This window comes from Synchiropus splendidus, chromosome 5 (assembly GCF_027744825.2).
Source record: "Synchiropus splendidus isolate RoL2022-P1 chromosome 5, RoL_Sspl_1.0, whole genome shotgun sequence".
NCBI lineage: Eukaryota > Metazoa > Chordata > Actinopteri > Syngnathiformes > Callionymidae > Synchiropus > Synchiropus splendidus.
The window spans coordinates 21,123,842-21,258,814 of NC_071338.1; the positions used below are offsets into that span (position 1 = coordinate 21,123,842).

Consider the following 134,973-nt stretch of genomic DNA (forward strand, 5'->3'; position numbering starts at 1 on the left):
GCCCGTTTTTCCTCTTTTCGCAGGAAAGTCGAAATGGACTTTGCATTGACGTGAGGAAGAGGAATTTGGAGTCCGCCCAAAATCGGGTCATCCCTCACCCGGTCTGCAATGCGTTGGTACTGCCCCCTTATGGAGGCAGTGACCTTGGTGGGTGAAGTCATCTTGCTTGTGGCGGGACGATTCCGCAGCATCTTCACCAGCAAGTAGAGGAGACGACCGTCTTCCGTCACCTGCGCCGCCTGCGGGAACCGCATCCAACCGAACTTGGTCTTCTGCGCCGCGCTGCTCTCGGGCGTGTCGGCCCCGAGGCAGCGGCCGAACAGCGTGTAGCCCCACTTCGACTCGTAGCGCTTGACAAAGTTGGCGCTGCTCCGGTCGTGGTCGTGCAGACGGCCGGCCGCCGCCACAATTCTCTGCCTGAGATCCACGGGCACCAGGTGACAGTCGCCGCCGTCCGCCAGTTGGACGAGCAGCACGGCGAGGGCCTCCACCTCCTCGATCCCTGGCAGATGCAGATGGCGGCCTCTCATGAGGACATCCTGAAGAGCGGGTCTGTACTCTTCCTCCTCCTCCACCTGCTCGGCCTTCAAGAGGGTTCCGTGGGTCTGACAGACTCCGTCGAGGGGATCGTCCTCCTCGAGGTCAACACCCTCGTCGGGCGACTCCTCTTCTTCTGACTGCGCGTCGTCTTCCTCCTCATCGCGGGACTGCTCTTCTTCAGCTGCAAATGTGAAAAATTGCGATGAGTTTTGTGTGAACTTTATGCTGCGTCGTGACTGAAAAGGCGCCGTACCTTTCTGGGCGTAGTACGGCTTGGCAGAGAATGCGGTGGACTGGCAGACAGCGTACTCCACGCCAAGAAGCTCTTCCTCATCCGCGGCCCCGTACTCGTCAGGGTAGGGCATGGGAGCGGAAAAGTTGGGCTCCGGGACGTGCTCCTTGCCAAAGAGTATCTCGGCCTGCCGGTTCATCCGTTGGATCTGCCGGGGGTCAGTGCAGGTCGTCTGCCGACCCTGACCCCCAGCCACCCTGAGCGACTCCATCCTGGTGTTCCACTGCACGGCGAACGCGAGCAAGTACACCTGAAACGCATTCAATCAAACCTACTTTCAGCAATGCTCAGTAAAAAAAAGTTTGTTGAATAAAAAAAACGGCTGAACTTTGCTGCGTCTGCTGTGTCTGCGTATCTGCGTGTCTTCTCAGTAACTCACATGGAATGGCATGATCCCGCATCTTTTGGAAGGAATGGCGTTGTTCAGATGTGCATGCAATCCCTCCAACGAGTTGCTCCCTCGCCGGCACCTGTATTTGTTCAGCTGCACGCCGTTCAGCACGACCGTCTTCACGGCAACATACAGCGGAACTCCAGGAGGATCCTGCAAACACAGTTTGTTTGTTTAGATGAAGTCACACGTTTCAGAAATTCTCTGTTTGGGTCTAGCATTACAGACACACGAACACACCTGCATGCATCCAAAATGCCTGCTGGCCGTCAGCCAGTGAGAATCCACCGCCTCCGTGGACTTGAAGAGGTGGATGCCGTCGATATCGAGGCCCGCAGGTCCCTTGAAATCAGCGATGACGGCATCGACCGCAGATGCCGTTTCCTGGAGCAAAACCATGGAACGGCGTCAGTAATCGTCGCATCTGTGTTCTACTTAAAGCGAGCGGCAGGCCCGTCGTACTCACCTCAACTCCACGTGTGATGCGTCGGACGTAGGATCTGATCTGGTGAGGCTTGAGGAACGCCATCATCTCCTGGTCCAAGCACTTGGCGTACAGCTCTGGGGCGCCGTTCCTGACAGCCTGCACCAAGAGCATCATGTCCTCCTTGTTGTAGGCCAGCACAGCTCCCGCCATGGCACTCATGAATGCTCCGTATATAACAGTTGCTGTCTGCATAGATGACTTTCGGCGCTGGTGCGTTGGCGCGCTCGAAGCGCGCCATCAGACCTCTGGCCATCCGAGCGTAGCAGCCCTCTGACTCGGACGCCACCACCACGGTCGTCACGAACTGCCCCCACTCGTTCAGCACGCTCGTGAGGTACTGCATGGTGCCCTGGCCGTCGCCGTAGATCTTCTTGAGAACCTGTGACAAAAGATCACACCGTTTTAATTGCATCGTCCGTCTCCAGAAACAATCCCGGCCCGCGACGTGCGGCCCGGTCGACGCGTGCGTACCTGTCTCGTGCCGTCGATGCAGAGGATTTCTCCGGTCACGCTGAGGATCTGGTTGCGATAGACGGGCATCTTCTCCATCTCCATGATCAGATGCGCGCGCCTCAGAACACGGGCAGAAGGGAGGGGATTCCGAGGGACGGGCGGGGTGTAAGTGCCTGCGGGTTTTAAGTGGGACAGGATGCCAGTCTGCTGCTGAGATCCAGACGTGTGGGCCTCGAACAGCAGCGTCTGGTAGAGGTCGCGCCTCTCCATGTACCACTCGTCGTGGCTCTGCTGCAGGAGTCGCTGCACCTTACTCATCGAAAGGGCGTCGAGTCGGTCGCTCAGCATGGACACGACGGCTCTGTCGACGGCTCGCTTTCCACACAGCACGGCGGGGAAAATGCTCCTGACGGCCGGCGCGAGGTTCATCAGGATCTTCGGACTGTAGGCCAACCAGATGTATGACTGCTGCTGCGATCCGGCGCCCTCTTCCTCCTCGCTGTCATCGTCGTGAGACCTGCTTGCTGACGCCCTCCTGATCTTCTCGCAGTGTTTGCATTTCAGCTTCTCCGTCAAGAGGGTGTAATTTGCCCTCGTGCCGCACACTTGTCTGGCGAAGCTGCCGTATCCTTTCGTCTCCAGGTATTCCCCAGGGGGTGCAGGGCAGTTGGTGTTGGGGCACCGGATCATCGCTTCCATCACACCCACCGGGCGCCAGAAGAAGGCAGGGGTGGTGAAGAAGGACAGCATGTTGGGAAGAGCTCCTCTGACACCTGTGGGAAGTGGGGGAGGGTTGAACTCCATTCTGCGCTTCAAGAGCTTCCTCGTCACAATCTCTCCCCGAACATTCTTATAGCGAGACGCTCTCTCAAACAAACCATACTCCTCATTGGTCTTGAGCCACTGCATGTTAGCCGCCGCTATGCCGGAGGTTTGACCAGATGATGGCGGGTGCTCCCAGTACTTCTGCCAACCTTCCAGAACCACGGCAGCCGAAGAGGATGAGCCTGGTTCCGATGACGGTCCAGGCAGGTTGCGACCGTCATCTGCGGTGAGCTCTCCCAGGGTAACCTGGTGCTGGTGCTGCTTCTGATGTAAAAGGAGCTGCGGCTTGGTGGTGAACAGCTTCCCGCACACATCACAGGCGTTCTCCTTGGGTGCGTGCGCTTTCATGTGGCGAGTCAGGTTGGACTTCTCGGTGAAGCTCTTCTGGCACACTTGGCACACATGCATCTTCCGGTCCATGGTCTTTGCTTCTTGTGATCTGGTGTCATAAAAGAATAAATGTAAAATGAGTTGCTGCTTTCATGTGAATCTAATGCTACGCTAAACATTCATCTCTAATAATGTGAGAAAAAAAAATCAGTGTAAGACAAAGTTTAAAACGTCAGATTTTTACGGTTAAGGTACTTTCAGTTTGTAGTAACCTTGAGAAGTAAGAACTAGTAGCGTTGTAATCAGAATGAAGTATGAAGTAAGGTTTACACAAGTGGGGAGCTTCACTCATTCATTTACATGACAGGAATGTAGGTGTGTCCTGTCGCTGCTTCCCCCGACGACCTATTATGATGGAAATTGAGGGGGGTGCGGGGGAGGGGTTCAATCACGACTCAAAGACAAAGGAACTTTCGATGACCTAGTTTTACTAAAACTCATTTGGACACATACGTTTCATGTGTCCTAATGGTGTTTGGAGCTTTTATTTCAATTCAGTCTCGTTCTTCCCTGTATCTGACAATTACTCAGAAGAAATAACAGACCCACTTTGAACATTACATACAAACAAATAAGCAGAGGAGTAGCTTCAACTCGTAAACAAAACATCTTTGCGCGTCTTTGAGGTAATAACACTGAGGTCATATTTGACGGAGATTTTAGGCTATTTCTTTCCATTTGCGCTGCGCAAAGTAGCGGATTTAAGTTTTAGTGAGCTGCGCAACACAACCAAAGTTCTGTCAGAATGAAACCTAAAGAACACGAGCAAGACGACGTTTCTTTAAGCAGCTTGATATAACAGCCGATTGCAGGGAAAGTCACTCACCTCAGCCAGGGAAATCCAAAATGACGCGCAGCGCAGCGCTCCGACAGTTAAGGGCGAATGGTTGACGGTGATTGGTGGAGGCGTGGTGAACAGAGGCCAACGATTGGCCAGTTGAGCGAGCCGTCGCGCTGCGATTGGTCGGATGAGCCCCATGTTGAGCAGCGAATAGGGACTACCAGGTGCTGTACGCTTTCGCCGGCCCATGACCCCTGGAGGTCCCTATCCTGGGATCCCGGGATGAGGCCGATCCCGGCTCCTGCGAGATTTTGAGCCTTTTCTCGTTTTTGGTGTCATCTGCTGGTGTGTTGTGACATTACATCAGTTCATCCCAATTCTGCCTTTCCTTATATTTGATTCATATGTCAACCCAATAATGTTGCCATTTACTTGATGTTCATATGCATGTCGTTTATAAAAGATTCATGAAAAGATTAAAGGATTCATTGTAGTGTGAGATAATTGATTAACTCCAACATGGGTCATTGCATGTGCACTTATTTTGTGACATCTTAAATAAAAACGGAGGAGACCAGAGCATTTTGATTCCACATGTTTATTTTGCAACAACACACAGCAAATAACAGTTTTTTTATTAAGAGCAGGCAGAAATAAAGCAAAGATAAGTGTTTACAGTCCAAAGTGTCCCAAGTGTCCCAAGAGTCCAAAGTGTTCCAAGGGTGAACCCCATGTCTATCACTGCATGGCATCCTGCAGTTTTTGGTCCACCACACTTTTAAAGTGTTCATAACTTTCGTAAACCACGTCTTGAAAGCCGGGTGTGGTGGATTTTCTGGTGGCGGGACAGAAAGTAAATATTTTTTGGCTGCTTCCCGCCGCTTTGTCCTTCGAAGGCGTGTACCTCTTGCGCTGGCCACCACACTGAGGTACCAGGCAAGCTGCACAGGGCTTCTGTGATTTGTGGGGAAGGACCGCTCTGGCTCTTGGCGCGGGGGCCGGCAGTATAGGCACATAGGCCTTACTGGACGAAGGTCCCGGAAAGGCGATCGACGGCGCCAGCGGTTGGGCTGGAACCACAAGGAGAACCGGCGCTGCGGACACCGCCTGCGGCAAGTGGGTGGCCGCGGCCGGTCTGCCCGCCGCTTCGGTGGGCACGTCTGTCTCCGGGGCGGCTCGTCGCTTCGACTCCAGTTCAGGCGCGGGCTCGTCCAAGCTTAATCTGTAAATCGAACACACAAGAGAACGGGCGTGAGGAACGATTGACAAATGTTTGCTTTCCGTGCTGCAATAAAGAGATGAGACAGCTTACCTCTTTTTCTCACCACTTCTTCTTCCAGTGACATGGTGGGTGTCCTGGTACTGGACCTGCGGCCTGTCAGGCGGTGGCAGCGACGTCTCAAGGGCAGGAGCGTCCGGCAGAGGTTCTTCAGACACCACCGTGCGGTGGGTCTTTGAAACGGGCCTCACCGTGGCCATGAGGTTTGCCCGTTTTTCCTCTTTTCGCAGGAAAGTCGAAATGGACTTTGCATTGACGTGAGGAAGAGGAATTTGGAGTCCGCCCAAAATCGGGTCATCCCTCACCCGGTCTGCAATGCGTTGGTACTGCCCCCTTATGGAGGCAGTGACCTTGGTGGGTGAAGTCATCTTGCTTGTGGCGGGACGATTCCGCAGCATCTTCACCAGCAAGTAGAGGAGACGACCGTCTTCCGTCACCTGCGCCGCCTGCGGGAACCGCATCCAACCGAACTTGGTCTTCTGCGCCGCGCTGCTCTCGGGCGTGTCGGCCCCGAGGCAGCGGCCGAACAGCGTGTAGCCCCACTTCGACTCGTAGCGCTTGACAAAGTTGGCGCTGCTCCGGTCGTGGTCGTGCAGACGGCCGGCCGCCGCCACAATTCTCTGCCTGAGATCCACGGGCACCAGGTGACAGTCGCCGCCGTCCGCCAGTTGGACGAGCAGCACGGCGAGGGCCTCCACCTCCTCGATCCCTGGCAGATGCAGATGGCGGCCTCTCATGAGGACATCCTGAAGAGCGGGTCTGTACTCTTCCTCCTCCTCCACCTGCTCGGCCTTCAAGAGGGTTCCGTGGGTCTGACAGACTCCGTCGAGGGGATCGTCCTCCTCGAGGTCAACACCCTCGTCGGGCGACTCCTCTTCTTCTGACTGCGCGTCGTCTTCCTCCTCATCGCGGGACTGCTCTTCTTCAGCTGCAAATGTGAAAAATTGCGATGAGTTTTGTGTGAACTTTATGCTGCGTCGTGACTGAAAAGGCGCCGTACCTTTCTGGGCGTAGTACGGCTTGGCAGAGAATGCGGTGGACTGGCAGACAGCGTACTCCACGCCAAGAAGCTCTTCCTCATCCGCGGCCCCGTACTCGTCAGGGTAGGGCATGGGAGCGGAAAAGTTGGGCTCCGGGACGTGCTCCTTGCCAAAGAGTATCTCGGCCTGCCGGTTCATCCGTTGGATCTGCCGGGGGTCAGTGCAGGTCGTCTGCCGACCCTGACCCCCAGCCACCCTGAGCGACTCCATCCTGGTGTTCCACTGCACGGCGAACGCGAGCAAGTACACCTGAAACGCATTCAATCAAACCTACTTTCAGCAATGCTCAGTAAAAAAAAGTTTGTTGAATAAAAAAAACGGCTGAACTTTGCTGCGTCTGCTGTGTCTGCGTATCTGCGTGTCTTCTCAGTAACTCACATGGAATGGCATGATCCCGCATCTTTTGGAAGGAATGGCGTTGTTCAGATGTGCATGCAATCCCTCCAACGAGTTGCTCCCTCGCCGGCACCTGTATTTGTTCAGCTGCACGCCGTTCAGCACGACCGTCTTCACGGCAACATACAGCGGAACTCCAGGAGGATCCTGCAAACACAGTTTGTTTGTTTAGATGAAGTCACACGTTTCAGAAATTCTCTGTTTGGGTCTAGCATTACAGACACACGAACACACCTGCATGCATCCAAAATGCCTGCTGGCCGTCAGCCAGTGAGAATCCACCGCCTCCGTGGACTTGAAGAGGTGGATGCCGTCGATATCGAGGCCCGCAGGTCCCTTGAAATCAGCGATGACGGCATCGACCGCAGATGCCGTTTCCTGGAGCAAAACCATGGAACGGCGTCAGTAATCGTCGCATCTGTGTTCTACTTAAAGCGAGCGGCAGGCCCGTCGTACTCACCTCAACTCCACGTGTGATGCGTCGGACGTAGGATCTGATCTGGTGAGGCTTGAGGAACGCCATCATCTCCTGGTCCGAGCACTTGGCGTACAGCTCTGGGGCGCCGTTCCTGACAGCCTGCACCAAGAGCATCATGTCCCCCTTGTTGTAGGCCAGCACAGCTCCCGCCATGGCACTCATGAATGCTCCGTATATAACAGTTGCTGTCTGCATAGATGACTTTCGGCGCTGGTGCGTTGGCGCGCTCGAAGCGCGCCATCAGACCTCTGGCCATCCGAGCGTAGCAGCCCTCTGACTCGGACGCCACCACCACGGTCGTCACGAACTGCCCCCACTCGTTCAGCACGCTCGTGAGGTACTGCATGGTGCCCTGGCCGTCGCCGTAGATCTTCTTGAGAACCTGTGACAAAAGATCACACCGTTTTAATTGCATCGTCCGTCTCCAGAAACAATCCCGGCCCGCGACGTGCGGCCCGGTCGACGCGTGCGTACCTGTCTCGTGCCGTCGATGCAGAGGATTTCTCCGGTCACGCTGAGGATCTGGTTGCGATAGACGGGCATCTTCTCCATCTCCATGATCAGATGCGCGCGCCTCAGAACACGGGCAGAAGGGAGGGGATTCCGAGGGACGGGCGGGGTGTAAGTGCCTGCGGGTTTTAAGTGGGACAGGATGCCAGTCTGCTGCTGAGATCCAGACGTGTGGGCCTCGAACAGCAGCGTCTGGTAGAGGTCGCGCCTCTCCATGTACCACTCGTCGTGGCTCTGCTGCAGGAGTCGCTGCACCTTACTCATCGAAAGGGCGTCGAGTCGGTCGCTCAGCATGGACACGACGGCTCTGTCGACGGCTCGCTTTCCACACAGCACGGCGGGGAAAATGCTCCTGACGGCCGGCGCGAGGTTCATCAGGATCTTCGGACTGTAGGCCAACCAGATGTATGACTGCTGCTGCGATCCGGCGCCCTCTTCCTCCTCGCTGTCATCGTCGTGAGACCTGCTTGCTGACGCCCTCCTGATCTTCTCGCAGTGTTTGCATTTCAGCTTCTCCGTCAAGAGGGTGTAATTTGCCCTCGTGCCGCACACTTGTCTGGCGAAGCTGCCGTATCCTTTCGTCTCCAGGTATTCCCCAGGGGGTGCAGGGCAGTTGGTGTTGGGGCACCGGATCATCGCTTCCATCACACCCACCGGGCGCCAGAAGAAGGCAGGGGTGGTGAAGAAGGTCAGCATGTTGGGAAGAGCTCCTCTGACACCTGTGGGAAGTGGGGGAGGGTTGAACTCCATTCTGCGCTTCAAGAGCTTCCTCGTCACAATCTCTCCCCGAACATTCTTATAGCGAGACGCTCTCTCAAACAAACCATACTCCTCATTGGTCTTGAGCCACTGCATGTTAGCCGCCGCTATGCCGGAGGTTTGACCAGATGATGGCGGGTGCTCCCAGTACTTCTGCCAACCTTCCAGAACCACGGCAGCCGAAGAGGATGAGCCTGGTTCCGATGACGGTCCAGGCAGGTTGCGACCGTCATCTGCGGTGAGCTCTCCCAGGGTAACCTGGTGCTGGTGCTGCTTCTGATGTAAAAGGAGCTGCGGCTTGGTGGTGAACAGCTTCCCGCACACATCACAGGCGTTCTCCTTGGGTGCGTGCGCTTTCATGTGGCGAGTCAGGTTGGACTTCTCGGTGAAGCTCTTCTGGCACACTTGGCACACATGCATCTTCCGGTCCATGGTCTTTGCTTCTTGTGATCTGGTGTCATAAAAGAATAAATGTAAAATGAGTTGCTGCTTTCATGTGAATCTAATGCTACGCTAAACATTCATCTCTAATAATGTGAGAAAAAAAAATCAGTGTAAGACAAAGTTTAAAACGTCAGATTTTTACGGTTAAGGTACTTTCAGTTTGTAGTAACCTTGAGAAGTAAGAACTAGTAGCGTTGTAATCAGAATGAAGTATGAAGTAAGGTTTACACAAGTGGGGAGCTTCACTCATTCATTTACATGACAGGAATGTAGGTGTGTCCTGTCGCTGCTTCCCCCGACGACCTATTATGATGGAAATTGAGGGGGGTGCGGGGGAGGGGTTCAATCACGACTCAAAGACAAAGGAACTTTCGATGACCTAGTTTTACTAAAACTCATTTGGACACATACGTTTCATGTGTCCTAATGGTGTTTGGAGCTTTTATTTCAATTCAGTCTCGTTCTTCCCTGTATCTGACAATTACTCAGAAGAAATAACAGACCCACTTTGAACATTACATACAAACAAATAAGCAGAGGAGTAGCTTCAACTCGTAAACAAAACATCTTTGCGCGTCTTTGAGGTAATAACACTGAGGTCATATTTGACGGAGATTTTAGGCTATTTCTTTCCATTTGCGCTGCGCAAAGTAGCGGATTTAAGTTTTAGTGAGCTGCGCAACACAACCAAAGTTCTGTCAGAATGAAACCTAAAGAACACGAGCAAGACGACGTTTCTTTAAGCAGCTTGATATAACAGCCGATTGCAGGGAAAGTCACTCACCTCAGCCAGGGAAATCCAAAATGACGCGCAGCGCAGCGCTCCGACAGTTAAGGGCGAATGGTTGACGGTGATTGGTGGAGGCGTGGTGAACAGAGGCCAACGATTGGCCAGTTGAGCGAGCCGTCGCGCTGCGATTGGTCGGATGAGCCCCATGTTGAGCAGCGAATAGGGACTACCAGGTGCTGTACGCTTTCGCCGGCCCATGACCCCTGGAGGTCCCTATCCTGGGATCCCGGGATGAGGCCGATCCCGGCTCCTGCGAGATTTTGAGCCTTTTCTCGTTTTTGGTGTCATCTGCTGGTGTGTTGTGACATTACATCAGTTCATCCCAATTCTGCCTTTCCTTATATTTGATTCATATGTCAACCCAATAATGTTGCCATTTGCTTGATGTTCATATGCATGTCGTTTATAAAAGATTCATGAAAAGATTAAAGGATTCATTGTAGTGTGAGATAATTGATTAACTCCAACATGGGTCATTGCATGTGCACTTATTTTGTGACATCTTAAATAAAAACGGAGGAGACCAGAGCATTTTGATTCCACATGTTTATTTTGCAACAACACACAGCAAATAACAGTCTTTTTATTAAGAGCAGACAGAAATAAAGCAAAGTTAAGTGTCCCAAGTGTTTAGAGTCCAAAGTGTCCCAAGGGTGAACCCCATGTCTATCACTGCATGGCATCCTGCAGTTTTTGGTCCACCACACTTTTAAAGTGTTCATAACTTTCGTAAACCACGTCTTGAAAGCCGGGTGTGGTGGATTTTCTGGTGGCGGGACAGAAAGTAAATATTTTTTGGCTGCTTCCCGCCGCTTTGTCCTTCGAAGGCGTGTACCTCTTGCGCTGGCCACCACACTGAGGTACCAGGCAAGCTGCACAGGGCTTCTGTGATTTGTGGGGAAGGACCGCTCTGGCTCTTGGCGCGGGGGCCGGCAGTATAGGCACATAGGCCTTACTGGACGAAGGTCCCGGAAAGGCGATCGACGGCGCCAGCGGTTGGGCTGGAACCACAAGGAGAACCGGCGCTGCGGACACCGCCTGCGGCAAGTGGGTGGCCGCGGCCGGTCTGCCCGCCGCTTCGGTGGGCACGTCTGTCTCCGGGGCGGCTCGTCGCTTCGACTCCAGTTCAGGCGCGGGCTCGTCCAAGCTTAATCTGTAAATCGAACACACAAGAGAACGGGCGTGAGGAACGATTGACAAATGTTTGCTTTCCGTGCTGCAATAAAGAGATGAGACAGCTTACCTCTTTTTCTCACCACTTCTTCTTCCAGTGACATGGTGGGTGTCCTGGTACTGGACCTGCGGCCTGTCAGGCGGTGGCAGCGACGTCTCAAGGGCAGGAGCGTCCGGCAGAGGTTCTTCAGACACCACCGTGCGGTGGGTCTTTGAAACGGGCCTCACCGTGGCCATGAGGTTTGCCCGTTTTTCCTCTTTTCGCAGGAAAGTCGAAATGGACTTTGCATTGACGTGAGGAAGAGGAATTTGGAGTCCGCCCAAAATCGGGTCATCCCTCACCCGGTCTGCAATGCGTTGGTACTGCCCCCTTATGGAGGCAGTGACCTTGGTGGGTGAAGTCATCTTGCTTGTGGCGGGACGATTCCGCAGCATCTTCACCAGCAAGTAGAGGAGACGACCGTCTTCCGTCACCTGCGCCGCCTGCGGGAACCGCATCCAACCGAACTTGGTCTTCTGCGCCGCGCTGCTCTCGGGCGTGTCGGCCCCGAGGCAGCGGCCGAACAGCGTGTAGCCCCACTTCGACTCGTAGCGCTTGACAAAGTTGGCGCTGCTCCGGTCGTGGTCGTGCAGACGGCCGGCCGCCGCCACAATTCTCTGCCTGAGATCCACGGGCACCAGGTGACAGTCGCCGCCGTCCGCCAGTTGGACGAGCAGCACGGCGAGGGCCTCCACCTCCTCGATCCCTGGCAGATGCAGATGGCGGCCTCTCATGAGGACATCCTGAAGAGCGGGTCTGTACTCTTCCTCCTCCTCCACCTGCTCGGCCTTCAAGAGGGTTCCGTGGGTCTGACAGACTCCGTCGAGGGGATCGTCCTCCTCGAGGTCAACACCCTCGTCGGGCGACTCCTCTTCTTCTGACTGCGCGTCGTCTTCCTCCTCATCGCGGGACTGCTCTTCTTCAGCTGCAAATGTGAAAAATTGCGATGAGTTTTGTGTGAACTTTATGCTGCGTCGTGACTGAAAAGGCGCCGTACCTTTCTGGGCGTAGTACGGCTTGGCAGAGAATGCGGTGGACTGGCAGACAGCGTACTCCACGGCAAGAAGCTCTTCCTCATCCGCGGCCCCGTACTCGTCAGGGTAGGGCATGGGAGCGGAAAAGTTGGGCTCCGGGACGTGCTCCTTGCCAAAGAGTATCTCGGCCTGCCGGTTCATCCGTTGGATCTGCCGGGGGTCAGTGCAGGTCGTCTGCCGACCCTGACCCCCAGCCACCCTGAGCGACTCCATCCTGGTGTTCCACTGCACGGCGAACGCGAGCAAGTACACCTGAAACGCATTCAATCAAACCTACTTTCAGCAATGCTCAGTAAAAAAAAGTTTGTTGAATAAAAAAAACGGCTGAACTTTGCTGCGTCTGCTGTGTCTGCGTATCTGCGTGTCTTCTCAGTAACTCACATGGAATGGCATGATCCCGCATCTTTTGGAAGGAATGGCGTTGTTCAGATGTGCATGCAATCCCTCCAACGAGTTGCTCCCTCGCCGGCACCTGTATTTGTTCAGCTGCACGCCGTTCAGCACGACCGTCTTCACGGCAACATACAGCGGAACTCCAGGAGGATCCTGCAAACACAGTTTGTTTGTTTAGATGAAGTCACACGTTTCAGAAATTCTCTGTTTGGGTCTAGCATTACAGACACACGAACACACCTGCATGCATCCAAAATGCCTGCTGGCCGTCAGCCAGTGAGAATCCACCGCCTCCGTGGACTTGAAGAGGTGGATGCCGTCGATATCGAGGCCCGCAGGTCCCTTGAAATCAGCGATGACGGCATCGACCGCAGATGCCGTTTCCTGGAGCAAAACCATGGAACGGCGTCAGTAATCGTCGCATCTGTGTTCTACTTAAAGCGAGCGGCAGGCCCGTCGTACTCACCTCAACTCCACGTGTGATGCGTCGGACGTAGGATCTGATCTGGTGAGGCTTGAGGAACGCCATCATCTCCTGGTCCGAGCACTTGGCGTACAGCTCTGGGGCGCCGTTCCTGACAGCCTGCACCAAGAGCATCATGTCCCCCTTGTTGTAGGCCAGCACAGCTCCCGCCATGGCACTCATGAATGCTCCGTATATAACAGTTGCTGTCTGCATAGATGACTTTCGGCGCTGGTGCGTTGGCGCGCTCGAAGCGCGCCATCAGACCTCTGGCCATCCGAGCGTAGCAGCCCTCTGACTCGGACGCCACCACCACGGTCGTCACGAACTGCCCCCACTCGTTCAGCACGCTCGTGAGGTACTGCATGGTGCCCTGGCCGTCGCCGTAGATCTTCTTGAGAACCTGTGACAAAAGATCACACCGTTTTAATTGCATCGTCCGTCTCCAGAAACAATCCCGGCCCGCGACGTGCGGCCCGGTCGACGCGTGCGTACCTGTCTCGTGCCGTCGATGCAGAGGATTTCTCCGGTCACGCTGAGGATCTGGTTGCGATAGACGGGCATCTTCTCCATCTCCATGATCAGATGCGCGCGCCTCAGAACACGGGCAGAAGGGAGGGGATTCCGAGGGACGGGCGGGGTGTAAGTGCCTGCGGGTTTTAAGTGGGACAGGATGCCAGTCTGCTGCTGAGATCCAGACGTGTGGGCCTCGAACAGCAGCGTCTGGTAGAGGTCGCGCCTCTCCATGTACCACTCGTCGTGGCTCTGCTGCAGGAGTCGCTGCACCTTACTCATCGAAAGGGCGTCGAGTCGGTCGCTCAGCATGGACACGACGGCTCTGTCGACGGCTCGCTTTCCACACAGCACGGCGGGGAAAATGCTCCTGACGGCCGGCGCGAGGTTCATCAGGATCTTCGGACTGTAGGCCAACCAGATGTATGACTGCTGCTGCGATCCGGCGCCCTCTTCCTCCTCGCTGTCATCGTCGTGAGACCTGCTTGCTGACGCCCTCCTGATCTTCTCGCAGTGTTTGCATTTCAGCTTCTCCGTCAAGAGGGTGTAATTTGCCCTCGTGCCGCACACTTGTCTGGCGAAGCTGCCGTATCCTTTCGTCTCCAGGTATTCCCCAGGGGGTGCAGGGCAGTTGGTGTTGGGGCACCGGATCATCGCTTGCATCACACCCACCGGGCGCCAGAAGAAGGCAGGGGTGGTGAAGAAGGACAGCATGTTGGGAAGAGCTCCTCTGACACCTGTGGGAAGTGGGGGAGGGTTGAACTCCATTCTGCGCTTCAAGAGCTTCCTCGTCACAATCTCTCCCCGAACATTCTTATAGCGAGACGCTCTCTCAAACAAACCATACTCCTCATTGGTCTTGAGCCACTGGATGTTAGCCGCCGCTATGCCGGAGGTTTGACCAGATGATGGCGGGTGCTCCCAGTACTTCTGCCAACCTTCCAGAACCACGGCAGCCGAAGAGGATGAGCCTGGTTCCGATGACGGTCCAGGCAGGTTGCGACCGTCATCTGCGGTGAGCTCTCCCAGGGTAACCTGGTGCTGGTGCTGCTTCTGATGTAAAAGGAGCTGCGGCTTGGTGGTGAACAGCTTCCCGCACACATCACAGGCGTTCTCCTTGGGTGCGTGCGCTTTCATGTGGCGAGTCAGGTTGGACTTCTCGGTGAAGCTCTTCTGGCACACTTGGCACACATGCATCTTCCGGTCCATGGTCTTTGCTTCTTGTGATCTGGTGTCATAAAAGAATAAATGTAAAATGAGTTGCTGCTTTCATGTGAATCTAATGCTACGCTAAACATTCATCTCTAATAATGTGAGAAAAAAAAATCAGTGTAAGACAAAGTTTAAAACGTCAGATTTTTACGGTTAAGGTACTTTCAGTTTGTAGTAACCTTGAGAAGTAAGAACTAGTAGCGTTGTAATCAGAATGAAGTATGAAGTAAGGTTTACACAAGTGGGGAGCTTCACTCATTCATTTACATGACAGGAATGTAGGTGTGTCCTGTCGCTGCTTCCCCCGACGACCTATTATGATGGAAATTGAGGGGGGTGCGGGGGAGGGGTTCAATCACGACTCAAAGACAAAGGAACTTTCGATGACCTAGTTTTACTAAAACCCATTTGGACACATACGTTTCATGTGTCCTAATGGTGTTTTGAGCTTTTATTTCAATTCAGTCTCGTTCTTCCCTGCATCTGACAATTACTCAGAAGAAATAACAGACCCACTTTGAACATTACATACAAACAAATAAGCAGAGGAGTAGCTTCAACTCGTAAACAAAACATCTTTGCGCGTCTTTGAGGTAATAACACTGAGGTCATATTTGACGGAGATTTTAGGCTATTTCTTTCCATTTGCGCTGCGCAAAGTAGCGGATTTAAGTTTTAGTGAGCTGCGCAACACAACCAAAGTTCTGTCAGAATGAAACCTAAAGAACACGAGCAAGACGACGTTTCTTTAAGCAGCTTGATATAACAGCCGATTGCAGGGAAAGTCACTCACCTCAGCCAGGGAAATCCAAAATGACGCGCAGCGCAGCGCTCCGACAGTTAAGGGCGAATGGTTGACGGTGATTGGTGGAGGCGTGGTGAACAGAGGCCAACGATTGGCCAGTTGAGCGAGCCGTCGCGCTGCGATTGGTCGGATGAGCCCCATGTTGAGCAGCGAATAGGGACTACCAGGTGCTGTACGCTTTCGCCGGCCCATGACCCCTGGAGGTCCCTATCCTGGGATCCCGGGATGAGGCCGATCCCGGCTCCTGCGAGATTTTGAGCCTTTTCTCGTTTTTGGTGTCATCTGCTGGTATGTTGTGACATTACATCAGTTCATCCCAATTCTGCCTTTCCTTATATTTGATTCATATGTCAACCCAATAATGTTGCCATTTAGTTGATGTTCATATGCATGTCGTTTATAAAAGATTCATGAAAAGATTAAAGGATTCATTGTAGTGTGAGATAATTGTTTAACTCCAACATGGGTCATTGCATGTGCACTTATTTGGTGACATCTTAAATAAAAACGGAGGAGACCAGAGCATTTTGATTCAACATGTTTATTTTGCAACAACACACAGCAAATAACAGTTTTTTTTATTAAGAGCAGGCAGAAATAAAGCAAAGATAAGTGTTTAGAGTCCAAAGTGTCCCAAGTGTTTGGAGTGTTCCAAGGGTGAACCCCATGTCTATCACTGCATGGCATCCTGCAGTTTTTGGTCCACCACACTTTTAAAGTGTTCATAACTTTCGTAAACCACGTCTTGAAAGCCGGGTGTGGTGGATTTTCTGGTGGCGGGACAGAAAGTAAATATTTTTTGGCTGCTTCCCGCCGCTTTGTCCTTCGAAGGCGTGTACCTCTTGCGCTGGCCACCACACTGAGGTACCAGGCAAGCTGCACAGGGCTTCTGTGATTTGTGGGGAAGGACCGCTCTGGCTCTTGGCGCGGGGGCCGGCAGTATAGGCACATAGGCCTTACTGGACGAAGGTCCCGGAAAGGCGATCGACGGCGCCAGCGGTTGGGCTGGAACCACAAGGAGAATCGGCGCTGCGGACACCACCTGCGGCAAGTGGGTGGCCGCGGCTGGCCTGGTCATGTCGGTTTCCGGGGCGGCTCGTCGCTTCGACTCCAGTTCAGGCGCGGCCTCGTCCAAGCTTAATCTGCAAATTGAACACACAAGAGAATGGGCATGAGGACGATTGACAAATCTTTGCTTTTCGTGCTACATTAAAGTGATGAGACAGCTTACCTCTTTTTCTCACCACTTCTTCTTCCAGTGACATGGTGGGTGTCCTGGTACTGGACCTGCGCCCTGTCAGGCTGTGGCAGCGGCATCTGAAGGGCAGGAGCGTCCGGCAGAGGTTCTTCAGTCTTTGAAACAGGCCTCGCCGTGGCCATGAGGTTTGCCCGTTTTTCCTCTTTCCTCTGGCAAGTTGAAATGGACTTGGCATTGATGTGCGGAAGAGCAATTTGGAGTCCATTGGGGCCAGCGGCGCCGTACTCTTCCTCCTCCTCCATCTGCTCAGTCTTCAAGAGGATTCCGTGGGTCTGACAGACTCCGTCGATGGGATCCTCCTCCGCCAGGTCAACACCCTCGACGGGCGGCTCCTCTTCTTCAGACTTTGTCTCATCTTCCTCATCCACACGAGATTGCTCTTCTTCAGCTGCAAATGTGAAAAGTGTGATGAGTTACATTTAATCTTTGTGATTTTTGATTTACTTCGGAGTTTTGTCTGAACTTTATGCTGTATCATTTATGCAAAGGCACCATACCTTTCTGGGCGTAGTAAGGTTTGGCAGAAAATGCAGTGGACTGGCAGACAGCGTACTCCACACCAAGAAGCTCTTCCTCATCTGCGGCCCCGTACTCGTCAGGGTGGGGGATGGGAGCGGAAAAGTCGGGCTCCAGGACGTGCTCCTTGCCAAAGAGTATCTCAGCCTGCCGGTTCATCCGTTGGATCTGCCGGGGGTCAGTGCAGGTCGTCTGCCGACCCTGACCCCCAGCCACCCTGAGTGACTCCATCCTGGTGTTCCACTGCACGGCGAACGCGAGCAAGTACACCTGAAACGCATTCAATCAAACATACTTTCACTAATGTTCAGTCATTTTTTTTAAAAATAACTTTTGTCAAAAAAAATTGAACTTTGCTGTGTCCTATGCTTTTCAGTAACTCACCTGGAATGGCATGATCCCACATCTTTGGGAAGGAATGGCATTCTTCAGATGTGCATGCAATCCCTCCAACGAGTGGCTCCCTCGCCGGCACCTGTATTTGTTCAGCTGCACGCCGTTCAGCACGACCGTCTTCACGGTAACATACAGCGGAACTCCAGGAGGATCCTGCAAACACAGTTTGTTTGTTTAGATGAAGTCACACGTTTCAGAAATTCTCTGTTTGGGTCTAGCATTACAGACACACGAACTCACCTGCATGCATCCAAAATGCCTGCTGGCCGTCAGCCAGTGAGAATCCACTGCCTCTGTGGACTTGAAGAGGTGGATGCCGTCGATATCGAGGCCCGCTGGTCCCTTAAAATCAGCAATGACGGCATCGACAGCTGATGCGGTGTCCTGGAGCAAAACCATGGCGCAGTGTGTCAGTTATCATTGCTTCTGTGGTTTACGCGACAGGCTTGTCGTACTCACCCCAACTCCACGTGTGACGCGTCGGACGTAGGATCTGATCTGGTGAGGCTTGAGGAACGCGACCATCTCTTCGTCGGAGCACTTGCCGTACAGCTCTGGGGCGCCGTTCCTCACAGCCTGCACCAAGAGCATCATGTCCTCCTTGTTGTAGGCCAGCACAGCTCCCGCCATGGCACTCATGAATGCTCCGTATTTGGCGTGGCTCTGTTTGATGACAACAGCGTCCCAGCGGTGCAACCAGTGCCGGATGTCCAGTCTCACCACAGTCCCCCTCTGCACCCAGTCGCTGAACAGGGTCTCAAAGAACGCCGAGCCGCTGGCACTGCAATGACATCAGCGTAAGTATACAGGTGACGTTATGTGACACGCTCTTAGAAAAATGGCAGCGATGTAATGAAAATGCTGTTTGGCGTACCGACAACAGTTGTTGGCTGCGTAGATGACTTTCGGTGCAGGAGCGTTGGCGCGCTCGAACCGCGCCATCAGACCTCTGGCCATCCGAGCGTAGCAGCCCTCTGACTCGGACGCCACCACCACGGTCGTCACGAACTGACCCCACTCGTTCAGCACGCTCGTGAGGTGCTGCATGGTGCCCCGGCCGTCGCCGTAGATCTTCTTGAGAACCTGTGACAAAAGATCACACCTTTTTAATTGCATCATCTGTCTCCAGAAACAATCCCGGCCTGCAACATACGGCCCGGTCGACGCATACGTACCTGTCTTGTGCCGTCGATGCAGAGGATTTCTCCGGTCACGCTGAGGATGTGGTTGCGATAGACGGGCATCTTCTCCATCTCCATGATCAGATGCGCACGCCTCAGAACACGGGCAGAAGGGAGAGGAGTCCGAGGGACGGGCGGGGTGTAAGTGCCTGCGGGTTTCAAGTAGGCCAGGACGCCAGTCTGCTGCTGAGATCCAGACATGTGGGCGTCGTACAGCAGCGTCTGGTAGAGGTCGCGCCTCTCCATGTACCACTCGTCGTGGCTCTGCTGCAGGAGCCGCTGCACCTGACTCATGGAAAGAGCGTTGAGTCGGTCGCTCAGCATGGACACAACAGCTTTGTCGACGGCTCGCCTTCCACACAATATGGCAGGGAAAATGCTTCTGACAGCCGGCGCGAGGTTCATCAGGATCTTCGGACTGTAGGCCAACCAGATGTATGACTGCTGCTGCGATCCGGCGCCCTCTTCCTCCTCGCTGTCATCGTCGTGAGACCTGCTTGCTGACGCCCTCCTGATCTTCTCGCAGTGTTTGCATTTCAGCTTCTCCGTCAAGAGGGTGTAATTTGCCCTCGTGCCGCACACTTGTCTGGCGAAGCTGCCGTATCCTTTCGTCTCCAGGTATTCCCCAGGGGGTGCAGGGCAGTTGGTGTTGGGGCACCGGATCATCGCTTGCATCACACCCACCGGGCGCCAGAAGAAGGCAGGGGTGGTGAAGAAGGACAGCATGTTGGGAAGAGCTCCTCTGACACCTGTGGGAAGTGGGGGAGGGTTGAACTCCATTCTGCGCTTCAAGAGCTTCCTCGTCACAATCTCTTCCCGAACATTCTTATAGCGAGACGCTCTCTCAAACAAACCATACTCCTCATTGGTCTTGAGCCACTGGATGTTAGCCGCCGCTATGCCGGAGGTTTGACCAGATGATGGCGGGTGCTCCCAGTACTTCTGCCAACCTTCCAGAACCACGGCAGCCGAAGAGGATGAGCCTGGTTCCGATGACGGTCCAGGCAGGTTGCGACCGTCATCTGCGGTGAGCTCTCCCAGGGTAACCGGGTGCTGGTGCTGCTTCTGATGTAAAAGGAGCTGCGGCTTGGTGGTGAACAGCTTCCCGCACACATCACAGGCGTTCTCCTTGGGTGCGTGCGCTTTCATGTGGCGAGTCAGGTTGGACTTCTCGGTGAAGCTCTTCTGGCACACTTGGCACACATGCATCTTCCGGTCCATGGTCTTTGCTTCTTGTGATCTGGTGTCATAAAAGAATAAATGTAAAATGAGTTGCTGCTTTCATGTGAATCTAATGCTACGCTAAACATTCATCTCTAATAATGTGAGAAAAAAAAATCAGTGTAAGACAAAGTTTAAAACGTCAGATTTTTACGGTTAAGGTACTTTCAGTTTGTAGTAACCTTGAGAAGTAAGAACTAGTAGCGTTGTAATCAGAATGAAGTATGAAGTAAGGTTTACACAAGTGGGGAGCTTCACTCATTCATTTACATGACAGGAATGTAGGTGTGTCCTGTCGCTGCTTCCCCCGACGACCTATTATGATGGAAATTGAGGGGGGTGCGGGGGAGGGGTTCAATCACGACTCAAAGACAAAGGAACTTTCGATGACCTAGTTTTACTAAAACCCATTTGGACACATACGTTTCATGTGTCCTAATGGTGTTTTGAGCTTTTATTTCAATTCAGTCTCGTTCTTCCCTGCATCTGACAATTACTCAGAAGAAATAACAGACCCACTTTGAACATTACATACAAACAAATAAGCAGAGGAGTAGCTTCAACTCGTAAACAAAACATCTTTGCGCGTCTTTGAGGTAATAACACTGAGGTCATATTTGACGGAGATTTTAGGCTATTTCTTTCCATTTGCGCTGCGCAAAGTAGCGGATTTAAGTTTTAGTGAGCTGCGCAACACAACCAAAGTTCTGTCAGAATGAAACCTAAAGAACACGAGCAAGACGACGTTTCTTTAAGCAGCTTGATATAACAGCCGATTGCAGGGAAAGTCACTCACCTCAGCCAGGGAAATCCAAAATGACGCGCAGCGCAGCGCTCCGACAGTTAAGGGCGAATGGTTGACGGTGATTGGTGGAGGCGTGGTGAACAGAGGCCAACGATTGGCCAGTTGAGCGAGCCGTCGCGCTGCGATTGGTCGGATGAGCCCCATGTTGAGCAGCGAATAGGGACTACCAGGTGCTGTACGCTTTCGCCGGCCCATGACCCCTGGAGGTCCCTATCCTGGGATCCCGGGATGAGGCCGATCCCGGCTCCTGCGAGATTTTGAGCCTTTTCTCGTTTTTGGTGTCATCTGCTGGTATGTTGTGACATTACATCAGTTCATCCCAATTCTGCCTTTCCTTATATTTGATTCATATGTCAACCCAATAATGTTGCCATTTAGTTGATGTTCATATGCATGTCGTTTATAAAAGATTCATGAAAAGATTAAAGGATTCATTGTAGTGTGAGATAATTGTTTAACTCCAACATGGGTCATTGCATGTGCACTTATTTGGTGACATCTTAAATAAAAACGGAGGAGACCAGAGCATTTTGATTCAACATGTTTATTTTGCAACAACACACAGCAAATAACAGTTTTTTTTATTAAGAGCAGGCAGAAATAAAGCAAAGATAAGTGTTTAGAGTCCAAAGTGTCCCAAGTGTTTGGAGTGTTCCAAGGGTGAACCCCATGTCTATCACTGCATGGCATCCTGCAGTTTTTGGTCCACCACACTTTTAAAGTGTTCATAACTTTCGTAAACCACGTCTTGAAAGCCGGGTGTGGTGGATTTTCTGGTGGCGGGACAGAAAGTAAATATTTTTTGGCTGCTTCCCGCCGCTTTGTCCTTCGAAGGCGTGTACCTCTTGCGCTGGCCACCACACTGAGGTACCAGGCAAGCTGCACAGGGCTTCTGTGATTTGTGGGGAAGGACCGCTCTGGCTCTTGGCGCGGGGGCCGGCAGTATAGGCACATAGGCCTTACTGGACGAAGGTCCCGGAAAGGCGATCGACGGCGCCAGCGGTTGGGCTGGAACCACAAGGAGAATCGGCGCTGCGGACACCACCTGCGGCAAGTGGGTGGCCGCGGCTGGCCTGGTCATGTCGGTTTCCGGGGCGGCTCGTCGCTTCGACTCCAGTTCAGGCGCGGCCTCGTCCAAGCTTAATCTGCAAATTGAACACACAAGAGAATGGGCATGAGGACGATTGACAAATCTTTGCTTTTCGTGCTACATTAAAGTGATGAGACAGCTTACCTCTTTTTCTCACCACTTCTTCTTCCAGTGACATGGTGGGTGTCCTGGTACTGGACCTGCGCCCTGTCAGGCTGTGGCAGCGGCATCTGAAGGGCAGGAGCGTCCGGCAGAGGTTCTTCAGTCTTTGAAACAGGCCTCGCCGTGGCCATGAGGTTTGCCCGTTTTTCCTCTTTCCTCTGGCAAGTTGAAATGGACTTGGCATTGATGTGCGGAAGAGCAATTTGGAGTCCATTGGGGCCAGCGGCGCCGTACTCTTCCTCCTCCTCCATCTGCTCAGTCTTCAAGAGGATTCCGTGGGTCTGACAGACTCCGTCGATGGGATCCTCCTCCGCCAGGTCAACACCCTCGACGGGCGGCTCCTCTTCTTCAGACTTTGTCTCATCTTCCTCATCCACACGAGATTGCTCTTCTTCAGCTGCAAATGTGAAAAGTGTGATGAGTTACATTTAATCTTTGTGATTTTTGATTTACTTCGGAGTTTTGTCTGAACTTTATGCTGTATCATTTATGCAAAGGCACCATACCTTTCTGGGCGTAGTAAGGTTTGGCAGAAAATGCAGTGGACTGGCAGACAGCGTACTCCACACCAAGAAGCTCTTCCTCATCTGCGGCCCCGTACTCGTCAGGGTGGGGGATGGGAGCGGAAAAGTCGGGCTCCAGGACGTGCTCCTTGCCAAAGAGTATCTCAGCCTGCCGGTTCATCCGTTGGATCTGCCGGGGGTCAGTGCAGGTCGTCTGCCGACCCTGACCCCCAGCCACCCTGAGTGACTCCATCCTGGTGTTCCACTGCACGGCGAACGCGAGCAAGTACACCTGAAACGCATTCAATCAAACATACTTTCACTAATGTTCAGTCATTTTTTTTAAAAATAACTTTTGTCAAAAAAAATTGAACTTTGCTGTGTCCTATGCTTTTCAGTAACTCACCTGGAATGGCATGATCCCACATCTTTGGGAAGGAATGGCATTCTTCAGATGTGCATGCAATCCCTCCAACGAGTGGCTACCTCGCCGGCACCTGTATTTGTTCAGCTGCACGCCGTTCAGCACGACCGTCTTCACGGTAACATACAGCGGAACTCCAGGAGGATCCTGCAAACACAGTTTGTTTGTTTAGATGAAGTCACACGTTTCAGAAATTCTCTGTTTGGGTCTAGCATTACAGACACACGAACTCACCTGCATGCATCCAAAATGCCTGCTGGCCGTCAGCCAGTGAGAATCCACTGCCTCTGTGGACTTGAAGAGGTGGATGCCGTCGATATCGAGGCCCGCTGGTCCCTTAAAATCAGCAATGACGGCATCGACAGCTGATGCGGTGTCCTGGAGCAAAACCATGGCGCAGTGTGTCAGTTATCATTGCTTCTGTGGTTTACGCGACAGGCTTGTCGTACTCACCCCAACTCCACGTGTGACGCGTCGGACGTAGGATCTGATCTGGTGAGGCTTGAGGAACGCGACCATCTCTTCGTCGGAGCACTTGCCGTACAGCTCTGGGGCGCCGTTCCTCACAGCCTGCACCAAGAGCATCATGTCCTCCTTGTTGTAGGCCAGCACAGCTCCCGCCATGGCACTCATGAATGCTCCGTATTTGGCGTGGCTCTGTTTGATGACAACAGCGTCCCAGCGGTGCAACCAGTGCCGGATGTCCAGTCTCACCACAGTCCCCCTCTGCACCCAGTCGCTGAACAGGGTCTCAAAGAACGCCGAGCCGCTGGCACTGCAATGACATCAGCGTAAGTATACAGGTGACGTTATGTGACACGCTCTTAGAAAAATGGCAGCGATGTAATGAAAATGCTGTTTGGCGTACCGACAACAGTTGTTGGCTGCGTAGATGACTTTCGGTGCAGGAGCGTTGGCGCGCTCGAACCGCGCCATCAGACTTCTGGCCATCCGAGCGTAGCAGCCCTCTGACTCGGACGCCACCACCACGGTCGTCACGAACTGACCCCACTCGTTCAGCACGCTCGTGAGGTGCTGCATGGTGCCCCGGCCGTCGCCGTAGATCTTCTTGAGAACCTGTGACAAAAGATCACACCTTTTTAATTGCATCATCTGTCTCCAGAAACAATCCCGGCCTGCAACATACGGCCCGGTCGACGCATACGTACCTGTCTTGTGCCGTCGATGCAGAGGATTTCTCCGGTCACGCTGAGGATGTGGTTGCGATAGACGGGCATCTTCTCCATCTCCATGATCAGATGCGCACGCCTCAGAACACGGGCAGAAGGGAGAGGAGTCCGAGGGACGGGCGGGGTGTAAGTGCCTGCGGGTTTCAAGTAGGCCAGGACGCCAGTCTGCTGCTGAGATCCAGACATGTGGGCGTCGTACAGCAGCGTCTGGTAGAGGTCGCGCCTCTCCATGTACCACTCGTCGTGGCTCTGCTGCAGGAGCCGCTGCACCTGACTCATGGAAAGAGCGTTGAGTCGGTCGCTCAGCATGGACACAACAGCTTTGTCGACGGCTCGCCTTCCACACAATATGGCAGGGAAAATGCTTCTGACAGCCGGCGCGAGGTTCATCAGGATCTTCGGACTGTAGGCCAACCAGATGTATGACTGCTGCTGCGATCCGGCGCCCTCTTCCTCCTCGCTGTCATCGTCGTGAGACCTGCTTGCTGACGCCCTCCTGATCTTCTCGCAGTGTTTGCATTTCAGCTTCTCCGTCAAGAGGGTGTAATTTGCCCTCGTGCCGCACACTTGTCTGGCGAAGCTGCCGTATCCTTTCGTCTCCAGGTATTCCCCAGGGGGTGCAGGGCAGTTGGTGTTGGGGCACCGGATCATCGCTTCCATCACACCCACCGGGCGCCAGAAGAAGGCAGGGGTGGTGAAGAAGGACAGCATGTTGGGAAGAGCTCCTCTGACACCTGTGGGAAGTGGGGGAGGGTTGAACTCCATTCTGCGCTTCAAGAGCTTCCTCGTCACAATCTCTCCCCGAACATTCTTATAGCGAGACGCTCTCTCAAACAAACCATACTCCTCATTGGTCTTGAGCCACTGGATGTTAGCCGCCGCTATGCCGGAGGTTTGACCAGATGATGGCGGGTGCTCCCAGTACTTCTGCCAACCTTCCAGAACCACGGCAGCCGAAGAGGATGAGCCTGGTTCCGATGACGGTCCAGGCAGGTTGCGACCGTCATCTGCGGTGAGCTCTCCCAGGGTAACCGGGTGCTGGTGCTGCTTCTGATGTAAAAGGAGCTGCGGCTTGGTGGTGAACAGCTTCCCGCACACATCACAGGCGTTCTCCTTGGGTGCGTGCGCTTTCATGTGGCGAGTCAGGTTGGACTTCTCGGTGAAGCTCTTCTGGCACACTTGGCACACATGCATCTTCCGGTCCATGGTCTTTGCTTCTTGTGATCTGGTGTCATAAAAGAATAAATGTAAAATGAGTTGCTGCTTTCATGTGAATCTAATGCTACGCTAAACATTCATCTCTAATAATGTGAGAAAAAAAAATCAGTGTAAGACAAAGTTTAAAACGTCAGATTTTTACGGTTAAGGTACTTTCAGTTTGTAGTAACCTTGAGAAGTAAGAACTAGTAGCGTTGTAATCAGAATGAAGTATGAAGTAAGGTTTACACAAGTGGGGAGCTTCACTCATTCATTTACATGACAGGAATGTAGGTGTGTCCTGTCGCTGCTTCCCCCGACGACCTATTATGATGGAAATTGAGGGGGGTGCGGGGGAGGGGTTCAATCACGACTCAAAGACAAAGGAACTTTCGATGACCTAGTTTTACTAAAACCCATTTGGACACATACGTTTCATGTGTCCTAATGGTGTTTTGAGCTTTTATTTCAATTCAGTCTCGTTCTTCCCTGCATCTGACAATTACTCAGAAGAAATAACAGACCCACTTTGAACATTACATACAAACAAATAAGCAGAGGAGTAGCTTCAACTCGTAAACAAAACATCTTTGCGCGTCTTTGAGGTAATAACACTGAGGTCATATTTGACGGAGATTTTAGGCTATTTCTTTCCATTTGCGCTGCGCAAAGTAGCGGATTTAAGTTTTAGTGAGCTGCGCAACACAACCAAAGTTCTGTCAGAATGAAACCTAAAGAACACGAGCAAGACGACGTTTCTTTAAGCAGCTTGATATAACAGCCGATTGCAGGGAAAGTCACTCACCTCAGCCAGGGAAATCCAAAATGACGCGCAGCGCAGCGCTCCGACAGTTAAGGGCGAATGGTTGACGGTGATTGGTGGAGGCGTGGTGAACAGAGGCCAACGATTGGCCAGTTGAGCGAGCCGTCGCGCTGCGATTGGTCGGATGAGCCCCATGTTGAGCAGCGAATAGGGACTACCAGGTGCTGTACGCTTTCGCCGGCCCATGACCCCTGGAGGTCCCTATCCTGGGATCCCGGGATGAGGCCGATCCCGGCTCCTGCGAGATTTTGAGCCTTTTCTCGTTTTTGGTGTCATCTGCTGGTATGTTGTGACATTACATCAGTTCATCCCAATTCTGCCTTTCCTTATATTTGATTCATATGTCAACCCAATAATGTTGCCATTTAGTTGATGTTCATATGCATGTCGTTTATAAAAGATTCATGAAAAGATTAAAGGATTCATTGTAGTGTGAGATAATTGTTTAACTCCAACATGGGTCATTGCATGTGCACTTATTTGGTGACATCTTAAATAAAAACGGAGGAGACCAGAGCATTTTGATTCAACATGTTTATTTTGCAACAACACACAGCAAATAACAGTTTTTTTTATTAAGAGCAGGCAGAAATAAAGCAAAGATAAGTGTTTAGAGTCCAAAGTGTCCCAAGTGTTTGGAGTGTTCCAAGGGTGAAGCCCATGCCTATCACTGCATGGCATCCTGCAGTTTTTGGTCCACCACACTTTTAAAGTGTTCATAACTTTCGTAAACCACGTCTTGAAAGCCGGGTGTGGTGGATTTTCTGGTGGCGGGACAGAAAGTAAATATTTTTTGGCTGCTTCCCGCCGCTTTGTCCTTCGAAGGCGTGTACCTCTTGCGCTGGCCACCACACTGAGGTACCAGGCAAGCTGCACAGGGCTTCTGTGATTTGTGGGGAAGGACCGCTCTGGCTCTTGGCGCGGGGGCCGGCAGTATAGGCACATAGGCCTTACTGGACGAAGGTCCCGGAAAGGCGATCGACGGCGCCAGCGGTTGGGCTGGAACCACAAGGAGAATCGGCGCTGCGGACACCACCTGCGGCAAGTGGGTGGCCGCGGCTGGCCTGGTCATGTCGGTTTCCGGGGCGGCTCGTCGCTTCGACTCCAGTTCAGGCGCGGCCTCGTCCAAGCTTAATCTGCAAATTGAACACACAAGAGAATGGGCATGAGGACGATTGACAAATCTTTGCTTTTCGTGCTACATTAAAGTGATGAGACAGCTTACCTCTTTTTCTCACCACTTCTTCTTCCAGTGACATGGTGGGTGTCCTGGTACTGGACCTGCGCCCTGTCAGGCTGTGGCAGCGGCATCTGAAGGGCAGGAGCGTCCGGCAGAGGTTCTTCAGTCTTTGAAACAGGCCTCGCCGTGGCCATGAGGTTTGCCCGTTTTTCCTCTTTCCTCTGGCAAGTTGAAATGGACTTGGCATTGATGTGCGGAAGAGCAATTTGGAGTCCATTGGGGCCAGCGGCGCCGTACTCTTCCTCCTCCTCCATCTGCTCAGTCTTCAAGAGGATTCCGTGGGTCTGACAGACTCCGTCGATGGGATCCTCCTCCGCCAGGTCAACACCCTCGACGGGCGGCTCCTCTTCTTCAGACTTTGTCTCATCTTCCTCATCCACACGAGATTGCTCTTCTTCAGCTGCAAATGTGAAAAGTGTGATGAGTTACATTTAATCTTTGTGATTTTTGATTTACTTCGGAGTTTTGTCTGAACTTTATGCTGTATCATTTATGCAAAGGCACCATACCTTTCTGGGCGTAGTAAGGTTTGGCAGAAAATGCAGTGGACTGGCAGACAGCGTACTCCACACCAAGAAGCTCTTCCTCATCTGCGGCCCCGTACTCGTCAGGGTGGGGGATGGGAGCGGAAAAGTCGGGCTCCAGGACGTGCTCCTTGCCAAAGAGTATCTCAGCCTGCCGGTTCATCCGTTGGATCTGCCGGGGGTCAGTGCAGGTCGTCTGCCGACCCTGACCCCCAGCCACCCTGAGTGACTCCATCCTGGTGTTCCACTGCACGGCGAACGCGAGCAAGTACACCTGAAACGCATTCAATCAAACATACTTTCACTAATGTTCAGTCATTTTTTTTAAAAATAACTTTTGTCAAAAAAAATTGAACTTTGCTGTGTCCTATGCTTTTCAGTAACTCACCTGGAATGGCATGATCCCACATCTTTGGGAAGGAATGGCATTCTTCAGATGTGCATGCAATCCCTCCAACGAGTGGCTACCTCGCCGGCACCTGTATTTGTTCAGCTGCACGCCGTTCAGCACGACCGTCTTCACGGTAACATACAGCGGAACTCCAGGAGGATCCTGCAAACACAGTTTGTTTGTTTAGATGAAGTCACACGTTTCAGAAATTCTCTGTTTGGGTCTAGCATTACAGACACACGAACTCACCTGCATGCATCCAAAATGCCTGCTGGCCGTCAGCCAGTGAGAATCCACTGCCTCTGTGGACTTGAAGAGGTGGATGCCGTCGATATCGAGGCCCGCTGGTCCCTTAAAATCAGCAATGACGGCATCGACAGCTGATGCGGTGTCCTGGAGCAAAACCATGGCGCAGTGTGTCAGTTATCATTGCTTCTGTGGTTTACGCGACAGGCTTGTCGTACTCACCCCAACTCCACGTGTGACGCGTCGGACGTAGGATCTGATCTGGTGAGGCTTGAGGAACGCGACCATCTCTTCGTCGGAGCACTTGCCGTACAGCTCTGGGGCGCCGTTCCTCACAGCCTGCACCAAGAGCATCATGTCCTCCTTGTTGTAGGCCAGCACAGCTCCCGCCATGGCACTCATGAATGCTCCGTATTTGGCGTGGCTCTGTTTGATGACAACAGCGTCCCAGCGGTGCAACCAGTGCCGGATGTCCAGTCTCACCACAGTCCCCCTCTGCACCCAGTCGCTGAACAGGGTCTCAAAGAACGCCGAGCCGCTGGCACTGCAATGACATCATCGTAAGTATACAGGTGACGTTATGTGACACGCTCTTAGAAAAATGGCAGCGATGTAATGAAAATGCTGTTTGGCGTACCGACAACAGTTGTTGGCTGCGTAGATGACTTTCGGTGCAGGAGCGTTGGCGCGCTCGAACCGCGCCATCAGACCTCTGGCCATCCGAGCGTAGCAGCCCTCTGACTCGGACGCCACCACCACGGTCGTCACGAACTGACCCCACTCGTTCAGCACGCTCGTGAGGTGCTGCATGGTGCCCCGGCCGTCGCCGTAGATCTTCTTGAGAACCTGTGACAAAAGATCACACCTTTTTAATTGCATCATCTGTCTCCAGAAACAATCCCGGCCTGCAACATACGGCCCGGTCGACGCATACGTACCTGTCTTGTGCCGTCGATGCAGAGGATTTCTCCGGTCACGCTGAGGATGTGGTTGCGATAGACGGGCATCTTCTCCATCTCCATGATCAGATGCGCACGCCTCAGAACACGGGCAGAAGGGAGAGGAGTCCGAGGGACGGGCGGGGTGTAAGTGCCTGCGGGTTTCAAGTAGGCCAGGACGCCAGTCTGCTGCTGAGATCCAGACATGTGGGCGTCGTACAGCAGCGTCTGGTAGAGGTCGCGCCTCTCCATGTACCACTCGTCGTGGCTCTGCTGCAGGAGCCGCTGCACCTGACTCATGGAAAGAGCGTTGAGTCGGTCGCTCAGCATGGACACAACAGCTTTGTCGACGGCTCGCTTTCCACACAATATGGCAGGGAAAATGCTTCTGACAGCCGGCGCGAGGTTCATCAGGATCTTCGGACTGTAGGCCAACCAGATGTATGACTGCTGCTGCGATCCGGCGCCCTCTTCCTCCTCGCTGTCATCGTCGTGAGACCTGCTTGCTGACGCCCTCCTGATCTTCTCGCAGTGTTTGCATTTCAGCTTCTCCGTCAAGATGGTGTAATTTGCCCTCGTGCCGCACACTTGTCTGGCGAAGCTGCCGTATCCTTTCGTCTCCAGGTATTCCCCAGGGGGTGCAGGGCAGTTGGTGTTGGGGCACCGGATCATCGCTTCCATCACACCCACCGGGCGCCAGAAGAAGGCAGGGGTGGTGAAGAAGGACAGCATGTTGGGAAGAGCTCCTCTGACACCTGTGGGAAGTGGGGGAGGGTTGAACTCCATTCTGCGCTTCAAGAGCTTCCTCGTCACAATCTCTCCCCGAACATTCTTATAGCGAGACGCTCTCTCAAACAAACCATACTCCTCATTGGTCTTGAGCCACTGGATGTTAGCCGCCGCTATGCCGGAGGTTTGACCAGATGATGGCGGGTGCTCCCAGTACTTCTGCCAACCTTCCAGAACCACGGCAGCCGAAGAGGATGAGCCTGGTTCCGATGACGGTCCAGGCAGGTTGCGACCGTCATCTGCGGTGAGCTCTCCCAGGGTAACCTGGTGCTGGTGCTGCTTCTGATGTAAAAGGAGCTGCGGCTTGGTGGTGAACAGCTTCCCGCACACATCACAGGCGTTCTCCTTGGGTGCGTGCGCTTTCATGTGGCGAGTCAGGTTGGACTTCTCGGTGAAGCTCTTCTGGCACACTTGGCACACATGCATCTTCCGGTCCATGGTCTTTGCTTCTTGTGATCTGGTGTCATAAAAGAATAAATGTAAAATGAGTTGCTGCTTTCATGTGAATCTAATGCTACGCTAAACATTCATCTCTAATAATGTGAGAAAAAAAAATCAGTGTAAGACAAAGTTTAAAACGTCAGATTTTTACGGTTAAGGTACTTTCAGTTTGTAGTAACCTTGAGAAGTAAGAACTAGTAGCGTTGTAATCAGAATGAAGTATGAAGTAAGGTTTACACAAGTGGGGAGCTTCACTCATTCATTTACATGACAGGAATGTAGGTGTGTCCTGTCGCTGCTTCCCCCGACGACCTATTATGATGGAAATTGAGGGGGGTGCGGGGGAGGGGTTCAATCACGACTCAAAGACAAAGGAACTTTCGATGACCTAGTTTTACTAAAACCCATTTGGACACATACGTTTCATGTGTCCTAATGGTGTTTTGAGCTTTTATTTCAATTCAGTCTCGTTCTTCCCTGTATCTGACAATTACTCAGAAGAAATAACAGACCCACTTTGAACATTACATACAAACAAATAAGCAGAGGAGTAGCTTCAACTCGTAAACAAAACATCTTTGCGCGTCTTTGAGGTAATAACACTGAGGTCATATTTGACGGAGATTTTAGGCTATTTCTTTCCATTTGCGCTGCGCAAAGTAGCGGATTTAAGTTTTAGTGAGCTGCGCAACACAACCAAAGTTCTGTCAGAATGAAACCTAAAGAACACGAGCAAGACGACGTTTCTTTAAGCAGCTTGATATAACAGCCGATTGCAGGGAAAGTCACTCACCTCAGCCAGGGAAATCCAAAATGACGCGCAGCGCAGCGCTCCGACAGTTAAGGGCGAATGGTTGACGGTGATTGGTGGAGGCGTGGTGAACAGAGGCCAACGATTGGCCAGTTGAGCGAGCCGTCGCGCTGCGATTGGTCGGATGAGCCCCATGTTGAGCAGCGAATAGGGACTACCAGGTGCTGTACGCTTTCGCCGGCCCATGACCCCTGGAGGTCCCTATCCTGGGATCCCGGGATGAGGCCGATCCCGGCTCCTGCGAGATTTTGAGCCTTTTCTCGTTTTTGGTGTCATCTGCTGGTATGTCGTGACATTACATCAGTTCATCCCAATTCTGCCTTTCCTTATATTTGATTCATATGTCAACCCAATAATGTTGCCATTTAGTTGATGTTCATATGCATGTCGTTTATAAAAGATTCATGAAAAGATTAAAGGATTCATTGTAGTGTGAGATAACTGATTAACTCCAACATGGGTCATTGCATGTGCACTTATTTGGTGACATCTTAAATAAAAACGGAGGAGACCAGAGCATTTTGATTCGACATGCTTATTTTGCAACAACACACAGCAAATAACAGTCTTTTTATTAAGAGCAGGCAGAAATAAAGCAAAGATAAGTGTCCCAAGTGTTTAGAGTCCAAAGTGTTCCAAGTGTTTGGAGTCCAAAGTGTTCCAAGTGTTTGGAGTGTTCCAAGGGTGAACCCCCTGAAACAGGCCTCACCGTGGCCATGAGGTTTGCCCGTTTTGCCCGCACCACGGCAGCTGAAGAGGATGACCCTGGTTCCGATGACGGACCAGGTAGGTTGTGACTGTCATCTCCGACAAGCTCTCCCACGGCAGTGAGTCGTGTGCTTTCATGTGGCGAGTCAGGTTGGACTTCTCGGTGAAGCTCTTGTTAGTTCCTGGGGAGGTCATGAGTCGCTTTGAAATGTGATGAACATTAGTCCAAGGATGGTGGAAGTGTGGATAATAAAGAGTAGTGTGTACTAGGTCAGACAAAACAGTTAAAGACAGACTTAAACGTACCAGTGACCTGATGCCACGCCATCTGTGGGGAAGAACCTGATGTAAACTACTCCCGCAGATCCAAAGAGCATCATGGGACGACCCAAATCCAGCATCACTTGGCCATAGCAGATCACTCTCGTACACTGATGAAGTTAGTCGAAAACAAAACTTTCGCAGTAACCCATTTAACATCACCTCCCATGATGCAAGCAGAAGAGTTGTTTGGAAATTTACCACAAGTGTGATTGACAAGTTTGTTGCAATTGGCATTCTGACCTAACAACAGTCAGCGTGTGTTGGAGTGAGGTCATGTCTGCCGAGGTTTCCACTTTTGGTTCTAAAGGCGCTGGAGGAATTAGCTCTGATATAAGAAAAAAATCTGTGCATGGTGGAGGAAGTGAGCAACCATTTCAACTTTCAGTGGAATTTGTCAGAGACAACAAAGAGCAGTACCATTCAATTACACTTAGAGCAGGGGTCCTTCACCTTTTTGATCTCGAGGCCCACCTTCTTCAGAACAAATGGGTCCAGGGCCCATACAAGGAATAGCACTGATTCATTACTGGGAGTACTGATTTCTGATTTCAGAATTACAGATTTCATTTGTGTTCAATAACCATACATGTAAACAAACCAAAACCTTGTGAAATGACACAAAACTATGTGGTCAGCACAAAGATATTTGTCATGGAAAAATATTTGTTGCGAGCACTGTTGAGAAAATTGGAAAAAAAGTGTAAATGAACGTATCACCATAAAATTAATTTTAGAAACTGCTCCAACAGGCTATCATTTTTTTGCTTTTCAAGAACTTCTTCATAGTTGGTAACTATCACCACATGTTACTTGACAGGTCAGCTGGGTGAACATTGTAATCAATAATGTCGAAGAGGCCTTTTGATAGAAAACCAAATCTTTATCACGGAAGGAGATCTTATCAATCCATGTTCAGCCTGTTAACCCTGACATGTCTTTGGGAACTGTGACTTCCCAGTCCTAATCTCCAATGTGCCAGACAGCTTTTCTCCAGTCGGAACAAGGTGTGAGGTTCCACTCAACCTCATAGCAGATGTAGATCATGTGTCTGGATGACCAAGTTGAACCTCCATTGTATTGGAAATATAAACAGGGGTCAAGTTGAACCATAGCGATGTCGGTGTCAGAGGCAGACACCGTTATGCTTAGACTTTTCCAGGGCTTCACACCGAACCAGAGATTCACACCACTGACCAACAGGTGTTTGTGAACACATTTCTAATTCCCTGATCTTTCTTTCCACAAAAGCAAGCAGTGGATCAGTTGCAAGCAGCTCTTGGTGTACTGGGATCATTTTCATGCATCGAGCTGTCCACTTTGGCTCCTCCATCTTGCTCTTGTTGTTACCCATTCTTCTTCTTTAAAAAAAAAAGAAAAACTCCTCGTTGTTAACCACCGAACACAGGTCCCCGACCACGTGTTTACACTGAGTCCCAAACTCAGAGGCGCTGCTTTTGTCTGTGCGACACAGCTCCCCGACCTTGTCTTCACTCTGAATCCTCGACTCAGATGAGCGCTTCTTTCATTCCCCGATGGATCCCCGACCCTACCTATTCACTATAGTTTAAACCCAATTATTCAAAGAAAAGACAACTCTCAACTTAAATCCTTTTCCGTAATTTGGTGTTTGTGTTGTTGGTTGCAGTGGTTCCTCCCGTCCTTCATTGATTTTGAGTAAGAGGAAGGATGTCTTTGTAATCCTGGGTGGCTGTGACTGGTCCAGCGATCCTCCTGGGATCCCACTTCTGACATCAAGTTTGTTGTGGAACGTCTTCACTTCAGTGAAGAGACAATTGTCTTTTATGAATATTCATAGAATAATCTTTGCAAAGAGAGTGAGAAGACAAGTTCACAGTATGAAGTTGAAACTCTCACTGAGGAATTCTCAGCCAGCACACACTTAAATCACTGGACGGGAGGGGTGCACAGTAACACTGAAGATAACAAGCAAGAATGTAGCAACGACCTTGAGCATCTGTGAGACACTCAGTCTCAGTCGAGTTCTGATAACAAGGAGGAATGGTAAAACAAAACAATCACCAGTAACTTTCCATTAGTCTGAACAGTGACTATAATAATGCTTCCATCACAATTCATGACCCAATAATATTGAACAAAGTTGATGGTTGGTCCTCACATGCTGTTGACCAACATGTCTGTGCCTTTCACAACAAAATATGATTGCAGTTTTTCGTAAGGTTACAGTATTTAGTTTTGTTTTATTGTTTTTGTAATTCATCTTGTGGAATATAAGCAGCTGAAGTAAGATTGAGAAGTGAAAGCTACAATTCAGGTAATAGGTGATATAGTTAGACTGTGTTTCGTCTAGGCCTGACACACAGAGGCCTCGCTCAGGAGACGGAGAAGAAGAGACATCGAGTGAGGTCATGAGAGGAGGACCAAACATCGCTGCGTCCGCTCATGAAATGACCGTTATGACAGAATACACTCATGCAGGTCAGTTATAATCAAAATGAATGGATGAATATTTGGTGAAATACTAAGACGTCACCTTTGGTGTCCACTAGATGGCGGCATAATTCTGTTCACCATCTTGCTACGCTTTCATGCGGAAGTCCCATGACGTGGTTTCCTTTCCGCGAAAACAAACGCTTGCCGCGCTTCTGAATGTGTCCAACACGGCTGACAATGTGTGTGTTTGCATTAAGATAATGTACTTTGAACAGGATCGCTTGTAAAACGGGACCCCGCAGATAAACAGTTGACGTTTGACGTTGTTAACGGCAACTGGCCTGCTGTTTTCATCGGCGCAAACGAACGTCAGAACCATGATGTCTCGCCTGAAGAAATCAAAGGTAAACTCACTGGTCTCGGGGTCATAGGTGTTTCACGTGTGAATATACGCGTCGCTTTCTATTTGCTTATTACAGTTGAAGCACATCGTTGAATACGATCTAATATGGAATCATGTGACGGCGTTTGCGATGGTATCAAATTGACCAACATCCTTTCTGACTAAACCTTCAGTTCTGCTGTGACTCCATCCCCTTCCCTATTGTTGTCCCGCCACTCCACGAGTTATCCTGCAGTTTGCACTGAAAAAGAAAAGGCGTCATGAAGCAGTGCAGATGGCGGAGGCAGCACAGGCTCGGATGGGTTGGACTCTTGGAGGGAAACGTCAGGCAACTTAAGAAGAGGGAGGCAACAGTGAGGTGCATGGATGTTATCAGTGAGGACAGGTGGGACTCGGAGATAGGAGAAGGAGGCTGACTTGTTGCGGCAACCCCTGAAGAAAGACGAAGAAAAACAAAAACCTTAAATCACTGTAAATTAGCAAAAGTATTCCGACGATAAACATTGAGTTCAGACTTCATGAAAAACTCTGCTCCTCCACCATCCATGCTCTTTAAGCTCTCCATTCACAGCATAGGCCTGTTTTTTTACCGCTGTTTTACCAGGGCAGCTCAGGCCACGTGATCACTTATCAGTTTTTTTTCACTGCAGGGAGGTTCAGCCGGACAGAAAAACATTTCCGTCTTCTTCACCTCTCGGCCTCCGACAGATGAACACCAGGTTTGTCACATGATTGAAATGCTGCTACTTGCTGACGCAACATTTAGATCGTGGTGGGCAATGTAACGATATATATATATCATGTGTACGATAGAAATATGTCTGTTGTTTAATTTCTGTTCTGTCATTTCTATCAGAATTTCATAAATTGGACATAAAAGTTATTACTTGCGCAACAAGCAGTGTCTAGAGGACTTCAGTTCATGATTGTATTGAAACTAAATTTTGATACCGTTTATTTAAAAGTGATAACTGTGCAATTATGCCAAAAATATGGAGGCTACAGTTGATCCTACCGCTCAGCCTTTTCTGTGAATTTTATCTTGTTGCACTCCTGTACCACCATTGTGGTACAAAGTCCACATCTGTTCAACTGGAATTTGGGGTCAGTTTCACAGGACCGAGCTGAAACACTGAACATTATAGTGCCTTTTACAAGCAGTGTATTATAGCTTGTCAATGTTTACAGTAATCACTCTAACTGGCACCTGTTAAAGCGTTTTATGCCTCATGCTTGTCTTGTGAAGTATCTACTTTGTAGCGTCAGCACCATGGAGTGTCTGACCTTTATTGCAGATCTGACCACTGGAGGTCACAAGCCTCAAACTGAATGACTACCATGCATGGAGGGTTCGGAGGCGATGCTGTCAATTGTCCCTTTCACTGTCCCCTCCTCCACACATGCTTGTGTCCTGCTGACGTTCGGCATGTCAGGCGGAGGAAGACTCCATTACAGAGAACTTGATAATACAGTAACTGACTGCTTTATTTTCATTTCAGAGAACCTGTCCCACAAAACAACCTGTTTTCAGGTCGGCTGAATCCAAAGGAGAAGAGAAAATTGCCTGTGGGTTGGCAGATTCTCCATCCAAGAGGAGCGTCCTCGTAAGCCTTGAAAATCACCTCCTCTCATCTCCCGACCTGCTCTCCATACCGGAAACGCCCAGTAGTCAAATCAGACTCTCTAATTCTGGACATTCAGAGGCGCATGAAAACCAGCATGAGCAAACGTCCCCCATCTCTCGAAGCTCACACTGCAAAGTTCTTGGGTGCGGAATGGATTCAAAAGAGGGAACAAACAGAAAGATGAGCTTGAAAAGACTCTACAGTTCCCCTGAAGAAATCCACGCTGCCAAGAGACCGAGATCCAGCAGTGCACCTGGGCACAGAAGCGGGGAAGATGTGGATGAAGACACTGGTTTCACAGTCATTACTGATCCCAAGACGGCTGATGAGAAAAGACTGGACTGTGGTCTGGTACTGGAGGAGGATGTTGTTGTTGACCAGCAACGAAGGCTCTGCCCAGAAGGGGATGCACCTTTGATGTTCCCTGAGAAATTATCAGACGGAAACATGCTCGAAATATTAAAAGGAGATGAACGAAAAGGTACGGTAGCATGTGGTGGATTCTTCATGGCTGACAAGGAAACGTGTGTTCAGGATCTCGTTTCAAATTAGGTGCTTCAGACATACCTGCTGATGAGGATTTTGATGAGGACTGGTTTACAGAACACATGGGTCCAGGCGACGCCAAAAGGAAGCCCCCGAAGCCACGGTGAGAACATCAGCCAAAACAATTCCATAAAGTCATTATTCATTTGGACGTTCTTAGAAGATCGGAAACTCCCGTCTCCTCACTTTCACAGTAAGGTCCCGGACCACGTCATACTTTGTGGAGGAATCAACAACCGCTACTGGGTTCTGGACGTGGACGAGGGCTGTGGTCACAAAATCCTGACAATGACGTGCTTCAGAACTCTGGAACCCACTGAGACGTGTCTGCTGAAAGATGGATGGTAGGCTGTCCGATGAAAGTGAGACAGTGATGCTGCTCCAGACTGTGGAACGTCATCCCAAATTCTGTGCTGCCTAAACCTGTTCATGAACATCTTTCCCCACTTGATAACTAGAAAATCATCCTAGAAACTAATGTGGTTATTAAACCATATTAAATGTGATTCCACATTCAGGTGAGTGTTGTCTGCTATTACAGTAAGACGGTTGCTCTAAAGCATGAAGGTGTGCTGGTACCAAGTCCATTCTAAGCTGGAGTATTTTTTTTTCTGTAACACACATTGCACCCTGCAGGGAAACGACTCCAGTTCTTTGTGGTGACGTGGTTCATCTGGAGGGCTCGTCTGCTCATGGACACTGGCAGGTGGACCGGGATCAGGGCCTCCTGGTTTTGTTTCCTGACAGTCTGATCTCAGGCACCAGCATCTCCAGCTCCATCCGCTGTATGAGGAGGGCAGTTCTCAGCGACATGTTTAAGGTACGAGTGGATCATTTTAAGGATGTAAAAGTCAATTTGTGCCCAGGGATCAGATGTTCTGTCAGGCCTCAGCCTCTGTTCATGATAACTTATTACTTGATATTACTTGTTAAATACTTTTACCCGTCTGTCTCACCAGCAAGCTTGGAAGCGGTGTGTGCTGTTTATTATACAATTTTGATCCATTTTATGTTATCGACCTCTGTATGAGAAGTTATTATTATTCAAATTGTTTTTGTTATTTTAAACAGCATTTATTTTAGACTGTTAAAAACAACGTCATGTTAGTTTGTGAACTGGATGACTCGGACAGACAAACTATATTGCAATAAAACTAAGGATGGTAGGTTTGAAGTGATTTAATTTTGGTCTTGGTCCATTTGGATTTATGAGAATCTTCAATTGAATCCATTCATTTTCTAGTCATGTGACCAGCATAAAACAGGGCGTTTTGACATGGAGAAAAACAGCATACAAACGTATCACTGAATTAAATCTACTGCTGAGTTTCATGCAGAGCACCTTAGTCATCTCGCTACTTCCACCTGCTGTCCGTGCGAATGGAAATGAGAGGCTTAGTGCACTTCAGGTTTCTACTGTCTTGTGTATATTTTGATCTGTGGGTTTGAAGTCCTTTGAATTTGTTGTGAAGTATTGAATTTTGTGTTTGTCACTGAAGGTGTGAAATATTAGTTTTCATTGTTGTACTCCTACTGGAATGTTGGCCTTCCTCTCTAACTCCCATCTTTGATCTCTGCTTTTATTGCTCACGCTGAAATGTCTCGCAGAGTTTTGACGGCGGCTCCAAGCAAATGCTGAATGGGACCATCGTCCACGAGGTTTTTCAGCGAGCTGCCATGTGCAAAGACTTCTCTCTGGACACGCTCTTGAAGCTGGCTGACCAGGCTCTGTGCAGTCCACAGCGTCTGGGGGACATGTGAGTAGGAAACTCGGGGTTCATCTTCTGGTTGATGGTCACAAGCCAATGAGACGTTGTGTCTTCAGGTACAGTTTAGGAGTGACTCAGGAAGAGATGAAGCAAGAACTTCAGGAGTACTTGCCTTCACTGGAACACTGGGCCAAGGACTACCTCAGCACCACGGCACCTAAAGCCATCGCCCTCAAAACGTATGCCATCTTTCCTCTGTAGTCGAGTGAAACGAGGAGTTAAGGCTGTGCTAACCTGTTTCAGACGGAGCGGCATGGCTCCGAACAAGTGCGGGCCCTCCTCGGTCTCGCTGACGGAGCTGATGGACATCGAAGAGAACGTGTGGGCGCCGCGATTCGGTCTGAAAGGAAAGATTGATGTGACTGCACGAGTCAGGATCCACAAACCGAATAGCCGCCAGGAGAGCAGGGTGGAGCATGTCATTCCCCTGGAGCTGAAAACTGGGAAGGAGTCGAACTCAATAGAGCACCGCAGTCAGGTCAGTGCACCTGTTTGACTGACTACATTTGGTCTGCTGCACCAGAGTGCATTGACGATATTGTTCTTTGTGTCGGCCATTTTTTTAATTTTTTAACAGCTTCTGTTTGTGTTTCAGGTGATTCTGTACACGCTGATGTGTTTGGAGCGATATGAGCCAGCAGCCGGCTTCCTGCTCTACCTGAAGACCGCGAACCTTCACCCAGTCACGGCCAGCCACATGGACCACAGGGGTGCGTTGAACCTCTTCCTTTGTGGAACATGTTTGACTCAACTCAACCGTGAAACTTCGTGCCTTTTAGAGCTGCTGAAGTTGAGGAACACACTGGTGCATTACATCCACAACTGCGTGACGAAGGATGGCGCCTGCAGTCGCCTAGCTAGACTCCCTGATATTGTGGAGGACAGGAAAACCTGCCAGTATTGCCCTCAGCGGAGAAACTGCGCTTTGATGGAGAGGTGAGTCCAGGGATATTCAGCCGCCACCTTTTTATGAGCATTTTAACGGCTCTCTGTGTCCCCAGAGCTGGAAACTCTGCAGAAACCAGTGAAGAGTTTGTACGTGAGTTTCTGGACCAGGAGCTGAGTCATCTGGCTCTGCCACACCTGGAGTACTTCTCTCACTGGGTCCTGCTCTGCTGCCTGGAAGCTTCTACCATGGAGGCCAAAAATGGCCGGAAGCGAGTTTGGCTGCACACAGTCGAGGAAAGGTGAGTGAGAGTTTCAAAAACCTAATGGGGACCTATTAAGCTTCTTTTAAAGAATTGAATCTCTCCTGCTAATTCAGTATCTCGGCAGCAAAATAAAAATGCTGTTTACTGAAGTTGGCAAAATGGCCTCCCATTGAATGGACAGAGCACAAGAGGACTACAGAAACAGTTTCAAGTGCGCCCTATATCGGTTTATCCGGAATTAAAAAATTTATTGTGACAAACTCTACCGTAGTAATGAGCTCCAGGTTTGAGCCTATGTTGTTGTAAGACCTGCAGCGTTCTGGGTCATGTTTGTGAAAGTGTCTGCTCTGAAATGTTGGCTGCATCTGAGTCTTGGCTGCTGCCCGTCATGGAAAAAAAAGCGTCATCCACTGAGCCATCGCAACAGGGTTGTTAGGAAGCACATGTTCCTCTTGCACAAAGCCAAACCACATTTCTTCATCAGGTTAAAATATGTATCCATAAGTCCCTTTCCTATACATTTTGAAACCGGGTCCTAGAGTAAAACTACATCTTCAAATGTTTCCAATAAAGTTCAGCCCATAATGTTTTCGACAGTGAGAAGAATGGGAGTTGTTTTGGGAACCTGCAGCTGGCTGGTCCAGTTGAGGTCCAGTCTCCGGGGGTTTATCTCCATCGTCTGCAGCGTTGCAGCAAAGCTCCGGTGCTGACCAGCGTGGGCTTGGCCAGCGGGGATCGCATTGTCCTCAGTGACCAAGGAGGTCGATTTGTCGGCATGGCAACAGGCTACCTGCGTGACATCAGCAGCAGGGCGATCAATTGCACCCTGGACAGGTGAGGAAACGTACTGCATTCAAGCTCTGGAACATCTTTTTGAACCTAATTTCAATTGCAGGGACTTGTCCAAGTGTCCTGGCGGCTTGTTCCGGGTGGACGGTGATGAGGGGGTGGTGGGCCTCAGTACCCATATGACGAATGTATCCAGACTGATGGAGAGCTCTCCAGACGGGTAGGAACATCTGCGTTATGTTCTCAGAAGAAACACGTGCCTAAATTCTTGTTTTCATTTCAGTGACCGTCTCCGAGAGCTGATCGTGGACCATCGTCCTCCACAGTTCATCACCAATCTCAGCTCTGTTCTGCCCCGGGAGGGCAAGGACACGGTGGCTAACATCCTGAAGGGTGAGCACCAGCCTGCACTCTGAATATAAACATATGACCTCCGCTAAGCAACTCTGTGCCGTAGGTCTCAACAAGCCACAGAAACAGGCCATGAAGAAGGTGCTGCTGTCCAAAGACTACACACTGATTGTCGGGATGCCGGGCACAGGCAAAACTACGACCATCTGCACTCTGGTAAAGTGAATATCGTCCTCTTTTGAAAGCGTAATGACGTGCCGATGTGTCAATGGTCCATTTTCTCTAGGTGCGGATCCTCCACGCCTGCGGCTTCAGCGTGCTTCTGACCAGCTACACTCACTCTGCCGTCGACAACATCCTGTTGAAGCTCAAGCGTTTCCGCATTGGGTTTCTGCGTCTAGGTCAAGGTCAAAAGGTCTGTTTTCAACCAGTTTGTTTGTTGGAAATAGATTTGGTCGTCTTACATGCTGGTCTTGCTGTTGTCAGGTGCATCCAGACATCCTGCCATACACGGAAGAAAGCCTCAGGAAAAGCAGCGTCCGCACACTGCCGGAGCTGGAGCAGCTTTATGGTAAAGAGGTGAGAAGTCCATTCATCCATCACCATCTGATGTTCCACTTCAACTTTATGGTCTCACATTAGATCCAAACTTGGATTCAAACATATTAAATCAAGAGACGAAGAATTAATTTGCAATGAATTTGTTACATGTTGAAGCATAATTCACTTTGAATTTTCTCTTGGTAGTTGGCTAAGTGAAGCTCCTTTTACTAACCTGGATTTGTTTTCAAAACTTTGACCCAGCTGGTGGTAGCAACCACCTGCATGGGCATCAACCACCCCATCTTCTCGCGCCGACGGTTTGACTTCTGCATCGTCGATGAAGCCTCACAGATCAGTCAGCCCATCTGTCTGGGCCCACTTTTCTTCGCCTCAAGGTTTGTGCTGGTCGGAGATCATCAGCAGCTGCCACCCATCGTGCAAAACCAGGCGGCCAGGTAAAGTGTGAGTCACAAGTTGGGTTATTGGTTTGAAAGCCCTCACAGGAGGTTCAGGAAGAGATGACTGTCTCTGATCAAATTATTTAGTGATTTAGTTTTCAGCAACAGAGACACAGAGAAGATGGAACTTTTCATCATAATTAATATTCTAATACATTTTGATATAATTATTAGGGGTGGGATATATATGTTAGGGGTGGTATTCGATTAATTTGCCAGAAGGGGCCACATTATTCAGTTTGAATGAATTTGGTATATTACTGAGTCAACTCATAGACCCAAACATACATTTAAACAACAAAATATTGTTTATTTTGCATCAGTTTGACAATAGCACAATAAATCATGGTGTCTATAGTCAAGTTTTTATCTCACCTTATTTAAACTAAAGCTCTTTAATGTCTTGAAAATGTTTGTATAAGAATTTCAATTTTATAAGAATTTCAAATACATTCAGAGTAGTGGAAACCCTGGCCATTGTGTAGCGAAAAACCTCCCTGAACAAAAGCAAACAGATGCTTTTGTTTGCTTTTGTTCAGGGATTCCTCCATGTTTGTTGTTGTTGTTATCATCCTAGCTGAGACGTGTCTTATGCATCAGTGTGATGAGTGGGGGTTCTGTGTTGTCTGGAGAGCAAACTGTTCAACTAAATTAAATTAAATTAATGTTTTGTTGTAATTAATTATCCATAATAATGTTATAATTAATTATTATTGTTACTTTATTGAAGTTCTTTGTTTTGTTTTTCTCTCAGGTCTCTCGGTATGGACGAAAGTCTGTTCAAGCGGCTTGAGCTCCACAGCGAGGCCGTGGTCCAACTCAACGTTCAGTACCGCATGAACAAGTAAATTGTTGTCTTGTTATCTGTAATATTGTTTGCAGGTCTGAGTTCTGATCGCTCACCCGACTGCATTTCCAGGCAGATTATGTCTCTCAGCAACTGTTTGATGTACGAGGGACGACTGGAGTGTGGATCTGAGCGGACGGCGACGGCCCTTCTCTCCCTGCCTGGTCTACAGTCGGTCCAGTCTGAGCTCAGCTCCTTCTCTTGCAGTCGTCCGATGCAGGATCTCACCTGGATTCAGGCCGCTTTGCTGCCCAGCAGCCCTGTTTGCTTCCTGGACTGCTCGTTGGTGAGTAACATCTGAAACTAGTGTGGTCTCGGTGTGGTTGTCGCGCTGGGATCGGCAAAGATAAATACAAGACACAAAACCTACACTTGCAGGTTCCAGCGTTGGAGTCAGTAGAGCAAGGTGGTGTCAGCAACCACACGGAGGCGGCCATCATCCACCTGCTGCTCTCGCTCCTCCTGAAGGTTTGCAGATGTCAGTCACCTGCCGTTCAGTCGCAAATAAAATAGCCATGTTTTTTCTATATCCAGGCAGGATGTAAGCCCAGTGATATTGGCGTGATCGCCCCCTACAGACAACAGTTGAAGAGCATCTCTGCTCTGCTGCAGTCACCTGCCTTCACTGGGGTGGAGGTGAACACAGTCGACAAGTACCAAGGACGCGACAAGAGTGTCATAGTGCTGTCTTTTGTGAGAAGCACCACGGAAGAGGAGAACGTGAGGACGTTTGTATGAACAGAACGGTTGCTGTTCTCCAATATCTCAACTGAGCTTGCCTTTGCGACAGCTGGGAGAACTGTTGAAGGACTGGCGTCGCTTGAACGTGGCCATCACCAGGGCGAAACACAAACTGCTGATGGTGGGCTCCGCGGCCACACTGAGGAGATACGCTCCGGTGGAGAAGCTGCTCAATTATCTCCAGCAGGAGGAGATGATATCCTTTCGAGACAGACTTGACACGTCTCATCAATGATAACTCCTCAGTTTTTGCCTCTCAAATGTGATGTGCTGACTTAAATAACTGACTCATTTCATTATCTATGAGCTGTCCGCAGTGCTGGGCTTCATGAAACAGTGTCTGGATTTTCAGAACCCACTAGATGGCGCTCTAAAACTTGGGATTTTTAACAACCACTTCAAAGAAACCTCACATAATTTCCAGACAGCGCCATCTGCTGAGTACTGAAAGTGAGGACACCTGTCAGTGTCAGCAAGTGCCATGCTGCACCATGACAGTTAAATGTCTTCTATCGACATTAGAGCCAAATATTGATATGAAATGTTTATTCCTGATTAACCGTCGTCATTTTTCTTTGTCAAATATGAAGTGAATCCATGGTTATATTTTCATCATGCAATTTATTTGAAGGCATCAGAGGATGTTGCAGATTGAACCTCCAGCTTATATGTGCAGTGCACTTTGTTTTCCTGAACTTCTGACTCCACATCATCCAACTTCCACCATCGGCTCACAAGGAGCTACCCAACATGCACCTGTGATGTGACTCGCTCACTGCAGCAGCCGTGGAGCAGAGGACTGCAATGAACTTCCGACATGAAATCTTTTCTGATCTCGTCGCTGGTTTATGAAATGTAGCTCTGTGAATGAGAAGATAAGTATACTGAAGACTGTGACACTGGCAGGAATCACCCGCTCATTTCCTTGTTCGGTTTAACATGGAATAACATAACTGGATGTTTGAAAAAGTTTGGGTTTGTCCGTCTCCCAAGCCTTACGACTCGATCACAAGCTCGGCTACAAGGAAGGAGAGAAGAGTGTGGTTTTTGTTTGTAATCGTTTTTCCATATCAAGAACACTCATCATTTTACATAGATTGTATTAAGCTATCACAATAAGCTGGTGATATTTAGATGTGATATATGTGTTGTTCTATCTCATCAACCGTGAGTCCACCTCATTTGTTAATGTTATTTTAATTCCAATATGTAATTGTGTTCGTCTCTTGTCTTGTACATGAAATAAAGTTGTGAGGTGATGTTTTCTTTGGTTGAGCTTCTTTCACAGCGTGATAGTTCCCTGCAGCACAGTGACGGCTCGCCCAGTGATGTTGATCCTCCCGTCATCTCTGATCTCCAGCTCCAGCTCTCCTCCTCGACTGGAGCACTGGTACGCTGAGGGGACACCAGAGGGAGGGGTTTTCATGTCAAAAGTGCAACCCGTCCGCAGACTGCTAGTCCTCAGGTGGTGGTTTACATGTGTCCCAGGAGTATGAGAAGGTGCTTAGAGGGTAGGTGAGATCGTTGGAGTAGAAAAGTCTCATATAGACAGGATGAAATACAATCTGTTGGGAATGTGACTAGCTCTGGTTGAAACAGGCAGAAACAGGACATTTTACTTAAATTACACTACATACTGCCCAACCACTGTACTGTAGCTTCCTTTTTTTTTTTCACAAAAGAAAATTGCTATTTTTGTACGAGAAGAATGGACGCATGAAAACTAAATTCCATGAATCTGAAGCTCATCTCCAACATGTTGAAGTTCAATATTGGAGTAGCACTTAAGAATGGTATTCAGCTCCAACGGTGACCCCTAACAGGTCACAAGGGAACATCTGCTGATCTTGCTGATATTGCTTACCAAGCAGTTTCTTCTTTCCCAGTGCAGACGACCAGTAGCTGCCCAGGACTGTGTGTGCTGATCCTGTCCGAACAAAGAGATGTAACCACCAGCAGAAAGTGAATCTGTCCATGGTGTGCTGCCCAATATCATCCCTACCAGTAACAGGATCCTCAGGAATTCCATTCCACGGAGCAAAATACCTCGAGTAGAAGTCATATCCTGGCTGGAGGTCTGGAGATCCTGAAATCAATAGCATGCTCCATTATAATCCTAATTTTGGTTGAAATATATACTGTGCATTTAAAGCTGCACTTGCTCTCTGAATCACCTTTCATAGTGACGATGAGTCCTTTCACAGTGCCGCTTCTCTCACTGCTCAAGAGAGCAGCAGGGTCGACTCTCAGGCTGGTTAGCACTGTCCTGAAGACAGACATCGGTGTCAGTGAAGTTTGTGGAGCTAACAAGAATCAACTTCTGTCATCTGCGTGAGTGAGCAGATGAACTCATGGTCCGTTCAGAGGGACCTGATGATTCACTCTGGATACCTGTCACAGCTGTCAGCAAGTCGCACCAGCAATTTTTTGGTACGATCATTGAGATACACGTCTTGGACTAGGTGGTCTCCCACAGCCGCCTGCATCACAGGGACAGAATCATGGGTTATGGACGCAATCCGCACAGCATCATCAAAAAATAGAATGGCTAGCTGACTGACCTTGATAACGTCTCTGAAGTTATTGGGATCCTGAACACAAAAGCAAGGTGGAATTATCATTAGATTAGATGTTTCGATCAGACTCTTACCTGCTTTGTGGGTGTGTTGAGTGGGAAGTCCATCACAAAGTTCTCGTCCAGCTGTCGAACCGACAGATCTCCACTCTTGGTTTCAAACACCAGTCTGGAATTGACATTTTCTGACAAAGGCCATACACACAAATTAACAAACTTCTTTCATAATTTCACTCTGCATTTAAAATGATCAAATACCTGATTTGTTCTCTATTTTCAAACCAGAGTGCATATTGTTTAAGACTTAAAATGTGTTGCGATGCACTGTCAATGCAGATGAGTGCATGCTAGTGACGGGTCGATGAGGTTTCATGACCCGATTTTCAGTGGCCGCCAGGTGGCACTGTCTGCTGTAAAATGTTTGGACTTGACTAATTCAATGAAGCCTCACGTCATTTTTAAAACAAGAGCGCCGTCTAGTGGACCAAAAATTACAGCACTGTTTCATCCATCCTGCGATACCGTTTCATGAGACCTCATCCACCCATCGCTTGTACACGCGAATGCCTTGTGCTGTCCTACTTTTGAAGCCAAAACTGTGTCTGTTGTGGCTTTACCTGGAGGGTTGTGTCTTAACATCGTGGGAACTGTAATACAGTGGTACTTCGGTTTTCGAACGTCCCGGACTTTGAACAAATCGGAGTTCAAACAAAAATTTAGAGATTTTTTTGCTTTGGATTTCGAATGAAAATCCAGAACTCGAACGCCCCTAAAAAAGACGGAAAAAACATAACGTGCGCAGACCGATCAGCTGACCCACGACGCGTTTTGTTATTGTGTATAACGCAGCCTCTGTATGCAGACGTGTCCCGTTAGCTACATTTACTGACTGTTTTTTCTTCATATTGAGGTGTAAAACCTTTCCTGTCTCCGCACTGGACCGTGGTAGAGTGTCACAGGGGAGGTGCTCGCTCTCCACACCTCCGAGGCTGGAGCGCGCACTCCAGGGTTTGATGTCCTGTTGTGGGCTGGAGCTGGGACAGGGATGAGGCGAGTCTCGGACAGAGCGTTACTTGGTTTATGACTTTGTCACAGCCAAACTGCACAGAAGCACACATTCAGAGCTGGACACGCTCCGGGCACCTCTTCACTTCTGGAGAGACCTCACTCACTCGGCAACCCCTCCCACATGCAGCGGCCACACACATAGAGGAACAGCGCACCTGCAGCAGACACTCTACATTCACTTCTACAAAAGCCTATTTCAAGGCATTATTTCTTTTTCTATTTTAATTGTAATGGGAAAAATTTATTCAGATTTCGAACAAATCGCTTCTCGAACAGCCGTCTGGAACGGATTATGGCCGAGAACCGGAGCACTACTGTATATTCAATTCCCTCTGTGTTACAGCCCAAATGACTGATTCATTTCGAACACCTTACTCTTGTGCTGGAACAAGACGGCAGCGGCGGCGAGTGTGGCGTGCCCACACAAGTTCACTTCGTTTGTTGGTGTGAACCAACGAAGGCGGAATCTTGATGCTGAAAACATGCACAAATATTATCACTGTTTTAAATATTATTAAATATTATATTATATATATATGTATAAAATTAATTATATAAAAGTAGAACACCACACACACGATCGAAGGTCGTAGAATGTGTTCTCCTGACGTTTGCATTCAATAAACAGTGACCAGATATCTACTATAGTTTCAACTGTGGATACTAGCTTTGGTCTGACTTTCACTTACCATTCATGAAGTCGTCTGAGGGGTTAATCCTGGTTATGAAAGCCGTTTCTGACAGGTTCATCTCTGTGGCAATTTTCTGATACAATTCATCATTCAGCTCCTGATGTCCGGTAACACAAAACATATGGAAGTAATTCAAGTCAGGGATGAATAAATGAATGAAATGCTTTACTTACATGCAGGAGTGGACATATGGCTGCAGGGTTGCCCTTGAAAGGTAAATTGGTGAAGGCATCTACTGTAAAAACTGGAATCTCCATTGCAGAAGGTTCGTAACACGCAGCTGGAGGTTTTTGGTCGAGGCTTTGTGGCTGACTGATTCAATCTTCCCTTTGGACTTTGACCCAATACATTACCTTCCCCTGTGTGTGTTCTGCAGTCTGCTGGAGCTGGTTTGACTATATTAGAGAGCTAATTCAAACTAGCAACTTAAACAGTGCCACTTTCATTCTATAGCTTTAAAATAATATGACGCACATTATAAATCACTGAATAACAGTTCATGAGAACAGAAATATTCTTTTGCAAAGTAAAATTCGTTTTGTGTAATTCATCATTGTGTTGTTTACATTGTAAACAGATTATGCATAGATCATGTTTTCTACAGTGGTAATTATCTGTTTACAACGTAAATTCCTTTTTTTTATTATTATTTTTACATGAATCTGTAATACATGATTGTTTAAACTCGATGAAACTATAGCATTATAATGTATGTGTTATTTTTTTTTTCTTCCGTTTTACTTTTTCTCTTGTTGTCATCGTTGAATGACCAGAACCCGGATATGACGATGCGTCATTATTAAGGACGTTTCTTTGAAATCCCGAGCGCACGCCATGTCCTCGTCTCATCATCGTCTCGCGTTAGTTCCTGATCTCGCGATAATATACCTGAGCGGCTCCTCGTCTGTTACCTGATCCGTCGGGCTAGCGAGACGCCGGTGGCAAAGCCTTGATTCCACTTTCGCCGATTCAACTTCAGGTTAGGAATATGTTTGCATTGGATAAAGAGTTTTAAATGCCAAACAAACGAGGTGTCGGACGTTGATGTACCCATTAGTTATGTGCACTTGACCGCTGATAGTGTCCCACAGCTAACTGCTAGCATCTAGCTAGTAGAAAGCTCATCCGAAGACTAGATAACTCTTTAATAAACCAGCCAGATACATGTTTTATCTTATTCACATTTGACACATTTCGCGACGGAGGTTGCTCTGCTGTATCGCACACTGGTTGTTTTGTATGAACACGTCGTCTTTGTTGCATCATTGAGTTGTTCAACATCAAACGGGAGAAGAGGAAGCGATATCCAAAGCGTTGCTAACTGCTGGCCTCCATGTTTATGCTGCGTCGATGACAATAAAGCCAAGTTTTCCGATAAGTTGCCGTGCACCGTGTCGTTGTTTCATAAAATTGGTCACGTCTAATGTGCAACGTGAAAAGTTTCAGTGTTTCAGTCAACCTACTGTAATGCTAACTGCTGTGAATTCTTACTTATGCTTTGTTGATTTCAGTGTCAGTGAAGATGTCATCAAGTGAAGAAGGTTACGTCGTCCGGATCAGAGGACTTCCTTGGTCGTGCACTCCAGAAGAGGTTGCCAGTTTTTTCTCCGGTGAGAACACAACCCTACAGTGTCGTCATACATTTTCCTAACTTGCGTCAATCATATTTGTGCACAGATTGTGACATTGTAGGCAAAGTTGATGGCGTGTGTTTCACCTTCTCAAAAGAAGGCCGTCCTAGTGGAGAGGCATTTATTGAGGTTAAAACGTCAGAGGATTTCAAAAATGCCCTCGCCAAAGACCGTAAATACATGGGACATCGATACATAGAGGGTACGTCAAAAACACACAGCTATAGATTTACTTTGATTCAGCAAACAGAGTTTGAAGTCACTTGTGTTCCCCTCAGTGTTCAAGTCGAATCGCAGTGAAATGGACTGGGTGCTGAAACGCAACGGCCCTGCTGACTATGACAGCAGCAGTGGCTGCATGCTGAGACTTCGTGGTTTGCCCTTTGGTTGCAGCAAGGAGGAAATTGTTCAGTTCTTCTCAGGTACTTGAACTCGCTACTCCGTTTCTGATCAAGTGTTAACTGAACTGTCAACACTGTCTTCAGTGATACTGATGTGTAGTCTTGACACATAGAACACCTAAAACCATTTTATCAGCTGCTGTATTATGAATGTTGTTTTTATTTTTACTTGGGGAGAACACTGAGAATAGTCTTAGGGTCCATCTTCGTGTATACAAAATTAACAACAATTAACACACATAAGGGGAAACAATATCGGGATTCCTTGATGCAGTTACATTTTGGAAACTACTATAATACCAGAAACCACTGTGAGAATTGCTGTTTCCTTCTGTGCCGCTCTTCCCGCCCTCAACATTATGTAATATCTTTTGTTTCCATCTAAGCTGCGAGGCACATAAATATACCCAATATGTTCATTTGTGGAGAACTACTACATGAACATGAGCTTACTTTGATATACAAGTACATGATTGAGCTTGTTCAGCCTGAGCAGCTCCTCACTTGTTTTTGTTTGCCGAGTCAGCAGAGCCACACTAAATAATTGATGCAGCCTAAACATTGAATCAACCCCATGATCTGACATTTTCAGCTGACTCCAGACCAGTGTTCATCCCACCCCCCCTCTTCGTGAATGTCATGTTTTCATTTCTCCTAATCTTTATTGACAGTTTTACTGCATTTACTGTGCTGACCTGTACATTCTGACAGCTCCACTGATGCCCAGGGTGTTTGCTATACCTACCGACCAATCTATCTATGTGTGCTTGGGTTGAAGGGTTGAAAATCGTGCCAAATGGGATTACACTGCCAATGGACTACCAGGGGAGGAGCACAGGGGAAGCCTTCGTGCAGTTTGCCTCAAAGGAGATAGCAGAGAAGGCTCTGGGGAAACACAAGGAAAGAATAGGGCACAGGTGGGACAGAGGGCAAGGGACGGGCTGGACTGGGTTGGGCTTCTTCTCTGGGATTGATGGGGGCTCTGATGGGTGTGATTAGTACAGTGGCTCATTTTTAATGGTTGGTGTGCTAGAAGCAAGTTTAAAAGGATGTCATAATGTATGTGTGCAAACTGTGTGATTTTTTTTTTTTTTTTCTTGAATGTCCTGTTTTTTTTAAAATAACATTTAATGTGCAGCCTTTGACCTTGGAGCTTGTTTAACTGCATATTTAATACCATAAACAAGGGGCAGGGTTCAGTTGTGTAATGCTTGTGGACAGTGAAGGCAGCCTGGTGAGGTTGGGGTAGCTAACCAGCCGTAAGTCCAGTTAATGACCACACTGTTGTCCAGTCAGCCTGCTCCAGGTCCAAACATAAGACGTTTTACATGTGAACCTTGTCTGTGTGTGAGTGTAAGTGTGTGTGTGTGTGTGTGTGTGTGTTGTAAAGAGGTAGCCAATTCCTCCTGTTAACACATGCGTCTGCCATCACGGACCCACTGCCCACAGGTATATAGAAATCTTTAAGAGCAGCCGCAATGAGATCAGAGGCTACTACGATCCTCCCAGGAGGGGGATCAGCGGCCAGAGGCCCGGACCCTATGACCGACCCATGACGGGAGGCCCGAGAGGAGGGGGCTACTATGGGCCCGGCGGCAGTCGAAATGGGGGCATGGTGGACAACATGAGGAGTGGTGGTGGAGGCTACGGAGGAGGTGAGGCTCTGGCAGATATTGCTGATAGTGTCAGTGTGTGTCTAAGGCTCTTCGTCTCCAGGTTACAGTAACTTTGACAACTACAACGGCTTCAACAACTATGGTTTTGGTAACGGCATGTTTGACGATCGTGGCAGAGGAGAGCGAGGAGGAGGAAGAGGTGACGTACCTGTCGCCAGCGCGCTGTCGCAGGGCTGCACAGCAGAGTGCTCAGTTTGTCTGATGACCTCACAGGGATGGGAGGATACGGCGGGCAAAGTGACAGCGGCTCAGCGTTCCACAGCGGCCATTTTGTCCACATGAGGGGTCTGCCTTTCCGTGCAACAGAGGGGGATGTCGCCAAGGTAGGACGCCGCTGCCTGAGAGTCACCTCAAACTTGAACCTTCACTAACGTTTGTCCTGTGCAGTTCTTCGCTCCTTTGAACCCTCTGAGAGTTCACTTCGACGTGGCCCCCAACGGAAAGTCAACCGGTGAAGCAGACGTGGAGTTCCGCTGCCACGAAGACGCCGTGGCTGCCATGTCCAAAGACAAGAACCACATGCGTAAGGAAGTTTCTGTCAATCTGGTGCTAACCAGTCAAGTAAAACTTCTGAGGTGTGCTTTCACTCACAGAGCACCGCTACATCGAGCTGTTCCTCAACTCAACGTCCAGTGGTTCTTCTGAAATGAGTAAGTCCTTCATTCTTCACGATGGTTGGATATCAAGTGTTTAGAACTGTTTGGTGAAACTGTTTATAATATGAAGCTAAATCGCTGCACTGGTGAAGTCACGCTAGCTGATGCCAGGCTCACAATATTTACAGACCTAAAGATGGTTGTGCTCACTTCCTGGTACGGTCACATGCTCTTTCCAGGGCCTTTGAAGTTCTCACAAATGGAGACCCGGTTCACACAATCTAGTCTGCCATTATGTGGCAGCCCCTCTCTCTATTAGAGCATCAGGTTTCTGTCTCCTTCTCTCAGCTGCATGTGAGCGCTCTGCACTCGTCCACCTGCCTCCCTCTGAATTCTCTACATGTCACATGTGGTCATTTTGTCAACTGACCCGCGGTGTTGTTTCTCATTTTGGAATAATTCATAAACAGCACCGATGAGCTCTGAGGATGAAAGAGAGGAGAGCGACCCAGAGTCCTCCAGAAATTGGACCAATCACAAGACACGTGAGCAACATTTGTTTTAAGGGACTGCTCAGTTCTGATCATCACACTAGCCTGTTTGTTTCAGCAGAGTAACGGTGAGGTGGGCATCACGTGGGAGGTTGTGAGACTGGTGATGGTTGAAGAACAATTTACTCTCACAGGGTGATTTAACTTCGAGACAAGGCCTTGTCAGGTGCTGAGACCTGGGACAGAACCCGACTTCAGGAATCAGCTTTGTTTGAGAACTTTCTTACTAACATCATTCAACAGCCATAGAAAACCAGCTGCTTGGCAGCTTCTACTCCTGGTGTTTAAATGGATGTGAAGGTCGAGTGAAGCTTCAGAAAGCCTTTATATTTGAGGCCTTTTAGACGGCTCTGTAAGATTTGCTTTTGGTTTTATCTCTGGTGACGACAACCAGGAATTTCCATAATGTGGTCCTTCCTTTAGTCTGTGAGAGTTTGGGTTTGAAGTGTTTGGTGTGGACCTCCTGACGATCCGTCCAATGTTTTCTCAGGTCGCAGCAGTTACTACGGTAACTCCGGAGGTGGCGGGGGTTCGCGGAGTGGTGGGCTGCGAGGCGCATACTGATGTCATCTCTTCCTTCCTATCCATCCTGAAGCGTTTGTCTGCCGATCATTAGGCCACATTTAACCAGGAAGTGTTTTCCAAACAGGAGAGCTGATCTGAAGCGGTGCTGCAATAATTCCGCCTCCTGCGTTCGATCAGACCTTAGACAGCCTCCACCATTCCCAAACCAGTCGATTTTGTTTTGATTTGAAACTCCAAACCATAAGGTTGAAACTGACTGTCAGTTTTTGTTTTTGTTTTTTGACTCAGTGGTTCAGTTAAAAAAAAATCTTCTTTTAACATAAAAAAGACTTGAAATAGTTTGAATAGTTTTCAGAGATTGAGACGTGGTCAGCTTTGCTTTTTGGAAACTGATAAATGTGAGCTGGTGTTTTTTATGAATGTTTTCACCTTCATTACGGAATTTGGTTGAAAATTGTGTTCCATTTTTAAATGGTGGAAGTAAAAATAAAAGCTATATTTGAGCTGTGACATGCGCCATGAGGCTGATGTACATTTGCTGAATAAATTTTATATTAAGTTCCTGGTTGTCTCTGCCCCTTCAATGCCGATTGATTGGTAGGAATAGCACATCAGCATCACTCACCAGTGTCAGAGCCTGAACAACCAGTTGGTTTGTTCAGGAGCACAGATGCTCATGGAAGACCCCACACCTGAACTAAATTGTTGAAACCTCTTTAATCGAACTGCTACGGTGGCGACAACATGCTGTTGGCAACAATGACACTGACGATTCTGCAAGTGTGACATCTGTGTTCACAAAAAATACTTCCAGCTGTACAAATACTTGAGAAACATCTCATGTTGAATCACATCTGTTTCACCTTCATAACATATGAAACAGTACATCTTCAAAAAGTAGCAAGTATTGTAAACGCACACAGAACCTGAATGACTTTTTGGAGGGTTTTCTGCCACAGTTTGTCACTGAAATGAAGCAGACTGAAGGATGATGATGGGTGAGTTAATTTACTGAAATGTGTGCGATGAGAAATAAGGCTGCGGACAGTTGCGTCTTTCTGGGTTCAGTGCATTTCAAGGTTCCACGACGCTACTGTCACTTCTACATACAGGCTGATTTTGGCAATAAGTCATGTGTCAGGACTTGGTCAGGCACAACTGGCACCAACATTGTTCAACACTAGGTAATATGTGCATTCACTTGACGCCAGGCAGATTGGATCTCCACTCACTATTGTCCGATGACTGAATGAAAACTTGTGTAAAAGTGAGTAATTGGCGACTGATCCTGGAGCAGCAGAATTCCCAACGATTTCCCGACCACTTGGAACAATGCTCACGTCCTCAGAGGAAACTGAATATCTTGGTCACGCAAAAGAAAAAAGGTTCTTGTGGCAAAGAGGCCCGATTCACCATAGCTGCCCAAACGGCACTTTTCTTCCGTGACCCTTTAAACAAAGATTTTACAGTTTAACTTGGCTGAATTGTGCAGATCACCAAACCTGTACATCACATGTCACCAACTGCATTTATGGCGCATTCTACTTGTGCTGTTACATTTGAAGAAACAGACAGGTAACAAAGAGGGGCGTCCCATTTGCCATTGTCATTTGAGTTCAGGTCCTCGCCTTCCTGCTAAATGGAATGCACGGTAAGCTCTGGACTCAATCAAATTTGGAACCTGGATTTTGAATTGGATTTGGACATTTGGCACTGCGTCATCAAAAAGATCAGTTGACGCGTGAGTGACCATCAGTGCAGGTTGTGGTTGATATCACTGACCAGGACTGCTGATTATCTGCGGTCCACACTGTTTCGGAGCCGGTTAACAGTTTGTCCCGTCAGTCAGCGAGGAGGATTGCACACGTGCAGCAGAGGGACTCCGTTAGCAGCAGACGCCGATCGAGACAAAGCACTGAGGAGCATTCCAGGGTTGGAGGTCAGATGGTTGTGGGATTGGAGGAGCATCTCTGCAGCAGCATGGCATGACATGTGTCGCACACACGGACCGGTTTGGGAGAAGCAGGAAGAGGAAGCTCGTTGTCAGAGCAGCTGTTGCAGAAGATCTCCCCGCAGTTCCTGCAGTGGTGCTGGATGAGGAGGAGGGGGGCAGGGAGTGAAGTCTTATACAACAACAGGCTGAGTATATGTTTTTTAGAAAAGTCTGAACTGGCTTCTATTGCTCCTACGCAACGTCGGAACGGAGACATTTTGCAAAATATTGGCTGTTTTGTTAGACTTCTGTTTTGGAATGAAATGCCACATGAAGAAGCAGAATTTCCCATCAGGGTTGCCATATCACGCTAGCCTCCTCCTGAGTCACAACTATCCTCCTCATGCCGTCCTTAGAACCTCAATGGTTGTCTCCCTCTCCTGGTTCCTCCTCTCCAACATGTGCACCCTGCCTCACTGAAACCAGGCTGACAATCCTGCTCTAACTCCTCCAGCTCAGTTCATGTCAGCTGTGCTGACCAAGCTGAGCTTGAACACTTATTTGTTCTATTGAAGCAGAATGAGTTATGGTCACAAACCTTTCGTCTGGAGATGGAGAACTCTTTCTCACACAGTTTGCAGTGACTGGCCTCCTTGTCCTTCAGCCACACTTGACCCCCCTGAAATAGACCACCTCCAATGACCACACACCCAAAACCACAATACGTGACACCAGATTTAAGAGTCACCTGGAGAGCTTTGTTGGCCTCCTTGATGTCCTCAATCTTCAGTTTGGACCTGACGGAAGTGGAAACAATAGAGGTGATGATGATTTGATACACACAGGTGTTGTTTCGTGGGTGTGAACGTTTTGTTTTGGGAAATCTACTTGGTACAAAGTTCACTCACTCGCTGAGCTTGGAGCCAAGTTCCTCCAGTGCTTGTTCCTGGTCCTCACAGATGGTCTTCAGCTGGAAGTTCTCATCTTGAAGTCGATGGAACTCCTGCGGCAGCATTCAGAAGAGATTTTGTAAGTGAACAACACAGTTGAAGAAACAGCTCCAGGAGGATGACGTTCATTCACTCATAGCTCGCAAACAGAGAGAGACTTGTTGCAGTCAGCGCACCCCCCCACCGTGGAGCTCTTTTCATGATAAAACTAGAGCAGAAAATCAGACCCATACTTATACCACTACTTTCATGATTTCAATAATCTGGATGACTCTTCAGAAGACAAGTGCTTTTTGGAAGCACAAATTAACTGGCAATAGCAGCAACAGTAGCGGTGATATAGTCCATTGTATAAATCCATCCATCAGTGCAGCTCATGTACAGCAGCCATTGTTCAAATGACTGTGTCAGTGACAATGAAACGCAGCACGGCTGTCTCTCACCAGTTTGAGTCCGTTGATCTGCAGGGCCTCGGTGCTGAGCTGGGCCACCGTCTCCCGCTCCCGACTCAGATCGCTCTGCAGCGTCTGCCTCCACTCGCGCTCAATCTTCAGGTCCGTCTCAAGCTGCTGACTGCAGGAGACACCATGTGATGACATGCCTGGCGTGGCGCCCCCTGCAGAGGGCTTCTTGCTAATGGCTCTCAAGCCTCCAGATAGCCGTTCATGGGTGAGTATTTGTGTTGCTTACAGTTGTCGCTCTCTATGTTCAATCTGCCGCTGAAGGCTGTCGGCCTTGTTGATAAAGTCCAACTTGAAGCGTCGGGTTCCCTCCTCAGCTGTGGTGCGGAGTCGCTCTGCTTCCTGTAATCTGCACCATTATAACCAGGACAAACTCAGGACCATGGAAAGAAGAGCTGAGAGAAAGAGGGTGAGGGCTGGGGGGAGGGGAGGGGCAGTGGCAACTGGAACATATGGAGGGACGATGCATGATAACTGAGAACAAAGCACTAAAAAATATAAACAAAACAGATTGGAATAATGGGGAGGAGTTTTGGGGTGATGGTACAACTAAATGAGGCGCTGCAATGTTCTAAAAAGACAGACCAAAATTATATTGAGAATAGGTGAGAATAAACCAAGTTGCACTCGAAACAAAAGCCACGATAAACATTAGCTAGGTACCTAGGCTTGCTTCATTCAGCCACTGCAGTGAAGATAAAAACACACCCTCATGCTGGACGGTGACTACAGACTCAGACCACAGGCTTCAAAACACCTCACTTTATTAAACACGGTGGTAAAAGACAGCAGTCGTGAGTGTTTGCTTGCCTACAAACCCAAAAGTAGTTTCAGTACTGTGCACACAGCTGAGGCGTAGGAGTTTCTCTCACTTTAGAACAGGACACAATGACACTCTCTCTAGGGACAGTCTACAACCTTCATCTTACAGATGCAGTCTTGGTCAAGAGTCAAGGACGACTGTGGACCAGTGGTCTTCTGCAAAAAAAAAACCTCATGCAAACATGTGACTAGGAGATGTGACACACCAGGAGATGGTGGGTCGTGACTCTCACTCAGAACAAAAATGACTTTAAAAAGCTGGAGTGGAGAAGACCAGAGAGAAGGGGTTTCCTGGGAAACAAGAAGGACTCGGTTTGGTGTGGGAGGCTCCAGAACTGCACCATAAACAGCCCGTTTCTGATTTTAATTTTTTTGTATGTGGACTCACGACTTCTAAATATCTTATCAAGTTGCGCCATGAATGAAACTCTCTGACTGATACAAAACATTGTGAAGGTCTTATCCTGAACTATTGACCAAGACTGCAGAGAGAACAGAGCACAGATTATAAAAGTCTTAGCGGTTCATCAAAACCTCTGAAACAGTTTGGTGTTCAAAAAGAGCAACTCTGATGACAACATGCTGGCAGTTCAGTTTCTCTGCATGAGTCACACAACTATATTTCTCATGGACAAGTTAGCAAGCAACAATGAAACAACTGATAGAAAATGGCATCAAATGAACTAGAGTTGGAAATGCATGTGTCATGAGCTCTTGTAAAAGATCGAGTGCCTTTCTGACTGGGTGAACACGAAGACAATCCTTGATAACAATCCAACTTCAAAGTCGCAAACAGCCCAAGCTTTCGGAGGAACATGGAAGCGCATGTGCGAGAGATCGTAAGAACACAAGGAGCCAATTTTCCTTGTTGAGGATAGGACTGGAATTAGACTCTCTTCAGTTGTGTCCAGGTGTGTTCAGACAGTGAGGCCATTTTGTGCATCTGAGCTGATCTGATCTCTTATTAACTCTAACTTAGGCTCTCGACTAGCTAGTCAATTTAGCAACTGAAAATTTCAATTCATCCATTAGTTTCCACTTATTCAGTTATGGGCAGTTTGCCGGTCGATCACGAGACACAAATACTAAACTCTCACCAATCTGCCAGAGGTACTTACAGTTGTGCTCAAAATAATAGCAGTCTTTAAAAAGGTGAATAAATGTCAAAATGTGTTAAAAAAAAATAGTACTTTAATGAACGCAAGAAAATTGGAAAAAGTAACGAAATTTGAGAATATTTATCAGAAAGTCAAGAAATGTGAAAGAATCCAAAGAATAGGAGTGTTGGCATCTGTATTTGGAAACTCAAAAATGTACTGTGCAAACTAAGAAAATCTTGAAAGTTCAACTGCTGTGTATCCTAAACTAATATTTTGTTGCATGACCATGGTTTCTCATAACTGTTTGGCATCTGTGGTGCATGGTCAACAGGTATTGCAGCTCTGATCAATTGCACTGCGTGTCTTGGGTTTGACTCATGAAACATTTTTTTATGTCAGACCACAAGTTTTCTCTGGGATTAAGGTCCGGGGGCCACTCCGTTAGTTGGATGCTGTTTTGGAACCACGATGTTGCTCAATTGCTGCTGTGTTTGCGGTCATTGTCTTGTTGAAAAATCCACTTCAAAGGCGTTTCCTCTAAAGCATATGGCAACATGACTTCTTCAAGTTTCCTGATGTACTCAAACTGGTCCATGATCCCTGACACGCAGTAAATAGGACCAACACTCTAGTACAAACAACATCCCCATGTCACGATGCTTGCACCACCATGCTTAACCTTCTTTACTGTGTACTGTGGCTTCTGACTTTACCCTTTATACCCTCCAGAAACTAACTTACGCTGCTGAGGTTGAAAATTGTAAGACAACAGTGATTTCACTGTTGAGCGGCTGCTATTATTTTGAACATAACTGTATATTTGGGGTTCAACATTCTAAACTGGACTGCACCGTATGATTTGATGGACATCTACAGTGTCCTTATGTAACCAATTGCAATATTCACAATGCTTCCCGCATTCACCTTTGATGCTTCAAATAGCCGCCTGTGGTTCTCACTCTCTGACACACGGGACACAACTGTCAGACCCTCCTCAACATGTTCCGCATATTCCCAGCCAAATGAAGCTCTTCATCGAGTACCCGCTCTGATTTACAAACACTGTGTGCAACAGACAACTGGAATGTTCTCTCAGGTGAAGTTGTGGTTTTCACGAGCGCGTGCCCTCAGAAGGAGATGTCTTTCACTAGCTTGTACTGGTGCTCCGTGTCTGTGCTGGCACACTTCACAAACGACATAGCGAGTGTTCGGGTCTGGCTTAACAGATCCATGTCGCTAGACAGAGCAAATGAGAAGAGATAGTACCAAAGAACGGAAAGATGGAGGGATGATGTGATGGATGGCGTGAAGAGATAGGGGAGGGAGAAAGGAGGGAAGAAAGGATGTCAATACAACAGTGTTCTAAGAGGAGCCGCGACACTTCACAGTTGAGTCACTAGTGCAGCCATGAGTGGGAATGAAGAACATACAGAAATGTGGTCTCTGCATTGGGTGAATTTTAAATCATCAGAGTGGATGATGGACAATTGGAACAAGGGACAAACAGGGAAATCAAACAGTTTCCTCTGCAATAAAAACGTCCTCAACAGATTCCAGAGATCTAACTCTTCATATGGTAATTGAAGAGAACAGCCCAAACACATAGCTGAAAAACTATCTGAAATAACAGAAACAGATTGGAAGCGAGGGAAAGAAAAGAAAAGAAAAGAAAGGGCTGACAGAATGCTGATTTATGGTGATGGAGGGTTGTGTCACAAGTGAGGCTGGCTTTCAGCACAGTCCATGGCTAAACATGATTTCAGACACACACGGAGACAGTTATTATCGTGTTCGTGTTTTGGGGGATGTGTGTGCAACACACTTCCTCTCCTTTATCATTCATCTGATGACTCATCTGCAGTTGCTTCAAACAATGGAAAGGCAGCCAAGACTTACCTTTGCTCCAGCTGCTTCATCGTAGCAGTGATCTGATTGGTCTTTTCTTCCAGACGACTGATCATGTTGTTCTTCACCTTCATTTCATCGTCTGACGACTGTGAAGTAAAAATAGTCTGTTGTTATGGAAGGTTATATTTAAAACGCTGATATCATGCCGTGATACCATCAGGTGAGCGCCTACCTGCATTTTCTGGTACATCTCCACGTTGATGGCTTTGACCTCGTCCAGTTGTGTTCGCAACCCTATCAGTGTGTCCTGAAGATGAAATGTTGATTAAAAGTTGGTTTGCGCCAAACTCGGATATATCTCAGCCTGTGAGGCTGCCACTATGATCTGATGCTGAGTAAATATTATTAATACCTTGTCCACACATTGCAGGACACCTGCTGAAACAAATATTTTTGTACAACTTGTCCTGCCACCCACATGAAACTGCAAGATTGCGTCATTATAAACAGTGCTCTTGCGGAGTTTTAAATTCCTGACCATACAGTGTAAGTAAGCATCAGAAAATGTGCTGTGGGTACACGTTTAAACAGACAAATGAGTGGTGCTGGTGGAGTGTTACTGGAGCACTGAGACATACATAAAAACAAGCGACAGCAGTGAGCAAAGTTTTCTGTATTATTGAGCTTCATCTCCAAAACCAATCTGTGTTCAAACGCAGGTCAAATGAATGACGGATTGGTCAGTTCATCAAGTCTCCTAGCAGCAGTGTGCTAGAGGCGACCTGCAGAACTCACATGACTTCACGGCCGTTTATAATGAATAATACATGAAAAACATCACACATCTGGTCAAGATCATCAGAAAGACTCAACCAACCTTAAATCATATAATGTATGATTGCAGATCAGATGAAAACATCTGGAGAGAGTTATTAAAAAAAGCAACACTGAATCTGAGCCTCAGTAGTTAATGATTGTGAGGGTCCTGTACTTAAAATACATTTAAAACTGCCTGCTATTAAAGCAGGTCTCACAGAACTGTAGAAGCACAAACATCAGCAGTTTTTGAGCATCATGGAGTTAAACAATGTATTTATGCAGGTTTGTGTAAACAGTGGGTTTTCAAAAATAACCCACTCCTTTTGAAAACATCCAGCAACATGTGGACAAGGTAGAAGTACAATATTAACGGTGGAACAGTCAGACTAAACAAATCCATCTTTTTAGACAGAATGTTTCATATAATGCGGAAAAAAAAATAAGGAAGGGCAGCCTCACCTGTTTTTCATGAATATCTTTCTCGAGCAGTTTCATTGCCAGTTCCATTTCCTGTTTCATGGACACCTGAACCACCAGCTCATTCTCCACATCCTGAACACCCACAAAAGGAACAGCTGTCGTACTCTGCTCACGTACAGAAGACATGATGAAGAATTCTAAAGTGACCTGTCTGAGCTGACATTCCTCCTTCAGCTGTCTCTGAGCCTCGTTGTACATCTCGTCCAAACCCTGACTGGACTGTTTGTAGGTGTCTCTTTCCATGGACACATCACCCTGTGTCACCTAGAAACAACATGGCAAATATGTGAGAAAATAACCGTCTCATACTTAAAACTGGCAGATATTTTGATATGAAAAACTGTGTCTGGCAGTCATCAAACAGAAGTCATAGTCATAGGCTCATATACAACAAGATGGAAAATGAATGAGTGTCTGCGTGAGGTAAGCATCAGTCATTTCTGGTCCTAATCTAGAGCCATGGACACGAAGCATGATGTTAAACATCATAGATTAAGGAACATAACTGCACCTCTAAATGTTGCTGTGCCTTCAGTAGAATCATGCTGTTTTCTGTCCTCAGCTGCTGGTTCTCCTCCTGCAGTTTAATGATGTTGTTCTTGGCGATGGCTAACTGCACACAAACATATGGCAAGATTAGAATGTTTCAGTTGTTGTTTCGTTGCTGTTGGGCTCACAGTCATGTATTTACAGGTGCCTCACCTCTTCTACAAGTTTAGAGTTGGACTTCTCCAGATTGTCCACTCGGCTCTGAAGACCATGCACAGTGGTGCTGGAGGCAACAACACAGGATGGAAGGAATGGTTAGCTCAGAGTCAAAGTTCTCACCCAAAAGAATAATAGTTTGCAACAGAAAGCAGTAACATTATTAAAATACTTATCTTATAATACTAATCTGAAATTCTATTTAAATTCTTGGTGTGATTTTCAATGGTGTCAAAATCAATCATCTAGGTCATTCACAAATTCACACAGGTTATATTCAATGAATAATTTGTTACAGGATAGGAGAGTCCAAACAGGATATCATATCAGCCTCCCACTTAGTTATTCAAGGCCAATGATATATATTCAGAGCCTTGCAGGCCATGTACTGTAGAATGACCAGGCAGGCCAGATTTGGCCCCCCCAGCCTTAAGTTTGACTTGTGTGTGAGACTGTAAATTTGAAATCTGAAATAAGTTCCCTGTGGAAGAAAGTTAAGATGTGTTTAATACTCGTTCATCATTTACACAAATTAGGTATATTTTTTGTGATTTATGGAAATTATTTATGGAAATTAACTCATTGCAACTTTCATCAATTACTTCATAATCACAATGAAATACAGAGATCAAATATTGGCCTGAGTGGCCAAACTCATCTTACTTGAGTTGCCGGTTCAGTTCCTCCACATAGTTCTTCTGATCCAGAATGGAGGCGATCTGGCTATTCCTGCAGCGATCAAACACAAGTCCGCCGACTTCAGAGTAGCTGAAAGTTTCCAAGACACAAGCAGAAAACAAAAGTACCTCTCCTCACTCCTGTAGTCGTCAATATCGTTCTTCAAGTACATGGAAAAGTCAATCACGCCCACCTGACAGAGACAGAAGAAGGTGGGTTCAATGTTCATTGTTTATCATTAATCAAAAACAATCTAAGACATGGAATATTTGTTAACACGGGAGAAATAAATTCTTCATACTTGGAGGTGCTGGTCTGATACACACTGACTTTTAAATATCTTTGTTCTAGAACTCGCTAAGTGGGACTTCTGCAGTGTTATCCCTGAGACAAGCTGCGACAGTGACCAAACTGCACTACAACAGCTGAAATTAGTTTGGTCAGCAAGGTGGCTGGATTCCCGCTGAGTGAATCCATCAATCCATCACACAACAAATCAAAGAAGCCAGTGGAGGTAGCTCTGCCATCTTGTCAGAATGCCTCCTTTATTTGACTTCAGTAGCTATAGTAACTTCTCATCTGACATTCTTCATCTAGAGAACAGAAGAATTCCAAATTCTGGGCATGCATTTATGATCCTGAAATGTTCACTATATCTTTGGTTACCTGAGAGTCTAGGTCTTCTCCTTTGACGCACAGATTAGCATCAATGACGTTCAGGCCCACCAGCAGGCCCACGATCACGGCCCCCTCCTCCTCCAGCATCAGTGCGGAATTCTCATAGAAGTCACTGTGAACCATCACAGTCAGATTTCACTCCACCGGTGTCGTTGAAAAGTAAGTATCAAGGAAGCTGAGACCGGTGAGAAACTCAAATGAAGAGCGCAAGTACCTGAGCAGATCTTTTCTGGTAATGAGGAGTCGCAGATAATCGGCCAGCCGCTTCTGCATGAGAGCCAGACGTAACCAGGCCCTCGCCCTGCCCAGCGGTGTCCTGGTGAGAGCAACACCTCAACTAGTCAACTGTATGAATTTATAATCAATGATATTTATATACTTTGCAGGTTTTGTATTTGTTGCAACATGAACAGTGGCATCTATGTTAGCAACTAGAGCAACCCTAACACCATTAATATGATTCGCTAGCTAATCTAAACAAATTGTATAAATGACAAATCAAACGCAAAGAAGGGAAAGTAGGAAACACACATAACAAAACTAAAGAAGGAAGCAAGAACATGAAGTGAAATTGAGCTACTGGGGTGAAACATTTCATGTATTCTGGCAGCCTGCCACAAAAAAGTGTATCTTTCATTGTGTTTGTCTAACAACAGTGCGCTTACACCAACAAAAGAGCTCTGAATACAAAGACAATGTTTTGATGAGGATGCAAAACATTTCTGCTTCACTGAGAGGTGGCCACCAGTAAAAGACAGGTTTAAAGTTCTGACCAGAACGATAGCCTGACAAGGACAGGAGTCGGGTTGGGTGTGGGGCTTTGTGGCCACATACCCCAAGTATTAAACTTTGATGATGCCTCCCACAGGCCTTCATGAGTCCCGGGCACAGCAGATAGAGAACATCTTTGATGAACACATTATGTAGCTGGTCATAATGTTACCACTGTTTAGTGGCACAGACTGCTTTTATAAACTGGAGGTAGAGGTTCCTCATGAAACACATGGACAGCATATGTCACCTACTTGAGACCAGGTAAATCTCGTACAGAGGCGGAGATCTCTGCTGCCTCAGGACACAGTTTTTCCACCAGCTCCAGAGGACCCCAGAGAGATTTATTAAAACCCAAGAAGGACTTCTTCACTGTGGAGACACGAAGGGACAAAGTCAGGCTTGTAAACATGAACTGGCAGTTAAATCCTTGACAACAACATCCAACAGGACATATCGCACACCTCTGAGGCCGTGTTTGAGGCAGTGCTCCATGACAACGAAGAACTGCTGGAGAGGCGGGTAGTCTGAGTCCAGCGTTCTCCCGAAGCTCAGCGCTGACTCGATCAGACCTTTGATACTGAGCTTGGCCATGTTCAGCAGGTTGGCTCGCTCCATGGCCATAGGGTCGCGCATGGCTGACAGACGGACAAAAGCAACAAGAGAACAACTTCTTACAAAAAAGCCTGGATGATACAGGATAGGTTTAATACTTTTAAATAGTCTCTTAGCAAAGAGAAAATATACAAATAAAACATAATCTATATAATGAAAACATTAGAGAATAGCTTCTCTGAAAACAAAACAATGTCACAAAATTTAATCTCATCTCATTCTCTTTTGCTTGATCTTGGAGACAGGAGCCTGTACAAGGTACTTTGGATATGAGGCGGGGGACAGTCTGAATAGGTGAGGGCAGAGAGGAAACCAGAGTGCCAGGAGAAAACCAGCAGAAGCATTTACCACTATTTCAGTTCAACCTTTTTTAAGCCACAGCACACTTTGTTAATTGAAAAAAATCCTGGTTCATACCACCAAAGGAACCCCGGCCAAGGTGCGATTGTGATTAGTCGAAAGTCCTGTAGAAAATCCCTTTCAAATTGCTATAATAAATTGCCACAATAATTTGCTATTATAAATTGCTATAATAGCACCCCAATACTGCTATTTTGGCATGATATTTGCAGAAGCAAATTGCAAGAAATTAATTTGTTTAAAAATGTCTTCAGAAATGGATTGGGTAACATTGCAAAACTATAGCATGATTTATTTATTTATTCTAAATAACTGTTTTGATCTCATCACAATCTCATTTGCACAATTTTATTCTAGGGGAATACTATAGTGCATTTCATTGGTTCGGTTTATTGTTTTCAGTCAACTTTTAAACCATGTTGCAAACTTTGATGGTTTCTGAGTGTCAAGTTTTCAAGTGAGACGTCAAGTTAGCTGTTAGCTCAGCGGCGCAGTCTTTGGTGTTGCAGGACCAACAAGGAAAACGCCATCATTCTGTCGTGGAGGTGTGTGGTCAAGTTAGAGGCGCATCAGGTTTAAAAATGGCATTTGACCTCATTCTCTGCTGTGAGTGTGTGAGGGAAGAGGAGCACAACAGTGTTTAGAAAGAATGTGACCGGATCTCCTCACGTTAGTAGATTGTCAACACGTTATAACTGTTCATGATCTAACGTCATCATATTGACCACCTCTATCTCCGGACAAATAAGGCAAAATGGGATCATTTTTGCGGCACACCTGACAGACTCTCACGGCACACTGTTTGAAAAACACAGCACTACACTACCGTTAACAAGTTTATTTTTGAATGTATTAGATGTTTTCCTAAGTGTTGCACACGCCCACACAGCCACACACTCCAGTGTATTTCAACTGTCTCCGACCCCCTCGGAAAGTTAATATTTAGTAAAAGTCCTTGGAGGACAGAAGAACTCTCCACTTGAAGAATGAATAACTTCCACCAGTGCTGTGAGCATGTCTTCATTGGGCTTCATTTAAACGGAGTAATTCTCTCAGAACAATCATGTCATGAGACATACTACACTACTGACCTAATTTTAGGTATTATTTTCTGAGTGAAGCTTTAATGATAGGCACATGTCCATGTAAAAGGCTAACGATGACATGTGCTTCAGAATGATAGAATAAATCACTTAATCACGGAGGCAAAATGTTCAGCATGTTCAGAAACAATGTGCAGCCAAAGTCAGGGTCAATTCAACTCAAACTGAGTAATTCTATGCAAGACAAACATGTCTCCATCTGGTCCTGGCTTTCACCTGCGTTTCCTCCCAGTTGGTGAGCTGATTTCCAAGGACACAGCATCACATGCAGAGCTTCAAATAAACACGCTGACAAACATCTCAGAAGACAGAGTGAAGTTCCTTACTTTCCTCCTGTGCCTTGGTAAAGGGGAAAAGCTCAAGCTTGAAGCTAGTATATTCACTGAGGACAGAAAGACAAGGCAACCAAGGTCGTCCGGAGGAGACTGGTTGAAGGACAGCATGCTCTGTAAGCTCAGCCAATGCTTTGTTGCTTGCGCCAAAATTAAACACATGCTCCTCAGTTTCTTGCCATAATTATTTGCACTTTTTCATCACGATGAAGCACTATATTTCATGACCAAAAAGACTTCACGAGGACTGCAATTACTACTCGATTGGTGGCCAACTGCTGAGGCTACAGGACCATCAGAACAACAAAGTATTCAAACCACATTTTGAGCAATTAAAATGTTATGTTTCAAAACAGCACTTTACACTATAGAAGTGTTCAGTATTTACAACACTACAACTCGGGTATTCGTCAACCCAAACAAATTATGCTGAGACAGTGAGTCGGCTACTTAAATAGTCATCAGTTGCAGCCCTAAACACCACTTTAACAGGGGGCTCAAAGTCGTCATTGCAGATAAAGTGAGGAGTGCTGTCATCTCCCAGAGACTTGGACTAGATCAGAAGTGAATCAAAAAGAGTTAGTGACGGTGGTTTGGGCTATTGCTCTCATCGGATAAATGTAGTTGAAGAAAGTCATCAGGTTATATGCAATTTGCTTGGTGACCTCTGACTTGGCAGTAGTTAGTAAGTAGAGAATGGCATTATTATATTTTCAGAATGCTTGAAGACCCACAGTAAACATTGATCAAGTGTTGACTAAGTGGACTTTAAACATAAACACAATTCACTGCTGTCAACACTTTGATAGACAGATAGATCGTTGGTGTTTATCCTGCTGCTATTTGAATGAGAGCGATGGGTGAACGCAGCTCCTCGGTGCACAGGCAGGAGGCCAGGAATAAGGGATGACAGCATCGGTGGAAATCAGTCAGGATAGTGATGATGTAATGTCAGCCAGGAAGAGCCCTACACTGCAACAGCACGCCGTGCTGCAACAGCAGCTCACGTCATCACACACCTCGATCTAAGAAGCGTACCTTGGACACTCCACTCCCCGGGCAGCGACGCCCTGTGCTCCGACACTTTGGGCAGGACGTGAATGCTCCCGGAGATGGTCTCGGACGCTTTCCTGGCTAAAGCGAAGATAGGAGCTTGCCATCGCCCATCTCCTCCTCCGCCTCTCACCGGGCCAGTGGCGTGTTTATCAGCAGCGGCGGCGGCGGCGGCGGCGGCTGCAGCTCTCTCGTCCTGCAGCCTCAGGATTCCAAAGACTTGTGCTTTCTCCTTACTGCCTTCCGCTTCAGACAGAGCCAGGTCGTGCTCCACGGGCGATGCCATGTTCTCGTAAGCTAGTTAGCGTTTTTAGGGAGGCAAAGCAGCAGCTTCCCACGACGTAGCCGACAGCTCGCGCGTCTAGCTCGCTGCACGACTGAACATGTGACCACCGTGACAATGTATCTTACAGTCACAAGCAAGCAAACAATGACAGGTCGAGCTGGTGTCAAACATCGACTGCCGGGACGGAGGCCGAGCTTCGCGTCCGTTCACATGACGAGGTCGAGCGGTGACGGTCCGGTACATATCCGGCTCTCGGGAGATGTGTCCTTGTCGGTCATGGTGATGTTGCGGTTGAGATTTGCTTACAGGCAGCACACCGAACCCCGACAGCTGGATCCTGACGGTCCCGCTGCACCTCCGGAGGGGCGGGTCAACACCCACCAGACATACAAAGACGGCACTACGTCATCGATTTGCTCTGTAATACATTGCCCCCTGTTGTCCAGAAGGAAAACTGCATCAAGAAACTAATGCAGTACTCGATCTGTTCCAGTTATACGCACGCGCAAGAGACGGCCATCTTGAAACTATTTGATCTTTTAGACCATATATTTCAATATTTTCCTCGTCGTATTTTACTACGTCAATCTTGCTAAAATAACAAATCGATCTTTTTAAAAATGTTAGTCTTATTAAGATTATTATTATAAATTATAGTGAGAAACCAAATTAACATTATGTGAGAATTACTATTTGTACTCCTTTTTCATATTGATTGCAGAAATCTCCATTCCTATTTTAAGTTGTTGACTGTTTTAAAATGCAGGGACTAGAAACACAGTACCTGTTAATAGGACATCTTCAATATTAATTAGAATCTAGATACTACAAATCAGAACGGGGACCTGAGAACCGTAATAAACACCAGAGTCATTGGTCCACTCACCTTGGCTGTAGGCCAGTCGCTCCATGCTCTCACTGTGAGTGATGCCCCACCGGTGCAAGCTCTGGGGAGAGTACATGGTGAACCGGATCCACCTCTGCCTCGAGCTTTATGGAGACAACAGAGACTAGCAGAGGCACAATGCTCGTACTCTGTCTGCTCTTGCTCTGCTGTCTGATGTAGTCAATTCTCCATTGATTTTTCTGATTCCTGAAAGACAATGACAGCATCTAAGTTGTTTGTTTAACTTCCTGTGAGTCTTGGGTCTCATTCACTAGAAGACAGTCAGTTTTGTGTCAGGAAGCAGGCAACAGCAGGAAACCAAAGCAAAACCAAGTAAACCAAACTAAGAAACCAAAGTACGAGTCAGACATAATCAAATGCAGAAAACGAATGTAGGCATTCAAACCAAAGGCAGGTCTTCAAATGTATTTGCCTGGCATTGAACCCTTTTCCCTCTTTTTGGAGAGAAGCCAGAGCTGCTAGAAATCATGGAATGATCCTGAGAACGAATAATGCATGGAGTGCTTTATTGTGGTGAGAAATGTGAAGCCACAATTACCAATGAACATTGATGATTCAACAAGAATTGATTCCCACCCAGAGAAAACATTCCCTTCCTTATTGGGAATGAAAATATTTTTTGAGAATAATTTTTTGTTTAACAAGAAATCACTGCATTACCTGTAGGTAGGTCACGAGGAATCAGTCTGGTGGTCCTGACTCTTAGCCTCACACGGCTGTAAACATCTGATAAACACTGTTCAATCCCATTTCACACATGAAGGAGCTGCAAAGTTCAGTGACAAAGGAAATTGTTGCCTCCTTCTGTCTCACTTCCTCATTTCTCTCTCCTGCTCCAGCAAATATCCGTGTGCTGACCAGAGGTCATATGACTGGATTTTGCAGATCTGTGCTCTTGGTTTTAGCTACTTGTGAATGACGACTGCTCAGGCCACTTTTCTGGAATTACAATTCCCAGACTTGAATCACCAGAATATTTTTTCACAGACAATATGTGACAACTGTACTTGGTTTTTTTTAATGCATTGCTATAATTCTAACAAATGTGTAAATAAAGAATCAAGTCTAAATATGTTAAAAATCATGTAGACAACACTATACGCTAGTGATGGGTAGATGAGGTATCATAAAACAGTATTGCAGGGTTGATGAAACGGTGTAATTTTCAGATGCAATTAGATGGCGCTCTTGGTTTCCAAATTATGTGAGGTATCATTAAATTAGTTGTTCGAGACCAAACATTTTACAGTGGACACTGCCATCTGGTGGCCACTGAAAATCAGGACACTGTTTCATGAAACCTCATCAGCCCTTCAATACTGTGTCATGAAACCTCATCGACCCATCATTATGATATTCCATACTACTGAGAAAACAGTGACGGATACAAAAGATCCACAACATCCTGCCTTCACACAGAAATACAATCTTTTGGTTTGGCCTGCTTCCTTTTCTGAGTGACAGACAACGTCTCATTCATCTCATCTTCACAGGGTGGAGGGAAGACATTTATGAAACGGAACAAAAACGACGTTTCAAATGTTAACTTAAAACTCAATTGTCGACCCTCTTAATTGAACTACACTTTCAGTTAACACCTCTGGACCCGTTTCTGCATGGACACACCCTTACATCAACATGACGCTTCCCAACAACGGTGAACCTCCAATGAAGTCTGGTCTCTGTTTTGAGATAGTTGCCAACCTTTTCTAGTTCTGTTGAGCTGAGGTCTGGCACCTCACCACATCACATCACAATGAATGGAATTCTTACCTGACGCTGGATCAGGGTTGAAGATTTAATCCAGAAGCAGTGATGCTGTTAAATCTGAACATGGGTGTAGACACACTCGCTGCACACATGCAGTGCTGCTTTACTGCTCTCAGGATGGACACAGCGTGGCACCATCTAAGACCCTGGACAGTTCGAAAATCACCTCCAGCTCACAGCATTTAAGTGCAGCGATGCTGTCAAAGCTGATTCACGCTCCGTCCTGAAGCTGTATGCCGGTACATGCTGTGGAGACATCACCGAGAGAAACCACAACCATCACCCCACAAGACATCCAATGATGAGAGAGCAGGGAGGGCGAGGGAGCGGGGGGAGGGGAAGTGGGAGGAGCATTGACTGGATTCAATGGGAGAGGAGAAATCACAAGAGATGTTTGTCAACTTGGATGACAGTGAAGAGATTTTTGATTAAAAAAATGGCAACTATGTTGACAAGAAATCCAGGACAGACTACCCTGATGGAGGACAGGACTTGTCATGCCAGTGAACACCGTCACATTCCAACATGAATGAGTTCAAGTGGCTCTGAAGTGAATCTCTCTTGGACACCTGCATCGTTACATTGTTAATGAGCAAAACTGTTTTCTTCCATCGGTTTAAACTTACTTGCTTAAAGCATTTAAAGACTGCATATGATGCTATAGGCATCATATGCAGTCTGTAATTTCTCATATAAAGTTTGACAGATGATGTCTTGCAAAATGTCTGAGGGCCATGTGACCTTGTATTCCATGACCTAGCTTCACAGATTCTTAAAATGCAATAGCTCAAATGAACTTTGATATAGCAACATCAGTTATGATTACAGGAAGCTATGCAGTAATCTTGTTTGCACTAAATATACCAATAATGTAATGACCAACTGCCCAAATTGCAATTTCAAACATTGTCTTTACACAATTGAACACATACTGGGAAAGGATGTGGACAGATACACTGATTCAGAGTTTCTGATCATAAGCTCACAACAAACTTCCCAAACTTTTTAACATTCACACCCCTCGTCAAAACAGTTTCCACTTTTCGACTTTTTCATTGTGGATTCCGAATTTGGCGAGTAAATCATTCAACCACAGAAAAATATAAAATCTATGAATACGTATGTAGGAAGCTACATAAAGTGAACATATGCCACCTAGTTATGACATTATTCTACACACTTTCTCTGAATGTGATATGAAAGACAGGATGATCTATACATAAAAAACATCCTTATTCATCCTTATAAAGGAGAGATGCTCAAGACCTAGTTCTCAAACTCTGCAGCATAAAGCACTTGCTGGAACTTCATCCTCACTTCCATTCTTTTTTTAATGGTCAGTCTCTTGAGTGAGGGAAGGAGGCTCAAGAGAAACAGTTCATCGTCATCTCTAATACTGGTCGGAGCATCAGAAGCTCTCGCCTCGCTTGCTTGTCTTTTATACTTTGGTGAGACCCTGCTCTCATCAGGGCCGGTGGAACCTGACTTGGACAAAGCAGTGCTGATGACTGGAAGAGAACAATGCAGCTCCTCATAGTCATGATCCTGTTGCTTCACCAGGTCCTCTTCTGTGGATGGTTCCTGTTGAATGATAAACAATGTTCTGTTTCTATCTCTCATCAGAGTGCGGTGAAGTAAACAAATCAAGGTGTGTTTATTATTATTATTATTATTATTTGTTGATCTCTGGCCTGCCATACAATAAAGTGGCATCATGAAGATACCATCTAGTCCTACGACTACATTCAGCCATTTAACTTTTGATAGAATACATTGTTGAACCGCTTCATGTTTGCTCACAGCTGTGTTGACGTTGATACTACTGAGAACATGACCTTGTAAAGCACAATTTGCGGACCATGATTATAAATATAAAACACGATTCTAATTCACTGGACTGTTATTACCAGCGATTATAAGCAAAGCCTTAATTTTAAAACGAGAGTCAAAGCTTCGGTTCGGGACATCAGTGGCTCGAAGCCGCAGTGTGCTTCGTTTGCTGCCATCAAGTGGGCAATAAGTATAACACAGGCAAAGTGATTGAACTCTCAAAATGGATTCGGATTGTGCTTATAGTATGTGACAATCCACTGATGTCAGGGCACAGTAACACTTGGGTGTCGATGCTTTAGTCCGGGGGACAAATGTTTCTGTACAATAATGACGTTTTCCCTTCAGATTTAAATCCATTTCTACAATCTATGGGCGGACATCTGTAAAGTGACGCCCTCACTCAACAGTCACCATTTATCACATGATGACTCCAAAGTCATTGTTGACTCCAGTTGGATTTGAACCTGCAACCTTTTTGCTGTGAGCAGGCTGCAGCACTAAACACTGCTATCATGCACTGCTTTATTAATATTGGCTTCCTGTGCATACGCACCTGGCTGGTGGAGACAACATAACTCGGGCTCACAGTTTGAATATTATTTTTCAACTCCTTTTGCTCCACAAAGTAGAAGGGCTGAGGATCCTCCATCACCACATTCCCACTCGCGCCTGATAAGAGAAACATGTGGAAATAAAGAGACATTTACATTGAAATAATTTTTTGTTAAAAGGAGCTTTATTTAAATGTGACTCACCCAAGCTGACTCCACTTCGGTGGGGCTCTTTGCTCTCATGCAGGGCTCTGAAGTGCCTCAGCATTGATGAGGTGTTATCATTGTAGCCCAGTTCTTTGGAGCACAAAACACACTTCACCTTTGAGAAAAGCAGTTGAAATAAATTTCAACAAATTACAAGTTTTATTGAACTAGAGTTGGTATTACTCTGAGCAAACCTTGTTGTTGCCTGTGAGCTCAAAGTAATCCCAAACTGGAGAAAATTTCCTCTTTCTTACTGGCTCCATAGCAAAAGAAAGAGGCTCGAAATGGTACGACTAGCTAGTAACGCGTTTCGTCACAGCTAGAATGATAAACTTTTGAGCTCCGTGTCGAGGCCTCGAAGCGCGTCGCGTTCAGTCAGGAAGCGTCGCGAATCGCGTTGCGGGGCTCGCTTCGATGACGTAGAACGTGACGTCCGAGGCCCCCCGTTCACGTGACTCAAGAACTACTCTGGGCTAAGAATCAACAATTAACCGCGTAGGAAATCCTCAATATAGGAGGCAGGACAAACCCTTCCCAAAAAAATACAACATGGTGAAAAACGCTTTGGTTTTGACACGTCACATGACATGGCGGGTCATAAGGGTCGAAAATCATTTTATATATATTGTATTAATAGCTTACATTTATTTTGATTGTGAACAGTGACTGTATAAATGTACCACGGACTTCACATATGCTCCAAATAGACACAAAAACAGAAAACCATTGTGAGCTGATGTACTTCTCAAATTGGACGCTAGATGGCGGTATAAACCATTTAATAACGCCACGACACAGTAAGTTGCCGAGAACCGAGATGACTTTTCCAACTTTTCCATTTTAGTTTTCAGTAGAAGAAGAGTTGTAGTGTATGAGCAAGTCATTGAGGTACAGCCTTCCTCGTGTGGCAAATACCGCGTGCAGAGGGCAGCACTTATCAGGAGGTCACCAAAGGGGAGAGGAGGTGAACCAGTAAGCACCAACATCAAAACTGTCCTGTGTGGCTTTGGCTTACACAACACCTCACAATATTCATTGCGCCGCGGTCCAGTTATAATGCTCACATGTTTCAGCTTTTGGCAGTGGAAAGGGTCGATCACACTGACAAGCTTCAGTCACAATAATGATGACAGCGATGAACAGAACACCAGTGGGAGCACAGTACTGGAATAAAAATAAATAAGAAATGTAGTGCCATCACATTTTTAGTTTGTCTTTAAATTGGAAAAAAAGTAATTTGAATTGTTTTGGAAATGGAAACCAAGTCCAGACTCCAGGCAGGTGAGATGAATATTTAGATCAGAGCTACAAATGTCATTTACACGTGAAGGCCAGGATGGCATGTCGTGACACATCAAAGATGGTCTCTGCTGGAGACGGCAGTAGTGTGGACGACGCTAGCGTGGAACAAAGCAGATTACAGGGACCGGCAGGGACAACACCAATTATGAGGACATCAACTATTATCATGGGGATGTCGCATGTGATGGCACCTCCAATTAGAGCCACACTTAAGTGGCTAGACGACCTCTGCGCGGTCTGCCAGAGGTCGCAGTCCGTTATTACAGGATCCTGGGAGACGGGACACCCTTACTTAGAGAGGACAACACAAATTACATATGTACTGTAAAGAGCGAGCATTAGTTGACTGGTTTGATCGGAGATATTTGACTTTCATGTCCGTGACACTCAAGACGAGCAACAGCCATTGCACCCCTGCAGGGATTTTTGTTTCCTATCAGAGGGGGGTCCACAACTGAAATAGAGCAGCGGAGAAACCGGTGGCAGATACTAGGGAAGCCATCAAAGGCACCCAACAGAGGCTCCAATCATACATATACAACATTCAGCCACAGTTCTTTCAAATACAGCACTCGTATCTGGGCAAACAAATCTGTGGAATTAGCATCATCAAACGTTGTCTTGAATTTCAAACAAGCCAAAGGAAAGTGGTGTCTTGGTTGACCTTTACATGGCTCTCATTTCAGAGCATGATTATTGCTTCACAGCCCTCCCACAAGGTCAAATCTAGAGTGCAAATATTAAACCCCTTAAACTGCCTTTACGAACAACAGTTACAAGTGTGAAAGCCAAAGGAATTTGAACACTTGACCTCTCTTGCCTGAGAGGTCATGTCGCTGGCCATTTGGCTCCTGTCCAACACACGTCTGGACTTCATATTCATCGTTTTAAATGCTGTAAAAACATGGCAATAGCATCACAAAGGTTTTGCTCTAAAACAACAGTGGGGTGGTTGGTTTAGCATCTTGAATTTGTCTGCAGTCACACACTTTCCCTCGGTGAACACACACTTCTGCTGCATGAGTGACATGTTTATCTGGAGAGGAAAGGAGGAGGGTGAAGCGAATGAGATACTTGTCCAAAATCCAGACGCCAGACAGGTAGTGAGAGATAAAGGCCACAGTAACAATGTGTAGTAGTTTTGAGACACTGTCAGTTAAGATGTGAATTAACCATGTAGTACTAATAGTTTGGATGTGGTTTATCCGTTGTTAGTGATCCCAAATTAGACTCCATATCTGGTGAAACGACAACAAGTTTTCCAACCACAGTGTGTGTGTGAAAGAGTGCTCTTTCCCAGACCAGTGAAAAGTGTCACCTCAGTGGGGGCTTTGACACCTGGGCTGGTGTTAAAAAAAGAGGAGGGGATCCAGGGGGACATGAGAAGTCTGGGGTTCACACCTCATTGACGGGAGGAGATGATCCTGTAACTAACCTCCTAATACACTCACTAACACTCCCACTGGACATGTGAAGTTCTCACAAAGGATCACGGCAGCGGCTCTGCATGTGATGAATACTCATGAGAGCAGCAGACGCCGGAGCTTCACTTCCCTAAATTTCAACAGGATTCACTGAAAATACAGACAAACAGAAATTATAAATAAATTCCAAAAAAGTTATTTTCCCCACATTTATGAGAACTTGTGATTAACAAGTACAATTAAGGGAGAAATGCATTCTACTGAAAATTAAGACACATTTATCTTTTTAAAACAATATTAACATTAATATTAATTTATGCTCATACTCATATTCACATCACAAATTATGCTCCCCGATTTTCAAACAATATTTTACATGAAAATAATACCACGTTTCATCATCTTAATTCAAAATTGCAAAAGTGTGAGTTTTTTTGTAAATATAAGTTTCATATTTAACAACATACTGTTTGGAAAACAATAAATAAGACAATAACCAAATAACAATCCAGATTATTTCAAAATCCAAGCAAACTCAACATTGAGTAAATAAGAATTACTCAAAGAACCATTTTAACCCTCTTCAATATCAGTGATGAATTATCAAACTTATTTTCAGAAAATAATAAGATACATGTCTAAGACATGAGCAGAAACGTTGTGGAAATTGTGTGTAATAAGTGTGTCGGATGATCAATAATCATTAACACAACACAGCATCATTAAACAACTTGGCCCGTGACAACCGCTCACACAAATTTAGAACAGCGTACATTTCACAAGCTTCCCCGAGCTGAACAAGGTCCACTTGGCTGATCCTCCTTTGCTCAAAGCCTCGGCCAACGACACAAGCTGCCATAATGACCTGGAAATTCCAGTGGCAGTGAGTAGTGATAGTTATAGTGATGACCTCTCTCCAGCTTAGCATTCATTTTTGTGCCCATTATGAGAGACACCTTGAAAGAGGAACTCATTTTCTCGATGTAATCCTTTGAGGTTTGTTTCTCAACATTAATCCACCTTAAAATTCTGAAGTCTTCTTTCAGAATTTCACTTTGTAGGTTGTTACTGCAAATCAGTATCTGCCTCCAACAGAACCCATCATGATCATCCTTTCGTCCTCATTCACCACATCCATGAAGCTCATTAGTCATCTTCCTCCACTCCTTTAACTTGGCATCTCCAACATTCTTCAGCCAACATGTCCTCTGTCTCTAACTGTCCCTGCAGACAGAGTTACTGTCAGGCAGTTCACACTGACCATTGCACAGTTTTGGTAGGTCAGACCTCTCCTTACATGCATCACAGAGCCTCAGCCATCCATAACCATGTCGCCTGTTAACAGTTATTCTTCATCGGACCACTGCTCCCTGGGTACACACAAGGGTGGCAGCAAAGCTGATGGTCAGAATAATGTTATGGCTATCGTTGCTTGGTTTCATGGAAAGGAGGACCTGATTTAATCTTCTATCTGAACTGATGCATGAAACATCTCAACTGAGTACAGTCCATATACGGAGTGTTTGTGTTCCACCGTCAACAGGAAGTTGTTTGCTGATTTTGGATCCAAACTCAATGACACAGACAGAAACCAAAAGTTAACACATGAATGAAAGGGCGCGGTTGGAAAACATTGACAGCAGAGGTGCTTTTGGGTGAGGATTCTCATTAGACACGTAGTAAACAGCAAGTGACTGTTTGTCAGGCCAGTGCTAAAGGGAAGTGTCTGTGCTTATCAAACAGCAGGATGAGATGGCATGTACCTGCTGAAGAGAGAGAGAAGCTATTTACTGGGCTGTTACCCCCACCACACCAAAGCCGTGTGTGTGGGCATGTGTGACTGTTTAAAACATCTTCTATTTTGTGCTTAGTCGACCGCATCTGTGGCACACTAAGTCTTATACATGGCATAAATGACTTAAGCTTCTGTCTCCAGATTCAACTGAAATTTGATAAGTATGGTTTCAAATACTTAAATGCAATTATTTGTCATTTTTAATCAGGCCCCACCTCCAATTATGAAGCACATTTTCATCCAGCTCTGTCCATTATCAGGTCTTTTTTGTCAGTAAGATAAAAACTTCCAGATCTTTCATCTATGGATTTTCTCGTATGTTGTCTCACTTGACGAGGACATGCCCTGTAAATTTGTACATGTGCTTGTCTGAGAACTTCACTGCCATTTTCTCACGTGTTTGTCTCTGGGCTAATTGGAAAGACAGGGGGGAAAAAGATGGGAAAAAATGACCTGGCAACACCTGGGCTGCTCAGCTCAGATGAAATGTCCACATCCTCCCTCTCTCATTTCTTCCAGGCCCTGATCAAAGACTCCCAGTCCGACATTTACAACCACGTCTGTGATTTACACAGAGGAAGACGCCACTGTCCTTCCACAGACTTAATAAAAAGGTGAGTTTAACTGAAGCTCCTGCTATATTTTCTTGAAGTCCTGTGTGAAATCAGAAGCTGTTGCGGTTCACATCCGACATCTTTAGTGTCACAGCTCCTTCAACTGAACCAGGAGGTTTCCCGGCAGAAATATTCAAGAACATTTTTGCAGCAGCTGGAGCCATGGGTGACATCGGGTCAATGTACGACTGAAGCTACTGGAGAAAAACATCATTCGGAAATGTGTAAGAAGAATGTGAAGTACTTGCCAAAAAAATCTAACTCAAGAGATGACCATTATTATTAGTGACCCTCCTCAAACAGGGTTGATTTAACATGGTCATCTTGCTGAAAGCAATGAAGGAAAACAGACAGACAGGACTAAGCAGTGGTTAACTGAAGATGTCTGAATGTATGCAGAGGATATGAATCCCCCACAATGCTAGCTTGTAACAATGGAGAATTTTGTGAGCCAGTTTTTATTCAACTCAGTTTGGAACGCTGAGAAACTTCTTTTCCTTCACTAGTGGGTCTGATCTCTACAACTCAAGTGTGAAACCAACCAACGCTGCAAGTTTTCATTTTATAAGATCATATTCTGCTGAATGGATGGAATGGAGGACGTTCGTAAGATCACCGTGGAAACTGACTATTACACTTAAATTTTAAGGGCAAATCTGATCCACCTAAGCTCCAAATGGCATCTCATTTTTTAATCACACTCATATTTGTTGAGCAAATAAAATTAATAAAAAAGACTATATACATTGACGAAATACATATTTTAATTGAATAAGTTTGTAATAGACAGAAAATGTTTGGTTGTTTGGGGCTAAAATCTCCATCAAACTGTTCTTCTTTTGGGCTCAGCTTGCAGAACCAGCTTGATGTGATATCCTATTTTGCATTTTCAACACTTTGCCTTTGTACAGTCAGCGACATTAAATGAGTGTTTACATTGTTTTATTTTGTTTTCCAGTTTCTTCACGTCCCCAGCATGTAGTGGCTGAATCTGTCGCACAACATTCTCTTTCCGTGCCTGTAACCCCTGCCTCTGTCTATTGCAAAGTCTGGGTGCCAATTTTGTCCAATCATGAGTGACTTTTGACAAAAAAAACCCCCACAAAAACGGGACTGAACTGGCCCTCAGTCAGTTCTCGGAGCCTGATCGTTTTCAACATCCAATGGAGCTGGTCATTGTGACCCACAAGGGCTTTAAGTACATACAGTCGGTCTTGAAATTAAACTCAACACCAATTGAAAGTCAACTAAAAACCTGGAAACCCCATATATTAACGAAGAAAATAACAATTTTCAAGTGTTACCATTCGCCAGCAATATGTGATTAAAGATGAGATTATATTAGCACTGAATCTGTAAAAATCAAAGTGTTGATGCTTGAAGAAGAATCATAGCCTTCAATTACTGAAAGGAAGACGTATCAGTTACAGATAATATTCATCATAACGTTTTGTCCGCAGCAAGATCTGAAGGGCTGGTTTTGCTTCATGAAAGTGCAAATTGAGATAAAAGCATTGCAAAAGAAACCTCACGTTACGCCGGCAAAAGGGGTTTCCCGGTTATCCCGACCTTTGACCATTCCCACCTCCCAAACCTGGCCGTTTGTTAACCTGCTCGTCATGCATGTGACCCATCAGCACATCAGAGGAAGTGGCAACAGAAAGTCATCTGTGGAGCCTTAAACCGTTACGGAAGCAGCCAGAGTGAGAAGGAGAGGCCGAGCGATATGAATGAGCCGCCGAGCAGAAGAAAGAGTGGAAGTGTCATGATTCATGAATTAACACAAGAATGGCAGAAGAGAAGAACAGAGGCAGCAGTTTCCAGCAGCGAGGCTGTGGGGGGGAAGGCGGGGGCAGCAGGGGTGACATAAGTATATGACTGATGGTGATGGTCAGTTTAAAGAAAAACAATATTTTCTTTTTCCAAGCGATCTAGTAGAGCACCACAGAATACTAATGAAATGTTTGCTTAAAACAATCAAAATTCATTAAGAACAAACCTCAAATAAATCAACATTTTTCTCATTGTGAACTTCTTTCCTTGAATAGCAAAGACGCCTACCAACCTAAAACTGAAGGTAAATGTGACAGAGGGACTCCCAGATACAAGAGGAAGAACAGCTAACGGAAGAGAAGAGTTATGATTAGCCCACACTTCACCTCTGTTTGCTGACATTAAGCGTTATAGCATGTGTGTTTAGGCTGTCACGGCGTTTGTTGCTGTCTAGCTCATGATATGCTCACACTGGAGACAGGTGCACATTAACAAGCATTCCTGGCTTGACCCGCCAGAAGATAAATTACACACACCACCTTTATTTTTACCATGAAGAGACACTTGACAGTGGATCATGAGGAAGGACAACAGCACTGAATCACAGACCAGTTCTGGTTGTTGACTTATTAATGTGTTCCAGTTCGATTCAGTCAAAACAGAAAACAATTTCCTGAAAATTCCTTAAAAACGAAAAATTCCAATAACTGACAATAGGTGTGGATCGATCGGTAAATCGAGAGCTTCCACCCTCACCTATGGTCACGAGCTTTGGGTAGTGACCGAAAGGATGAGATCGCGGATACAAGCGGCTGAGATGAGTTTCCTCCGCAGGGTGGCTGGGCGCACCCTTAGAGATAGGGTGAGGAGTTCGGTCATCCGGGAGGAGCTCGGGGTGGAGCCGCTGCTCCTCCACATCGAGAGGAACCAGCTGAGGTGGCTCGGGCATCTGATCCGGATGCCCCCTGGACGCCTCCCTGGGGAGGTGTTCCGGGCATGTCCTACCGGGAGGAGACCCCGGGGAAGACCCAGGACTCGCTGGAGAGATTATGTCTCCGGTCTGGCCTGGGAACGCCTCGGGATCCCCCGGGAGGAGCTGGAGGAGGTTTGTGCGGACCGGGAAGTTTGGGCTTCCTTGCTCCGAATGCTGCCTCCGCGACCCGACCCCGGATAAGCGGCAGAAGAAGGTGAAGGTGAAGGTGACAATAGGTGTGTATCTACTAAACTAAACCAGCAGTGGGCAACCAAATTTGTTCAGAGGCCACATGATCTAATGTGTCAAAACACAGGACTGAAGAAAATGTAACTTAATTTTGGTTATTCAATGATATAAAACAAGGCCAAACTAGATTGTAGGCAAATTATGGCACGAAATTGGCATAATTGCTTGAAATATGTTGTTTAATCATACATTACTTGACTTTACATGCTTATTATTAAATATTGTCTTGACGTGTTGTTGTTTTGGGAACATCACAATGTAAAATGGTGTCTGTATAGCTAATATTTTCATATCTAATAGCTTTTTCTTTAGCTTTCATATCTAATAGCTTTTCAATATCCATCAATTTTGTTTGTAATTTTGGCCATGTGGGCCACATCAAGGGCCTCATGGCCGCAATACTACACTGCTCTGGCTCGGTGGGAGGATTTTGAGAAAAGTGTTTTTTCTGTCTAAAATGTGCTTTTCCATCAAGTCATTGAAAAATGTATGAAAGTTCAGTTGCTATTTTCTTTCACTTTGTTAGGTTGAGAGCTTAAGATTAACTCAAATCCTGATCAACTATGACAGTCTTTTTTTGGCACTTTGAATAAAACTTCTTGCTCCATGTAGAACAATGCATGCATACCAATCCGTTTGCTTTGCTGAAAACATCTTTAAGTCAATATGAATCAATATATATGGGGGAAAATATGGAGTTTAAAATCTAAAAGTGATTTGTTGTTTGTGAGAGTCAGACAGGAAAAATCTTGAAAAATATTACTCCAAGTTTTAAAGAAGTGAACCTTCATGTGTGCACTGAAGTTGCTAAATCAAATTGCTGACTGAGTGGACAGTGGAAGTATGGTGCAGGACAATATGGATATTTGGCACTTGGAGCACGTCATCACATTCCATCTCTGTCATCCTATAACACCTGCTGCTTCTTCCAGCATCAGTATAACGATCACGGACAAAACCTGAAAAACATGAATAAAAAACATATTTAGGAGAAACAGATATTAAATCTGGGACAGATTAAACTCATTTTCAACAACAATGCTGCATACAAATAATGAACTCCTTTGTTTACATGATAATTCTGAACAGTAAAAGCATGACTTCAGCTTCACTCAGAAAAGTTTGGACTGTTAAATAGGCTGACTTCACTTTGTGAGCTCAATTGTTCTCCCAAATTACATTGTGGTCCAGCAAGTGCTGATGATGTCACACCACAGAGCGCTTGTTTAATTTCATTGTATTTTGTAGTCTAAAATTAAACTAAAAATACCTTGGATAGTGAGACCAGGCCGGGCGTCAGCAGTGCCGCCCACGACGAGCGGCCATTTTAACAGTTTCACAAAACAATGCAGAACCTTTCTCAAATAAACACACAGAGAGAATAAACGCAGCTACAATCATTACGGACTTGAGTTGTTCAACAACTGCTGATTATTCCTAGGTTATGAATTCATTTATTGAAGAGAAATGTATCTTCAACATACTAAATACTTATTAGTCGCTTCACTAAACCAACATACGACAAAATAAGGCTGCATCATTATTTTGCATGACAAAGTCACGGTCCAGCCAGTAATATGGGCTCAATCCACTCAAGTACCACAATGTACTCCTGCAGTTGAAGGTCTTAGAAGCATTTAAATATGTAAACAATTGTAATCAAATGTATATTAATGATTAATCAAGGTGAAGTTCAACTGTTTGGCTGACATCTTGCAGACTGTAGTTTTGGTCTTGTATTTACGAAGCCATCTGAGGGCAGAATGAAACACTGTCACAAGTCGAGGGCCAGGGACTGAGTGGAGAGCAGTGTAGGAGGGCACGGTTTTGAGCTAAAATAGTTCATATTGAAGAGTGACGTTGGGAGAACATGCTGACACACACTTACCAAAAGGAGGTGGGGGTCATACGAGATGTTTCTCACAAGAGATGGGCTGACATATGGCCAGCAGACCCCTGCACGTTGGGTGGAGCTGGGTGTGTGTGTAATGGGTAGGTGGGGCCAATGTGTGTGCGAGTGTGTGTGTGTGTGTGTGTGTGTGTGTGTGTGTGTGTGTGTGTGTGTATCAGGGTGGGGTCGTTGAATGGTCTGAGGGTTGAGATGAATAGATGGGTGGTTAGAAACAGTTGAAACTTAATATTCATGTTCACTGTTGCTTTCAGGCAGTGAACTATGGAGTGTGTGCATGTGGAGTGAAGCAGCATTTGAAATAGAAATAGACATAATAGAAGACCCTGCAGTGAGCAAAATCCATCGCACTTTACTTGCCATGAAGAAAACCAAACATAGATTTTCTTTGTGAATTTATCAAAATGTGCTCTGTATATAACAGAGAAATAACAGCAATTTTGTACTCACATTACTCACATTATCAAGTATTCGAATGATCGAGTAATGATGATTTAACATTGTTTTTGAAATGTTTCTTTTGTGAAACAATACAATAATGTTAGTAAAAATCAAATTGTGTTGACTACGTTTTTCCTAGGAAAATATTGCCTGAATATTTACACACCTAACTTAAAAAGTCAGGTCAGCATCTGGTCATTCCTCTTGAAGAGATATCTGCTTTAGAATGAGTGAGTTGAGTCACAGAATCAGCTCATCCTCATCAACATGTGGGAATTCCTCCACTGGGCCACTCAATTCCTAAACATAAACACATACAAACACACACTCACGCATGCACACACAGCCAGGGGTTGTTTGATGGGCTATTTGAGTGAATAGCCAGTCGCCATGGTAACAGCAGCACTCCATCAGTCCATTCATGGAACAGATGGCCGATGTGCAACAGGAGGCATATGTTTCAATGAACACACACACACACGAGCACACACACACACACATACACATTCACACACTAGACACACAAAAACACATCCACAACACTCATACACACAGCACACACACGCATGGATGCGCCCTGCTCAGAGGGAGGGTATTGAACAACCAGCAGCATATGTTCCACTAGTCAAAGAGCATTCATTCACCACAGAGAGGAGAGGAAGAGGAAGGAGGGGGCTGTGCACGGACGCTCACACATTGGCGAAAGACCCGTGGAGGTGAAGGAGGAAGATGAGGACGATTGGACGAACCAACAAGAGTGGGAGTGGATACAGAGCAACTGCCCACCACTGTGCTGATGTTGGCCAAGACCACTCCTCCAATCTGAAGTGTGAACTTCAAGCTGGCCAGAAGTGTGAAGACAATTATGTAATCTTAAGATTCATTGTTTTCTGCTAAATTCACCGGACAGCTGCGGCAGTTCCACGAGCCAGAACTACTGCTCAAACTCATCCATCATCGTACATTTGTGGTGACCGCAAGAGGCTGGAAAACATCAACGGCATATGTAAAAGTAAAGGCAGGCTATTTTGGTTGTCCAGATATTTCACGATGGTTCTGAAAATACACCTCCAAAGATGTGTAAAAGAATGTTATATTGGTCTAATCTCAAGGTAGAAACGCATCCTGGGCAAAAAGTACAAGATTTGTGGGGGTTGACTAGAGCTACTGTGTGCTAACATTATCGTGACGTGACATGAAGATTTCTTCAGGATCATGTGGAAAAAGTAAATCTCCCAATCAAAAATAGCTGCAGTCCGAACACCCCAATAAAAAAGTTCAAGGGTCCAAATAATGTGAACAGCCCTTCTGACATCCCTTAAAAATAAATGACCATCACCATCTGTTGCTTCCAAAACTACTGTTCATCAAAATGAAGGCTCATTCATGCCACTCCATGCCAGAGCAACAGATGAAACGGCACAAGAGTGACGCAATATAAAGTCACAGAAGTGTATTAATGTAACCTAAAATGTTCATATATTCTAAAGACAGGCCGGAGATCCCCCACGATGCATGTTGTTGCTCAGACAAATATCAGTCAGAAAGTACTTCCCTCTGTTTGGTTTCAGCTAAATAGAGCGGTTTATATTTATCTGTGCAGATGTAAATACAGAAGGGTTATATTTGGTCACCATGGTTCTGTGTATTTTCAGATGCCTGTGTCACTCTGGTGCGTGCCTCTGAAAAATCATCTAAACTCTGTCATTTCTGTTGCCAAGTTTCACTTCTGCACGCAATCACAGCTTACAAAAACAAGAAAGTTGCTCGGAATGCACAGATATTTTGGCTCGGCACTGAAGCAATATTGTGATTGTGTTTATGCTGCAAGATTTAATGAGGATACAGTGTTTTCTCTACGTGCGGACAATAAACTGGATTTGCTGACATGACGCTGTGTGTGAAAACACTGCCTAGCGCACTAAAATCTGTGATTTGCAGTGTAATGATAACTATTACTTTGAAAGACAGCTACTTTACTGAAGTGTTAACAAGTTGAGTTGCAGTTCTGGAACAGTGATGACAAGGTGAAGCATGATTAGAACCTTATTGGCTCCCTGCACACATGCAAGAGCTGAGCCCGGCACGTTTGGTCCAGCTTTGAACCGCAACAAGCAGGTAATGACAGAAAGGGTACAAATATTGAGTGGAACAAATCACTCAGGCCATCGTGGCACACAGATAGCCCGACTCACACACACTCAACAAAGAGTCGTGATTTGATCTCCAGATGACCAGGCTAGTTGAGGATATCTGCAACACAACTGGTGTGTTGAGAATTGATGGAGCTGACTTGGGGTCCGTCACACACAGTAAAACAAGCAGTTGAACGATCGCCGCCAGAGATGAGGGAGGCCTCCACCAATCGCAATAAGGAGGCCTCCAAGAGGGATTGACCATTCTGTTTGTGTCCCTGCTGCTGCTGGAGGGTCCACGCCCAGATCTCCACCACACACACACATACGTGCAGGAAGCTGATCTGGCATGCAGCCAGCAGGGTTTCCTGTGGTTAAAGTAAGACAACCGTCAAGCGACTCCAAACTCCTCTGTCTCCCCCATCCTGTTTTTTCGGTGGCTTCTCTATACTTAGACCACCACCACCCACTCCTCTGCACGGCTTCCTTCACTTCTCCTCTCTGCCAGCTAAAGCTGTTTACTTGCCCTCCCTCGTTTACAATTTCCTTCTACAGCGTTGTTTTTTTCTCTTCCTCCTTTCATTTAGACCATCCATCCATTTCCTCTGTGCCACAAGAAAACATCCCTCCTACTGTTATTGTTAGCAACTTCATTTAAGTGTCCAGCGTGTGACACACACACCCAAACACGAGCGAATTAAAGGCTGCTGCAGATTGGTAAAACAGGGATGGTGGCGTGCACTTTTATTGAGAGAAAAGCATGAATTTCCCACAGCCATGTAAGCCTCCCCAAGTATTCATATTCACAATATTAATTATACTATTAATATTTTGTAACAGAATCAATAATCAGGATTCACATGAAGGCACTAGTGGCCCTGCTAATCTGAGAAAATCTTTTATTCCACCGTTTCATGTGTGACTTGCAATGTCAGCTCTCCGACGACCGCTTTTAAGGCAGAACCAAGGACAGTGTGCTCTGCTGTAGTCCATAACAGTCTATCTTCGCGTCTTCTGCGGTCACCACCTTGACTATGACTCTTATGCTATTTCTAGAAGTGTATGATTAAACTTTCTGTTTATTGATAAGTAAACTAAGGTCAATAAAATTGCAATAATCAATGCTATCAAATCACATCAGTAGGAGAATCACAACTAATCAGAACCATAATATAAATCAAATTAGCAGCCACCTGAAGTGGCAAAAATAAATGTGAATCGGTGGAAGAAATTTTTTGGTGATTTTTTTATGAAGAAAAAAAAAATTAATGCAATTACAAATGTACAAAACTACTAAAAAGCTAAGATAAAAATTGGAACTTTCTAATTAAGACATTTAGCTTTTAATAATATGAGACAAAAAGTGTTTTCATTGAAGGTAATCTGAAATAGTACAGTTACATTACATTTACAGATTCCAAGAAATACACAATAGTTTAACAATGGTGTAACAACATTGTAAACCTCTTTTTTTGATGCATGATACAGTTTGGTTGACTGGTATGCTGGATATATTGGTGGTTTGTTAACAGGAAGATTAAAGAGCCGTGAAAAGATTTGTACAGTAAGACGTTCATTTGCAGGTTTCTGTTACATGTAAACAATTGTGGTGCAGTGTCACAGCCTTTGGAATAATTATCTATTTTTAAAGATGAACTCTCAAGTGATCAAACGTATGAAAACAAAGTGGAAACATCGAAACACTAAGATAACATGATGCACATCATGGCGGTGGACATGATAATGGTTGTTTTCTGCGTGTGTTTTAACAGAAAATCTCAAAAGAAACAACATGACGACTGAAATCCGAACTCAAGTTGCACATGTCAGACATATGAAGACTGCAGCTGACTACTCATGATTAAAAATGATTGTTTTCATGGTTGAATGGTTTGGTGGTTAAGTTGAAATTAGTTTACAAGGGCAAGGATACATCACTAGCATTATTTGTTGTGTAAGTGACCACCAGATGAAACAGCAAAAAAACAGCAGTCAAAATACCTGAACCGAAGAAGTAGAAAGAAAACTTGAGGGAGAAATGTTGTTACTTTAGAGGTCAGTAAATTTATTGAGGAAAAATACTCCCAGTATAAAATTTGAAACAGATGTCCAACATGCATATCCACTAACTCTCATTTCCAGTCCAACTGGTAAACCTTTTAAAATACTCAAATTAATGTTGTTATTTAATCAAACACTTAAATTAAGTTAATTAATTGAAGAATTTGCATATTTGTCTTACTGACATCTGTCAATGAAACCACAGTGTACTTCAAGTACCTTGTGAATTTTTCCACGCAGATAAGAGGAACACTCCGGGATTATCCCAGATTCAGTGCAAGCTTGAATCGACTCAGTAGTGAGTCTTCTGGATCTTATTGACTGTCACAATTCGTAAGGTGAGATTACAGAGATGAAGGAAACACTTAAAAGTTTGTTAGATGGATTCACAGGTCTCAATTCTTACAGCAAGTCTTCTAATCTTCACTTTTGATGCTTAATCTGTTTTTTTTTCTTTCCAGTGCATCCTTTAGACAAACATTCTTGTCAGCTCAATCAACAGATTTGAATCCCTCTTTCATCACCTCTTACCCGTTCTCTTAACTCCTCCAGTGCTCTAATCCTCCAGTCCTAGTTTCCAGGAGCAGGAGGCCATCTGAGAAGAATCATTTACATGAGTGAGAACACAACAACCACAGAGAATGGAAGCAGTTTCCCAATTATCACCTTGGGGCCATTTGATATCTTCCCCTTCTGGGATGTGGTCTGCTTCTGGACTGATGTGGAGGGAAGCCACTTTGTTGATCTCCATCACTGGGATAAGGAGAAGACTGAGGACTGAAATGTCCTGGTCTGTCATGGCGATGATGGTAGTAGTGCCCTCTCTCTGACTCTCCTCTCTTTGTCCATCCTCGCCTCCTCATCTCCCCTCTGCCTCTCCAGCCAGTCGGCTGATGACCTGTTTAAATTAGAGGTGGGACTTCAGTCAAAAACTCAAATTAATTACAGGTTTTATTAAATCCTATTAATCAGATTTGAGCATTTGACACCAGGATGAATCTGTTCACATAAGCTTCAATATCAGGGTGGAAGTGCACCATTGAGGAGCGAACTCCTTGCAGCAACACGCCACAGATCATTTTTTTGTGCATATATCCTTTTTAAAACTTTCATTTCCCATCCATTAGCACAATCTTTAGTCTCCTTCATCTTGGATGCTTTGGACATGAAATATGTTCCCGGTGAGAGAAGGTTTATGCCTGATTGATCTATGTTAATAGATATTTGTATTAATTAATGATTACCTACGTGTTGGTTTACCTGGAAATATGTGAACTGGGACAAGGATTTCATTTAGGGAGTGATCCGGATCACCGTTTAGATCCAGGGATTTTTTTGTGTGCTTTTCTAGTGTTTTTTTTTTTTTTTTTTTTGTTACAAGTTAATCTAAATAAATGTGGCCCCAGTTTGAGTTAAAAATTAACATTATGTAAGCCAGCTCTTTTAAAAATCACTGACACAGAACAGTGAGCTGAGTTTTAATATGACATGAGAGAAAACTGAGAGACAAAAGACAAGACAATAACATTGATTCTGTCATTGATCTCGTCACTTCAAATAAATCTAAAAGTTAAGTACAGAAAATCATTATGAAATGTCTGATGAAAGAATTACATGCTGCACAGATTTAAGTTAAGTTAATCATAATCATAATAATAAACATTATATTGTTTATGCAAGTTAACCCAGACAAGATGAACCATTAACACAGTCCAACAGATGTCCAATGTCATTGTGCTGCTTTTGCTGTTTGACTAGTTATTTTTGGTGGTTACTGTCTGGGCTTGGAGGCTGAGACACAACTGAAAGACTACTTTGCATTTTGTAAACCTGTGTACATTCTTGAATGTAAAATTGAATTTATACAGTATATAAGATATTGAAAATAATTGAAGTAGGCCATTTGCTAGTTTTGAAATAGAAAAAAAACTTACACAACAGTCCTATTTTTAATAAATAGATCCTGCTGGCTATGAGGCTGGCAAGAAACAAATAATCCAAACTGCCAAAAGCAGTTGTAAACAAGCACTGTTTGAAGAGCGTTCCTCAGATAAACACACACACACACACACACACAAATGTACAGTGTAAGTGTCCTGCCCACGACAAACAAGCATTAATGTTACTGGTGGGAATAGTAATGGCCGCACATGGGCTCATATTTGGATATAAATTTGATTATTTCACTCACCCATCACATCTTACAGCCACCCAGAAATCTTATTTTTCTAAGAAAATACTAGTGAACTGTTCATCAATTCATCATGCCTGATTTCTGATAGAAGACTTAGATAAACATTGAATTTTACAGCTCCGAAATGTGCATCCAATTTTCAGCCAATTACCAAGCAGCTCAAATAGTAAAGTATCTTTCATCGACTGACATTTCCCAAGTCAGTCACAGTCTTCAGAGTTGAACCAGACTGTCATCTCACCATCAATCTGAGTCTGAACGTGTGGGAAATGGCAAATGAAAGCATACCGGGCATATGTGGGAGTAGTGTTGTCACGCCACAGGCACCATGATTCTGTAGGCTGTGTTGGTGTTTAAAGATCCAGATTAAAAATCTACTCACATATGACCAAACAAATACACAGTTCACTTCTAACTCATCTCAGAACACTGATGATTTATACTTGTATTCTATATTGAACAAAGCCATGTGACCCAGCTGAATAATGATTTATTCCAGATGACACAGCCTCAACAGTTCTGCATATATGACACAGTGACATTTGATAGCAGCCTCCATCTCAGATTGTGTTGAGTGCACATCCATAAACACGACAGCCATAATTCAATCGTTAACTGTTCTTAAATGGAGCTATGACAGACCTAAAACATTTCCACCATGTTGCGCTATTTCTTTATTTTTTTTGCTAAACACGATAGTAAAAGTGACTGAAGAAACTAGATTGTCTTCTCCAAACAGAGGAGTCAGGGCATCCCAAGTGTCCCCATTAAGTTGGGGACACTATTGGTTAGTTGTTAGCAGGCCCTTGCACAATAAATAATTAAATAAATACATGATGATGATGCAACTTTCAGTGTGCGATTACTTTGTCTTATCAGTAATTCCACTCTTTACCAGTGAAGCATGGAGTCCGGCTCCTGCCAAGTTCCTGCCTCATTGAATGTCCATCAACGCACGATATGCTCTAACAGAACCCTTTTGTTCTTAACACTTTTCCTTGAGGTGTCATGCATTATTAGTACATTCGTAAGACCCCAGTGCATTTATAAGACGTTCTAGGAGACCTTGAGAATGTTTACAATCAAGTATGACAACTTAAGGTGATCTTTGTGATACTATTTGTGATAAAGTGCTATTTTAATAACACTATATTATGTGGTTTGAGTCACTTTTAAAGCTAGATAAAATTATGGAATGTATTTTGTACTCTGTAATTCATGGATGCACTATAACATCTTATTACTGTACCATTAGCGTAGTCCATATGAGACCACACGGTAGAGAGAGATTCCTTTAATGTTAAAGTCAGGTATGTTCTCATCTCATATTCTTTTCAATTGATTTTAAAGTTTAAGCCACCCCATGTACAGTACACAACTACTCTCTGAACTCTCTAAATGTACTTAAGCAGTGGACAACAAACAACCATGTCGCCCCGGGAATCGTACTGGGCTCATGAAAGGACATTTGTAGAGGCATCTGGGAACGCTCTGAACAATAAAGACCAAATGTTGACCTCAAAAGAAAAGTAAAGCTCAGTAACAATAATAATAATAACAATAATTTCAATAAATAAACCACAGGAGTGTAATTGTTTTTTCTTGAGGGGGCACAAGAAAAACTAAAACAGCAACAACTGAGTTATACTTCAAAATGCAATTTGTTTTCCTATTTGAATCTTTTGTGTCATTGACCTTATTCAGTCTTTAACACACTGTGAAAATGGATTGTTGTTCCACAATTGTTTTCTATTTGTTTAACTTTCACGCAATCAGGTGAGCACATTGACTTCATGGTATTTATTTTCCAAAAGAGGAGCTGAACACATTAACTAAACGCAAAGCAAAACAACAGAGACGTACAAATTACTAGTTGAAAGAAAAAGCGAGACAAACACGATTAATTGCCAATGTAAAATGAGAGTTTGGTTTTCCCATTCTCTCAAAAGCCTTTTCTGAGATTGGAGTTGATCTGGTTTATGCTCACTGTTAAATGGTTTTAGAGTAGTTGAAAGGCCATCTAATCTAAAATAAATCACGAGACTTGGTGGTTACTAAATGTCCAACATCAGAGGTAATACATAATAGTCACACTTCCGACTAAAAGCTCGTTCTCATTTTCTTTGTCACCACATGATGATGTCACCACAACTGTTGATGTTGTTCAAGCGCAGGAATAATTGTCTGCACCACTGAGATTTTAAGATCCTACCATGGTCACTGGCCTTTGGGCTACATGCTGATCTATTGTAGGTCCACTAAATGCAATGTGATGAAATGATTTTTCACTCACTGGGGAAGGAGAAGTCCTACTTTGAATTTGGTGTCGGACGATTTAACATTGAAAATACTTTAAATGAAGCAGTTTAAAGCTCTGTGCATGAGTTGTAATATAAAAATGACTCTGCTTTCATTGACTTCACCGCTGCTTTCGGACAGAAATAAATGGCAGAACTGTGGGAGGGCGACAATACTGAATCGACTGCTGAAGTGTAATTGCGAAGGCAAGCCGAAGAGATATTTGCTGAGGAGACTAAACATCAGGCCTGATTCCAAACAAAAACCAAACGAGGCCCTCAACAATCCCACATAGCGCCACCACTACTCACTCTCTCATACACACGCGCACACACACACTTCTGATCACCACAGTTCTGTAGTAATGACTGGTGTCTGCGTCTGGCAGAAATGAAAAACTGAGGTATGAAGAGTGAGCAGCCTTCCAACTGAGAAACCAGAAACATCCTCAGGAGACCCACAAGGGTTGACTTGGGCAAAAAGCAGACAGTTCGGCGCAAACCAGAGTTTCTGTGCCAACATGGCATGCAGTCGCTTGCTGGGAACGGCTGTTAAATGTCGACAAGTCATTGGGTTTAATAGAAACGATGGGTTCAGATTTCATGAGCTACTGATGAATGGTTGTACGAAATCGACCGCTGAGCTGGAGAATATCGACTCACTGCTGTGAGAAAATCACGCCAAGTGTCAGCAACCGTCAACCTTTTTACTGAACTTTCTTTAGATTTATCTTACTGCAATCTTAATGATGCAAAATGATTCACCGCCTTTTAGAGACACATCTGCTACTACTATATTAGTCACTTGGAAAAATTAGCACATTTTTTTTATGTTTCGAAGCTACAAACGATTTACAAACAAAGTAAAGCAATCTAAACTATTAAGATATACTGTCACAAAGATACGGAAAGATATTAAGAGTCCACATGCAGATATTGTGAAAGACACACAACGGACCAGTATGAACACTCACAAATAATGGACCTACACAGGAGTTTGGGAAGGAATGAGAATGTTACATGAATGTCATTGACGCACATATCAAACAAACAGAAATCAAAATCACGTTGTCTCGTGGGAAACACAGACAATGATGAAAACCCCATGACAGAGTACACACGATGATGGAAAGACAAAAACACAGGGCTCAAGAGCAGCAGAGTCGAACAACAGAGAGGAAGGGGACCAGAAGGGAGACAGAGTCTCCTCAGTCTGTAATCAGTCGGTCTTGTTGTGTGTCTTAAAATAGAGCTCTCTCAGCCTATAAACAGAAACCTATTATTACTAGCACACTGACAAAGCATGTGTGTATTTGCGTGTGTAGCCACACAAATGCAGAAATATGTGCTAAGGCCGCAGCACACATGGAGCTCGTTACTGCACAGCCCTCTGGGTAATGTGGTTCCGTGGGGTGCACCGAAGGACTACAACCACAGATCAACTGTCAGATTAAAATGTTATTTCTCTGCTTGCACAAGACGTTTTGTCCATTTCATTATTGGTTTCAGTCACTGACGTTGCTGTGATCAATGTAGAGCATAGAAACATTACAACCCTCAGTGGAAAAAACCCAACATATTTCTGAAAACATAACAATGCTATGTTCCTCTTGTATTAACCACAGCGGAGGATCACAGATGCAGAGTCTTGAGTTTTCAATGGTTTTGTAAGTAGTTCTGTCCATAGATTACGAATTCACGTGCACATATGCATTTTTGTGCTAGCATACAGGTCACAATTTAAAATTAGGTGGTCAAACTATCACAAATTAATTAAACTACCGTTTAAGAAATCTGTTTATTTCAATTCCAAATGAAATATGCCATAATAACTCAATCCGATCTGAAGGATCCATAAGGAGCACAGAACAATTCTCATAATTTCTGGCGCGTTCTTTCCCCGGACAGATTTTATGCTTTAGGGATTTCTTAGTGCAGTCCATTTGGACTCCCAGAGTCCAGAAAGAAAACTTAAGTGGATATCGTTCTATACAGTCAGAATAAATACTGATTGAGATTGGCAGAGCTCCCCCCGTGACCCTCCTCTGGACAAAGCGGAATAGATTTATGTATGGAATCTTTTAGACCCCGTCATTACACTTCCTCTGTCATTAATAGTTTATACTGTTATACTGAAAAGCAGCATCGTCTGATGTTAGATGGGGCTATGCACAGAAAGTTATCAACTGGGTTTGAAGTCTGTTACTTTAAAAATTTTACTTGAAAAGGTTAATTTAATGTTCCAGAGTTAGAAGGGTGATATATATATATATATATATATATATATACACACAAACAGCAAATAAAAATAAACAAACAAAAAAAACAAAAGTTGAAACACACTTTAGAACATTAAAAGTAAATATAAAGTACTTAAAGAACAATTATCAAACAGTTTACATGCAAAAGAAAAAATTATTGCACAGGAGCAATATCAAAATTTGCTTACCAAAACGTCCCCAGCTGGGTCGCTGTTCGTTTGGGCTTCTATTAGCTAGTTGGCAGGGTTTGGGCCTAGACTGCAGAACTCTGCTCTTGCTTTCACAGACTTCTATAATTTTTTGTCTCAGGGTGTCAAATAAGGAGAGCGAGGAAGCCTGGTGGAGAGGCACACAGAGTTCAGCTCAAACCACTGTCAAACCACTGACAAATCAAATATTTTGCGCCCCTTAATAGCAGACTTACAACAAACGTACCCCCCTTCACACTTACGTTGTTGTCCACGAGCACTAGACGTTCTGTGTTGCTGTGTGACAGCAGGTATTTGGAGTGGAACAGTCGCCCATCGAAACTCTGCCAAGGCATAAAGGCCTCACAGACCAGTGGGCTGCCACTGGCACAATTGGCACCGAGCAAGTGGCCGAGTCCTCGAACGTAGAGGCAGCCAAGCTGCACTGCTCGGCTGGAGAGGACTGGCAGCTGGAGGTCGAAAAAGAAACACATTTTGTAAATAAGAAGAATTACTCTCAAATGTCGGGATTTTTTGATAGTCAGATAGCTAGATCTCGCTGTGAGACGACCATGGTGTGGTGCAGATTCCTCTCATCTGAAATATTAGTTATAACACCTTGAAATTCTTATTCCGAGTAGGGAGCAAGTGGTAAAGTAAAAGGTGGTTGGAGTGATCGGACAACGCAGCTCACGCTGAGAAGGAGTCTCAGTGACAGAAAGGCAGTGATTTCACTTCACCACAGCATTGTGACAAAAAAAAGGAACTGAGTCCGACAGTAATGCTTTCCATTTTTATATTTAAGTTTCACTGCAACCCCAACCCCAACAATAGCCAAGAGTTTTTGTGACTGAAATCTAAAGATCAAACCATATTTGATCGGAATGCAGAGACTGAAACTGTCCAACGGACTTTCCTTGGTAATAACAATAATATTTTTAAGCGACTGGAAAAGTGGAACTATTGGACAACGGACATATAGACAATAAAAGCAGAAGCAGCCGTGTGCAAGCTGACAACGGGCAGCAACAGCAGGCAGCTGTGCGAGTTCATGCTCCCAGCTCTCACCTGTCCTCTGGCTGATAGCCCTGATAACAGTGATTATGTACATACACACACACACACACACACACGCACACACACACACAGCCCAGCCTGTCACCTGCTCCCAGTCAAACACAGCAATACCTGAAAGCAAGACAATGAAGAGACACACAAAAGCCCTCAGGGCAGAAACCAAGCATGGTCGCAGAGGAAGAGAAGTCGACTGTTAAAGGTGAAAGAACAAAATAACACCCAGAGAGAGAAAGACAGAAGCACAGGATTGTGTGTGTGTGAGTGTGCATCTGTCTGTGTGTTGAACAGGGCGGAGTGTGTTTCATGTAAATAGCTCCATGTGGTAAGCGTCAGGCAGGACAGACAGGCGACTGTCGCCAGTGCCCTCATTGTCACACACGCACAAACATACACACTCTTGCTACAATCGCAGCCCCACAGGGAGCAATGTCGCAACTAAACGAACACATAACATACCCACAAATGTTTCTTCTCCCAAAAACACACTGGCATACACATCCATGCTAATAAATGAACATTTAGACTCTGTTTGATGTATTGTGGTGGAATAAACAGATAGATCTTTAATTTGGACATGCATGTGTTTATAGGTTTGTGAGTGAGTTGTGTACACTTTCACAAACAAATAAAAGCCAGTGGGAAACACAATAAAGTGCGTCATGAACACAGCACTGTGCACTGAACACTACATCAATACCAATTGTCTGAGAACTTGTAAATCCCGGAAAGAGTCTCAAACACGTACATATCCTCAAGTCTTCACAACTGTAATTTACCGTACAGAAGATACACAACAATTGTGAGGAACTTGGGTCCAAGGTTGTTGCTTTTTCTTAAATTCGGAGCCCTATAAATAAACCCACTTGACTGGATTGATTGAGATTAATTTAGACAGATCTTACACTCATATTGAGGTAGCTAACACACACAATCACACTGCTCCTTCTACCAGACACAATACCCATATCAACGCTGAACTCTAATTATTGTTTAACATACACACAGAAAAATACAAATTAGTCAGAGAAAAGAGTCAGCTGGAATTTGCAAGTGAATATAAAGGGCTTAACTAGACAGCAGAGTCCACAACCAGAATTCAGATAGATAATTTCAATAGCATGTCAACAATGACGCACTTTAACTGGGACATACTTATGAATGATGCAAGAAGAGGATGTAATGGCAAACTCTATCTTTGTGGTTGAAAAAAAAGTACTGAGAATGCCGTTTGTGTGAGCAGTTTATCACATTAACATCTCTCAGGCTTGCACCAAAATTTTAATATAATCTCGTTACGATAGAGCATTGTGGTCCTTTTTTCAATACTCGTGCGAAAGCGTGATGATTTGTTTTCACTTTACAATGTAAATCATGACTGCTATTGTTCCGTTATTCTTAACTACTTTCTCATGTCTCAAAAGTCAACCACAATTCTACATTTCTGATAAGCAAAAAAATGCTTTTTATTTTCTGCAGAGTGGCGGTTTTTATTTCTCCTTCACTTTCCATTTTGACCCAGTCATTATGACTGATGTGTGCTCAAAGAGGAGGTTGTTTACCGACAACTGCTGAGTCTTTGTGTAGACCTGACATGTTGTGGGGGCACAGAACTAAAGCTAGACCACAAGGATTTTAGGGAAGGAAATTATATTAACATGAGCTGCTCACCTCTATTTGCTGGAGCTCTTGAGATGATTTCAGCCTCAGACACACTGCTTGGCACAGGTAAGCGTCCACATCCTCCAATGATAAAGCAGGCACCTACAAAAAGACACAGGACACAGACACACTCACAAACAGAAATACATGGTTTACCGACTCAATCAAATCCCAATGTGTCTTCGGTCTGACTCAGTTTGCCTGGTCTGCTCCGCTCAACAATTCAACAGAAAAAGAAACAAAGACAGACACAAGACGACTGGGTTGTGTGTTCAAAACAAACAAACCCCGAAGCTATTTAAATAAGAGAGTGACAAGTGAATGTGAGTGCGTTGACCAGACAACAACAGCTACTGTTGTCTGTCTGCTTGCCGGCTCATCTTCAATTGTCCGCTCATAGAAGTAATCTAATAAGCAGATCAACTATTTCATCCATTTGACGCTTCGGCCGACAAATCTGTCTGGAAGCAGAAGTACTTCATTCAGGCTGTCTGAAGTTTCTTTGATTAACATATTACTCTGAAGAGTGTGTCAGAGCATTGTAATCATGGTGATTCAGTTTGGAAGTTCCTCTCATACCATGACTGCAACTCACTGGTACAGGTCACACAACAGGTGGTGATCCAACTTCAATTATTGAGAAGAAATTCTAAATTTAAAAAATGGCTTCATTGACCATAAAGCAGTACATGTTCTTATAGGCTATCACAGGATGCACTGATTCTGATTTTTTTTTTTAATGCCAGAGGGATTAATAGCAGAGCAACTGATGATTCTCAGCATACAATAATGTACTCAGCAGATTAAATTGAGTTCATTGACTGTTGTTGCGCTTGGACAGAAACTTAAAAGACACAACAAATAATGTGATTCCACAATCATCTGCTATCAACTGACAAGTTGACAGTGTTGCAATGGTACAGTCAGTTCCGAATCTAAATCACCCTGTTTAAAAAGCACCTGAGAATAACTTGGATCAAAACACAAGAAAGATCACAAGAAGGCTCAAGCTTTAAAAATGAGATTATCTACATAGCCATCATCCACTCTTTAGCCGAGGTTGGGTTGCCACGGCAGCTGCCGGTGCAAAGAGACAGAGACTTTAATACAGAGGCCTTCGGAGGCCCTCCAACAGACATATAGTCTCTCCAACAAGTCCCTGGGTCATGCTCCCAGTTGGACATTCCCAGAAACCCTCACAAGGAAGGCATCTAGGAGGCAACCCTAAATGAGCACCTCATCTCATCTCTAAGGGAGAGGCCAACCAGTCTACGGAGATTATTTGTTTCAGATACTTGTATGATCTGAGTGAGACTGAGTAAGACTCAGAACATACCTCAATCCAGAGCTTTTAGCTCAGCTCTGTCTTCACCACAACAAATATATCCATTTGAGTACAAAGAAAACATAAAACGAGCATGATTATTGACATAATATTTCAGTTTACCAGTATTATATGCCAGTAGATCGTTAAACGTAGAACGTTAAATCACTTTTCACTTGGCCAAAAGCCAGAACAGGCCTCAATTGGAAAGGTTAACAATAAATGAATTAATGAGCAAATTCACTTCAGCCACAATAGTTTGCCTAAATGGGCTACAGCAAATTGGACACACTCAATCCAGTGTACAATGAATCAACTGATGAAGTTCTTTCTTTTATAGCTTAACTCACAGCATTAAAAAAATGTCCACCATCTTTACGAAGGAATTACTACAGAATAAAGACGCAAACCTATCAAGGTGTATAAACAAACAGCTCAGGCCAAAGCCTTTGAGTGGCTGCTGGAGTGGTTGTTGACGCAAGAGCTTGAGTTTCAAAGATCAGCGTCTGAAAAAAAAAACTGGGCCCTCGCTGGGCAATAATGCTTGCTGTCAACAAGAGATGTTTGACATCACACCACACACAGACAAGGTGGCATAATTGTTGTATATATGTAGATGTCTGCCCTAATCAAAAGCTTCCATTGTATGTGTAATGTCACCAAATTACTTTGCCCTTTCATTTTCTGTTTCCATGAATCCGCAGGTGACGCTCTATTCAGCGTACACCACAATTACCTCCACTAAAAAACAAACTGAGTTGATTTGTTTCACAGCTTTACTTGTTTGTTGATGCCAAAGCATAACAGACAGTCTAGCCAATGGCAACAAATGAAAACAAGCGAGCGAATGATGAATCACAGCTGAGATGTCACCAACCTTCATTTTCTTCTGTCAATAAAATGTCTATAAAATAATGTCCCAACAGTCACAGGAAATAAATCCATCACACCCACATCAAAATTTCTGGGTGTTATTTGAGTAGATGATGACGGATATGATTGTAATAAGTTAGGGATATTGTTTATTGAGGTCATCAGTGGACTTCATACGTCCAGTGCTTTTCACACGTCACTGATTTTTGTTTTGTAATGGTCTCACTGAATACAGTGCACCTTTGGGGTCAATACCAAAAAATACAATAAAACTATTTTCAGTGTGACATCATTTCTACATTCGAGGAGTATAAAAAGCAGGCATTGTCAGTAAACCATACCCTGTTCATCATTCAAGCAGCTACGGACGCATCACAAGCAGCGCCACCTGGCCATAGCACACCTTCCTGTTGGCAGCAGGGAGTAAGATATTGTCCGTGAACTTGGTGTGTCTCAAATGTCATCAGCAGACTTGTAGCGAGACACAGAACAATGTGTAGTGTTTGCGACAGACCCAGGAGTGGAGACCCACAAACGATCCACCGCAATGATGACCAGTCCCTAAGGACCTATGCACTCAGACACCCCCGAGAGGGGTTGTCTTCGTTGTTGTCTAAATTATTCGGGTAATACATAATGAAATGATGAAAGTGGTGTTTGTTGTTATTCATTAATAGTAATATTAAAGGGAACTGTTACTTATTTCATTAAAATTCAGACCTAATAGGAAAGGCACTTGTGTAAACGACAATATCCCAAACTCATTGTGAGTAGTGTATTTTCACCTTTCGATGGACCAATTTTCATTCGATCAGAGGGACAACACTATTTTCCTTTTTGATGATTCAGTGAATTTAATCAATCGTGTTGGGGTCTACCTGAAGGACCATGTAGGTAACCACACAGACAGTAGCCAGCAGTGAGTCTTCTATGTCTCCATGTAATTCTGACAACTCCTGGCAGTCAAAGATGAAGAAGAAAGAGTGCAAGCGAAGAGAAGAAACCTCTGGACCAGAGCCAAACCACAACAAATCCAGATTGTGCTGACTGCCTGCAAATTAAGACAAAACAGTGTTAAAGTTTATATAGTTGCCTAACATAACAAAAATGCAATGCGTCTTTTTATCGAGATGGATTAGGTTCTTTAGTGACCTTCCAAAAATAAAGTCCTTGAGGCAGTTTATTGCACAGCCAATGGAAACGCTGAGTGTGACTCAAGCTTTTGAAGCCCTTCATCTGGAGCGTTACAAAATAATAGGGCAATCTTGACCATTTCCTTATCAAATCTTAGCTTGCTCTTATTGGTTGACACATGATTTCCATTTCAGGAACAAGTCACAGTACACTTCAGGCTAACTGTTGCAGGTTGGACCAGATCTGGTTGCTTCAGAGGATTTCCCGGATAGACAAACCATTCTTTAATGACTGGAAGTTCGTCATCTGAAATAACAGAAAGCAAAAGCACTTCATCTGTTAAGTGCATAAAAAAAGGTTAACATATTTGTGTTTGTGTGATCCAGATGTCACAGTTCCTACCATTGCCAGAGTCCTGCAGCAAGAGACCGTACATTCGTCTTCGGCAGGGTTTGTAGACGACTGCCTGAGGGAGCAGTTCCTTGTCGTCTTCATCCTCCAGACTGTTGCTACATTCAAGCACTCCTTCACATAAAACACCATAGACCATGAAACCCTCAGCCGTAATGTGAGTTTCCCTGCAAGACTGGAGAAAACCACACAACAAAATATATTTAGCCAATTTCTGACTTGGGTTTTGACTCTCTATACAAACCACAAGACAAACACAAGTATATGACACAGGACATACCTCCAATACTTCTGGACTGACATACTTCTTAAATGCAGGGAGAAAAGTATGGCTGTCATTGGACTGAAAGGTTTTCTGCCCAGGCAAAGAGTAGAAGCAAATTCCCATTTTCAGGACTTCTTTGTCTGCCGCTGAAAGATTTAGAGGTGAAAGATCAAGCTCTTCTTCCACGCCGCTCCACATAGATTTCAGATAGTGGGAGACAGCAAGAACCATATGACCATCCTGAGGGTTGGAGGCAGGATTTCCTTTCCTAATGAAAACAATAATACCAATATGACTGCAACAATCAAGTCAGAACTGATTTGTGCATTGCAAAGTTATGAATATTATAAAAATGAGCGAGAGGGGTGTTAAGCTCTGGAGGAATCAGTGTTTAAAAAACGTTAACAATGAGACAGACACTCAAACATTAAATGAATAAAACTTATTTATAATGGATTTGCTCTCTCATACTCTTCATACCTTTCAAAACAGTGATTACACATTGCCGAACATGCACTTCCTGTACCTGTAAGTCTCAATTGCAGTGTTCCTGATGTGTTTCATCTGCTCCTCTGACACAACATCATTACCCAGGATACAGGCCAGCAGGGGTAACTGTGGCAATGATAACTCCAGTTTTTGGCAGAGCTTCTGTCTGTCGTACTTTACTGTGGTAAGTGTGTCCATATGAAGCTTTGTCACGGACAGGTAAGGAGCACTTCAAACAAAAGCAAAATATTAGAGGGAAACATAAATACATATCAAGACACCAGTGAATGTTTGGAAAAGTTGTTAATATGCAAGGGACCTGTAGCTTGAATGGTAAACTACAGTTCACCAAGAAATGACATCTTAAGTTCAATACCTGTCAGTGAATATATGATTGAAAAATATGAAGCTATATGTTGTGCAGTTTATTAAAACAAAATAACCTGTCATATATGATGAAATCTGAGTCCAAGCCCAGGATTCCAATGCATTCCTCTCGTAGAGCATAGCTGGCAATCTCATAGTCTGCTTCCTGTACTGAGCAGAACACCTTCTGGCCCAAAGACCTACAGGACGACAAAATCAAATATTCAAACTCAGCCATTACTGGACTTTAGACACATTTATTCACCCATTTACTTGCACTTGAACTTGAACTTCTCACTCGTAGAAGGAAATCATTGATGAAAATATTCTTGCAAACTTGTCAGTCGCTCAGTGAAATTTAGCAACGTGTCCACATTTGACCCATTGAGTCAAGGCCACTGTAGACGCCTTACTCCTAGGTAATGCATTAACTCACTTCAGGGCGAATGGTGTAAATGTTGCTAGACCAGAGGGCAGACAGGAAGGAGAAACAGGTTGCTTTCCGTGCATCTTGATGTGGCAAAAAATTTTGGCCACATCTTTGGTGACTCTGCACCTTCTTCTTGTCTGTAAGGTCAAGAAAAAGGGGGTGTCAAATTATCAAATAAAGGGCTTACATAATTTGCTAAAAGAGCAGGTACAATTATATTGCAGTCCTACCCACTCAATTCTCTTCTTCTCCTCAACCACACCATCAAAAAAGAAAACCAAACTGATGTTTGCTGACGTGAAGGTTTCCACCCAGGACTGCAGGATGTCCATATACTCCTTCCACTGGCCTCCACACACCCAGTCCTCACACATGTACCAGTGTCGTAGGCAAGCCATGCCATCCACAACAAGTGTGGGTCCTAGAAGAAAAACATGAGCCCTTTTTCTCAACCTAACTTGAGTGACAAAACTCCAGAGACCAACTCTATGAATTAAATATTGAGAAACAGCGGACTGCAGAGCATGACAGTAATAGACTTGATAAATATGGGAATATACACTGCCTGGCCAAAAAAAAGTCACCACCAAAAAAAAGGGTCATACACACTAATATTTCGTTGGACTGCCTTTAGCTTTGATTACAGCACGCATTCGCTGTGGCATTGTTTCGATAAGCTTCTGCAATGTCACAAGTTTTATTTCCATCCAGTGCTGCATTAATTTTTCACCAAGATCTTGCATTGATGATGGTAGAGACTGACCGCTGCGCAAAGCCTTCTCCAGTACATCACACCAAAGATTCTCAATGGGGTTCAGGTCTGGACTCTGTGGTGGCCAATGCATGTGCGAAAATGATGTCTCATGCTCCCTGAACCAGTCTTTCACAATTTGAGCTCGATGAATACTGGCATTGTCATTTTGGAATATGCCTGTGCCATCAGGGAAGAAAAAAAAATCCATTGATGGAATAACCTGGTCATTCAGTATATTCAGGTAGTCAGCTGACCTCATTTTTTGAGCACATAATGTTGCTGAACCTAGATCTGACCAACTGCAGCAAACCCATACCTATTTGGTTTGTTAAATCCAGGTGACTTTATTTTGTCCAGGCAGTGTATCTAAAAGCGTATCAGAGAATGCAAGGTATTTGCAATGGAAAAGGAACAGTTGTAGCAGAAAATATTTGTATTTAAATACTGGGCAGATGTTCTTTGTACTCAGTATAATACTTAACTGCAAGTGTCGTCTGTTGTTTTGGCTGCATGCTGCCTGGCCATCTCTCTCAGGTTGACTGTGACACAGGCTTGTGGACAGCATCGGTCAAGGAAATACTGCAGACCTTTCACTCCCATATTCTGCAGAGGAAACACATTTGAAGTGGTAGTTGAACAACATCGGGTTTTACTTGATTGATGCTACACTCAGAACGCATCTAACATCGCTTCGTATCAAAATAACGCACATGAATACGTTTACATTTTATAGTACAAATGGTAGTTCGTCGTACAAAGGCAGTATTTGTCGAAGAGACTTCAAGCAGTGGCGATAACGAAGTTGAGTGACTGTGCTAACAGATAGCTTAACAGCGTTACTTAAAGCACTCCCGTTCGAGGTAAATTACAGCACGTTAAGTCGAGTTACAAGTAAACGATTATTGAGTTGACAAACGACTCACGTCGAATTCGCAGTAGTTGCAGGGTTTATCTTGTATTTGCACGCTGTGCATGCAAACTACTTCCTGTCTTGTACGCGTGGCGTCATGACGTCGGAAAACAAAGCGCACGTGCTCAGCGCTGGATGCCATCTCTGACCATTATCTCAACGATATGTCACCAAATACAAATATAAAAGGACTCTGCGTGCCACAAATAAAGCATCAGCAGCGAACATAAACACAGTGGCATTTCGAGATAAAGCTGCCATTAAAAAAATAAACATCCAGCATGAATGTGAATGGGCCTCTGAGAGGCTGCGGCCTGCGTCCTCCCCACCAAGTCTCCAGGCCAGGATCAGAGGTAGACTAATTGCTCTCCTGCAGAATGGGAGGGGGGGGTTCTTTTCTGAAGTCACAAGCTATTAAGTCTACCTTCAATACAAAGCACCCCCATCTCTTCCACGCCATTGTTTGAGCAGAGCAGAAATAAAGAAAGCGGCATATGCTGGCTGTCAGTCCAGTTGTCAGCATCTGTCGTGGCCTGGCCAGATGCTCTGGACTCACAGGACAATCCACGCTCACAGGCAACTGAGCTTCAAGGAAGGAGGAGGAGTGCCGTTGTAAATCTGCCACCGCTGCATTGGAAAGTTTTAAGACCACAAACGTAAATCAATTAAACATACTGCTACCGCTGCAACAACAAAAACAATTCTTCAACTATCACTATTTTGGGAGAAACTGCTTCTCCCAAAACTACAGTAGCTAATGCTACTAATAACTACTAACTGACAGTTCCGGCCACAACTATTAAGGCAAATAGTACTCCTCTGTTTGTACTGCTACTATGGAGGTAAACAATGCTGTGAATTTGAAAATTAAATCCTCACATCTTTTAGAAGCTCAAAATATGACGTAGTGTGATGATATTAGTTAGTTTTTGCCACATTTTGTGGCAATAAATGTTTGTGTGTACTAAAAATTGTGCTTCCCCTTTGCTGATGTGAAAAAGAAACTATTCTTAATATAAATGTTTAATGTTTTAACTCCCCGTTTGCATAAACAGCTGCACGGAACTTGAGCGGACGTTAAACCACCAGCTGCTGAATCGAGTCATCATCCACTTGACTTACAGCAACAGGTTTCGATCCACATGATACAGCTGTCAATGTTTTTGTTTCAATCCAGTTCTACATCAAGAACAAGGTCAAAACTTGTCCTTCATGTCACACCAGATAAAAGACTGTGTTCTTCATTCTAAACGTGATGAGAGCTCTTTCTTATTCCAGTGTCCATGACTTCTGTCTTCCAGTCTTGATTGAAAGAGTTGGACAAACACACAAAACGCAGCCCCTTGGAGACATGACGAGGTTGAGCCAAAAAATAAAAAATTACTGTGCATCATTTGTGGCTTCAGTCTTCTCAAGTATTCATTTGACAGCAGCAGTCTAGTTTGTTGTTGTCTGACATAATTCTTCAGGATTAATGTCTCTGTCAAAGGATTTTTACCACTATACTTATAAACACTGCAGTCACCAAAAGTGTTCAGAGAAGGTCTATAATTTATTGGCTTGGAACATTTAGGGAGCAGGTCCATGAGCCAGATCTCACTGACACTAATACCACAGAGAACTCCCCCAGTTTCCGAGAATATACTGGGTAGTTCAATTATAGAAATGTACCATGTATTATCCCTTTGTCACCATATAGCCTCCTCACATGGCTCTCCTCGACTTCCTTCTCCTACTGAATCTCCTCCCCTCTGCCCGTCCTCCTCTGTTGTTTCCTCCTATCCACCCCCCTCTTTGCCACTGACCAAATCTTGACTCAGGAGAAAACAGAGGCAGATGTTCCAGGAGCACACGACTGCCCTCAGCCCTGCCCCCCAACACCTCCCATTTGTACAGGATCAGCAGTTAACCCCCGGAAAGAATTGACCATACAAGCACGCACCCACACAGAGAAAGAAGGCCGAAGCTCAACTCTGTACCGGCTCAACAGTTGTCCAGCTGAATGAATAAGACACACATATACACACACCAAGTGCTGCCCAAATCCCCTTTAGTGTCCCTGATAGTTGCCACCCGGGGGTCAGGTCTGGTGTCAGCGTCCAGAGCCCTGGGTCTCTGTGGGCAGCTGGCTGAGCTAATCCTGCTGCTGGAGGCCGCTGGCTCTCAAACTAAAGGCCAAGGACCCCTGGGGACACTGGGGCAGGGATCTCAGCAAGCTGAGGGCGTGTGTGATTTGTTCAAAATGTTTGTTTGTCTGCTTGTTTGATCTGATAAAACCAATGACAACTCTGCAAGACAATGTCAGAATGTTTGATTTACGTTTTTGATTGAGGCATAACCATCGACTGATACCATGTTGTGTGACTGAACCCCCAAATTACAGTGGCTATTTTCTAAATGTCATACGGATACTGATCCATATCATTTTTTTGGACTTTGGGAGGAAACTGGAGTGGTGGTATTGTAACAAGGCTACTCAGAAATGGGAGAAGAGAAGATAGTGATCTCTGATGTAACAGTTGCCGCCTCCCAGTGACAAGTGGGCATTCAATGGCGAACATACATAATGTGCTTTCGTTTTTGGATTGTCCTCGAGCGCTTATCAGTGTCTCATTCTTGACGCATTTAAGAGCAATAAAAAGAGTGTTTTTCAACAGCAGCACAAAGTCAGAGACATTTATTTGCCTTTGCATTGCCACAACAAATTAGGAATGCTAATAAAAACAGCACCAGGACAATGCAATGGACAAAGAGGTGTTCGCACATAGATATCCGTATATAGTCACAGGAAATATACTGTTATTTCTACTTCTTTACACTGCCTACAACACTGGGCAATGTGCTGTATTGGTTTTCCAGTCGGCAAAATGGCCTCCTGCACCCTGCTACTATAGTAGTAAAATATACAGTATGTCGTTGATAACTGTGTACATTTGTGTGCTACGTTATATAGTTTCCAGTTCACCAGCAACATCTTACTGGGATGACACCTGACTCGGTTTTGTTTTTAATAACAAATGTCTTAAGCTGCTTCTAATGGCTTCAGTGATTACTATTTTGATATAAGCTAAAACAGAGTTATGGGCATGCCAGCCATTTTTGTAGTCCTTGTGAAACAATCTCTATATAATAGTATTCAAAATGAGGGGCTACTTTTTTAATGTCCATCACAAATTTTACTTAGTAAGTGCAGACATTTTTATATTTTGATGCAAAACCACTCAATAAGTTAGTGGGAGTGGATTACTGAAGGCAAATAAATACACACTAGGGTACCTTTAACGTTATGTGTAATTGCACGCAAGTGTAAGACAAAACAAATAATTTTGATGGTTACATAATTAATACACCACATCGTTTGGTGATCTAGTTACTGTGAGAAAGTAGGGATGACCTTTGAACTTTGCTTGCCAGGATCATCCCTGTACTTGGCCCGTACATTCCGTACCTCATTCTTCTATTTTTTTTAAATACACTTATTTGAATGCATTTTTAACAACATAGTTTTTAGTACACCGGGTCACACATGAATTGCCCCATAGACATACTCACAAGCGTCTGTTCAATACATTCCAACAGCAAGGCAATGGCAGTATGTTGATAGACCACCACCTTCAAATGATGCTACACTATGCAGTTTTCAGTATTAGATTATACTTCAAATTAATGTTCTAAAAGTGATCATGGGCTGGCACCTGTTGGTGACGTCACGGTCTGCATTCTTCATAATTGTCAATACAGTGCTGGTATTGTCAATACTAGTGCAGTATCTGTGCTTTATCTGTTCTGTCAATGCAGTATTTGCACGTTCCTGGACTGAGATCAATGGATTAATACCAAAAGTATCACAATAGGGACATTGTGTCGAGTTATGGTATGCCATGTGTCACGTTGGAGAAAGAAGAATGACAGAAAGTGAGCCTCAGTTTCTGCAAGTGAACACTCTTGTGATATTTTCGTCTATGTAATTTATTATATCATGATGTTATTGGATCATTTTAATCAATGCATTTATAATTTTCCAGTAGCATCATTGAGAAAACATGATTGTCGTTCTCTGCCTGCACCATGCGTCCATCAACTGCTCGTGTGCTGATGTGTGTGTGTGTGTTGGGGTGGTGTGATGGGGATGATGCTGCGGTTCCCACGACAGCCATCCATCCATTTCTTGGCACACACACAAACACTCACAGGCCATATGGCCACCTCATACCGTTGCATGCCTTCACTGTCAGGATGCTCATGTACACAAACATCTGACAAGGCAAGTAGAAGGAGAGCAAAGTGGGAGAGGGAAGATGGCCCAGGATGATGATGATGATGCAGGAGAGAAGCTGGAGGAAATTGTTGATGGAGTTACAGAGGAGTGCGACCATTTGCTCGGTGTTGTGGTGTTTGTAGAGCAGATGGTCAGGCTCGAGGAGGGGCGTGTCTTGTCCTCGCGACCCTTCACAAATCACACAGCTCTCCCCTGAGGGGCTCGCGACTCCTCGCTCAATAAGAATCAATGGGAATTACCGCGCGAGAGAAAGGGATGAATGGGCGGCGGGGCGCGAGACCTCTTCCTTTGTTGTTCCCCTGCGTGTCACGGAGCTCGCGGTCGCGCGCGCGCGCACGCACACACACGCAGCACTTCAGTTAAACAATCGAGTTAAACAATTTTTAACCCCACGCGCGGGCGCATGCGCACGTTGAGGTTTACTGGACCCTGTGCTGTTTCCTTGAGACGCAATTAGAGAATCTGCTGGCATAAATTACGTTTGAGAGGAAAGTGTGGTTTCGATGGGGTGGGGCGGGGGTCTCCCTGCGCATCATGCCCCTCAGTCACGCTTTGCTGCTGTAATCGGAAAATGTGTGCCACGTCATGGTGATGAATGACTGATAGTATCTCGGCCTGGTCCGCGGAGAGAACAGGGAAGCACTGGAAGTCGAGTTGTGTGCGAATAAAGGTGGTCAAAAGTGGAATTTTACGCCAAACCATGGAGGAGCCGGGTGAGCCATTGAGGAGCCCCAAAATCTGAGGGTGGAAATCAGATGAAATGAGCAGTGTCTTTCAGGAAAGAGACACATGTGGGAAGACCATGGCAGGCAGAGATAATGGCGTTAGGCATCAAGGTTAAAGGTTCTGGATCTGGCTCAGAGGCTTGCAACCCCTCAACCGAATTAGACACAGGCCTTTCCGACTGTGGATCAAACTTCAGTCATGGACCCCAATATATTGCGGGATAGTTGGAAGTGTTAAGATTATAGCTATAATATGAAACAATATTTTATATGGTCACTGTCTTATTGTTTTCACTTAAATTAAAATAATTCAAATTTGTTTCAACAATTTTCATCTCTAGCCAAACTAATAATTACAAAGTACAAAGTACTTTTTTTTTACACCGGACAGCCAGAACCCAAAGGTATACAGATGTTCATCAACAAATATAGGTGCTCCAGGGATCAATAGTGCCATTAAATCAGCTACTTTTGATCATTCACTACACATCAAATAGACCCTGGGAGAGGATAATCACAACAACATAGCTCATCTAGTCTGTTGAGAGAAATCGAAGCCAGAGCAGCGCAGACATTAGCAATCGATCGTCAATTCTCAGTGGCAAGCATCAATAATTGTTTTCGTATTGACGACAGACGATTGTTTTCAAATTAAGAAATAAACGCAATCAATTAAATGGCGCACTTGTTTGTGATGAGTTCCTTCATTAGAAACAACAAAATCTGGGCATGAACTCATCAATATCACGTCAACAAGTGCGACTCTCGCATTTCTCCGTGGACGCGCACAGAAATGTAGATCAGACATGTGCGGTGTCACTGCGGCACCGAAGCTGCGTGGACTTCCATTGTTCCGCGGCAGTTATGTAGTTTATTACCGCATTGTCTGCAGCGGTCGCATGCAGGAACTGTGATATTTTATGAGCAAACACATTGTAAGATTAGCTTTTACGCAATGCCTCTCTATCTCTATCTCTCTGGTGTTGTATTATTGTGCGGGAGCAGGTGCTGCCGGCCCAATTACCATACAGCTGAAAGCACAAAGAGAAAAAGTTTACTCCCTGTAAGCCCCCCACTCGCACCCCCCACCCCTCTTTTTTTCTCTCTCTCTCGCCACAAAGTCCTTAATGACAGCCACGCGAGTGACACACCACCAGGTCTCTTTACTGCCCAGCAAGGAAACACACTAAGTGTTATAAGTGTGTGTTTCAGCTGGTGTCAATGCTTTGAATATCAGGACATTTCTCACTGCGTTTTCCAAACACCACGATGGTGTAATTAGTTTATCGAAATTATTTGGACAGGTTCTGTAATTGTGAAATGATTTTTTTAAAGGCATGCCTTCTGGGATATAGGAGTTATATTGTTTCCTGATGGAGAGAATAATGTAGATATTTGGAATGGTGTAACAGAAAAGCACTTTTTTTCCAGACAAAAAGTAAAAGAAACGGATAACCAATCATCTGTTATCTAATTATGGACCCTACGAGATGCTTTTTGAAGACTTAAAACTGGCCATGTAATCTTTAATCTTACAAACGTTAATTTCAAACCTAATTTACATTTAAATGAGATACCACAGTGATGTATGCTGAACATAATTCCAATAAACTAGAGCCCATCAGAACTTGTGTAGAGTGTTATCATGTGAAAGCCACTGCAGGGGGACCTCCATAGGAATGTTGCCTAGCAGATGGTCGTTGTTGGGGCGGGTGGTCGACTGGCCCCGGGGAAAAGGCTTCACCATAACCGCCGAATATGAGAGTAATGTGCCAACAATAAGACGCAACATTCAGTCACGATGAACATTCTCTTGATGTGGAAGATTTCGGACAGTAGAGAAAGAATTTGTCGGAATGTAGATGGACCCTTGGCTCCCCGGAGGAGGGAGGCATCAGGGGAAGCGAGGGGTTGTTGCACATTTAACAGCTCACTAGCCATTTGGTCTGTCCCTTTGAGAGAAAGAGATGAGAGGGGGGGGGACAAGTTGTGCTCCCCCCTCCTCTTTTGTGATGGCCCGGGGCGGACTTGTGACTGTGGAAGGGAGGGGAAGGAGAGGAGCAGAGGGGCTCATTTGCATCTTATTACCCTTCGCCTAGTGGGCCGGTATAAAACTCTGAGCGGGGCAGGAGACCCATCAGACACTGAGAGAGACACTGACACACAAGTTTGTTTGCATTTGATTACATTTATCGCTTTCAACCAAGTTCTAAAAAGAAACAAACAAGATCATCCAGATTTCCTGCGCACTTTTGATTGGAATTAACAAACAGGGGATTTCGTCAAAAGGACTTTTCTCCGTGGCGGCGGATTATTTTTCTTTTCTGCATCGAATGGGAAAATAGAGGATCTTTGGATCGTCTTTGCTGTTCGTCAACTTTGCCCAATGATTGTTTGAGAAGTCGCGGAGCTTTCGCTGCTTGTGTGAAGGGCTGTCATCATGATGGGACGCCTGTGTCTGCCACTGGTGGTCGCTGTCGCCCTCCTCACCTGCCAGGTAGGTCCAACATCAGCGCGCTGGAGTCCGAGTGTCACTTCGCCGTCATTTGTTTTACGTTCGCTTCGTGTTGTCTGTGTGCGCTCAGGTTTCGGCCTCAGGTGTGTTCGAGCTGAAACTACAGGAATTCCTCAATAAGAAAGGGGTGACGGGGAACGCCAACTGCTGTCCGGGAGGCTCGTCGCATCCACAGGGCCACCAGCAGTGTGAATGCAAGACCTTCTTCCGGATATGTTTGAAGCATTACCAAGCCAGCGTGTCGCCCGAACCTCCCTGCACTTACGGCGGAGCTGTGACCCCCGTCCTGGGCTCCAACTCCTTCCAGGTGCCGGAGACCAACGCTGACAGCTTCACCAACCCAGTCCGCTTCAACTTCGGCTTCACTTGGCCGGTATGTTTACGCGCTCGCTAGTGATTTTTGTGTCGTTTGAGCGTCCTCAAATTAACCCCTGTCACTTGTACGCGCGACTTCTCCACATTGTTGTGGATGTTCATGGCAGCAGATGCTCCGAAACTTGTGAGGGTCTTTGTCAGCAGCGTGTGAGAGGGGCCATTGTCGCGTTTCTGTGCTCTTCGGTAGGGGACAGCGACGGGAGGGGGGTGTTTTGGGGTGAATAGAAAAAGGGGGGGCGAGGTCCACCAAACGCCTCTTTGCGCCACGTCCAAGCGTGGTGGGAAATTTAACATCCTCTGTGTTGGCACATCATTGGCAGCACAGCGTGAAATTCCGCCTGGTTTGGTTTTACGGTGGTGTCAAGAGTGTGATAGTAGCACGACTCTGAAAGGGGAGCAGGTATAGTGGCCCTTATTAGGCCCGAGTGGGAGGGAGACATGCAGGCCCAGCAGCTGTTGACTCTCTCTGTCTCTCTTTCTCCTCAGGGAACGTTTTCACTGATCATTGAAGCTCTACATACTGACTCTCTGGACGACCTGGCGACAGGTGGGTGACAGAAAGGAAGCAGTGATGGCTTCTCATTTTCTCTTAAATCATTCATTCATCTAATGCTTGTGGTCGACGAAGTCATCCCAAACCACAAACATGTCTGTATTACGCACTATAAAGTACATATCTTTGTTATTATTTTGAGCTGGTATAACTATCTTAAAAGCAGGTGCCAGTTCAAGTGTTATATTTGAGGCTGTTATCTTTATGGCCGTTCTTATCACTACGGCTCTAATGATGGCTAACGGACCACATCACAGGATTGTGTGGTCAAGATAGTGGAAAAGCAGGTGGTCGCTGATAGCGTTTATTGCTCAAGAAAAAAATGCAACTTTATAATACTAAGTAGGTACTTAATGCAGTGATGACGGCACATTTTAGAATTTGTAAATGTGTACCGATATAAAGCTGTAAAAAGAATCAGCTCTAATATGCAGTTTAAATAAAACACCCAGTAAAGCAGTGGTATCCAAATGGACTATAACACATAGATGACATGATCTAAACAAGCTTGAACTTGCACTTGTATATTCGATAAGTTGCTGAGCAGTGTTTTGAATGTGAGGTGAATGAAAATCCAACTCTTGATGTGGTTACTCATGACAATCTGTATCTTTTTTCCAGACAACCCAGAGCGATTGATCAGCAGGATCACCACTCAGCGGCACCTCACTGTGGGAGAGGAATGGTCCAAAGACATGCAGATCTCTGGCCGGACTGAACTGCGTTACTCCTACCGCTTCCTGTGTGACGAGTACTACTACGGCGAAGGATGCTCTGTCTTGTGCCGACCCAGAGATGATGCTTTTGGACACTTTACCTGCGGCGAGCGTGGAGAGATCATCTGCAACTCCGGCTGGAAGGGGCAGTACTGCACTGAACGTGAGTGTTTACAAATCAAGGAAGTTAATTACTAATTACTCAGGATTGTGGGTCGGCGATTCGGATATGCTATGAATGACCCCGATGCGTTATCAAAGGGTTTGGGCAAACGTTTGATAATTATTCTCGAACAATGTGAAGTTTCTAAAACAACTTCTCAAAGTTAATTTCCCCAACAGTCACTTGGCTATCTTCATTGTTTGGGGACTATTTCCACCTCCTAATGCGGGGCCCGTGTGCAACAGGCGTCAGTCAGTTATCCCATTGCACCAGAGGCCTCCATTCTAATGAGCCGCACTGGCTCCTCAGTAATTCACACGCCGCGTGCCTTCCATTAGACCACTGGGGCCTCCTCGCTCCAAACCTCCTCCCCGATTGGCAAAGTGGGGGTCCTGTATTGTTGTGCGACGGGCCAGTGATTGGCCAAGCGGGGTTGTGTATTGTTGTGGAGGGGGCAGCTGCTCGGTGAGAGGAGACAATGGAGCAGCTGTCTGGTGGTTAGCTCCACACAGACCAGCTGGCCCTGGGGGAGGATGAGGGGAGTGAGGAGTGAAGGAGGAGAGAATTTAGAAGAAGAGAGGAGGAGCAGCAGCTAGAGGGGAAGAACGATGGAAGAGGAAGGGAGAAGAGCAGGATTAGAGGGAGGGAGGAGGGGACAGGGGCCAAGGGTGAGAAAAGGGACTTCAGACCCTCAGTCAAGGGGAGAAAGGAGGCTTTGTGTGGGTCGCTTTTGTGTTAGAGAGCAACCATGTTAATGTTGGGAGCTCGTTGGCTTGTTCCTCTTTAGTGTCCAAAACTGAAAGTAAATTACGCTGAGAACAAAGTTTCTGGAATCCCTTGATGAGTCCAAGTATCATTCCTATGGGTTTGAGTGCTTGGTTTGTCACAAAGAAAGTACCAATTTCCACAACTAAGGTGTGAAATGTGTAAACGTATCACCATCAATAATAATTTTAATAATTGTTCTTCTGTCCATGCAGCGATCTGTCTTCCTGGCTGTGATGAAGACCATGGCTTCTGCGATAAACCCGGAGAGTGCAAGTATGTTCCAAATCAAACTCATAAATCCAGATTTCCTCCTTGTCGATGTTGTAACTAACCAACTTGTTGTGTTCATAGGTGTCGCGTGGGCTTCAGTGGCCGATACTGTGACGACTGCATCCGTTACCCGGGCTGCCTCCATGGCACCTGCCAACAACCCTGGCAATGTAACTGCCAAGAAGGGTGGGGTGGTCTCTTCTGCAACCAGGGTGAGTGCTTCTCACGATTCTCAAACGTTCATATTTGGCCGTATTTGACATGTTGGCTAAGTGTCACTGTCCTTCTCCACGACAGATCTCAACTACTGTACTCACCACAAGCCCTGTCTCAATGGTGCCACCTGCACCAACACTGGTCAAGGAAGTTACACTTGTTCCTGCCTCCCGGGATACACAGGAGCAAGCTGTGAGATCGAGGTCAACGAATGTTCTGGAAACCCCTGTCGGAATGGAGGAAGTTGCATTGTGAGTATAACATCGGTACATCTGACATCTCAGGTTACCTTTACACCAGAGCCAAAAAGAAATCATGGTTTATTTACATCCTAGGACCACGACAACAGCTACCAGTGCACATGCCCTCCTGGCTTCTACGGCAACAATTGCGAGTTGAGTGCCAGTACCTGCGCTGACGGGCCTTGCTTCAACGCTGGCCGTTGTGTAGACAACCCCGAAGGCGGATACTTCTGCCAGTGTCCGTCAGGATACGCTGGTTTCAACTGTGAGAAGAAAATTGACCACTGCGATTCCAACCCATGTATGAATGGTAGGTCTTTGCTTGCTTCTAAATATTTAACCAGGAGTCCGAGAACTTTTAATTTGGGTACTAATACATTTTTATTCTGCAGGTGCAGAGTGTGTAGATCTGGTGAACTCTTATCTCTGCCGGTGTCCGGAGGGATTCTCTGGTCAAAACTGTGAGACCAGCGGCAGCATCGGTGGAGACTGTCAGTACTATCCTTGTCAGAATGGTGGAACCTGCCAGGAAGGACCAACAGGATACACCTGCACCTGCCCACCAGGTAATCTTGACTTCAAATCAATAATTGTAGCTTATTGTAATGTCATAGCTACATCATTTACATTTTTCTAACCTACTTTTTATTTTGCAGGATACATTGGTGAAAACTGCAGCACTCCTCTGTCTCGCTGCTCTCACAATCCTTGCCACAATGGAGCAACCTGCCATGAGCGTAACAGTCGCTACGTTTGCGCCTGCATCCCCGGCTATGGTGGACGCAACTGCCAGTTCCTCTTACCCGACGCTCCCAGAGGTCAGCCTGTAGTGGACGGGCCGGACAAGCGCTACCTTTCTCGAGAAGGAGACATTGCTGATGATGCAGAAGACGACGACAGCCAGTTCCCCTGGACGGCCGTGTGCGCCGGCATCTTCCTCGTGCTGATCATGCTGATCGGCTGCTCTGTTCTGGTAGTTTACGTCCGGGTCAAGCTCTTGGACCGGCACAGTCACCACGGGGACAGCGTTCACAGCGACAGCCGAGAGACCATGAACAATCTGACCACGACCAACAATTTCCTTCGCAGCGACAAGGAGCTGGGCGCCATGATGACCACATCTGTCAAAAACACAAATAAAAAGGTGGATTACAATTCAGAGCTGACCGGTTCCATTGGTGGCCTGAGTGGGATCAGTGGACTTAATGGACTGAATGGATCAGAGAAGCACGGCTTCAAGTCCCGCTACTCGGGTGTGGAGTACAACCTGGTGCATGAGCTGCGATCAGAGGAGCTGTTGCTGTGTAAAGAAGAAGATCATTATGAGCCAGAGGTCAAATGTGAAATGCTGGAAGAATCTGACGCTGAGGAGCGATACAGAAAGAGACAAAACAGGTAAACATCAGTCGATTTATACTGTGGCGGTAATGCTGCTGTGGACAGTTTTTAATGTTTTTTCATGTCCTTTTACAGTGACGCCTCAGAAAAGAAACATCTAGAAGAATCCGCCAGCTGCAGCAAACTTCACTACGAGTCCTCCGTCGACCTCGACCATCAGGCAACCTGTGACTCTAAATACGAGTCAACAGATGATCTTAAGCACCAATCAACCAGTGAGGACAAGTACCAGTCATCCAGTGATGTCTCATACAGCAGTCCCACTGGTAGCAGCCGGTACCAGTGTACCCCAGACACCAAATACCAGTCGGTCTACGTCCTCTCAGACCAGAAGGATGAATGTATCATTGCAACAGAGGTGAGACGAGGTTCCTTTAAAAAGATGTACCAGTCATTATATTATTAGCAGGTGACTCAAACTTGTATTTTCTTGTTTGTTGCAGGTATAATACCTAACAGACCAGAAGAGACCAGATTACCCTGGTTTTCGGTCACTACCAGCCCTGAGCAGTAGAGCTCAGCGAGTCTCGGGAGGTTTTACTCCTGCTGTTTGCTGCTGATCCCTGGAATTTGCCAGAGGACTTCGAGCCAAGGTGCTACTCAGCCAGAACGGAGTCGGCACTGATTGGCATGGACTTGGTACTACAGTAGTACTACGGGTGAATTTAGATGGACGTAGGTCTGATGACGACTCAGGCTGACGATGGAAAAGCCAGTCAGTCGAAAATTCTTCAGATGGACTCTCATCAAGCTTGATCCATTTCTGTCGGACTCCTGATCAACAGCCGACGGATTTTAACGGATGTAGTACCTTCGTGTACTGATTGAATTCAATGTGTAGTACCTTTGGAGTACTGGGAACCTTTTTTAAAAGTACTGTTGTAGTACTGATACGTGCTGTGGGTTTTTTTCTGTCAAAGTTATTGAACTGTTCTTCTCAGTGCAGTAGAATGAAGGGTTGTTTGTTATTGAAAAAAAAAAAAGATGGGAACATCTCAAGTCCTGCAGCACTGACAGAACCACAGTTAGCTGAGCTGGTTCTCAGCAGAGTCGAGAGCTGAAGACTCCAGTAGTGACTGCAGATCGATCCGACATGGATCCTGTTGGGCCATAGTGGTCCTTGACTCCTGAAGGTTTGACACACAGGACAATGTGTTGAGCTGTAAAACATTCATGATGACAGAACAAACAATGGGAAAGTCTAAAAACCAATCAAACCAAATGTAATGTTATTCACTTTAGATGAATTTGTATGTTGTTGTGTGTCCTTTTATAGACTTTCCTGTAAGTTTTGTTTGTATTTAGAAAGAAGCCTCCAACTTCCCCTTCCCACAAATGCTTGACCTGTTCTGAAACGATGACGCTGATCTCAAGCTATAGAGGAATAGTCTTAACTGCCAAGACCTCATTGCACTATGGAGGCGTGCGTGTCTATGAGTGTTTTTGAGTGTGTGTATGTGAGCCCTGGAGGGGACGCCCGCTCCCTCCACGCTCTCATCTTCCACTATTAGCCAATTGTAGGACACCATCACCCGCCTCCTTTTGGTTTGGATCATTGAATTAATGTTTTAACTTTATTTGTTATCTAAAGTTGTATACTTTTAATTTAATTATGTTATTTGTCTTTCATTATGTTTTTTTAAATTGTTGAACATGTTATAATTTAAGCTGGATCGTTAATATTTGGCAGATAATGTATGTATGTGATTAAATATGTATGCATGAGTATGTGTTAGGCACTTGAGACCACTGTGACTGTGTTGTATTTAAGAAAGCTGTCGTATGTACAGAGCCTGTCATTTTTATTACTGGAAAACAATGCGCAATATTTTTCCAAAATAAATTGAAGAAATATAGCTCATCTGTTGTGTTGATGCCTTTTTTGAACTTTTACTCCTGTAAGGGGGGATATTGGAAGAGATGGTTTTGCAATTTTGGGAGTGCCGTCGTTGTTGCTATGGCATGGAACAAGTAATGGTTCACCAGAGGAACTAATTCATGTACATTATGAAGAAAGTACTTCCAAAATGGAATGTCCATACGTTCATATGCACCTGCATGTAATTACTCAGAGACATCAGTGTGGTTGGACATCACATCTGCAAAAGCAATAGTACGTAGGAAAACAGGACATTACGTAAATGCGAGTCAGCAAACAGGAGTTTTTAGGAGTTTTAAATGTGTAGGTACGTGAACAGACTGTTACAACCATAAGCTTAGACAGATGTGACGGATCGATGGATACAATTGCTGCCACTTATTATAAGATATGATCACGCATCGACTGTGTTTGACCACAGTCAATTTGTTGCTCAATAATATTCATGAACAGTCAGACACTGCAGTCCACAAGAGGCAGGATGGCATTTCAGAGTGTGTTTTAGTATACATCTACAGTATTTCAGACATTTATATTCCGGTCTATTTGTATTTTGCTGCTTTAAAACAAAGTGAATTTGGATGAACACTGGCAAAGTATCCGCATAAAAAAGATCATATTTATTCAAAATGTCACACTGTGCCCTGGGGCGCACCTTTCAGTACAGGAAGGATCAAAGAGGAAGATCTCCCAACCTGAAAGGATAGTGTTCATCCTGGTCAGTGGAGAACCACCAGGCTGCTTGTTCATCCAGACTACTGTCATGGAGTCTTTGATGAGTCAATAGAAAATGCCCAGTGCCTATGATGAGAACTTTTTGCAGTTGTGTTCCTAAAACCGGGCTGGTGTTCTTGAGACACATGACATTTTCTTCGGAACAATATTCCTCCAGTACACATAATGTAGCACAACTTTCATGACCCATCAGCCATTACCTTATGGTGATGCTGGACACACAGCACTATCATGATGGATAGCGTTTATTGTTAGCTTGTGCTTCAAGGAAAGAAAGTGACAGTTCCTGAACTACGATCGAAGTTAAAAAACAGATGGAGACCTGATGGACCCATGTATTGTGCCAGTAAAAGGTTACTCAGATAATGACTGAGTTTGAGTCCCGTGCTCCAGTAAGAACTGATTTAAGCTTGGTGTTAGGAGAAAACAGAAATAATGTTTTATTAAATGCAGGTTTTCATGGAACTCAAAAGAACATGGATGTGCATATTTAGGTTCTGATACATGTAGATGATCAATGTTTTCATTAGAATACTGGAAGGGAGTGTTTCACAGAAGGTGCGTGGGAGAGGGTTCCAGACAAATTATGGTAAGAGCGGTTCACAAAAGAGTCACTGGAGAAGTAGTTTGATTTGGTTTGGAGGGTGTTGTGGTTTAGATCAGGCAACAGAGCTCAGGACAAATTGGGGTACATGTAAGAACTTGTGAGGAGGATCACGCAACTAGTACTCATGGCATGAGTACTATGAGGGCTGCAGTTTCAGTGGATCTTTTAGGGAAGGGAAATTATAGCAGTACAGTTTTAGTCAATGCAGCCCAAAGCCAATCATCTTTTGCTCTTGCTCTGAGCGAGCATCATTACGTCTCTTATGCATAACTCAATAGATATTCAGATGAGAGCAGCCTCCTCTTTGAGTTGGATGCAAACCTTTGCCTGTCTCTGTGTCAGTCACAGACCCAAACATCACACAGCACAAATGTAAATGTGTTTTCCAACAATTCAAAACAAAAACAGATTTTGCTTCACATACATCACACTATATTGTTATTTAGGTTAAAGCGTGTGAGTGTGTGTATGTGTGTGTTCGTCTGACGCAGCAGAAGACTGTCTCCTTGTGGAACCACTAAATGAGACAAAGACACACCCCGTAATCATAAACCACTTTACTTTGCCTGCTTTGTGGCCAGAAGCATCTCTTTGTGTGTCTGTGCATGTGTTGTGTGTGGCAGGTTTTGTGTTTGTCACTGAGGCGTAGTGAAGTGTCTATAGGATAATGGATTGTGTATCAATGAGTGCGCATCTATAAGTCCTGTGTGCACATGTGTGAATGTGCGTTTGTGTGTGAGAGAGAGAGGGGCGGGGGGCAAGCAAAAGAGAAGGACAGCGATCTTGTGTTAGGCAAAGCTGTATTTATAGTTTGGAAAGAGAAACCACCAGTCTGGATTTAGTCCCGGTCACCCCTGCCTGACTATGTTTGTGTGTCCCTATGTGCGTATGTGGATGTGTTGTGCGTGGAATTAGTCATCAGTGGAGCTCATCTGGTTTGCAGTTTCGTATAAACACACACATACAGACAAGAAATTGGATGACAAATGATTAAAATTACAGAGCACAAAGTGTATTAAGTGTCGACATGGAAGACATTAGTAAACCCTGGGATGCACACACAGACGCACAAGCTAGCGTAACAGGGAAGGACACTACATCTGATGAACCTTTGCTCCCACCAAACTAACTATTTGTTCCATGGTGTTTTAATATCATATTCTAATTCTCAAGATGATTCACCAACCTTGTAGCATTGGAAACCTCAAGTCCCCCTGGGAATTGTTATCAATTGAGCTCCAATGAAGTTCCTATTCAGCTGAGCTGACAGTCTGAAGTGTGTATGCTCTCAAGGGCACTTTAAATCAACTCAGGTCTGTAGGTAAAACAATCAGAGTCCAAATATTGTTTTAAATGACAGAAAACCAGCATGACATGTTGCGAAAGGGCTTTTTTTGTAAACCACTTGTGAAAACAAACACTAATTACTACATTCTAGGAGTACAAGGGGCTAATTCCCAGAATGAGAGGTCAATAAACCAAGTTTCCAAAGAGACTTAAAATGACCCTGTGCATTTAGGTTGCCACTCCATTCTTCTTATTTCATTTTTTGTCTGGAGCTTATTCTGGAGACAGTGGTGGCGATAATGGACCTTGGTGGAGAACAGGCTGAATCCATCGCTCATCTGCAGCCACTGTATTATGGTACTGCTATGTTTATTTTGTTGATCTGTTTTCAAGTAACTTCCTTCTGTGTACTTCCATCAGAGGACCTGACAGTTCTATATACCAAGTGACCAATGGCTGTGTCCTTTAAAGATACAGCTATTTAGAGAAACGACCCAGAAGAGAATCAGTATCAGGTTCAATTCAGGCCTGGATTAAGCGCCAGATTTTTTTTTTCAAGAACCCGTCCCACCGACCCATAAGATCAAATATCCTCAATTCAAGTGTTTTGTATAACCCTTGTGTCCACTATTTTGAATGCCATTTGACTTACGTCCAATCTGACTTACGGCCGGTTGGTCGGTACCGTAAGTCGGATGTTATTTGTATAAATATATAGTTTTTTTATGATTATTATTATTATTATATTGTCTAACTCGACATCCACAGGATGCACACATCTGAGGAGGAGACCATGGGACACACCCAGACGCATATGACTAAATACGATTTTATCCGGACTGACTTCCCTTTCAAGAAAGTTGTTGCTTAATATGCTAATGGTAGCAACTGAAAACTCACTTTATGGGGAAAGAAAACAAAGAAAGATACCTTAATTGAGGTACCGGCACTGCGACTCTAAAACTTTCCACCGGCTTGGGACTTTAGCTAGGACCAATGAAGTTTTAATGATGCAACTTAAATGTCTGCAGAGTGAAGCAATGATCTGGCAGGCGATTGCAGGCTCAGAGAGAGACAGTTGCCCCTCAAAGACTGCGACTGTGACTGCTCAGAAAAGTATTTGCTTGTATGCGGCAGGCAGTTGTTAGCGCATACCATGCTAAGCTTTGTAACTTAACTTTTTTCAGTGCCACAATAGCTTTTCGCTGAGTTGGAAAATCACAGGAGACAGGCTTAGGGCTGCTCCTTTGTTGTCGCACAGTCGCACACACTCGCAGGCTGCCTCTCTGCATCTCTCTGGTGTCAATAGTCAGACAAAGCTTTGCTCACTGGCTGCCATATGCTTCCACGCTGCACATAAAGACCAGCACACTTTGAACTTCGCACGGGTAATCGAATCTTCTTCATGGTAGAGCGTATAAAGGAGGACAACAGATCAGTTACATATTCACATTGTTTTGGGGGCATTTCTTTGCACCCTTGTGGAGATTTAGACCATGAAAACACGAGAAAACAAACGTTATTACTGAGCAGTTCTGTGAGTGTTGATCAGAAACAGGTCCAGTTGAGGTATTCCTGCGATGAAAATGTATTTCTGCATTTCTTCCGTCACACAGTCTTTCTATTTTGACAGGGAAAAGGCTGGACCGTGGCTAATCCACAGAACAGGCTGTTAAGTGTGCCGAAGCTATAAGCTGATTAATCTGTCCATTCTGGTGCTCCTCAACTTTTCTCCTTTCTAGCCTTCATTTGTCAGGTGTGATGATCACATTGAGTGGATCATTTCACAGGCTGAAGAGCAAAAGCAAAGAGATGCTGGAACTTAAGAGCGTAGTCATGGATGCTTATCATCGGGGGCCTTGCTGTCCAATCCAGAGATTGATACTGAAGACAATGTAAGAAAGTCCATTCTGAAGACAGGACGAAGAGCTACTGGATGAAAGGGTGATGAAAAGTAACCCACCCAGTGCAGGTGAAGATCTCGATAATGTCTTGGCAATACAATCTTGGTTTGGGGGGCAGGAACATGGCGGTGGACCAGGATGATGATGGAGGCCAAAATATGAAAACAACATGAAAGAAGGCCATCGTAAGTCAACATAACAGTAGCTGGGCAGGAATGCCCATAGCTCTTCTCCCCCTTGTTGCTTGTCTTCTTCCACCGAGAAGAGTTGCACATCAGCTCATCTACTGTTTATTTGTTGTTCGTTGGATGTAAATATTTGGCAGCGATCTTTCCTAGGGTCTTCATGTTCTATTTTCAACCGATAGAGCTGATGCTACACTTCAATAGCACATTCACACAAGCATTCCTTTCATATCATGGCTCTATCATTTAGTTCTTGATTGAAGAAAACCCGAATGCTTTACCAATAAATGATGAAGAGACAAACAGAACTCTCCTCTTGGGATCATACGATAACTCAATTGACAGTGAGAAACTTCAAACAAAACATTCCAGAAGGCATCCTGCAAGTTAACAAGCATGATTCACTGTTTAAAAAATACATTAGAAATCAAAGCTGCTGTTGCTCTGTAGTTCTGCACTGAGGTAGCCAAAATATACCCAGGGATGCCTGCCAAGTACAACACTGATGTTCATCCGATACACATTTTATGATTCTATGTTATGTTGCTTTTTTACAATTCTTCCAGAATTTTATTTATTACAACATTTTTTGATGAAGATACAAGTGAGTAATGAAGGTTATGTTTGACTGTAGTTGATTATGCATAGATGTGCCACTCATATATGGACATTTAGAGCATTTCCTGCTGTATTTTCAGCTGCTTCTTGCTTGTTTGATAGCACTAAATGTGATTGAAGTAGATTTTGTTAGTTACTTCTTCAGGTCTTTCTTTGTCTCTCATCTGTGAAACTATTCCATAATTTTTTAAAATCATAAATAACTAATATTTTTAACTTTGCTTCTGTCTTTTCTGCTTAATATATTCATCTCTTATACTTAGGTTCCAAGTAAGAGTAGATTTCAGTCTGTATTTTGAGACTGAAACCACGGATCAATTATAGCAGATAATTTTATCAACATTAGATTAGATTCAATTGGATTAACAGATAATCTAGTTTCTGTAACCCCCTCCTGAATTCATTTAGCATGAATTATTCAGCATGCATGATGGATGGACTGATAGATAGATAGATAGATAGATAGATAGATAGATAGATAGATAGATAGATAGATAGATAGATAGATAGATAGATAGATAGATAGATAGATAGATACAAGGTATCATAAGTCACAAATTATTCATGTAATCTCAGAGTAAATTTGAGGTTCTTGTTTACTGTGGTCATTAGCCCCTTTCACGTGTCCCTTCCTGCCTTCTCGCCGTCCTCACAAAGGGAACAGCATCATAACACTGACACACCTACCGATCGCCTCCGTGTTTTATTAGCATCACAATTTGTCATGTGGACAAATCCCCACACTGAGCACCACTGACTAGAGAGAGTTTCGGGGCTAAATCTTATGGGAAAACAGAGATTGCTCTCTCAGCCGTCGGCCATTGTTGAGTTGGAACAAACGAAGTGACCACAGCAGCCCAAGTCACACAATGACAGACAGCTTATTCAGCTACTTCATCTGTCGCTGCTCCCTTGGGACTGGACTCTGATCTTTTCCCAGAGCCCCATTTCTCTCTCTTTGACTGATCCTGGATCTCCCCCTCCTCTCTTTTCTCTTCCTCTTTGGCCTGATCATATCAGCAAAATATGACTGTGTCGAACCACTTTATGTGTTCATTATCGTGTCTCTGCACATGGTCTGTTGAATTTTGACTTGTAGACATTCTGCTGAACTTCGAGCTACCACGTCCCGCTCTCGTCAAACGGGCTGTTGTTTTGTTTTTATTTTGTTTATTGTCATTTCTCCCTGGGGGTTAGCATGGTTGTAAAGGCAGAGTCATTCCTTTAGAGACACCAGCACCCATCAGTGCCTTCTGGTCATTACTGGTGCATCGTGGGAACAGCTTGGCAGGGACAATGATTGGCTAGAACAATGGAGCCGGGGGGGCAACACAAAGGACACGCCCACTGCATGATGGGAAAGAACGGCAGAGGAAGCAGATGTTGCTTCAGAGGACACGCAGGAGGGGATAGAGCGAGAGACAGCAGATGTCTCTCTATCTCTCTGATAAGTTTGATCAGGTGTAACAGCAGCAGGTGACTGAGCCAACCGTCTTACCTGCTTATGAATAAAAGATTAGAGCCACAGATGGTTATTGCTCCATCTCAAACTGCCCTGTCTAACTGCTGTCCTGCACTTCTTGTTGTGTATACACGACTTTGTTATTTATCACTCCTTAATTCACTGAAAATAAAGCAGCACTTGATTTACACAGTGAATTTAAGCTTGTTTAAGTTGACAGAGTGTTATGCTGCTGATGTTGCCAACCTTAACCTGAGGCACAAACTTTAGGTGACTGTCCAATTGTTTTGTGGAAACTTGAACATGCAGAAGTTGGTTTTGGGTTCAAATATTATGTCTCCTTTTCACTGCATATATTTTACACTTCTTTTTTTAAGGCACAATATTCATTTAGCACATTGATTTATTTTCTTTTCACACCGCACAGTCTACATATTCAGTCTCAGAATATTTTATTGGCCCAGAAATGGTAGTTGATGCAAAAGAAAAATATTATGATATATGCCATTTATGCTTCCTAAATACTGTTCTTAGTCACCAGTAGGTTTTACACTTTTCTCTATGAATGAATGTATTGTGAATGAATGCAATGACTGTATTTGAAATCAATAACCACTTGAAAATCATACTCCACTGAGAGTTGGCCATCATTAAGTACCTGTGACTGTTTCACGTCACGTTTCATGTCTCTAATTCAATAACTGATCTGAGCTGCACAGAGGGGAGACAGTTTCATTTGCTGGGTCACCTAAAACAAGCTGAGAGTGGCAGGATGGCATGGAACAAGCAGCAGAAGCCTTTGAGTGGTGAAACACCTGATTTATGAAATTTAATGAGACTTTGTGTAAAAAATATCCCGTAGCAAACATAAAAGTCCCGGTTATGTCGATGGGGCGGCCCCTCTGTTGGACCCTTATTTTAGCAGTAACATTGCATGAAATAAACGCTAAGAGCCCTGTTGAATGTAGCCTTTAACTTCAGAGTATTTTTCAGTTATTGATGGCGATGCCTAAATGTGACCATTCATGACCAGTCAGACCATCCAAAGTCAGACAATTAAAGGCGAACAGCTGATGGGAACAAAGGTGTGTGTGTTCGTGGATGTTGCCACAGGGGAACACTGATCCCTCCAAGTAATAAGGCTTGATAGACCAAAAAAATTGGGTTGCCAGGTCTGATCCATTGAGAGGAGAGGTGTGGCCCGAATAAAGTAAAGTGTGCATTGGGATGTTTCTGTGTGTACGCTCTTTGTCTATTGGTGTGCGCTGTGTATGTGTGGGAATGGACCCGGGTCTGACTTGTTGATTAATGGCCAGTGTGTGTATGTGTGAAAACGCTCCAGGTCCTGTTTCCATGCTAATGAGTAGCAGCAGATGGGCGAGAGGAGGCTGGACCAACAATGAACAAACACACCAGCAGCCGTACAATTACCAAAAAACACACAGACGTTACTGTGGGCCAAATTTCTTCACACACAAACACTCCACTTGTTCTGTTTTTACCATGAGCGTGGGGGTGAAAAAGAAATTACTTGATGTATGTAGAACTGAATAATACTGTCTTCATGAAAGTCTTCTTCTTCTTCAACTTCAGCTGGCCCTCTTCTCAGTCATTGTGTTATTGTGATTCATTTTTATTTAAAAGAACATTTCCATATCAAGTCAGATCCATATTGGTTTTATACCACTTGTCTCTGGTCATTTCTAGTCTGATTCTCATTTTCCATGGTTGGGGACTTCATGCAGTGGTCAGGGGCCTGCATGGGACCATGACTGGGTTGCCATGTACACAATGATCTAAAATGTACAGTTTTTTTTACTTGAATTACCTTGTTTCTTGGGTATTTTTTTTTTACTTATAAATTCTTTTTTTTTTAAACTACGATATAGATTATATGCATAGACTACAGTGAGGATCCGTCAAATGAAAAAACACAGCTCAGAATATCAGCAATTACTATGAATCAAATTGTTTCACCCATACATTTCAACACTGAATTTTTTTTACTGTTTTAACTTAATTTTACTTCTGCACAGTTTTACTAGATGAAAGCTTAATATTTTAGGTTGTTGTAACTAATAATAAATTATATCCATAAATTGGGTTGAATAACTGAGCAATTTATATTTATACCCTTGCTTACTTCTCTATTACTCAGTAGCCATTTGTGCATACCTTGGCAAAGTGCGTTCCGGGGGCCATATGCGGCCTGATGCATGTGTTTTTGTGCTCCGTTTTGTGATCTTTTAGTCGCCACCACCACTTCAGCAGCTGATATAGCATGTTCTTGTTTTAAGGCTAAAATTTTCATCTTTTCATTGGCCATTTTGTGTTTTTCTTGTTCCTCAAAAATTTGAAATAAATTGCCTTTTTATCTTGAATGTCTAGTCCATAGCTGATTTATAAAATTAAATGTTTCAATAGGTTTCATGATATATTTACACTTCTTAATATCCTTAGTAACATTTCTTCTCCGTAGGTTCATTTTGTCCTTGTTACTTAAGTATATATTTTTCCATCATGTTTTGTAGTCATTGTTGTCTTTCTTTTGATTCTTAAGGAAATTTAATTGCCCACATCTGCATCAGTGAGTACTTTTTCTTGGGTATGAGTCATTGCCCTTCTGGAAAACCCATGACCTCTGGTGGAGATGCAGCTCACTGATGCTCCTCCTTGTGCTTCAAAGGTCATCAGTAACCACCAGGTATTGTGATGCCATTCACATGGTCATAACACTACTAGGGCTCTGAAATCCCATGGCAACTGTTTACTCTTCCTTTTTTTCCCTCCACAGTCAGTCTGTCACATGACCCGAAGATGAGTCAACCTTTCTTCATTCCGACTGATTGCAGGGGTCACTACTGATACACTCCACACAACTGCTGCTTGACACAAGTATGAGAAATTAAACACAACTTTCAGTTGCACAACTTACTTGAAACGAAATTATTTATCTTTTGTACTGGGTGCCAAGAATGCATTCCAGTTGATTTCCAAATAATAAGAAAAAAAAAGTTGGACACGGGCTCTTTGAATTTTTGTGTTGTTCCAAATGCAAGCGAATGAAATTAAATCGTGGAACATGCATTTGCTGACAGAATAGCCATGGTGCCTATAGTTTTATCCATGACTGTTCATGTAAACCAAAGCAGCTCTTGAGTATAAGTTTCTTTTCGGCCTGTCTGACTGAGTCTCACTTCATGATCATGATTAATGTGTAAATAAAAGCAAGTAGATTAACAGCACAGGAAGTGAGTCCACATCCTGCCAGGAAGATCTTGAGCAGTTCATATTTCATCATTATCGTCCTGAATAACTTACGCACACACAGGCAACAATACTGGACACACGACAAAAATGATTATCCAGCGTTGAGATAATCTTTAATGACTGTGTTTCATTTTCCCCGCAACTCAACGACTTCTCATTCCTGTCTTCCAGCAGACTGTGGGCGGATGCTGTCGAACGCTTCCTTTCTCCGCAGAGTTACTTCCTGTGTCTGGAAATCCATTTCCTGTGGAGCCACTTCACCAACCAAACATTCCTCATAATTTCTCTGCCACTCTTCCATGCATGAGCTGTAATGATGCACAAATCAAAACTTTAACAATATGATTTTAGATCATCATACTAACATAGTTTTTTTTTAACAATCTTACTATGCCGGGATAATTTACATGTTGAGGTCATTCTTGAAAACAGAAAATATAACTATAACTAGAAAGACAGGAGGAACACTCAGAGAGTGCAGACTGCTCCTATGTTTTTTCTGTCTTTTTTCAGGGACGTTCGAGTTCTGGATTTTTGTTCGAAATTCGAAGCAAAAAAATCTGGAAATTTTTGTTCGAACTCCGATTTGTTTGAATTGCGGGACGTTCGAAAACCGAGGTACCACTGTATTATTCACAGTCAAATTCAAAAGATTACAATCGGGCAGCAGGTGGCAGTAGAGAACCGGACCATTCTCTCTTTACAAAACTTGAAAAACCCTCCATAAATCCAAGAATACGATGGCAATCTCTTCCTTCTCCTATTGTCCATGTTTCCTGAAATTTGTAGTGAATTAAATTTTGAGTTATTTTACTCACTGACAGAGACAATCACATTAGCTCCTGTAATCATAATAAAATATGTATGGATATATATATGTGTTTTATCAAATAAATATAACAAATAATCATAATTTTGTGTCTTAAGTTGGATTTTTCCTTTGAACGACAGTTTTGTTCGTTTTTGTTACTTTGTTAGAGTTGAAGAGAGTCGGCTTCATCAAAATCATTCAAGAGAACAGCAAATATATCCCTCACAACTGTGAAAAATCATGCCAAAGTGGGACTTATTTCTGTGAGAGAGTTTGATATGGCTAGCAGCTGGATTTCTGTACAGCCACTTGTATGCTAAGCTAACACTTACTGTTGCTAAACTACTTGACTTGAGTGATTGGAATGGTCATCAGTGTTTGGCTGAACGCGTTGTTTAGCACTTGCAAACTGGGAGCCAGTGCTTCTGAGAGTCATAAGAAATTCTCCACTTTATAATGCCATAATTAAATCCCCATTAACTTTTCATATAGCCATTTGTTTCCATTAATTACATAATCCACTTCAAGAGTTTAGCTGCCGTCCGTGTGTGTGTGTGTGCGTTTGAGAGGGAGATGGAACATCCAGGAGCTGCTCACTCTCTTTATGGCTCCCAGGAGAGGGATCGTGTGAGGTGAAAGGTCAGGGAGCAACACAGTGTGTGTGCCAGCTCTGGAAAGTAGTTGAGGAAGTTAGTGGAGTTCAGCGTAGGAGCAACGTACCACACACACACACACACACACACACCATGTCAGAGTGCGGTGACTCCACTGCCAGGAATTTCACTTTCACTTGAAACTGAAACACATCTTGACCACGAACAGAAAGATAAAAGTATTGATTGGTACTCATTTAGAAACTAGGTGTGCGTGAGTGTGTGTCGGCTTGTGTGTGCAGAGATGGCACTGGATGGACAGATGGTCTATTGTGGCTCATGACACCTGCCAGCTGCTGTTCTACTTCTTTTCTTTTCTCTCACCTCATCGCCTTTCTATCTCTCTTGTTCCTTTTCTGTTTTTGACCTCCATTTCTGTCTGTAAAGACATTTGAAGGCTCAAATGACTGAACTTGACGGAAGGAAGATGAGGGAAGAACACAGAACCTTCATGACATCTCTGTTATTGTTTGAGCCACATCAGACACATCATATTCATATTTTTCTCTTGTACAGTAATAGTAGTCTGCGCTGGTAGAAAACATTTGTAGTGTTCAATCGGATGAGGTTGTATTGAATAAGTTGTGAAGATACAAGAGGGAGTTTTGGTGAGTAGTAATGGAGTAAGGGAGGCGAAGCAGTAGCATTGAAGGTATTTTGGTCATGCTTTATTGAAGTAACATTTGCAGTAGCAGCATGATAGTAGTACAATAGATGGTACAAGTTTTAGTGGTTAGAGTATGAGAGAAAGGTGCAGAAATTGTGGGAAGAAGCAAATCAAAGTTGTCTTCTTTGGTCTTACTTGTATAATGCAATTCCAGTGTTGTGTATGTAGAACCAATCAGTAGTGGGCATACTACAAAAAGTACATGCTGGATGTATTGTATGTTGCTGAGGTTGCAGCTGGAGCAGCAATTGTATGTGTAGTCAAGGCAGAACTGCATGTGAAAGTAGTGGTGGCAGCAGTTGTAGTGGGAAATGTGGAGAGAAAGTAGAGGCCAAGCTGGTGCCCTTATACTAAATATTTAAAACTAGAGTGATGTAGTACCTACAGTAGTTATTCTAGAAATCATCCATTAACTTCACATTTGCAGCAAGAGTCCACTGAAAGATCCTGATGTTGATCTAGATGATACTCGGATCAGTGCTTATTTATGTGTCCTTGTAGGGACCCGTTCTTGCCGGGACCCTAAGCTTTTGTGGGGATATTTTTGCCAGTCTCCCAAGGTTAAGCCTCAATTTCAGGATTCAAAATAACTGTGTCATTTTCATTGAGTCCCACTTTAATGTTAGCCATTTGTTTTGGCTGGTTAGGTTTAGTGTGAGTGGCTGGGGAAAGCAATATGGCGATGAGAGGTCCCCACAAGGATAATGATACAAATGTGTGTGTGTGCTTCTGGGTGTGGGGGCATGTTTTGCCATAATTGGGAGTACCAAGTCTTGACAAGCCACCTTCTTGTGAGGACATTTTGCTTTGTGAGGATATTTTGGTCGGTCCTCACCAGGTTTAGAGGGTTAAAACACCAGTAAAAGTACATCATTATAATTGTGTTTAACTTTGGTTCAGAGTCCTGGTTAAGGTTGGCAATTGTTTTGGATGTTTAAGTTATGGGTGAGACGCTGGGGAAAGGGTTATGGCAATGAGAGGTCCTCACAAAAATAGCAAAACACAACGGTGTGTGTGTGTACACGTAGCAGAAATTCTGTTTGTTCCAGTCTTAACAGTGCCTTGTTAAAGAGTGCATCTGCTCCACTTAAATTGTTCTTCTCTCCTCTGAGTTTTTGTAAAGGTGTTTTGAACAAGAGCAGGAATGGCATGCCGAGGTGTGTTCCTTTCCCTGCTGTGTGACGCGTGAGTTTAAAAACTGGAGTAAATTCCAGACTCATTCACGAAGCCTGAGAAAACAATCTTGTCTGTCTGCCAAGCTGTCGCTCTCTCCTCTCTGTCTCTATCCAGGATGGTCCCACAGTCAGGACAGCTGGCCGGCTGAGTGAGGATGTATATCTGAGCAGTGTAGGTATCTGACTTTAAATGTGTGTGTGTGTCTCTTTGTGTACGCGTGATCCTTCCAGGTCAGGGGTCAAGCAGCAGTTCACAGACAGCTAGGTTGTTCCCCTCCCAACAGGAAGGGAGGGCACTCCATATGCTGTCCTCACTCACACACACGTATAGATTCACACGCTCACACAGCAGGCTGCGCTACTGTCAAGCGTTCACACAGGTACACCATGGTGAGAGAGGTCAAATTTTCACAATCTGGAGGTCATTGATGTGACACAAAAATTGACCTGCACCCACAGTTGGAGTTCAAAACAAAGAAAGATCATTTCAAATTTAAAGCAATTATAGGCCTGTCTATACATACAATACTACAATGATCTCAGTTCTATATTTCACTTGTATAACAATTGCTTACATGAATTCAGGATCGAACTGAAGAATTAGAAGAGAAACTAAGAAGTTTGCTGTCTGCAACATAGTCTAGACTAGTAGTTTGGCAATTATTCTGTTGTACAAGTAGGAATCGTGTTTTCTCTGTCATTATTAGTATATTATGAGCACACAATCATAATGATACTGGTGAATGTGGAGCTTTTATTTTTTCATTTTTCGTAAATATAAGAGACAACCTGGTGTATTACAAAGACACCTTGTTTTCACTCAGGGAAATTCTCCCTAACCCCTCAAAAAAAAAAATTTTTTTATAAAAGAAATTGAACATAACAATAATAATAATGTTCTAATTTACAATTATTTAATGTTTATTGGGAAACATGTTTAAAGTTTTGAAATCTGAGTCCATTTGTGTTATTAACATTATATCAAAACAAGCAAGACTATAATTATTACTGAATTCAAACTAATAATTTCAAAGTATTTAGTGTTTTACTAGTTACAATGTTTAATAATTGCATGAGGTTGGGTCTATATGAATTATATATTTCTACAAGAAATGACTTTTCGATTCTTCCGTAAGCTTGGCTGTGTTCAGGTGCAGCTCACGGTACTGTAGTTTTCCATAGTGAACCAGGCGATAATACTGTGAATAATTATGCTGTTCATTGAGTGAACAATCACAATGCAGGCAATTCAATTCAATTCTACATGAGTCATCATAGCGGCGTTAGCTTCTCATGCTAACAGTGCTTCAGCCTTATGCTACTTTACAATACCTCACAAGCTTCTCAATCTAGTATTAGTAGTGCTAGTGAAAATACATGTAGGAAGTCATTACTATGAGTATATTAAGATCAAAAACTTGGCTAAAGATGCTTCTTAAAGATGTGTCACATGTTTAGCATCACTAGCTTTGCTTGCTGTTAGGTTATGTAAATTAGCAATACGAGGCAAGACAGTCCATTCCTGAACTTAAACTCCCTCTCTTACCTCCTTCCTGAATAATCTTAGATGAAACAACAGGAAATCATGACTGTGACTTAATGTGGTTTTCACATGCTAGTAGCATTTTTGAAGTCTACCCGGTGACTGAGGCCGTCATGCCAGTGTTAAAGCTGTTTAGGGCGGCGGTGTGAAAGTTTGGGACTCCTCTGGAAGTGAGGAAACGTCCCTCCTCAGCCGTCTGTCTCTAGTCGGGCTTTGTTGCCATGAAATACAAGAACACAGACAGGTAATCCATTCGTCCATGGACTAAGAGAGTCAACAGTCTGAATTATGTCTATTCAGAACATTACAATAGAAGTGCGTTAACCTCAGCATGAGAAACACAAAGTTATAAAAAGGACATTCACATTAAG

General features: G+C 45.1%; 7 protein-coding genes across 19 annotated transcripts; 3 read left to right on the forward strand and 4 right to left on the reverse strand.

Moving 5' to 3' along the window:
• Nucleotides 1-35,275: 35,275 nt before the first annotated feature.
• dna2 (DNA replication helicase/nuclease 2) lies at nucleotides 35,276-45,553 on the forward strand. The gene is made up of 25 exons (XM_053864357.1): nucleotides 35,276-35,482; nucleotides 36,132-36,200; nucleotides 36,981-37,587; nucleotides 37,659-37,755; nucleotides 37,847-37,996; nucleotides 38,289-38,472; nucleotides 39,261-39,409; nucleotides 39,478-39,600; nucleotides 39,665-39,899; nucleotides 40,017-40,131; nucleotides 40,201-40,357; nucleotides 40,423-40,608; nucleotides 41,170-41,406; nucleotides 41,468-41,581; nucleotides 41,645-41,754; nucleotides 41,819-41,928; nucleotides 41,999-42,127; nucleotides 42,199-42,291; nucleotides 42,517-42,710; nucleotides 43,468-43,557; nucleotides 43,633-43,846; nucleotides 43,939-44,028; nucleotides 44,095-44,280; nucleotides 44,351-44,497; nucleotides 45,010-45,553. Exons 1-25 carry the CDS (start codon nucleotides 35,456-35,458, stop codon nucleotides 45,061-45,063), a joined length of 3,867 nt encoding a protein of 1,288 aa, XP_053720332.1. The 5' UTR covers nucleotides 35,276-35,455; the 3' UTR covers nucleotides 45,064-45,553.
• Nucleotides 44,924-49,817, reverse strand: LOC128758459 (phenazine biosynthesis-like domain-containing protein 1). Of its 2 annotated transcripts, XM_053864368.1 has the most exons (10): nucleotides 48,810-49,817; nucleotides 48,634-48,733; nucleotides 48,320-48,418; nucleotides 46,952-47,061; nucleotides 46,863-46,892; nucleotides 46,693-46,781; nucleotides 46,476-46,567; nucleotides 46,304-46,387; nucleotides 46,166-46,228; nucleotides 44,926-45,696 (listed from the first exon to the last, which is right to left on the reverse strand). In XM_053864368.1, the coding sequence occupies exons 1-10, from the start codon at nucleotides 48,891-48,893 to the stop codon at nucleotides 45,584-45,586; spliced, it is 864 nt and encodes a 287-aa protein (XP_053720343.1). In that variant the 5' UTR covers nucleotides 48,894-49,817; the 3' UTR covers nucleotides 44,926-45,583. The 2 variants fall into 2 exon arrangements, with proteins under 2 accessions (XP_053720342.1, XP_053720343.1); XM_053864367.1 differs by having other exon boundaries at nucleotides 44,924-45,696; nucleotides 46,693-46,892.
• On the forward strand, nucleotides 49,504-54,578 carry hnrnph3 (heterogeneous nuclear ribonucleoprotein H3 (2H9)). 3 transcript variants are annotated; one of them, XM_053864363.1, is made up of 12 exons: nucleotides 49,504-49,615; nucleotides 50,148-50,246; nucleotides 50,314-50,469; nucleotides 50,546-50,689; nucleotides 51,447-51,585; nucleotides 52,118-52,323; nucleotides 52,385-52,483; nucleotides 52,558-52,667; nucleotides 52,732-52,867; nucleotides 52,938-52,994; nucleotides 53,411-53,485; nucleotides 53,982-54,578. In XM_053864363.1, the coding sequence occupies exons 2-12, from the start codon at nucleotides 50,159-50,161 to the stop codon at nucleotides 54,053-54,055; spliced, it is 1,284 nt and encodes a 427-aa protein (XP_053720338.1). In that variant the 5' UTR covers nucleotides 49,504-49,615; nucleotides 50,148-50,158; the 3' UTR covers nucleotides 54,056-54,578. The 3 variants fall into 3 exon arrangements, with proteins under 3 accessions (XP_053720338.1, XP_053720340.1, XP_053720339.1); XM_053864365.1 differs by lacking the exon at nucleotides 53,411-53,485; XM_053864364.1 differs by lacking the exon at nucleotides 49,504-49,615 and having other exon boundaries at nucleotides 49,970-50,246.
• rufy2 (RUN and FYVE domain containing 2) lies at nucleotides 54,471-72,143 on the reverse strand. 5 transcript variants are annotated; one of them, XM_053864361.1, is made up of 20 exons: nucleotides 71,691-72,143; nucleotides 69,897-70,103; nucleotides 65,726-65,899; nucleotides 65,516-65,633; nucleotides 64,705-64,806; nucleotides 64,479-64,602; nucleotides 63,941-64,005; nucleotides 63,798-63,863; nucleotides 63,132-63,201; nucleotides 62,941-63,042; nucleotides 62,577-62,693; nucleotides 62,409-62,501; nucleotides 61,363-61,437; nucleotides 61,179-61,276; nucleotides 57,590-57,709; nucleotides 57,343-57,472; nucleotides 56,858-56,952; nucleotides 56,698-56,746; nucleotides 56,548-56,628; nucleotides 54,471-56,106 (listed from the first exon to the last, which is right to left on the reverse strand). In XM_053864361.1, the coding sequence occupies exons 2-20, from the start codon at nucleotides 69,970-69,972 to the stop codon at nucleotides 55,957-55,959; spliced, it is 1,905 nt and encodes a 634-aa protein (XP_053720336.1). In that variant the 5' UTR covers nucleotides 69,973-70,103; nucleotides 71,691-72,143; the 3' UTR covers nucleotides 54,471-55,956. The 5 variants fall into 5 exon arrangements, with proteins under 5 accessions (XP_053720336.1, XP_053720335.1, XP_053720333.1 ...); XM_053864360.1 differs by lacking the exon at nucleotides 71,691-72,143 and adding an exon at nucleotides 70,578-70,738; XM_053864358.1 differs by lacking the exons at nucleotides 69,897-70,103; nucleotides 71,691-72,143 and adding an exon at nucleotides 68,710-69,614.
• A 290-nt stretch (nucleotides 72,144-72,433) lies between these two features.
• Nucleotides 72,434-74,868, reverse strand: LOC128758983 (uncharacterized). Of its 2 annotated transcripts, none has more exons than XM_053865531.1 (4): nucleotides 74,473-74,868; nucleotides 74,276-74,393; nucleotides 74,107-74,189; nucleotides 72,434-73,268 (listed from the first exon to the last, which is right to left on the reverse strand). In XM_053865531.1, the coding sequence occupies exons 1-4, from the start codon at nucleotides 74,539-74,541 to the stop codon at nucleotides 72,954-72,956; spliced, it is 585 nt and encodes a 194-aa protein (XP_053721506.1). In that variant the 5' UTR covers nucleotides 74,542-74,868; the 3' UTR covers nucleotides 72,434-72,953. The 2 variants fall into 2 exon arrangements, with proteins under 2 accessions (XP_053721506.1, XP_053721504.1); XM_053865529.1 differs by having other exon boundaries at nucleotides 74,074-74,189.
• Nucleotides 74,869-76,929: 2,061 nt separating this feature from the next.
• Nucleotides 76,930-105,766, reverse strand: fam120b (family with sequence similarity 120B). Of its 5 annotated transcripts, none has more exons than XM_053865524.1 (16): nucleotides 105,600-105,617; nucleotides 105,159-105,279; nucleotides 104,153-104,343; nucleotides 103,929-104,059; nucleotides 103,570-103,692; nucleotides 103,164-103,355; nucleotides 102,653-102,905; nucleotides 102,364-102,547; nucleotides 102,172-102,267; nucleotides 101,706-101,878; nucleotides 98,640-98,732; nucleotides 96,158-96,364; nucleotides 95,895-96,042; nucleotides 89,621-89,852; nucleotides 89,486-89,549; nucleotides 76,930-83,367 (listed from the first exon to the last, which is right to left on the reverse strand). In XM_053865524.1, the coding sequence occupies exons 2-15, from the start codon at nucleotides 105,274-105,276 to the stop codon at nucleotides 89,525-89,527; spliced, it is 2,166 nt and encodes a 721-aa protein (XP_053721499.1). In that variant the 5' UTR covers nucleotides 105,277-105,279; nucleotides 105,600-105,617; the 3' UTR covers nucleotides 76,930-83,367; nucleotides 89,486-89,524. The 5 variants fall into 5 exon arrangements, with proteins under 5 accessions (XP_053721499.1, XP_053721500.1, XP_053721503.1 ...); XM_053865525.1 differs by lacking the exon at nucleotides 76,930-83,367 and adding an exon at nucleotides 88,935-89,421; XM_053865528.1 differs by lacking the exon at nucleotides 76,930-83,367 and having other exon boundaries at nucleotides 88,935-89,549; nucleotides 105,600-105,630.
• A 6,984-nt stretch (nucleotides 105,767-112,750) lies between these two features.
• On the forward strand, nucleotides 112,751-119,558 carry dld (deltaD). The gene is made up of 12 exons (XM_053865249.1): nucleotides 112,751-113,087; nucleotides 113,176-113,478; nucleotides 113,967-114,027; nucleotides 114,655-114,912; nucleotides 115,893-115,953; nucleotides 116,032-116,162; nucleotides 116,248-116,417; nucleotides 116,502-116,718; nucleotides 116,801-116,974; nucleotides 117,065-117,803; nucleotides 117,882-118,164; nucleotides 118,250-119,558. The coding sequence occupies exons 1-12, from the start codon at nucleotides 113,031-113,033 to the stop codon at nucleotides 118,253-118,255; spliced, it is 2,460 nt and encodes an 819-aa protein (XP_053721224.1). The 5' UTR covers nucleotides 112,751-113,030; the 3' UTR covers nucleotides 118,256-119,558.
• The last annotated feature ends 15,415 nt before the right edge of the window (nucleotides 119,559-134,973 follow it).

Coding starts and splice junctions, on each gene's coding strand:
- hnrnph3 (XM_053864363.1), top strand. CDS start 50,159: ATGTCATCAAGTGAAGAAGGTTACGTCGTCCGGATCAGAGGACTTCCT. Junction 50,247..50,313: donor GGTTGCCAGTTTTTTCTCCG/GTGAGAACACAA, acceptor ATTTGTGCACAG/ATTGTGACATTGTAGGCAAA. Junction 53,486..53,981: donor TTGGACCAATCACAAGACAC/GTGAGCAACATT, acceptor ATGTTTTCTCAG/GTCGCAGCAGTTACTACGGT.
- LOC128758459 (XM_053864367.1), bottom strand. CDS start 48,893: ATGGAGATTCCAGTTTTTACAGTAGATGCCTTCACCAATTTACCTTTC. Junction 46,388..46,475: donor ACTCATCGTCACTATGAAAG/GTGATTCAGAGA, acceptor TATTGATTTCAG/GATCTCCAGACCTCCAGCCA. Junction 46,229..46,303: donor TCCTGAGGATCCTGTTACTG/GTAGGGATGATA, acceptor TTGTTCGGACAG/GATCAGCACACACAGTCCTG.
- rufy2 (XM_053864358.1), bottom strand. CDS start 69,010: ATGGCATCGCCCGTGGAGCACGACCTGGCTCTGTCTGAAGCGGAAGGC. Junction 64,006..64,478: donor GAGAAGACCTAGACTCTCAG/GTAACCAAAGAT, acceptor TGTCTCTGTCAG/GTGGGCGTGATTGACTTTTC. Junction 56,629..56,697: donor AGGCCAACAAAGCTCTCCAG/GTGACTCTTAAA, acceptor GGTCTATTTCAG/GGGGGTCAAGTGTGGCTGAA.
- LOC128758983 (XM_053865529.1), bottom strand. CDS start 74,541: ATGGAGCCAGTAAGAAAGAGGAAATTTTCTCCAGTTTGGGATTACTTT. Junction 74,394..74,472: donor AGCTCACAGGCAACAACAAG/GTTTGCTCAGAG, acceptor CTTTTCTCAAAG/GTGAAGTGTGTTTTGTGCTC. Junction 74,190..74,275: donor CCGAAGTGGAGTCAGCTTGG/GTGAGTCACATT, acceptor TTCTCTTATCAG/GCGCGAGTGGGAATGTGGTG.
- fam120b (XM_053865524.1), bottom strand. CDS start 105,276: ATGGGAGTGAAAGGTCTGCAGTATTTCCTTGACCGATGCTGTCCACAA. Junction 104,060..104,152: donor AGAAGAAGAGAATTGAGTGG/GTAGGACTGCAA, acceptor TTGACCTTACAG/ACAAGAAGAAGGTGCAGAGT. Junction 103,356..103,569: donor GATTTCATCATATATGACAG/GTTATTTTGTTT, acceptor TTTTGTTTGAAG/TGCTCCTTACCTGTCCGTGA.
- dna2 (XM_053864357.1), top strand. CDS start 35,456: ATGATGTCTCGCCTGAAGAAATCAAAG. Junction 40,358..40,422: donor AACTGCGCTTTGATGGAGAG/GTGAGTCCAGGG, acceptor CTGTGTCCCCAG/AGCTGGAAACTCTGCAGAAA. Junction 44,498..45,009: donor ATCTCCAGCAGGAGGAGATG/ATATCCTTTCGA, acceptor TTCTGACTCCAC/ATCATCCAACTTCCACCATC.
- dld (XM_053865249.1), top strand. CDS start 113,031: ATGATGGGACGCCTGTGTCTGCCACTGGTGGTCGCTGTCGCCCTCCTC. Junction 113,479..113,966: donor ACTTCGGCTTCACTTGGCCG/GTATGTTTACGC, acceptor CTTTCTCCTCAG/GGAACGTTTTCACTGATCAT. Junction 115,954..116,031: donor GATAAACCCGGAGAGTGCAA/GTATGTTCCAAA, acceptor TTGTGTTCATAG/GTGTCGCGTGGGCTTCAGTG.